The sequence below is a fragment of the Triticum urartu genome, chromosome 6A, assembly GCF_056163025.1.
Source record: "Triticum urartu cultivar PI428250 chromosome 6A, HENAU_Tu73, whole genome shotgun sequence".
In the NCBI taxonomy this organism is placed as follows: domain Eukaryota; kingdom Viridiplantae; phylum Streptophyta; class Magnoliopsida; order Poales; family Poaceae; genus Triticum; species Triticum urartu.
Genome location: NC_141878.1, coordinates 26022549 through 26166727, shown reverse-complemented (window position 1 = coordinate 26166727; position 144179 = coordinate 26022549). Strand labels below are relative to the sequence as shown.

General features: G+C 45.3%; 5 protein-coding genes and 5 pseudogenes across 15 annotated transcripts; 6 read left to right on the top strand and 4 right to left on the bottom strand.

Annotated features, from left to right (window-relative positions):
* Positions 1-34300: 34300 nt before the first annotated feature.
* Positions 34301-36954, bottom strand: LOC125517385 (subtilisin-like protease SBT1.4 pseudogene; annotated as a pseudogene).
* Positions 36955-42869: 5915 nt separating this feature from the next.
* Positions 42870-44063, top strand: LOC125513444 (BTB/POZ and MATH domain-containing protein 1-like). Of its 2 annotated transcripts, XM_087527311.1 has the most exons (2): positions 42870-43104; positions 43159-44063. In XM_087527311.1, the coding sequence occupies exons 1-2, from the start codon at positions 42870-42872 to the stop codon at positions 44061-44063; spliced, it is 1140 nt and encodes a 379-aa protein (XP_087383437.1). The 2 variants fall into 2 exon arrangements, with proteins under 2 accessions (XP_087383437.1, XP_048534520.2); XM_048678563.2 differs by having other exon boundaries at positions 42870-44063.
* Positions 44064-44886: 823 nt separating this feature from the next.
* On the top strand, positions 44887-45567 carry LOC125514316 (BTB/POZ and MATH domain-containing protein 4-like; annotated as a pseudogene).
* A 1731-nt stretch (positions 45568-47298) lies between these two features.
* On the bottom strand, positions 47299-47981 carry LOC125514317 (uncharacterized). The gene has a single exon (XM_048679630.2). The coding sequence runs from the start codon at positions 47799-47801 to the stop codon at positions 47577-47579; it is 225 nt and encodes a 74-aa protein (XP_048535587.1). The 5' UTR covers positions 47802-47981; the 3' UTR covers positions 47299-47576.
* A 2761-nt stretch (positions 47982-50742) lies between these two features.
* On the bottom strand, positions 50743-52703 carry LOC125517463 (uncharacterized; annotated as a pseudogene). Its single transcript, XR_015608738.1, has 3 exons — positions 52251-52703; positions 52087-52152; positions 50743-51212 (listed from the first exon to the last, which is right to left on the bottom strand). The product of XR_015608738.1 is annotated as an uncharacterized LOC125517463 (transcript).
* A 204-nt stretch (positions 52704-52907) lies between these two features.
* On the top strand, positions 52908-67381 carry LOC125513729 (uncharacterized; annotated as a pseudogene). Its single transcript, XR_015609213.1, has 13 exons — positions 52908-53024; positions 54123-54296; positions 54425-54680; positions 55253-55475; positions 55568-55688; positions 56763-57642; positions 63213-63339; positions 63972-64162; positions 64289-64544; positions 64662-64884; positions 64971-65091; positions 65646-67018; positions 67128-67381. The product of XR_015609213.1 is annotated as an uncharacterized LOC125513729 (transcript).
* LOC147963461 (uncharacterized) lies at positions 58276-59844 on the bottom strand. Its single transcript, XM_087528636.1, has 3 exons — positions 59614-59844; positions 58636-59547; positions 58276-58566 (listed from the first exon to the last, which is right to left on the bottom strand). The coding sequence occupies exons 1-3, from the start codon at positions 59827-59829 to the stop codon at positions 58276-58278; spliced, it is 1419 nt and encodes a 472-aa protein (XP_087384762.1). The 5' UTR covers positions 59830-59844.
* A 3393-nt stretch (positions 67382-70774) lies between the features above and the next one.
* On the top strand, positions 70775-101288 carry LOC125512726 (putative wall-associated receptor kinase-like 16). Of its 7 annotated transcripts, none has more exons than XM_048677818.2 (7): positions 70775-71096; positions 90360-90500; positions 96785-96977; positions 97091-97346; positions 98829-99051; positions 99149-99269; positions 99641-101288. In XM_048677818.2, exons 3-7 carry the CDS (start codon positions 96813-96815, stop codon positions 101054-101056), a joined length of 2181 nt encoding a protein of 726 aa, XP_048533775.2. In that variant the 5' UTR covers positions 70775-71096; positions 90360-90500; positions 96785-96812; the 3' UTR covers positions 101057-101288. The 7 variants fall into 7 exon arrangements, with proteins under 7 accessions (XP_048533775.2, XP_087384759.1, XP_087384760.1 ...); XM_087528633.1 differs by lacking the exon at positions 90360-90500 and adding an exon at positions 89418-89591; XM_087528634.1 differs by lacking the exons at positions 90360-90500; positions 96785-96977; positions 97091-97346; ... (1 more) ...; positions 99149-99269; positions 99641-101288 and adding exons at positions 79307-79530; positions 79659-79908; positions 80848-81070; ... (1 more) ...; positions 81977-82867; positions 85712-86097.
* A 4667-nt stretch (positions 101289-105955) lies between these two features.
* On the top strand, positions 105956-127092 carry LOC125516392 (cysteine-rich receptor-like protein kinase 19; annotated as a pseudogene). Its single transcript, XR_015609212.1, has 4 exons — positions 105956-106380; positions 106948-107138; positions 107226-107505; positions 126877-127092. The product of XR_015609212.1 is annotated as a cysteine-rich receptor-like protein kinase 19 (transcript).
* Positions 127093-130344: 3252 nt separating this feature from the next.
* Positions 130345-131742, top strand: LOC147963460 (wall-associated receptor kinase 1-like). The gene has a single exon (XM_087529584.1). The coding sequence runs from the start codon at positions 130345-130347 to the stop codon at positions 131740-131742; it is 1398 nt and encodes a 465-aa protein (XP_087385710.1).
* Positions 131743-144179: the final 12437 nt, after the last annotated feature.

The following is a 144179-nucleotide window of genomic DNA, read 5'->3' as shown; positions in this document are numbered from 1 at the left end:
GCCCCTTCCTTCAAGGAAGGGTGCGGCCAAGGGTGGGGAGGAGTCCATCCTCCCTAAGGCACCTCGGAGGTGCCTTCCCCTTTTAGGACTCTCCCCTTTTTCTCTTCTCTTGGCGCATGGGCCTCTTGGGGCTGGTGCCCTTGGCCCATATAGGCCAAGGCACACCCCCTACAGCCCATGTGGCCCCCCGGGGCAGGTGGCCCCACCCGGTGGACCCCCTGGACCCTTCCGGTGGTCCCGGTACAATACCGGTGACCCCGAAACTTGTCCCGATGGCCGAAATAGCACCTCCTATATATAATTCTTTACCTCCGGACCATTCCGGAACTCCTCGTGATGTCCGGGATCTCATCCGGGACTCCGAACAACTTTCGGGTTACCGCATACTAATATTTCTATAACCCTAGCGTCACCGAACCTTAAGTGTGTAGACCCTACGGGTTCGGGAGACAAGCAGACATGACCGAGACGTTCTCCGGTCAATAACCAACAGCGGGATCTGGATACCCATGATGGCTCCCACATGTTCCACGATTATCTCATCGGATGAACCACGATGTCAAGGACTTAATCAATCCCGTATACAATTCCCTTTGTCTATCGGTATGTTACTTGCCCGAGATTCGATCGTCGGAATCCAATACCTAGTTCAATCTCGTTACCAGCAAGTCTCTTTACTCGTTCCGTAACACATCATCCCGTGATCAACTCTTTGGTCACATTGCGCATATGATGATGTCCTACCGAGTGGGCCCAGAGATACCTCTCCGCTTACACGGAGTGACAAATCCCAGTCTCGATTCGTGCCAACCCAACAGACACTTTCGGAGATACCTGTAATGCACCTTTATAGTCACCCAGTTACGTTGTGACGTTTGATACACCCAAAGCATTCCTACGGTATCCGGGAGTTGCACAATCTCATGGTCTAAGGAAATGATACTTGACATTAGAAAAGCTATAGCATATGAACTACACGATCTAGTGCTATGCTTAGGATTAGGTCTTGTCCATCACATCATTCTCCTAATGATGTGATCCCGTTATCAACGACATCCAATGTCCATGGTCAGGAAACCGTAACCATCTATTGATCAACGAGCTAGTCAACTAGAGGCTTACTAGGGACATGGTGTTGTCTATGTATCCACACATGTATTTGAGTTTCCTGTCAATACAGTTATAGCATGGATAATAAACGATTATCATGAACAAGGAAATATAATAATAATAATCAATTTATTATTGCCTCTAGGGCATATTTCCAACAGTCTCCCACTTGCACTAGAGTCAATAATCTAGTTCACATCGCCATGTAATTAACACTCACAGGTCACATCGCCATGTGACTATCACCCAAGAGTTTACTAGAGTCAGTAGTCTAGTTCACATCACTATGTGATTAACACTCAATGAGTTCTAGGTTTGATCATGTTGCTTGTGAGAGAGGTTTTAGTCAACGGGTCTGAACCTTTCAGATCCGTGTGTGCTTTACAAATCTCTATGTCATCTCCTAGATGTAGCTACCACGTTCTATTTGGAGATAATCCAAATAACTGTTCTACTTGGAGCTATTCTAAATTGTTGCTCCATTATATGTATCCGGTATCTCTACTCAGAGCTATCCGGATAGGTGTTAAGCTTGCATCGACGTAACTCTTTACGACGAACTCTTTTACCACCTCCATAATCGAGAAAATTCCTTAGTCCACTAGTTACTGAGGATAACTTTGACCGCTGTCCCGTGATCCATTCTCGGATCACTCTTGTACCCCTTGACTAACTCATGGCAAGGCACAATTCAGGTGCGGTACACAGCATAGCATACTGTAGAGCCTATGTATTAAGCATAAGGGACGACCTTCGTCCTTTCTCTCTATTCTGCCGTGGTCGAGCTTTAAGTCTTAACTTCATACCTTACAACTCAGGCAAGAATTCCTTCTTTGACTGATCCATCTTGAACACCTTCAAGATCATGTCAAGGTATGTGCTCATTTGAAAGTTCCATTAAGCGTTTTGATCTATCCTTATAGATCTTGATGCTTAATGTTCAAGTAGCTTAATCCAGGCTTTCCATTGAAAAACACTTTCCAAACAACCCTATATGCTTTCTAGAAATTCTACATCATTTCTGATCAACAACATGTTAACAACACATACTCATCGGAAATTCTATAGTGCTCCCACTCACTTCTTTGGAAATACAAGTTTCTCATAAACTTTGTATAAACCCAAAATCTTTGATCATCTCATCAAAGCATACATTCCAACTCCGAGATGCTTACTCCAGTCCTCAGAAGGATTGCTGGAGCTTTGCATACTTATTAGCATCTTTCAGGATTGACAAAACCTTCCGGTTGTACAACCTTTCCTCAAGAAAATCTTCGAGGAAACAATGTTTTGACATCCTATCTGCAAGATTTCATAAATAATGCAGTAATCGCTAATATAATTCCAACAGACTCTTAGCATCGCTACGAGTGAGAAAGTCTCATCGTAGTCAACTCCTTGAACTTGTCGGAAAACATCTTAATGACAAGTCGAGCTTTCTTAATGGTGACATTTACCATCATTGTCCGTCTTCCTTTTAAAATCCATGTGTACCTAACAGCCTTACGACCATCAAGTAGTTCTTCCAAAGTCTATACTTTGTTTTCATATATGGACCCTCTCTCGGATTATATGGCCTCGAGCCATTTATCGGAATCCGGGCCCACCATCGCTTCTCCATAGCTCGTAGGTTCATTGTTGTCTAGCAACATGACTTCCAAGACAGGATTATGTACCACTCTGAAGTAGTACGCATCCTTGTCATCCTACGAGGTTTGATAGTGACTTGATCTGAAGTTTCATGATCAATATCATAAGCTTCCACTTCAATTTGTGTAGGTGCCACAGGAACAACTCTTTGTGCCCTGCTATACACTAGTTGAAGTAACGGTTTAATAACCTCATCAAGTCTCCACCATCCTCCCACTCAATTCTTTCGAGAGAAACTTTTCCTCGAGAAAGGACCCGATTCTAGAAACAATCCTTTATTGCTTTCGGATCTAAGACAGGAGGTATACCCAACTGTTTTTGGGTTGTCCTATGAAGATGCATTTATCCGCTTTGGGTTCGAGCTTATCAGCCTAAAACTTTTCCACACAAGCGTCGCAGCCCCAAACTTTTAAGAAATGACAGCTTAGGGTTCTCTAAACCATATTTCATACGGTGTCATATCATCGGAATTACGTGGTGCCCTATTTAAAGTGAATGTGGTTGTCTCTAATGCCTAACCCATAAACTATTGTGGTAATTTGATAAGAGACATCATGGTATGCATCATATCCAATAGGGTGCAGTTATGATGTTCGGACACACCGTCACACTATGGTGTTCCAGGTTGTATTAGTTGTGAAACAATTTCCACAATGTCTTAATTCTGTGCCAAACTCGTAATTCAGATATTCATCTCTATGATCATATCATAGATATTTTATCCTCTTGTCACGACGATCTTTCAACTTCACCCTGAAATTACTTGAACCTTTCAATAATTCAGACTCGTGATTCATCAAGTAAATATACTCAACATCTACTCAAATCATCTGTGAAGTAAGAACATAACGATATCCACTACATGCCTCAGCACTCATTGGATTGCACACATCAAAATGTATTACTTCCAACAAGTTGCTTTCTAGTTCCATTTTACTGAAACCGAGGCTTTCAGTCATCTTGCCCATGTGGTATGATTTGCATGTCTCAAGTGATTCAAAATCAAGTGAGTACAAAACGGTCCATTTGCATGGAGTTTCTTCATGCATATATACCAACAGACATGGTTCGCATGTCTCAAACTTTTCAAAAACGAGTGAGCCCAAAGATCCATCAACATGGAGCTTCTTCATGCGTTTTATACCGATATGACTTACGTGGCAGTGCCACAAGTAGGTGGTACCATCATTACTATCTTTTGGCATGAACATGTGTATCACAACGATCGAGATTCAATAAACCATTCATTTTAGGTGTAAGACCATTGAAGGTATTATTTAAATAAACAGAGTAACCATTATTCTCCTTAAATGAATAACCGTATTGCGATAGACATAATCCAATCATGTCTATGCTCAACGCAAACACCAATCTCGATGATAGAGGGAGCGTGCGATGCTTGATCATATCAACATTGAGAACACTTCCAACACATATCGTCAGCTCACCTTTAGCTAGTCTCCGTTTATTCCGTAGCTTTTATTTCGAGTTACTAACACTTAGCAACCGAACCAGTATCTAATACCCTGGTGCTACTAGGAGTACTAGTAAAGTACACATTAACATAATGTATATCCAATATACTTCTATCGACCTTGCCAGCCTTCTAATCTACCAAGTATCTAGGGTAATTCTGCTCCAGTGGCTGTTCCCTTTATTACAGAAGCACTTAGTCTCGGGTTTGGGTTCAACCTTGGGTTTCTTCACTAGAGCAGCAGCTGAATTGCCATGTCATGAAGTATCCCTTCTTGCCCTTGCCCTTCTTGAAACTAGTGGTTTCACTAACCATCAACAATTGATGCTCCTTCTTGATTTCTACTTTCGCGGTGCCAAACATCGCGAATATCTCAAGGATCATCATATATGTCCCTGATATATTATAGTTCATCACGAAGCTCTAGAAGCTTGGTGGTAATGACTTCGGAGAAACATCACTATCTCATCTGGAAGATCAACTCCCACTCGATTCAAATGATTGTTGTACTCAGACAATCTGAGCACAAGCTCAACAATTGAGATTTTCTCCCTTAATTTGTAGGCTAAGAAAATCGTCGGAGGTCTTATACCTCTTTGACGTGGGCACTAGCCTGAAATCCCAATTTCAGCCCTCGAAACATCTCATATGTTTCGCGACATTTCAAAACTCGTCTTTGGTGCCTCAACTCTAAACCATTTAACATTACCGAACTATCATGTAGTCATCAAAACGTGTATGTCAGATGTTCGCAACATCCACAGACCACGTTCGAGGTTCAGCACACTGAGCGGTGCATTAAGGACATAAGCCTTCTATGAAGCAATGAGGACAATCCTCAGTTTACGGACCTAGTCCGCATAATTGCTACTATCAACTTTCAACTAATTTTTCTCTAGGAACATATCTAAACAGTAGAACTATAGCGTGAGCTACGACATAATTTGCAAAATCCTTTTGACTATGTTCAGGATAATTAAGTTCATCTTTATGAACTCCCACTTAGATAGACATCCCTCTAGTCATCTAAGTGATTACATGATCCGAGTCAACTAGGCCGTGTCCGATCATCACGTGAGACGGACTAGCCAACGTCGGTGAACATCTTCATGTTGATCGTATCTACCATACGACTCATGCTCGACCTTTCGGTCTTCTATGTTCCGAGGCCATGTCTATGCACATGCTAGGCTCGTCAAGTTAACCCTAAGTGTTTTTGCATGTGTAAAACTGTCTTACACCCATTGTATGTGAACGTAAGGATCTATCACACCCGATCATCACGTGGTGCTTCGAAACGACAAACTGTAGCAACGGTGCACAGTTAGGGGAGAACACTTCTTGAAATTTTAATGAGGGATCATCTTATTTACTACCGTCGTTCTAAGCAAATAAGATGTATAAACATGATAAACATCACATGCAATCAAATAGTGACATGATATGGCCAATATCATATAGCTCCTTTGATCTTCATCTTGGGGCTCCATGATCATCTTGTCACCGGCATACTCATCGACATGTAAGTTGTGATTCCTTTGACAAGAACATGATCAATCTCATACATCACATATATCATTCATCACATCCTTTTGGCCATATCACATCACATAGCATACCCTGCAAAAATAAGTTAGACGTCCTCTAATTGTTGTTTGCATGTTTTACGTGGCTGCTATGGGTTTCTAGCAAGAACGTTTCTTACCTACGCAAAACCACAACGTGATATGCCAATTTCTATTTACCCTTCATAAGGACCCTTTTCATCGAATCCGATCCGACTAAAGTAGGAGAGACAGACACCCGCTAGCCACCTTATGCAACTAGTGCATGTCAGTCGGTGGAACCTGTCTCACGTAAAAATACGTGTAAGGTTGGTCCGGGCCGCTTCATCCCATGATGCCGCCGAATCAAGATAAGACTAGTAACGGCAAGCATATTGAACAAAACCAACGCCCACAACTACTTTGTGTTCTACTCGTGCATAGAAACTACGCATAAACCTGGCTCTGATACCACTGTTGGAGAACGTAGTAGAAATTCAAAATTTTCCGACGTATCACCAAGATCTATCTATGGAGAAACCAGCAACGAGGGGAAAGAGAGTGCATCTACATACCCTTGTAGATCGCTAAGCGGAAGCGTTCAAGTGAACGGGGTTGATGAAGTCGTACTCGTCGTGATTCAAATCACCGATGATCAAGTGCCGAACGCACGGCACCTCCGCATTCAACACACGTACATCCCGGTGACGTCTCCCATGCCTTGATCCAGCAAGGAGAGAGGGAGAGGTTGATGGAGATCCAGCAGCACGACGGCGTGGTGGAAGTAGCGGGATTCCAACAGGGCTTCGCTAAGCGCTGCGGGAGGAGGTAGATGTGTCACGGGAGGGAGAGGGAGGCGCCAGGCCTTAGATTGGTTTGCTCCTCCTTTTTCCCCACTATATATAGGGCCAAGGGAGAGGGGGAGGGGCAGCCCTTGCCCCTTCCTCCAAGGAAGGGTGCGGCCAAGGGTGGGGAGGAGTCCATCCTCCCTAAGGCACCTCGGAGGTGCCTTCCCCTTTTAGGACTCTCCCCTTTTTCTCTTCTCTTGGCGCATGGGCCTCTTGGGGCTGGTGCCCTTGGCCCATATAGGCCAAGGCACACCCCCTACAGCCCATGTGCCCCCCCGGGGCAGGTGGCCCCACCCGGTGGACCCCCTGGACCCTTCCGGTGGTCCCGGTACAATACCGGTGACCCTGAAACTTGTCCCGATGGCCCAAATAGCACCTCCTATATATAATTCTTTACCTCCGGACCATTCCGGAACTCCTCGTGATGTCCGGGATCTCATCCGGGACTCCGAACAACTTTCGGGTTACCGCATACTAATATCTCTATAACCCTAGCGTCACCGAACCTTAAGTGTGTAGACCCTACGGGTTCGGGAGACAAGCAGACATGACCGAGACGTTCTCCGGTCAATAACCAACAGCAGGATCTGGATACCCATGATGGTTCCCACATGTTCCACGATTATCTCATCGGATGAACCACGATGCCAAGGACTTAATCAATCCCATATACAATTCCCTTTGTCTATCGGTATGTTACTTGCCCGAGATTCGATCGTCGGAATCCAATACCTAGTTCAATCTCGTTACCGGCAAGTCTCTTTACTCGTTCCGTAACACATCATCCCGTGATCAACTCTTTGGTCACATTGCGCATATGATGATGTCCTACCGAGTGGGCCCAGAGATACCTCTCCGCTTACACGGAGTGACAAATCCCAGTCTCAATTCGTGCCAACCCAACAGACACTTTCGGAGATACCTGTAATGCACCTTTATAGTCACCCAGTTACGTTGTGACGTTTGATACACCCAAAGCATTCCTACGGTATCCGGGAGTTGCACAATCTCATGGTCTAAGGAAATGATACTTGACATTAGAAGTGCTATAGCATATGAACTACACGATCTAGTGCTATGCTTAGGATTAGGTCTTGTCCATCACATCATTCTGCTAATGATGTGATCCCGTTATCAACGACATCCAATGTCCATGGTCAGGAAACCGTAACCATCTACTGATCAACGAGCTAGTCAACTAGAGGCTTACTAGGGACATGGTGTTGTCTATGTATCCACACATGTATCTGAGTTTCCTATCAATACAGTTATAGCATGGATAATAAACGATTATCATGAACAAGGAAATACAATAATAATCAATTTATTATTGCCTCTAGGGCATATTTCCAACACAACGGGCTTTCAACCTGTGGGAGTTCGACCCGGCGCGGCACCAAACTCTGAGAAGGCTCTTTGACACGACGTACGAAGATGCCTGGAAGGTGCTTTTCAAGGGCGCCGAGGCTCCCGCATCCGCTACTGAGGATCGTGGATTTAGTGTGCAGCATCAAGCTCTTGCGGTAAGCTGCTTTTTTCCTTTTATAGGGTGTCAGTTTTTCATAGTTTGACTCCATGCGGGATCTAAGCTCCCTTTCCTTTGACAGGATTGGCAGGTGACGTCCGGACAGATCAACTGTCCGGCCCCTTTGCCCGAAGGCCCAGCGGATGCTCGCTTGGCGAGGCTGCTGGTTCCGGCACCCTATGTGGTGCCGGAGAAGAAGGTCAAGAAGAAGGCCACGAGGACTCGAAAGAGTGCCCGACGCTCGGAGGTGTCGGATTCATCATCCGACGAATCCAAGACGCACTCCTCCCGCGAAGACGAGGAGGAGGAAGAAGAGACCCATCCCCCTCCAGCGGGGGAAGGGAAGAAAAGCAAGGCCCCCCCAACTGGGGAGGCCGAAGGGTCCAAGAAGGGGAAAACCCTTCCTCCGGACTGCTCCACCGATGCCGACGGCGGCGGAGAGGAGTGGGCGCCTAGGGCCAAGCCCCTGGCCAAATCGTAAGTATCCGGATACCAGAGTAATTCATAGTATTCATTTATTGCACAACTTTCCCTCATGTCGAATATGTTTATGCAGCCCACCCAAAGACCGGCTCGACGCGTCGTCGAGCGGCTCACTGGGCTCGTCGGATGTGAACTCGCTTCCGACGGCTTCCTCCCCCCGCCCTACGGACGACACCGAAGTGTTGTCCCAACAGGTTCCAAGCCGGGAGGCGGTGGTCCTGGAGGCGCCGCAAGGCGACCTCCCGGACTCCAGGAGTAAAGGGGATGAAACCCCCCAGGGCTCCAAGTCCGGCTCTAGGCCGGACACTGCTCCGGAACCTTCAAAGGTTCCAGAGTCCGGCGGGGGACCTCCTTCCAAGAGGAGCAAGTCCACCGTGCCGGCGGCCCCCGTCCAACCGGAGGCGCCGGACAATATGTTGGAGGCGCTCCAAGGCGCCTCCATCGACGAGGGACACCGCACTATTATGACTGCGGTGGTCCAGAAGGTTCAGTCTGCCAAGAGCGGACTGACTCAAGCTTGTACTAGCCTTTTGACAGGCTTTGAGGTAAGGATGTGTAAATAATAGTACCGCATAGACAGTAGCCCCTGATGCTCTGTTTGGTGTTCGGGAAGAAAAGTCGAATAGAGGATCAACTAGAATTCGCATGAGTCTAACAAAAATGAGTCAATATGCATATGCAAGCTTGCCTGCTTGCGTCCGCCGCACTGACTGCGGAGGTGGACACGTTAAAGCAGAACCTCGAGCGGTCCGACCAAGAGCTCGGTCGTGCCAAGAAGCAGCTCGAGGACAATGAAGGTAAGAAATACCTTGTTTTTGAATATATATAAAAAGGTGCAATTGCAAAAAATGACAGGATTATCGTGGCTAATGTAGGGGCCACGTCTGAAGTGGCGACCCTTAAGCAAGCGCTGGTCGAGGCCGGAAGAGGGCGGCCTCGGAGCGCACCGAGCGGGAGAAGTATGAGGCCGAGGTTGGCAAGGTGCGGCAAGAGCTCCAGGCTCTCATGGAAAAACATGAGAGTTTGGAGCTTGACTCAAAGACGCGAGCGTCCGAGCTTGCGGTGGCTATTGAAAATGCCAAGTCTGCCAAGGCCGAATCCCAGAAGACCCTCCAGGAGTTGGATGAGGTGAAGAAGATAGCGGCGGGTAAGGCATTCTTTATGCAAAGAAAACACATAAACGTGAGTTACTTGTTACTTACCCGAATCCGGAGCTCTCCAGGAGCGTTCGCAGATCTTCCCCGGAGTGTGTCCGACGCCGCCACATTTTATCGAGCCGAGGAGGGCAGCTCGACAGAGAAGGTGTTCTGGTCTCCGTATGCTGAGGCCGGACACCCCGTGCCCCTGAGCGACCAGCTGAAGCAACTGGTCGAGCTCCACAAGGCGGCCGAACAGGCCATGAAGGGCCTCATTGTTCGGCTGTGGCCTGGAGGGGCTCTGCTTGGGAGCTATTTCGGGCTGGTGCGGCGGTTGGTGGAGGCCTGTCCAAGGCTCGAAGTCATCAAGCGCTCCGTCTGCATTGAAGGTGCCCGTAGGGCCCTTGCCCGTGCTAAGGTGCACTGGGGCAAGCTGGATGCTGAGAAGCTGGTGAAGGACGGGCCACCGCCGGGGAAAGAGCATCGCAAGCCCGAGAATTACTATAAGGATGTTCTGAAGGGTGCCTGCCTTGTGGCGGATGAATGTTCTAGGGATGTAATTTTTGAGTGAAACTTGCTCGTTTTGTCCTGTGCGCTGAAAACTTGTTCATATGCGCTAAGCAATGCTGTTTGGAATTTAAAATATTACCTTCTGTGCGGCTGTTTATCAATTCTGAGAGATGACGAGTCGTCGGCTTCTGCCCCCGTGCCGCTAGTGCTGGGGTGTTCGGGGATAAACCTGAGCGCTCTTTTTCCCATGTTTGGGTCCTTCGAGGGAGGCGCTCAGCCCAACGAACAAGGCAATCGGACTATAATGCGTGAACACTCTCACTTAGCCATAGAATTCTATAATTTTAAATTTCGGCGAAGCCCCTGGTATTCGGAAGACCGAGTTCGGGGCGCTATCCATGCCTTGGCCGGACAGAGCCGGCTCCTCGTCCTAAGCGGCATAAGTCTTTAGGGACTCGAAAAACCTCTCGAACTGTGACCAGCTCTCGCTTCATCATGACAGTCAGTTTTAGCTTTCTCCACTGAGGTGCTCGACCCAGCTCAACTGGGGCACAATCGCAGTGGTTCTCCTAGTGCTACCTTAGCCGATATAACGGAATGTAAGGCACCAAAACATAGGAGCCGGGCAAACCCAACTATTGACCCAAGACATGATTCGGAGCCGATGCATATAATGCTATAAGTTCGGGGTGCCGCACTTGTTAAAGTGTTCGGACTTCTCGCACCATATTGAGGGGTACTAAAGCCCCTGGCGTATTTTGGCCGTACCAACGTGTACGGGTGCAACATGTCGTTAAGGAACATATATAAAAAAAGGTAATGCAAAAATAGACAAAAGCTATGCATTGTTTATTAAAGAGGGCTGCGATCAAAGAAGAACGATACAAATAATGCGATAAGCAAAAGGTTGGACTATTTAATATGTCTGTTTCAGGGGCAAGCTGCGGAATAGTATGCGAAACGGGTATACTGCTCGTGATAGAGACCACCTGGGAGTTCCGTAATGTGGCGTGGCTTGTCTGCATCCCTGGTTCTTACATCGTTTGTGCGGCAATTGAACTGCCGAATAGGCCTTCCGAAGAATGGAGTCCTGAAAGTAAGAGAAAATTAAAAAATCGGCAGCCCCTGGTACGGTTTAAGCCGTGCTCCGGGTGTGCCATGATGGTGCCCCTCCCCCTGTATCCATGGTATTTCTAGAGCGTAGTTATGTACGTGAACTACTGGTGTCGCCTTTTTGCGAGGGTTGGGGTTGGGCCGCATTGCTGCACCTGCTCGGATCATGCCAGGTGGTCTTGTTGTAGGTTACTCCGGGCGCGCTTGACGGTGTTCGGTCGTTTAGTGGCCGGACTGGAGAACTGCCTGGAGAGGCTGCTTTGTACTTCTGCTGCAAGGGCCGCCGTGTGCTCCTCCGTTCGGAGGGAGCGTTCTGAAGGAAATATGCCCTAGAGGCAATAATAAAGTTATTATTTATTTCCTTATATCATGATAAATGTTTATTATTCATGCTAGAATTGTATTAACCGGAAACATAATACATGTGTGAATACATAGACAAACAGAGTGTCACTAGTATGCCTCTACTTGACTAGCTCGTTAATCAAAGATGGTTATGTTTCCTAACCATGAACAAAGAGTTGTTATTTGATTAACGGGATCACATCATTAGGTGAATGATCTGATTGACATGACCCATTCCATTAGCTTAGCACCCGATCGTTTAGTATGTTGCTATTGCTTTCTTCATGACTTATACATGTTCCTATGACTATGAGATTATGCAACTCCCGTTTGCCGGAGGAACACTTTGTGTGCTACCAAACGTCACAACGTAAATGGGTGATTATAAAGGTGCTCTACAGGTGTCTCCAAAGGTAGATGTTGGGTTGGCGTATTTCGAGATTAGGATTTGTCACTCCGATTGTCGGAGAGGTATCTCTGGGCCCTCTCGGTAATGCACATCACATAAGCCTTGCAAGCATTACAACTAATGAGTTAGTTGCGAGATGATGTATTACGGAACGAGTAAACAGACTTGCCGGTAACGAGATTGAACTAGGTATTGGATACCGACGATTGAATCTCGGGCAAGTAACATACCGATGACAAAGGGAACAACGTATGTTGTTATGCAGTCTGACCGATAAAGATCTTCGTAGAATATGTAGGAGCCAATATGGGCATCCAGGTCCCGCTATTGGTTATTGACCGGAGATTTGTCTCAGTCATGTCTACATTGTTCTCGAACCGTAGGGTCCGCACGCTTAACGTTACGATGACAGTTATTATGAGTTTATGCATTTTGATGTACCGAAGTTAGTTCGGAGTCCCGGATGTGATCAGGGACATGACGAGGAGTCTCGAAATGGTCGAGACATAAAGATTGATATATTGGATGACTATATTCGGACACCGGAAGCATTTCGGGGAAGTTTCGGATAAAACCGGAGCACCGGGGGGTTACCGGAACCCCTCGGGGGGTTAATGGGCCTCATGGGCCTAAAGTGGAGAAGAGGAAGGGGCTGCCAGGGCAGGCCGCGCGCCCCCTCTCCCCCTAGTCCGAATTGGACAAGGAGGGAGGGGCGGCGCCCCCCCCTTTCCTTCTCTCCTTCCACCTCTCCTAGTTGGACAAGGAACGGGAGGGGAGTCCTACTCCCGGTAGGAGTAGGACTCCTCCTGCGCGCCTCCTCTAGGCCGGCCGCACCCCCCCTTGGATCCTTTATATACGGAGGCAGGGGGCACCCTAGAACACATAAGTTGATCTTCGTGATCGTTCCTTAGCCGTGTGCGATGCCCCCTTCCACCATAGTCCACCTCGATCATATTGTAGCGGTGCTTAGGCGAAGCCCTGCGTCGGTAGAACATCATCATCGTCACCACGCCGTTGTGCTGACGGAACTCATCCCCGAAGCTTTGCTGGATCGGAGCCCAGGGAGCGTCATCGAGCTGTACGTGTGCTAAGAACTCGGAGGTGCCGGAGTAACGGTGCTTGGATCGGTCAGATCGGAAAGACGTACGACTACTTCCTCTACGTTGCGTCAACGCTTCCGCTTCGTTCTACGAGGGTACGTAGACAACACTATCCCCTCTCGTTGCTATGCATCACCATGATCTTGCGTGTGCGTAGGATAATTTTGAAATTACTACGTTCCCCAACAGTGGCATCTGAGCCTAGGTTTTATATGTTGATGTTATATGCACGAGTAGAACACAAGTGAGTTGTGGGCGATATAAGTCATACTGCCTACCAGCATGTCATACTTTGGTTCGGCGGTATTGTTGGACGAAGCGGCCCGGACCAACATTACGCGTACGCTTACGCGAGACCGGTTCTCCCGACGTGCTTTGCACAGAGGTGGCTTGCGGGTGACAGTTTCTCCAACTTTAGTTGAACCGAGTGTGGCTACGCCCGGTCCTTGCGAAGGTTAAAACAGCACCAACTTGACAAACTATCGTTGTGGTTTTGATGCGTAGGTAAGATTGGTTCTTGCTTAAGCCCGTAGCAGCCACGTAAAACTTGCAACAACAAAGTAGAGGACATCTACTTGTTTTTACAGGGCATGTTGTGATGTGATATGGTCAAGACATGATGCTAAATTTTATTGTATGAGATGATCATGTTTTGTAACCGAGTTATCGGCAACTGGCAGGAGCCATATGGTTGTCGCTTTATTGTATGCAATGCAATCGCGCTGTAATGCTTTACTTTATCACTAAGCGGTAGCGATAGTCGTAGAAGCATAAGATTGGCAAGACGACAACGATGCTACGATGGAGATCAAGGTGTCGCGCCAGTGACGATGGTGATCACGATGGTGCTTCGAAGATGGAGATCACAAGCACAAGATGATGATGGCCATATCATATCACTTATATTGATTGCATGTGATGTTTATCTTTTATGCATCTTATCTTGCTTTGATTGACGGTAGCATTATAAGATGATCTCTCACCAATTATCAAGAAGTGTTCTCCCTGAGTATGCACCGTTGTGAAAGTTCTTCGTGCTGAGACACCACGTGATGATCGGGTGTGATAGGCTCTAGTTCAAATACAACGGGTGCAAAACAGTTGCACACGCGGAATACTCAGGTTATACTTGACGAGCCAAGCATATACAGATATGGCCTCGGAACACGGAGACCGAAAGGTCGAGCGTGAATCATATAGTAGATATGATCAACATAGTGATGTTCACCAATGAAACTACTCCATCTCACGTGATGACCGGACATGGTTTAGTTGATTTGGATCACGTAATCACTTAGAGGATTAGAGGGATGTCTATCTAAGTGGGAGTTCTTAAGTAATATGATTAATTAAACTTTAATTTATCATGAACTTAGTCCTGGTAGTATTAGCATATCTATGTTGTGGATCAATAGCTCGTGTTGTTGCTTTCATATGTTTATTTTGATATGTTCCTAGAGAAAATTGTGTTGAAAGATGTTAGTAGCAATAATGCGGATTGGATCCATGATCTGAGGTTTATCCTCATTGCTGCACAGAAGAATTATGTCCTTGATGCACCGCTAGGTGACGGGCCTATTGCAGGAGCAGATGCAGACGTTATGAACGTTTGGCTAGCTCAATATGATGACTACTTGATAGTTTAGTGCACCATGCTTAACAGCTTAGAATCGGGACTTCAAAGACGTTTTGAACATCATGGACCATATGAGATGTTCCAGGAGTTGAAGTTAATATTTCAAGCAAATACCCGAGTTGAGAGATATGAAGTCTCCAACAAGTTCTATAGCTAAAAGATGGAGGAGAATCGCTCAACTAGTGAGCATGTGCTCAGATTGTCTGGGTACTACAATCGCTTGAATCAAGTGGGAGTTAAACTTCCAGATAAAATAGTGATTGACAGAATTCTCTAGTCACCATCACCAAGTTAGTAGAACTTCGTGATGAACTATAGTATGCAAGGGATGACGGAAACGAATCCCGAGCTTTTCATGATGCTGAAATCAACGAAGGTGGAAATCAAGAAAAACATCAAGTGTTGATGGTTGACAAGACCACTAGTTTCAAGAAAAGGGCAAAGGGAAGAAGGGGAACTTCAAGAAGAACGGCAAGCAAGTTGCTGCTCAAGTGAAGAAACCCAAGTCTGATCCTAAGCCTGAGACTAAGTGCTTCTACTGCAAAGGGACTGGTCACTGGAAGCAGAACTACCCCAAGTGATTGGCGGATAAAAAAGGATGGCAAAGTGAACATAAGTATATTTGATATACATGTTATTGATGTGTACTTTACTAGTGTTTATAGCAACCCCTCAGTATTTGATACTAATTCAGTTGCTAAGATTAGTAACTCGAAACGGGAGTTGCAGAATAAACAGAGACTAATTAAGGGTGAAGTAACGATGTGTGTTGGAAGTGGTTCCAAAATTGATATGATCATCATCGCACACTCCCTATACTTTCGGGATTAGTGTTGAACCTAAATAAGTGTTATTTGGTGTTTGCGTTGAGCATGAATATGATTTGATCATGTTTATTGTAATACGGTTATTCATTTAAGTAAAAGAATAAATTGTTGTTCCGTTTACATGAATAAAACCTTATATGGTTACACACCCAATGAAAATGGTTCATTGGATCTCGATTGTAGTGATACACATATTCATAATATTGAAACCAAAAGATGCAAAGTTAATAATGATAGTGCAACTTATTTGTGGCACTACCATTTAGGTCATATTGGTGTAAAGCGCATGATGAAACTCCATGCTGATGGGCTTTTGGAATCACTTGATTATGAATCACTTGATGCTTGCGAACCATGCCTCATGGGCAAGATGACTAAGACTCCGTTCTCCGGAACAATAGAGCGAGCAACTAACTTATTGGAAATAATACATACTGATGTATGCGATCCGATGAGTGTTGAGGCTCGCGGCAAGTATCGATATTTTCTGACCTTCACAGATGATTTGAGCAGATATGGGTATATCTACTTAATGAAACACAAGTCTGAAACATTTGAAAAGTTCAAAGAATTTCAGAGTGAAGTTGAAAATCATCGTAACAAGAAAATAAAGTTTCTACGATTTGATCGTGGAGGAGAATATTTGAGTTACGAGTTTGGTGTACATTTGAAACAATGCGGAATAGTTTCGCAACTCACGCCACCCGGAACACCACAGTGTAATGGTGTGTCCGAATGTCGTAATCGTACTTTACTAGATATGGTGCGATCTATGATGTCTCTCACTGATTTACCGCTATCGTTTTGGGGTTATACTTTAGAGATGGCCGCATTCACGTTAAATAGGGCACCATCAAAATCCGTTGAGACGACGCCTTATGAACTATGGTTTGGCAAGAAATCAAAGTTGTCGTTTCTTAAAGTTTGGGGCTGCGATGCTTATGTGAAAAAGCTTCAAGCTGATAAGCTCGAACCCAAATCGGAGAAATGTGTCTTCATAGGCTACCCAAAGGAAACTGTTGGGTATACCTTCTATCACAGATCCGAAGGCAAGACATTCGTTGCTAAGAATGGATCCTTTCTAGAGAAGGAGTTTCTCTCGAAAGAAGTGAGTGGGAGGAAAGTAGAACTTGACGAGGTAACTGTACCTGCTCCCTTATTGGAAAGTAGTGCATCACAGAAAACTGTTTTAGTGACACCTACACCAGTTAGTGAGGAAGCTAATGATGATGATCATGAAACTTCAGAACAAGATACTACTGAACCTCGTAGATCAACCAGAGTGAGATCCGCGCCAGAGTGGTACGGTAATCCTGTTCTGAAAGTCATGCTACTAGATCATGATGAACCTACGAACTATGAAGAAGTGATGGTGAGCCCAGATTCCGCAAAATGGCTTGAAGCCATGAAATCTGAGATAGGATCCATGTATGAGAACAAAGTATGGACTTTGGTTGACTTGCCCAATGATCAGCAAGCAATTGAGAATAAATGGATCTTCAAGAAGAAGACTGACGCTGACGGTAATATTACTATCTACAAAGCTCGACTTGTCGCAAAAGGTTTTCGGCAAGTTCAAGGGGTTGACTACGATGAGACCTTCTCACTCGTAGCGATGCTTAAGTCTGTCCAAATCATGTTAGCAATTGCCGCAATTTTATGAAATCTAGCAAATGGATAAACAAAACTACATTCCTTAATGGATTTAAAGAAGAGTTGTATATGATACAACCAGAAGGTTTTGTCAATCCTAAAGGTTCTAACAAAATATGCAAGCTCCAGCGATCCATCTATGGACTGGTGCAAGCATCTCGGAGTTGGAATATACGCTTTGATAAGTTGATCAAAGCATATAGTTTTATACAGACTTGCGGTGAAGCTTGTATTTACAAGAAAGTGAGTGGGAGCACTACAGCATTTCTGATAAGTATATGTGTATGACATATTGTTGATCGGAAATAATGTAGAATTATTCTGCAAAGCATAAAGGAGTGTTTGAAAGGATTTTTTCAAAGAAAACCTCGGTGAAGCTGCTTACATATTGAGCATCAAGATCTATAGAGATAGATCAAGACGCTTGATAAGTTTTTTCAATGAGTACATACCTTGACAAGATTTTGAAGTAGTTTAAAATGGAAGAGTCAAAGAAAGAATTCTTGCCTGTGTTACAAGGTGTGAAGTTGAGTAAGACTCAAAGCCCGACCACGGCAGAAAATAGAATGAGAATGAAAGTCATTCCCTATGCCTTGGCCATAGGTTCTATAAAGTATGCCATGCTGTGTACCAGACCTATTGTATACCCTACACTAATTTTGGCAAGGGAGTACAATAGTGATCTAGGAGTAGATCACTGGACAGCGGTCAAAATTATCCTTAGTGGAATAAGGATATGTTTCTCGATTATGGACATGACAAAAAGGTTCGTCGTAAAGGGTTACGCCGATGCAAGTTTTGACACTAATCTAGATGACTCTAAGTCTCGGTCTAGATACATATTGAAAGTGGGAGCAATTAGCTAGAGTAGCTCCATGCAGAGCATTGTTGACATAGAAATTTGCAAAATACATATGGATCTGAATGTGGCACACCCGTTGACTAAGATTCTCTCACAAGCAAAACATGATCACACCTTAGTACTCTTTGGGTGTTAATCACATAGCGATGTGAACCAGATTACTGAATCTAGTAAACCCTTTGGGTGTTGGTCACATGGCGATGTGAACTATGGGTGTTAATCACATGATGATGTGAACTATCGATGTTAATCACATGGTGATGTGATCTGGATTATTGACTCTAGTGCAAGTGGGAGACTGAAGGAAATATACCCTAGAGGCAATAATAAAATTATTATTTATTTCCTTATATCATGATAAATGTTTATTATTCATGCTAGAATTGTATTAACCGGAAACATAATACATGTGTGAATACATAGACAAACAGAGTGTCACTAGTATGCCTCTACTTGACTAGCTCGTTAATCAAAGATGGTTATGTTTCCTAACCACGAACAAAGAGTTGTTATTTGATTAACGGGATCACATCATTAGGTGAATGATCTGATTGACATGACCCATTCCATTAGCTTAGCACCCGATTGTTTAGTATGTTGCTATTGCTTTCTTCATGACTTATACATGTTCCTATGACTATGAGATTATGCAACTCCCGTTTGCCGGAGGAACACTTTGTGTGCTACCAAACATCACAACATAAATGGGTGATTATAAAGGTGCTCTACAGGTGTCTCCAAAGGTAGATGTTGGGTTGGCGTATTTCGAGATTAGGATTTGTCACTCCGATTGTCGGAGAGGTATCTCTGGGCCCTCTCGGTAATGCACATCACATAAGCCTTGCAAGCATTACAACTAATGAGTTAGTTGCGAGATGATGTATTACGGAACGAGTAAAGAGACTTGCCGGTGACGAGATTGAACTAGGTATTGGATACCGACGATCGAATCTCGGGCAAGTAACATACCGATGACAAAGGGAACAATGTATGTTGTTATGTGGTCTGACCGATAAAGATCTTCGTAGAATATGTAGGAGCCAATATGGGAATCCAGGTCCCGCTATTGGTTATTGACCGGAGATTTGTATCAGTCATGTCTACATTGTTCTCGAACCGTAGGGTCCGCACGCTTAACGTTACGATGACAGTTATTATGAGTTTATGCATTTTGATGTACCGAATTTAGTTCGGAGTCCCGGATGTGATCACGGACATGACGAGGAGTCTCGAAATGGTCGAGACATAAAGATTGATATATTGGATGACTATATTCGGACACCGGAAGCATTCCGGGGAAGTTTCGGATAAAACTGGAGCACCGGGGGGTTACCGGAACCCCCTGGGGGGTTAATGGGCCTCATGGGCCTAAAGTGGAGAAGAGGAAGGGGCTGCCAGGGCAGGCCGCGCGCCCCCTCTCCCCCTAGTCCGAATTGGACAAGGAGGGAGGGGCGGCGCCCCCCCCCCTTTCCTTCTCTCCTTCCACCTCTCCTAGTTGGACAAGGAACGGGAGGGGAGTCCTACTCCCGGTAGGAGTAGGACTCCTCCTGCGCGCCTCCTCTAGGCCGGCCGCACCCCCCCTTGGATCCTTTATATACGGAGGCAGGGGGCACCCTAGAACACATAAGTTGATCTTCGTGATCGTTCCTTAGCCGTGTGCGATGCCCCCTTCCACCATAGTCCACCTCGATCATATTGTAGCGGTGCTTAGGCGAAGCCCTGCGTTGGTAGAACATCATCATCGTCACCACGCCATTATGCTGACGGAACTCATCCCCGAAGCTTTGCTGGATCGGAGCCCGGGGAGCGTCGTCGAGCTGTACGTGTGCTAAGAACTCGGAGGTGCCGGAGTAACGGTGCTTGGATCGGTCGGATCGGAAAGACGTACGACTACTTCCTCTACGTTGCGTCAACGCTTCCGCTTCGGTCTACGAGGGTACGTAGACAACACTCTCCCCTCTCGTTGCTATGCATCACCATGATCTTGCGTGTGCGTAGGAAAATTTTGAAATTACTACGTTCCCCAACATGTTCGGTGTTTCCATTGACCGTAATTACTCCTCGACGGCCGGACATCTTGATCTTAAGGTATGCGTAGTGCGGTACCACATTGAACTTAGTGAATGCGGTTCGCCCGAGCAGTGCGTGGTAACCACTGCGAAACGGGACTATGTCGAAGATTAACTCCTCGCTTCGGAAATTATCCGGAGATCCGAAGACCACTTCAAGTGTGACTGAGCCTGTACAGTTGGCCTCTACACCTGGTATTACGCTTTTAAAGGTCGTTTTGGTGGGCTTAATCCTCGAGGGATCTATGCCCATTTTCCGCACTGTATCCTGGTAAAGCAGGTTCAGGCTGCTGCCGCCGTCCATAAGGACTCTAGTGAGAAGAAATCCGTCAATAATTGGGTCTAGGACCAATGCGGCGAATCCTCCATGACGGATACTAGTGGGATGGTCCCTTCGATCAAAGGTGATCGGGCAGGAGGACCATGGGTTGAACTTTGGGGCGACTGGCTCTACCGCGTATACGTCCCTTAACGCGCGCTTCCGCTCCCTTTTGGGGACGTGGGTTGCGTATATCATGTTCACCGTCCGCACTTGTGGGGGAAAACCCTTCTGTCCACTCTTGTTCGGCGGCCGGGGCTCCTCATCGTCATCGCTATGCAGCCCCTTGTCTTCATTTCCAGCGTTTAACTTGCCTACCTGCTTGAACACCCAACAATCCCTGTTGGTGTGATTGGCCGGCTTTTCGGGGGTGCCATGTATCTGGCACAAGCGGTCGAGTATTCGGTCCAAACTGGACGGGCCCCTAGGATTCCTTTTGAATGGCTTTTTCCGCTGATCATATTTAGAGCCTCTGAATCCGACATTAACTGTCGTATTCTCAGCATTGTCGCCGTTAATGCGGTGCTTCTGCTTGTTGCGACACGACCTGCCACTGCTGTCCCTGGTATCCGAATGACCAGGGTTCTTGGTCATATTGTTGCTACGAGCAAGCCAGCTGTCTTCTCCCGCGCAAAAGCGGGTCATGAGTGTCGTGAGTGCTGCCATAGATTTCGGCTTTTCCTGTCCAAGGTGCCGGGCCAGCCACTCGTCACGGATATTGTGCTTGAAGGCTGCTAGGGCCTCAGCGTCCGGACAGTCGACTATTTGATTTTTCTTTGTTAGGAACCGTGTCCAGAATTGCCTGGCCGATTCCTCTGGCTGCTGAATTACGTGACTTAGGTCATCGGCGTCTGGGGGTCGCACATAAGTGCCCTGGAAATTGTCGAGGAATGCGGCTTCCAGGTCCTCCCAACAACTGATTGATCCTGTTGGCAAGCTGTTAAGCCAATGCCGAGCTGGTCATTTAAGCTTGAGTGGGAGGTATTTGATGGCGTGGAAATCGTCGCCGCGGGCCATGTGGATATGAAGGAGATAATCCTCGATCCATACCGCAGGATCTATTGTGCCATCATATGATTCGATGTTTACGGGTTTGAAACCCTCGGGGATTTGATGATCCATTATTTCGTCTGTAAAGCATAGTGGGTGTGCGGCGCCTCTGTACTGGGCAATATCATGACGTAGCTCCAATGAGCTGTGTTCGGCCCTGCCGAATTTGTGGCCGGCGTGATGGTTAACGTCTCGAGCCGTGGGGTGCCCACACGATCCATAGATCGATCGTGTTTGCCTTGCCTTGTCCTCCAACATGTCTCGTAAGTCCGGCGCATATTCCCGTGCCTTGGTACGGGGTGCGGCTTGAGTGGAGGGCCGGGAGGCCTCTCTGTCGCGGCCACAAGGTGGCCAGTTGGCCGCATCAAGTGCTTCCTCCTCTAATCGGGGTAGCAACCTGCGCTTTGGGTAGCTCTTGGAGGGGCGTTCGAGTTTATGCTCTTCGGCCGCAAGGACTTCAGTCCATCTGTCGACCAGCAGATCTTGATCAGCTTTAAGCTGTTGCTGTTTTTTCTTGAGGCTTCTTGCCGTGGCCATAAGCCTGCGTTGAAAACGCTCTTGTTCGACGGGATCCTCTGGCACGATGAATTCGTCGTCGTCGAGGCTTGCCTCGTCTTCGGAGGGAGGCATATAATTATCGTCCTCGACCTCTCTGTCTGTCGCTCTCTCATGAGGGCTGGTTTCTCCATCCTCCTGTGCTAAGTCTTGCTGGAGGGGGTTTTCTTCGGCACTTTCCGGAGTATTATTATCTCCCGTGCTGGAATCGCCGTATTTGTTTTGGCGGGATTTTGAGCGGCGCCGCTGACGCCGACGCTTAGGCTGTTTCTTGGAGGGGTCATCCTCCGCTGTACCATCGCCATCTCCCTCTTTTGGGGTGTCCACCATGTATATGTCATATGACGAGGTGGCTTTCTAGGGCCTAGTAGGCGCTGGTTCTTCATCATCTCCTTCATGGGCGTCCATACCGTCGATATCTTCGGAATCGAAGTCGAGCATGTCGGTTAAGTCGTCGACAGTGGCTACAAAGTGGGTGGTGGGTGGGCTTTGAATTTCTTCATCGTCCGTACCCCAACCTTGCTGACCATAGTCCGGCCAGGGCTCTCCTGATAAAGAGAGAGACTTCAGTGACTTTAGGATATCGCCGAAAGGCGAGTGCTGAAAGATGTCCGCGGCAGTGAACTCCATGATCGGTGCCCAATCGGATTCGATCGACAGGGGCGCAGAGGGTTCGGAGTCCGGAGAGGAGTCCGGCTCCTTGGAGTCACGAGTCTCGCAGAGTATGGGGCTGGTGTTCGGCTCAATCGCCGTTGGGGTCGCAGCCCCCGAGGTGGCGTCCAACCGCCCATCCTCGATCGGCGCAGTTGGCTCCGAATTAAGGGTCGGAGCCGATGCGGGTGCGGCCTCCAGGGCACTGTTCGGCGGCAGAGCTAGATCATGCTCGTCGTGACAGTGCGGCGCGCTCGGCAGTGGCTCGAATCCGTCGAAGGTCAAGTCCCCGCGGATGTCAGCCGTGTAGTTAAGACTTCCAAATCTGACCTGACGGCCAGGGGCGTAGCTTTCGATCTTCTCCAGACGGCCAAGAGAATTGGCCCGCAGTGCGAAGCCGCCGAAGACGAAGATCTGTCCGGGGAGGAAGGTCTCACCCTGGACTGCATCGCCATCGATGATCGTGGGAGCCATCGAGCCTGACGGCGACGACACAGAGGAACTCTCAATGAAAGCACCAATGTCAGTGTCAAAATCGGCGGATCTCGGGTAGGGGGTCCCGAACTATGCGTCTAGGCCGGATGGTAACAAGAGGCAAGGGACACGAAGTTTTACCCAGGTTCGGGCCCTCTCGATGGAGGTAAAACCCTACGTCCTGCTTGATTAATATTGATGATATGGGTAGTACAAGAGTAGATCTACCACGAGATCGAAGAGGCTAAACCCTAGAAGCTAGCCTATGGTATGATTGTTGATGTGTATGTTGTCCTACGGACTAAAACCTTCCGGTTTATATAGACACCGGGTAGGGTTAGGGTTACACAAAGTCGGTTACAATGGTAGGAGATCTTCATATCCGTATCGCCAAGCTTGCCTTCCACGCCAAGGAAAGTCCCTTCCGGACACGGGACGGAGTCTTCAATCTTGTATCTTCATAGTCCAGGAGTCCGGCTGAAGGTATAGTCCGGCTATCCGAACACCCCCTAATTCAGGACTCCCTCAGTGGGGAAGCAGAGATTAGAAGGGGAGAGGATGAAAGGGAGCGGAGAGGGCAAGAGGAGTGAGGAAATGGAGTAGGGTTTGACCTAGGGCCTCTCTATATCCACCCCACTTATATAGGGATTTCTGGACTGACCACACATGTCCGGACAAAATAGGGGATCCAGTTGGATGATTTCTTTTTTTATCTCTTTTCTACCTGAACAATGAGTGGGTTAGCCGTTAGAACGTTTTGGGCGGTCCAGTTGTAGATTCTCTCAGCAGGCTCCTATGCTCGAGGGACCCTTCGGCTTTTTAGGCACCCGATGCATCCTATCCATCAGGCTGCGTTATGAGCCGTATGATTCAGCGGGCCAGTCTGTTTTTTTAGATTAAAGTATGTTTGTTTCTTGACGTGGGACTAGGATGCACCGGTTTTCAGTTCATGCATCGCATCGGCTTAAAAATTACTAGTGGTTGCTGGGCGGTGCCAAGTAGGAGGCCCCCCTTTTACGTTGTTGGGTGTAGTTCACAATGTTATTACATGGTCAGCAATAAAAGAACGGTGGAAATGCAACACACTCATACCATGAATCAGCCTTACGAGTCATAGATATTAGTATGTCCTTGTAGTTTACATGAATGGCGACATAAAAGACAATTGTTCAAAAGAAACACATGGAACATAAAAGCAAAGGTACAATAGGAGCATTTCTCATCTCTTGTTGTGAAAAGGATGTCCTGCCTAAATATAGAAATGCACAAGTATCACATATTATTGACACCACTTATGTTGCTTAGAAAATAGAACATAGAGAAAGAAAATGGGGGATAAAATCGCTTCCACTAATTCCAAGCGAAGATAAACCTGAATGGACAAGCACATATATTAACAAATGATATAATTTAAAGTATAGAATCACTTTGTAAGCCAATTCCCATAAGGCTATGATGGGAAGGAGGTCGGGAAGACGGCGCCGCATGATGAGCCCTATCCATGCCGAAAGACCTCATAATATACAGCCTCCGTCGCTCACTATTCAATGCCCATAGAAAAATCAGGATTGTAGTAGACATGTCTTAGGTAAGATACATATGTGTAAATGTAAAGTTTTACTAATCAAGCATGCACTTAATGAAAGTACCTATTATACATAAAAGGGAAGTAACTGAGATAGATGCTGGGTTTTTTTCTTAGAAGGAAGTTGGTCATCAAATAGGCATAGATAATCAAATTTGGAATATCCCCAGGAACATCTAATTTTTGAAACTCACGGCAATATGTAGTACACGTGTGTTAGGTCAGATAGAAGATATGCACAAATGTAGAGATTTAGTAATGAAGCATCCAGTGAACAAAAGAAACAATTATACATGAAAAGAAACTATGTGGGCTATGCATGTTTCAGTGTCATGTAACTTATGTTACAGAACAAAACCAAGCTAGTAAGCAATCCATTGTGAAATCTTCATGTGGTAAAGAACATTTGTAGATTAACATGAAATAAATATTATTGTCTGAGCATAGGCAATCATGTTGATACATTTAGTGATTTATTTAAGCAGTAATAATCAGTCTATATTGATGTTCAATTAGTGGGTAAGAGGTATTGAGTAGAATCGATTTGTTTAGCGCATGACATGAATGAATTATGCAGCTACCTGGGGGCTTAAGCCATTGCATTGACAGAGGCAATAGGTAGAAACAGAGAAATAGTTGAATTTTAAGTAACAAATTAGAGGCATTGAGAGCAGAGAAGGAGACAGTCACCTTGTCAGATCCATGAGGATGAATTGAGGGAGAGGGGACAGGAGCAGCACGCGGTAGATCCACTTTCAGGCTAGCTGCCTCGTCATAGATACTTCTAGATATGCATTGTAATAGTCAGACCACACAACATGTAATACTAATGGCCTAATTCCATAGCCTGCAGCAGTACAGAAGTGAACACATTGGTATATAATGGATGGTATCTGTGCAAATCTAGAACAATAATTTACCTTTCACAACAAACAAATCTCAAGAGCGCATTATTTCTTTATTTCTCAATAATTCACAATAGATGATCAAGCATCTATATGCATGTACCAAAGCATTTACCTTTGTAGGAGCTTCCCAACTTTGCCTTCTGAGTTGTGCAGGCTCTTCCATGGTCAAAACTCCATACCACCTTCGCCGCCACCAACGATGACTGATCCCAATCATTGAGCCGAGCCCGGAGGCCGTCAAAGGGACTGCCATCTCCCTAAAGCGACGGGTTGCCCTAAGATGGTTGAGACCAAGTCGATGGCACACGCTAGTGAAACCTAGCCCATCTTAAAACTTTGAACCTAGCCCGTCTTCAAACCTAGCAGAAGACCAAAGCAACAAATTTAGAATGAGGGACTGGTTAATTGTATTTTTTAGACTTCACGCGGAGAACTGAATATTTCTTCTTCTTTGCGGAAACGTAAACCAAAGCACATAAGCGCATGATATAAAATCAAGAAGATCTGCATGTAAAACTTCTATACTGCATAGTCTCTTGACATGTATAATTAGTATTTAAAAAAATGACAATGTAAAGCAAAGAAATTGGCAGCAAGAGAAAGAGCTAGCTAGCGAATAATTAGATACAGACCAGGTTATCAGTTAGACAAAGAACAGAAAATAGAACAAAGGATCATAAAGCAATCCTTCGTGGTGAGATACCCCTTAATTTTTCTCGAATTTGGAATGAACTTCTTTACACACAACAACTGAGTATATTTGCATGTAATGTTGTACCAAGGATGGACAAGTGATGAACATGAACTGAATCATAAAATCCGTATAATTTGCATTGTTTGCTTTCTAGGACAAAGCAGAATCACGAGCAACTAAAATACAGTCAAGTAAGTCGAAATCACTTAATAAAGAGGTCTGACATCGGGCATATGCCATGGAAATATAGTAGTAAGCCAAAATGGACATTTTTGTTGATTCCTATCTTTTACATCATGTAAGAAAGAGCATGGAATCGGCTAACACATAATATTTATCAGAGCATGCCACTGTCAGACAATAACCAGCTCAGACATGTAGGATATAAAGAAATTTACCACAACTCAACATCAACAAGTGATTCATCATCGTCAGCGTCGACCATGTTTGACACCAAAGTCTAGGAAATAAATACAAAAGGCAGAAGTTAAAACTGTAAACAGAGGAAAGATTAAGCAGCATTAGCTTGGACAAGGAAAATCATATACTTGTATTAAGCGTGGCAAGAACTCCCGCGGTCCTTCAGGGGGCATGCTAACATCACAATACGCTGACCTGAAAAGGTTTACTTATAGTTAGTCCTATAATACAACACAGTCAGTCAGTAATGTCATCAATGACTCATAGTTTATTTTGAACTTGAAGGGTGTCAAGCAAATAAAATGTTAGAATACATAGACATGAGCACCAATCAGATGTAAAATATTATAGTATGAAGTTTAAAATTGACAATTTAAATTTACCATATCATGTCTGTTAATCTTCGGTTAGTTTTCTGTTGAAGTTCAAACAGACAGGGGAGACTCAAAAGGGCCATCACGATAAACTCCATGCACTACAACAAACACCCGCAGCTCAAATATACAACTTCATACGGCCAAATTAGTTAGCCAATTAGGATAGCATCGTCATATGTTATGAGCTGACATTCATTTGTTTAAAGGGAAAAATAACCCTCTGCACAGAAGTTCCAAGTGCTTCGGTTAGATAATAGCATTTAATCATTTAGCACACCAAAGGGCTTGGCCTGTAATTGAACATGTCCATAATTACTTGATTAGAACTGTATAATGCATCTTATACAAGGCCTGTCTACTTCTCATTTAAGAATGTCACAGCCAGCCACAGTAATTGGCAGATTCATAAACTATTGCTTAAGGTGCATCATCAAACCTAGCTCATCTTAAAAATTTGAACCTAGCCCGCTTTCAAACCTAGAAGTATAGCAAAGCAACCAATTTAAAAGGAGGGACTGGTTAATTTTTTTTAAAATCAGCATGAAGAACTGAGTACTTTTTACTGGGTTATCTTCGTACTGCATCTTTAGCTAATGGGTACTGTTCCCTTGGTTGTCAGATCTGAACTTTATAAGAAAAGAACATGTATAGTTCTTTTAGCAAGTATGCATATAAGCATCCCGAAACAACACATAGAAGAGGGTATGTTGTCTCAGGATCCATACATGTGTCGCATCCTACCTCATGCATTAACACAATCTTCACTGCACACTTTTCAAGAAAAGCTAATTTCACATTAGCTCCGTCTCAATCCGGTACTACTTCAGAATTCGAAGAAATTTAGAGATGCAGATCACACTTTGTTTTGTCTAATGCCAAATTTTAATCGTACACCATGAAGCTGCAAAGTTGAGAGCCGTCCAACAGATTTCTGAATTTAATTAGTGTGACTACTTGTTGGAAAGAGATCACCATCATATGACAAAACAAATACCCAATATATGTTCCCATCACATCACACAACCAAGATGTGCAGTCAAGCATGAGGTTGCAATGCAATGCAAAAACAAAGGATTACGGTCGGTTGGGTGGGTTGTGGTCACCTGTGACGAGGACGGTGAGCCCGACAGCATTCTCTGCTCCGCCATGGACAGACTGACGCCTGACTTGCCGTAGATGAGCGACAAGATACCCATTTGGTCCTCAATCGACTCCCTAACAAAAGTGAGTCCATAAATAGAAGGTAAAAAAAGAAACAGAACAGAGTTTGAGTCCCCAAGAACCACATAACAACCAATTCAAAAAAAGAAAGAGCCACGAATCAATTCTCGCCTGATAGCTTGATTGTTCACAAGGGCATAGCGCAAAATCAAATCCATGAGTATGTATGTGTGGGCTTCAGCCATAAATATGTGGACAAAATTTAAGCACCGGCTAGAACCACACAAAATCAGATCAAACCATGCAACGGTGAGCTCGTGAGACAGTCATGCTGCAGGTTGGCCTTAGAACACACCAAGGGACCACACAGATCAGCACAATATTTGAATAAAACATGACAACGAGAGCACACCTTGACGCGACATAACAACGAACAGGCTATAAGCGGGTTAACATCAATAACAAATCCATGAACATCATCACAACAAGAACAACCATCTATACAGCCGCACATGACCAAGCGGCCAACCTGGACTGGAGATGCCGGCCATCTCATTTGTAAAGCCGAAGAGACCGGAAACACACAAAGCAATGACGCTGAGAAACACACACTTCACATAAAGAGTACCAGAGAATCTTTATGAACTACCCAGCTAGCACATATCACCAATTTGATCAACACAGAAAGAGCTGTTAGGAATTTCATAACCTGCTTATTCCTTTTCCAGTACCTAGTTGTCTTACTGTACGTACCACATGTGCACACTGTTAATCTGGGCAGGCACCAAAGTAATTACAAGATCAGGTCTAAAAACAGGACTTCATTCCTTGGCATGCACCAAATTGGGTAACACCACGGCCATGTCATTAATCTTTGTGGGTGGTTTATTTTTCTCTCGGGGCAACACTAACCTGATTTTTACTGGATAAATAAAAATTACACAGGAACCAAATCTAACAAATTTTGCACCATAGGCCGACGCTAAACACTGCGTCACCAGCTGATTAATTCCTTGAAGGAACCTAACGGATGTAGCTTTGCTCCAACGATCTACTATTTCAATTAGGCTCATCGGTTCTTGCTTACAAAAAAACAGGGTCCGTGCTGAAATTCAACTCAACTTAGAGCCCTACCACTAGCATAACCAACACGAAAGTAGCACTAGCATGGTGACGACGCTCGTGAAATTGGCAGCCAACAAGGGAAACTCGATCTACCCCCAAAACGAAAGAAGCATGTGTTGGGAGTAATACCTTGCGGATGAGGAAATTCTCCCGGTGTCGACACATCGGTCACGAACACGGAGGACCCGTAGCAGACGAACGCGGCAGCAACCGGAAGGAAGGATCTGCGATGGCGGTGAAGCCATAGGCGGAATATGGAATAAACGAGCTGGAGGCGGCGGCTCAGATGTACGGCTTTGAGTCACCGGAACCCATGACTGGAAGCCGCGCCAATTCTCCGCCATGTGGTCCCCAGAGACCTCGCCGGAGCACCGGAGCACAGCAGAGGCTGCGAGAGCCCGGGCCTCCATGCCGGCGGCGTCGCGACGCAGACGGAAGGCTTGGCGCCGCGAGACAGAGAAATCCGACGCTGCCGCTGCTCGGGAGCGTGGGTCTGCGCCAAGGGCCGAGCCTCCTCATCGTCGCCGTTTTACGAGTGGCTGCGGTGTGGCTAGCATCGCACCGGCGGAGGGGACACGAGGCAGGGTATGGAGAAGCAGTGGCCGCGGCGGCGGCAGCGAGGGAGAGGTTGCGTGGAGTGCGGGGCTGGGCCACATGAGGCCTTTTTACTGTGACCATAAAAAATGGTCGATCGATAAAATAGTACCGTTAATGCCCACGTGGACACGCTCATTGCTCGCCTTTGATGCGCAGCTGAATGGTTTTAATTAGATGATACCCCGCACGTTGCAGCGGAAATTGTAGCCGAAAAATTGAATATATTAGACAAAGAAAAATAAATAATTTGAAACACCTGTTAAGCATGTTGTCTCCCAGCTAAAGTAAAACCATTTCATGCACAACTTGCTTGAAAAATAAAAATGTATTCCGTGTCTAGCAGGTTAGAATTGCCCATCATTGAGAGGAATTTTGACCCCAAAAAAAGTAACCTGCGAACACATGATATTTTGATTATCTATATATACATCCAGCATACATCAGTAATCACAAATAGATGATTTGTTGAATGGCAAATAAAGCTAATTTCTTCACACGTTAGCAGATTACGTGTTGAATGACAAAGGAGGTGTGCGGAAGCCATACCATGCATCAAAGGAGATTCGTATCACCATAACATGGCTAGCAGGTTAGAATTGCCCATCATTAAGAAGAAATTAATAACAAAAGTAACCTGCAAACACTATTTTAATTATGTAGAGATACATGCAGAATACATTAGTAATCACAATAGAAAATGTGATGAACGACAAAGAAGATTATGGGAGCCATACCATCAAAGGATATTGCAAGCTAATTTCACATGTCTTCAGGAAAATCAGTGTAATCCTCGTAACAAAACTGAGGGACTGGAGTTACCTTAAGTTACACGATTGACAGAATATGCTAGAGAAAAATGAAGTAGTCAGTAGCCAATCTGCAACTTGAGCTTGAGGTTGTGCATAATGGATTAGATCAATTGGTCATCATGTGGTACTTGATGGCGGCCCTTCACGAGCTAGAACCTGCACAGGATGGCTAGCGCCATATTCATCCGCAGCACGGTCGCCGCCAATCCATCGGTCTGGCCAGAATCTAGCAACGTTGACGGGCTTCATCAAAATAGTGTGAGCACGATCAGAGCCCCCGCGGCGGCAGCGACGACGGCCCCATCGCCGGCCCACGGGACTCCCAGCAGCCGGCAGGGACGGTACCTCTAGGACGGCAGAAACGTTGGAAAATCAATCGATGGAGTTATTGGGAGGTGAGAAGACAAGGAAGGAAGACCCACCGGGAGAGGTGTGGAGCACGGCAGAGGTCAACTCTTCGGCTGTAGATCTAAGCCACCGAGAAGTTGCGAGGGTCGGCCTTACGAGGGAGCCCGTGGTCAGCCTACGGTGGGTCCTTCTCTTGGTGGTAACTGAACGCTAATGTGATTGCTTTGCCGAAAATCCTATACTTACGGGCAATACCCACGGCAACCCAGTCGATCGCTGACCGTAGAGGAATAAGGCTGATTGGCTGGTTTTACAAACTGATTGATGATGTGGCACAAAGCTGATGTGGACAGTGTGCATGTTGAAAGAATAGGTAAAAGTGGGGAGCAACTTCTTAAGAATGTTAGATGTGGCACAAAGCTGATGTGGACAGTGTGCATGTTGAAAGAATAGGTAGAAGTGGGGAGCAACTTCTTAAGAATGTTAGATACCATGGCTAGTCTATTCTAATTAAAAAAATTGCGAGGTAAAAGGGTTGTATTGATTAATAAATCAATCCTATAGGATGAGGTCTAAGATTTCATCAGGCCCTGATCCTAACCAAATCGAAGCAATTATTGCCGCCAGATTTGACACACAGGTAGATCTACTCATATACAGAATGAATGGCCGAAGAAAAAGTGGTTCTCTCTATTCCCGACCATTTTAATTTTTTAGTTTTATTATACAGAATGAATGGCTGAAAAAAGTTGTTCTCTCTATTCCCGACCTTTTTTTTGTTTTATTTCCTTCTGTTCTTAAGTTCCTAAAACTGTAATGCAAGTCCTTGAGTTTTCATGCACATGAATTAATCATGTTTCTTGCTCTATTTTTACACCACTCGACATATAAGGACCAATAAGTACAAGGACTTCTAGGCAACGACCTCAAACCCACTGCCACCTCTTTTCTCCTTGGAATAAAAAACAATATAGATGTACACACGGGATTCTGCATGGGCGCAGCGTGCCGTCGCGCATTCTGCCTGCTAGTACATACTTATTGGATCGTTTTAGGCGTGCGTTGCCGCGCCCGTCTATTTGAAAGGTTGTATGATACAATTTTACAGAATTTTTTAGAACGGAAAGAAGGCTTTACAAAATTTCGTAGAACCAAAAGACATCACTGAGGTTTGTGCCCACACATATCTAGGAGTGTGGAAGTGTAAAAGTGGGTTGCATAGTGAATTAGATTAGCATTCATCTTAGTGGAAGAAAAGAAACCTAGCATATACCAAGCACCAAGTGAGCATTATATCCAGCATCCATCTTACAGCCACCTACTAAAATCACTTAAACATGGTGTCTTTATGAAACAAAATGAGCCTGAGTAGGAAATAATCAATCTGAATGGGATAATATATGTGCAATATACACCTATATAACTATCCACATGAGCTTGTGATAAATTCAAAAAAGCATTACCATTAATACCATTGGTGGTTATTTTTGTAGCATCTCAAACCCTGAAAATAGAAAAGAGGAAAATGCACTATGTGCACAGTGCAAAAGTATAATACAAGTGACTCATGCATAGGCGGTCCGAGTCAAAGTAAGCAGGATGCAAGTTGTATTAACAAGACAACTCCAACCATAACTTTGTATATGTTTGATCACCTGATTAGAGGAGAGTTATTTACCCAAAACCACCACACTTGGGGTTAGAGTAACAACTTGGTACCACATTGAAGGCACGGCACAAAAAATCACCAAAAATGAGCCTAATGCGTAACGCGGAGCACTGACGCTCGAATTTGGTCACAAAAACAGTGAAACCGACAGGTGGGGCCCGCTTGTCAGAGCTGATGTGGCAAAGACCAAGCATAAAACAAGCTTTGACCAGCTGAGGTGGCAAATGAGATGCGGACCCCGCCTATCTGTAACTATATGATCATCTTCATCCCTTTTTTTTCTATGCGACATTACATCGAGCAGCTTGTGGGCGGCCGGACTCCGGCGACTACGCCCACACCGGCGAGCACCGTGGTGGTTGGGGAGGGGGGGGGGGGGGGGGGGGGGCGGTGAGGCCTCGTAGCCCGACGTCGCTCCCATCGGCGTGGAGGCTCGAGCTATCAGTGCCCGTAAGAGCTGAGAGCTCCATGGCCGCCGAACACGAGCAAACACATACCTGCACGCCAGGAGCACGCACACACCTACACCCGCGCTCCACTCCACGAGCACGCACACACGTACACGCGCCCAGCATCACTCCCGTGAGATCCGGCAGCAGATCGTTCCCGCGCTGACCTTGGTCGTCAGCCATGGCTGACCTCGGCGACGTGCCCGAGTTCCGGAAGGTGGCGTGAGGGTGGGGGGGGGGGGGGGGGGGGGGGGGGGCTCGTCCGCCTCTCCTTCCAGCGCCAGCGGGGGTTCTCACGCCCGGACAGAAGGATGCCCATGGATCCGCCGGGGATGGCGGCGACGACGCGAGGTCGCCTGCGCCCAGAGCGAGCTCGCCGCCAAGATGCTTGTTGCGAGTAGTCCTCCCCTGTCCGCGCCGGGGCTCCATGCTTGCCTGCGGTCAGGGCCCTGCCACTGGCAGTGCGCCCGTACGACAGAGCTCCAGGAGGTGGCGTCGGGGGGGGGAGAGAGATGGGAGGAGGAAGGAGAAGAGTGGATGACACGTGGGACCCACGCCTCCTCTGCCAGCTCATTTGCCACGGAAATTGGTTAATCTATTTTTTACATTTAATCCTTGCCATGTCAGCCCGACAAGTGGGCCTAACTTGTCAGTTTAGTTGTTTGCGTGCGCTTATCAGACAATCAGTGCTCTGTGTTACAGGTTAAGCACATTTTCGGTGGTTTTTTATACTCTGCCTTCAATGTGTGATACCAAGTTGTTACCTTAGTTTCAAGTATGATGGTTTTGGGTAAATAACTCATTAGAAGATGGAGTACATGGCCAATGGTATTTCTTTTTATCTATAGGGTAGCTCAATTACACCACTACTTTAGTGGAAGCACACATTATCTCTAGGGTAGCTCATGTCAACTTGCTCTACTACAGCCCACACTAATCGGTGGTGTTGACGTTGTAGCCCGGGGTCATCGTCGTCTTCCTCAAAGCTCTGGATCGAGCGCCGTGGTGTACCTCCCAGACAGACACCAAAGACCGACCAATCACATTCACATCTCCGCAACCGCAACCTGGCTCGCCGGCCAGGTGATGGCGATGGGACTCGTCACCGAGTGCTTGCGGTCGCTCCACTCGATGGACCCGAACGTGTGATTCTTGGTGACGCTCCCCAAGCTACGCCGCGCAAAGGTGACCACGTACTCGCGTGTCCTCCGTCTCGCGCTGAACCGCAGCGTCCGAGGTGCCACCGTGACGCGTACGCCGTCCGGAGCGGTCACCTTGGCCCTGTACGTGGCCCTGGCATCGCCGCCGACGTTGCGCACGACGCGGCGCTGCCGGACGGCTGCCGTTTTGTTCGGGGTGAACACAACCGAGAAGGCCGGATAGTTGTGGTCGCCGACGGAGGAGCCCGTGCGAGCTGAGCAGTTGGCGGACGACCCGAACACGGCCACCTGCTCGGCGGTGTACCCGAGCGCGCACAGGAAGTCGATGTAGTCCTCCGTGCCGGTGTCGTACACGAGGCCCGGGTTCGCGGCGCGGTTGGGGTCGATGTGCCCGGCCCCGCGCGCGAACGGCGTGGACGCGTCGCCGGTGGACATGTCGCCGATGACGCTGCCGGCGCTGTCCACGTTGTAAGCGGTCGTCATCAGGGCGGACTTGATCGCGGCGGGGCTCCACTCTGGCCTCGCTTGCCGGAGCAGAGCGGCCACGCCGCTCACGTGCGGGCATGACATGGACGTGCCCGACACGATGTTGTATTCCGCTCGTCTTGCGTCGTTGGCGAGGCCGGTGGGCGATTTGGCGCCTGTCCATGCGGCCAGGATGTCCACGCCGGGCGCGGTCACGTCCGGCTTGAGGATCTCCGGCGCGCGGACATTGGGCCCGCGGCTCGAGAAGGACGCCATCCTAGGGGACGGCGGCGTCCGGCGGCCGACGACGGTGCCGCGGAACACAATCGTCGCGGTAGGGGACGCTTCCGCTTCGATGTACTTCTTGATCTTCTCGGAGGCCGCAAATGGGATGACTGTAGCGGGGATGACATTGGCGCTGATCATAACCTGCTCGCCGTATGATTCGATGCTACCGAAGATCGCTCCGGCACCGCCGGCGAGCTTGACGGCTTGTTCTTTCGCAGCCCGGGCGAACAAGCCGGGATCGCACACGACGATCTTACCGGCTACCATGGTGGTGTTCAGCTTCCCTTCTTCGCATATTTTCGAGCCCACGTCCCCTCCATAGACCAGTGGCATCTTGGTCGCGCCGAGCGGCTTGCCCGCGTAGAGAGAAGTACCCGTGAAGGTCTCGCCGTTGCCGAGGACGGCGTCTGCCCGGAACTGGCGGTTGAGCGTGGACGCGCCCACTGTTAAGAACCACGGGGCTATGTTGGCGGCGGTGTACTCTCCGGGGCCGGAGTTCCCCACAGAGGCTGAGACGACGATGCCTTTGCTGACGGCCTGGAACGCGCCCACGGCGATGATATCGGCATAGAAGTCAGGGGCCTTGCCGCCGGCGCTGAGCGACGCCGAGATAACGTCGACGCCGTCCGCAATGGCCTCATCAAATGCGGCGAGGGTGTCAGAGCTCGGGCACCCTTCCTCCCAGCACGCCTTATAGACGGCAATGCGCGCGCCCGGGGCCATGCCGACCGCTTTTCCTCTGCCATAGCCGTAGAAGCCTGCGTCGGCAGCAGCAGAGCCGGCGGCGGTGGAGGCGGTGTGCGTACCATGGCCGCTAGTGTCAAGCGGCGACTCCGAGTCCACACCGAGCACACGGCCACGCGCAGCCTCGTGTCCCTTGTGGAAGAACTTGGCGCCGACGAGCTTGTTGTTGCAGAGCGCCGAGCCGTTAAACGACGGCCCCGAGACGCACCCGCCGCGGAACCTGCCGAGCGGCAGCGGCGGCAGCGACGGGTCGGCGGCGAAGGACGCGCGGCCCTCCGGGTAGACGCCGGTGTCGATGACCCCGATGACGACATCGGCGGCGCCGTTGGACGCCGGGAGCAGACCGGAGGACGGGGAGAGGCCAAGGAAGGACGGCGTGAGGGTGGTGTGCAGCTCCAGCATCGCGTCGGGCACGACGGCGAGCACGGAGGCCGAGGACGCGAGGTGCGCGGCCTGGCGCCCCGTGAGGCGCGCCGCGAAGCCCGTGGCGGCGTGCGAGTAGGAGTAGAGCACCGTCGGCGCCGGGCTGGAGAGCTCGGCGGGGATGTGGTCGCGCAGGAAGGAGCCGTATGCCTGGGTGGTCAGCAGGCCGCGGCGTGGCAGCCGTGGCGCGTGCGCCGCCGCGACGTGCACGATGTAGGAGGACCGTGCCTCCACCTCCGCCGCCTCGATCTCCACCACCTCCGTGGCCACTGCCGCGGCGACGAAGCCGGCCAAGACGCACAGGGCAGCGAGTGGTCTGAGGAGCTCCATTGTCGCTGTGACTGCAAGACGGCATGGACGGGGCGCACGAATAAGTAGGCACGCGGAGGGAGTAGTTGCCGATCCATGTCGCTGGCGAGATCGATGTGCGCACGAGGTAGCTCGTGGGCAAGCTCGTGCTGATCAATGTGGTGGGAAGAGAGCTCAAATATATTTTAGCTCTGCGTCATTGCAAGTTGCACCCCTACGTGGCGACTGCTTTATTCTTTTTGCTCTGGAGGTAATATCACCATTCACCGGAAGTCACACAGCTTGCACTCGATATTCAGTTTAATGCTTGAACTTTAAAAATATAAAATTGTAGTCACTCAACTTGACTCAAGCATGCACATACAGTCACAAATGTATATGTAGGCGTATCCGTGTGTATGGCCGCACCTGTCATTAGCTAGAGGCCCTCAACCGCTGGGTTTTTGCATAAAACACCATTGTACTTTTTTATTCGTATGAAAAGCTGATCACCGCAATACATTTTTCTGTACAAAACCCATGAGGCCTCTTTTGATTCATAGGATAGGATTATTATAGGAATAAAAAATTTGTAGGAAATGAGATGGCATGTATCTCAAATCCTATGAGTAGGAATAGGAAATGAGATGTCATTTGGTTGACACCAAAGGAATTTTTCCATTGAGTCTAGGCTCATTTTTATTTTTCTATGAAATGTGGAGGATAGTAACCAATCCTATGTAGGATTAGAAATCTATTTCTATGAACCAAAGGGCTCTAAAAGAAAAAAAATCCTATGAGAATCGTATTCTCTGAAATTCCTATGAAATTTCTCCAAACTAAAGAAGGCCTGAGTGTTCTTTTATTTGTAGGAAAGCCAACCACTGTACTGCAAAAGCTAACGGTAAATATGTTTATATTTAGAAAAATATTTACTAACCATCGCATGTCTGTAAAATATTTTGATAACACACAAATATTTGAACACAAATCTTGTACCTACATTTTGCAAATATCTTACAAACAATAGCGAATATAGAAAAAAGAAAATTGTTTCTCATCATGTACATATAAAGTTATTATCCACATCAGACATCTAATCGTGGTGGTTGGAGTGGCTAGACTCGCTATTTTTGCAAGCGCGAGTTGTGTGTTGTGAGACCTAGCGCGCCCGAATTTTAGGCATTGATTATTGCAGTACAGCGGTCTGTTTTTTTTTGCAAAATAAAAAAATGCGAGTGGTTTTCATGCAAAAATGCGTCACGGTGGTCATTTTTTGCATGAATAAAAAAATACAAGGGTGTTCCGTGCAAATATGCATTGGCCGAGTGACTAACAAGTGGGGCCTATACATGGATAGGCCCGCAAACATATTTTATGATTGTATGTGCACACTTGAGTCAAGTTATATGACCGTAATTCTGTATTTTCGAAGTTCTAGCACCAAACTAAACATCAAGAATAATAGCCTTGGTTGGGAATCGATCCCTGGCCGTCTACAGAAGAGGCTAATGCTTCAGCGCAGCTAACCAACTGTCCTTTCCTTTGTAGCTAACTGACAAAATGACCTTCAGCTCTTTAAAATATGCAAGCTAAAGGGTCAACGTGCTCCTCCATACAACAAATTGTGGATCCTAATTATGAGCCTTTTGTATGTTTGAACTCAAGTCAGCTGGTTTGTTACATGACCCAATAACCTATCTCTTGCGTTTGTTAAATCATGTGTTTGGTGACTTTTATTTTTAATTTTGGTGAACACCCAATGCATTTTTCTAGTTCACGTAAAATTTTCATCGGTAACTTATGCGTAAATAGCATCATAATTTATGCACAACAGAGATGATAACTTACGCACAAACACCATGCTAACTTTTTGACATGTAAAAAATGGTGTTGTAACATACACCCGGTTACATTTTGTGTAAATACAGTGGTAATATACGCACCACCAACTCGATAACTTACGCACGAAAGATGAGATAACTTTTGTGACAGAAAAAATTTGTGGTAAAATATATCATGTTTAATTCTGTGAAAATTTTGCGGTAACTCCGTTCTGCGAAGCACGAGCCGGTGTCTCCGCTCCGTCATGTGATGGAGGAGCCGGCCTCACCCCGGCACAACCGCGGCGTCCAGATCGGACGCCACATGAAGGAGAAGCCGGCCTCTCCCCCGTACCACCGTGGCATCTAGATTAGCGTCGGGTCAAGGAGGAGCCGGTACAGTCGCATGCACGCGCCACCTACAGAAGAGGCGCCGTCATCGTCTCGCCGCCACCGTCTCACCGTCAAGGAGGAGTTGCTGCCCGCGATCAAGAAGGCGCGAGGCCTCTCCCTCCACTACCTCGAATGAGGCAGGGGGTTGATGAAATATACTCCCGGTAACTTTCTTGTGAATAGCATGGTAGCTTACACATCATAGACCTGATATCTTATGTACCCCGGTCCTGATTACTTTGGGGGGGGGGGGGGGATGGCTGGTTGATGAAATATCCACCTGGTAACTTTTATGTGAATAGCATGGTAACTCACGTAGTGCAGACCTGATAACCTATGTACCTCGGTCTTGATAACTTTGGCATGGGGAGGAGGGGTTGATGAAATCCCCCCAGGTAACTTTTGCGTGAATAGCATGGTAACTCACACATCATAGACATGATAACCTATGTGTCTCGGTGCTGATAACTTTGGCGATGGAGTGATAAATGTACCCTCGGTAACTCACTCATCGCAAACCTGATAACTTATGTACCTCGGTCCTGGTAACTTTGCCGCCGGTGGGGGGGGGGGGCAGGGGTGGTTGATTAAATTCCCTTGGTAACTTTTATGCGAATAGCATGGTAACTCACACACCGCAGACATGATAACTTATGTGCCACGGTCCTGATAACTTTGTCGAGTGGGGGGAGGGTTGCTGAAATATCCCCTGATAGCTTTTGTGTGAATAACATGGTAACTCACACGTCGCAGACCTGATAAAATTATGTGCCTCGGTCTTGATAACTTTTGGCGAGGGGGTTGTTTGAAAACATAACCCAATAACATCTGTGTAAATAATTTAGTACTATAGACATTGTATACGTGATAAATCACACAACAAACACCACAGTAACTTTAACCTGAGCTGATAATGAGGTTAGAGAAACCAGGTTTATGCACGGGTAATATCGTGTAAGCAACATGGTAACTTTTGACCCAAAAAAAGTCGTCATAACATACCAACATGAGATCTAGTTTCTAAGCTCTCGTCATGATGGATTTTTTTATGTCAAAACGGTTTTTGAATCAGAATCTTTGATGACATCATCATTTCAGTTTTCTACACATGCATGCATGAGGGAGAGGGAACTTCACGTGGGTTGTGGCCTTTGCAAGTTTGCATGCATGCAAAGTAGCACCGTTCGGATATGTTACTACTGTCTGATCAGTCGAAAGTTAGTCCTTTCATAAAATATTTTACAGTTTTGAAATAGCGAGAATCTACAATGACATATGCTTTCGTGTGCTCTAGTGCATTTGAATATGGAAAGAATGTTGGAGGAGTCATTTTTTATGTCTCGGTAATTCTGTAAACAGGATGGCAACTGACGTAAGGTGATAACTTATTTAGCCTAGGGCTGGTAACTTTTGACCCCCAAAAAAAGTCGTCGAAACATACCAACATGGGATCTTGTTTCGAAGGTCTCGTCGCGACGAATATTTTATGTGAAAACAATTTTTCAATCGGAGCGACAGTTTAAGCTACAAAACATTTTGAATTCAAAGATTGAAGAGAATATTTGGTGATGTCATCAATTTTGTTCTATATGCATGGTTGCATGGGATTGACTATTGAAAATACACTTCAGCAGCTCAATGTGATTATAGAAAGCGCTGGTGGGCGTTGCATGCATGCATAGTATTCGTTACTATCGGAAGAAGTGGATTGTATAGGGATAGACTCGTGTGGATCTGTTGCTAACGAACAGTCGACTGGTCGTTAGCACAGTCCTTATCTCTTTGCTCTGTGTACTGACTGTTGACTGTTGAGCGCCTATTCATAGGGTTTGGGTAATTGCTGGTGGAGGTCACATCACGTTGCCGCCAAATTAACCACCATTGTATGGATTTGTGAGGGTGATGTAAAAACGTTCCGTCAGTATACCGAATAGCATTCGAGCTCAAAGCTATTCTTCGCTTCATAATTTCTGCCGCCTCTACTATAAAACACCATGCAGACATTTCGCAAAAAAAAAACACCATGCAGATAGTGTTGAAATATATTGTTCGTCCCTCTCAATCGGTTCGGACTTTTAGAGCAACTGACTGAAGCATGAATTCAATAGATAATACTCTCTCCGTCCCAAAATTCTTGTCTTAGATTTGTCTAGATACGGATGTATCAAGTCACGTTTTAGTATTAGATACATCTGTATCTAGAAAAATCTAAGACAAGAATTTTGGGACGGATGGAGTACTTCTTTAAACTTTGCGACAGCACCTGCAAGAGCCTGTAGCATCAAGCATCCATACATGCTCCCTCTGTTTCTAAATATAATTCTTTTAGAGATTCTTATACTGATGTATATATGTAAATTCATTTATTTTGCTCCGTATGAAATCTCTAAAAGGTCTTACATATTTAGGAACGAAAGGGGTACAATCGTTAACAGCGACCATGACAAGCAAATGAATGAAATCCAGTGGAACCAATCGATCTTCCATGATGCTGACGGAGTATGCGTTTCAGGTAAACCATGGCCATGGCCAAATATCCAGATTCGTTTCATCTCCATCCTGAAATTTTGAATTCTCCAGGGTTATCGTATGCCGCGAAGCTCGTCGGCAATGCCTGCCGGCGGCAGAGTTTGATGAGAACGCATGGAAAGACTGAAACAAAAACATTCTCAATAGCGTGCAGTTGGCGTGTCTTAGAGGGTGTTTAGTTGGGCTTCCCGCCAGCTTTCCATGCTTTGAAGCCGGCAGCCCAACCAAACAGCCAACTTACATCCAGATTTGGACCCGCAACTGCAAATTTTTTACTCGCGAGAGGCGAAGCTCCTCCCAAGTGCCAGTTCAACTGCGTTCACAAATCCCATGACCTCCCTACCCTGCCACTTCGCTGTATTTACGAAAAAAATTCCCTCCCATATAAAGATTATACATTTTTCTACCTAGTGGCAGTTTAAACAATTTCCTTTTTGCATTATTTTTTTATTTTCTTTATTTTTTATTTTTTGTTTCATTTCTTCTTCTTCCTCTTATTTTGTAATTCACAAAACATTTAAAATTTCAAAAAAATCTTCATTTTTTATATTTATAATTTCAAAAATTGTTCTGGTTTTTATTTTGTTCTAAAAATTTATAATATGTTTTCTATTAATAAAAATTCATGTTTCCAGATTTGTTCGGAAATTTTAAAAAATATTACTGTTTGAAAAAATTGTTCCGAAATTCAAAATTGTATTTTCACAAACATATTCCTATTTCAAAATTTCTGAAGTTTTTTAAAAAATGTTTAACCCAAATTAATAATTTAGTGATAAGAAAATCAGTGAAGGTGTGTTGGGCATTCCATAAATACAAATTCAAATGTAATATAGCAAATTTTTTGACTGGATTGTATTCTTGTACCCCACAAAATTCAGCTCGATTGTTTGTAAAATAAAATAATGTTCTAAAAAACAAATTCATCTCAATTTATACCGAATAAATAGTACCCTTGAGTAACGGGCTTTGCAGCTCGTGGACTGAAGCCCAATAACGAACGCGTTCAGTCGTTAACCCTAGCTCTAAGCTCTAGGCGTTCCTAAAAAGAGAAGGCAAGCTCTCTCTTTCCTGCAGAAGCGGCTTCGGCGACTCCGGCGGCCGCCGGTGCAAGCCCAGGTTCGTTCGCCTCCCACCCCATCGATCCAACTCCCAACTCCCAAGCTTAGTTTTGCCCCAAGTTTTGCACATCAATTGGGAAGAGTTTTGCAGAGTGGAACGTGAGTGGTGACTGAGTACGTAGACTGATTTTCTACAGGTCCGCCATCGCCATGTCGTCCTTCACGGGCGTGTCTGTCGCCGACGGCAACAACCAGTCCATCTGCGAGACGTCGGCCGTGGACGCCAGCGGGGACAGCGGGTACCACCTGTTCATGGTCAAGGCCTACTCGCGCATCAAAGACCTCCTGTCCATGGGCGAGTGCGTCGCCTCTGGTTCTTTCACAATAGGAGGCCATGATTGGTTAATCGAGTACTACCCTAACGGCGACAACCCGCACTGCGCCGGCTTCATTTCGCTCTTTCTAACCCTTCTCGACACCGATGTCGATGTCGACGGAGATGTTGAAAAGGCCGTGGAGGCAAAGTTCAGTTTTAGTCTCATCGACCAGGTTGAGAAGCAGATGCCAATGTACGTCCGTGGAACCAGTGAGACTCGCAGCTTCTCCGGCAGCGCGCCAACCTGGGGCAATGGCAGGTTTGTGAGAACAGATGCCCTTGAACGGTCAGCGGATCTCAGGTCTGATTGTTTCACCATCCGGTGTGACGTCGTGGTTTGTAACACCAAGGATGATGATGCCGGTGGCAACGAGGCTCTCCCTTCGGGCATACAACAAGATTTTAGCAGTCTCCTTCAGAATAAGGTGGGTTCCGATGTGACATTTCAGGTCGGCGACGAGACCTTCGCCGCACACCGCTGTGTGCTCGCTGCCCGATCCACGGTGTTCATGGCACAACTCTTTGGCCCCATGAAAGAGGGCACTGCTTCATCCAGTGTCATACATATCAAAGACATGGAAGCAAAGGTGTTCAAGGCTTTGCTTAGCTTCGTCTACACAGACTCATTCCCTGAGATGTACGAGGAGATCATGGAGGAGAATGCAATGTCAGAAGCAGCCGAGGAACAAGGACAAGAAGTGGAAGAGGTGGAGGATGAAACGGGGCTGCAATGGCTGCTAGATTTGCTTGTAGCAGCAGACCGGTACGATCTCCAGCGGCTCAAGTTCATCTGTGAAAAGCAGCTGTCTCAGCGCATAGGTGTGAGCTCGGTGGCATCTGTTCTTGCTCTAGCCGAGCAGCACCACTGCCATGGATTGAAGGCAGCGTGCTTGAAGTTTATCCAAGCCCAATCCCCCTCGCGTTTGCAGACAGTAATGGCGACTGATGGTTGGGATCATGTGTATACGACATACCCCTCTCTTGTGAATGAGTTCATTGCCAAGCTTATTGCTTCGACCCAGAAGTAACACTTATTCTGCATATATATGGTACCCATGTGTCCTTAGACCTCAAGTGAGAGTATTCTGCGAATATGGTATTTCTTGCTTTTGTCTCGTCATGTAAAATTTGCTTATATACTGAATTTGAAGAACCAAACATATGGGGAAGCTTTCTCTTCAATGGAATTGATGGTTTATAAATTACAGTGTAAAGCATCAACATTTATTTGCATCGCAATAGTGTGCAAGTTTCCCAGCTAGTCTTGTTATCCTCGTATATTTCTCTGAGCATGCGGTTATGTTTTGACTTTTACCTGTCACTTTTCTAATGGTTGTAAAGAAGAACAAATTAAATGTAGATGTTTTTGGAAAGGCATTTTATGAACCTGGATTTAGGGGAAAGAACTTAGAAGTTATGACATAGGCCACCAAGATTTTCGGTTACCATGACAGCGATAGTGTAAAATCTTGGTCCAATACCTACGAACTTTCCCCTGGGTGCTTGCTGTTCTCCCTGGATGGTGTCCCTCATGGGAGAGCTTGAATATTTTTCAAAGTCCAGTGTTGTAGCTGTGCCCTATTCCCAAAAACATGACTTCCATTCTGGTGTATTTTTACTTTCATTCTGGTGTACTTTGAAGCTCTAGCGATGATCCCAAACACTCCTTTTTTTAGGGGAATTTTCCCAAACACTCAGGATTTGCCCAAACAGGGTGGCCGTGATGGGGACGGGATTTGCAGCTCGTGCACTGTGAGGGTCTAAACCCAATAACGTGGCGAGCACTAATACTTAGGAATGTGAATGGCGACTAAGTAGATCGTCAATTTCCTGTGAGCTCGCAGGTCCGCCATGTCGTCGTTCGCCGGTGTATCGGGTCCTTGACGGCGACAATCGGTGCACTTGCGAAACGTCCGGCATCCACGCCGGCGCGGGCACAGACAGCGGGTGCCAACTGCTCCTGATTAAGGGCTACTCGGGTAGCAAAAAGGAGTTGGCCAACGGCGAGAGCGTGGGCACCGAAACATTCATGGTAGGAGGCCATAATTGGTCCATCGAGTACTACCCCAACGGCGAGAACCAGAGTTGCGCCACTTCATTTCGCTTAGCCTTTCCCGCCACTACAACGAAGAGGTTGAGGAGGGCGTCGAGGCCAAGTTCGGCTTTAGTCTTGTTGACAAGGTCGAGAAGCAGACGCCAATGTACATTCGTCGAATCAGTCAAACTAATGACTTCTCCCGGCGTAATCCTTGTTGGGGCTGCGACGAGTTTTTGAGAAGAGATGCCCTTGAATGATCGGCCAGTCTAAAGCATGATTGTTTCACCATCCGGTGCGATATCGTGGTTTGCAAGGCCAACACCCCAGATGCCACTGACACCAGTGCCAAGGTGCCCCTGCTTGACATACACCAGCATTTTAGTCACCTCCATCAAAATAAGGTGGGTGTTGATGTGATGTTCGAGGTCGGCGGTGAGACGTTCGGTGCACATCGGTGTGTGCTCACTGCCAGGTCTCAAGTGTTCATGGCGTAAATCTTTGGCCCCATGAATGAGGGCACCACCACGTCCAATAGAATCAAAGTTATGGAAGCAAAAGTGTTTAGGGTGTTGCTTTGCTTCATCTACACAGACTCCTTCCTAATGATGGAGAAGGACAGTGTCAGTATGGTGGAGGATGAAATACTAGGAGTACTGGAACAAGGACAAGTAGAGGAAGCAACAAGGGGTAAAATAGCAGAGAATAAAATGTCAGAAGTTGTGGCACAAACACAAGAAGAGGTAGAACAAATACAAGAAGAGGTAGAACATGAGATGCGACTGCGATGGCTGCAAGACTTGTTTGTAGCGGCAGACAGGTATGATCTTCAACAGCTCAAGTTCATCTGCGAGATGCGGTTGTCTGAGCACATGTGTGTAAGCTCGGTGGCGTCCACTCTCCTTCTATCCAAACAGCACCACTGTGACGGATTGAAGGAGGCGTGCTTGATGTTTATCCAAGTCCTATCTTCCGTGCGTCTCCAGGCACTAATTATCCAAGTATTTCGGTTGCCGTGACAGCCATAGTGTGAAATCTTGGTCCCATACCTCGGGGTCGTTCTGCTGGGTGCTAGCTGTTCTCCTCGGATGGGACAGAAAGATGGTTTCCATTCTGGCTTATTTGGAAGCATAGATGATGATTGATTGCCGTCAGTTAGCTATTAGACAACGAGTTGATGACATAGCCTGTTTGCTTTGCAATGAGCCTGAAAGTGTTATTTGAATGTTTGCTTTATAGGCATCACTGGTCTGAGCTTGCCATGTCTCTGAATTATATATGATTTACACCATGTCGATGCTTGTTCTATGAGCCATTCATTAGTCCTGACATGCACTATTGCATTAACATGTTTACATGAGCACGGCACAAATCACTCATTGCGCCTGGAGAAGAAAAGAAAAGAGGAGAGGAGAATTACGTCGCTGGATTGGTTGGCCACAATGGAGGCGGGCGGCTAACAAGTTCCCAATCGAAAAATGTAATAGGGATCCTGCCTGATTCAGGTTATGGTCCCTTTTGCTTTGATGCTGGCTGTGATGTAAAACTTTACTTGGAGCTACTCATGCAGTCAATGTATTCCCATTTGATGCCAATTTAGTATTTCAATTAAAATGTGATGCCTCTGTTCAAGGCTACAAAAACTGCCTCCGCATCTACCCATGCTAAGTAACATGGGTAGTATTTCAACAACAGAACCATTATTTCAACCGACATTCATGTTGGTGCAATCATCTTCGTATCTGTGTTGGTAGCAAGCATGAACATGGGCAGCAAATGTCAAGATTGTTCTGCCTCTGTTCGAAGCCACAAAAACTTCCTCTGTTAATGGTAAGTAATCATCAACCAATAATCAAGCAAATCTGCAGCTTAAGGGCTTGTTTGCAGGCAGGCAGGCAGGCAGGCAATAATCAGGAACAACGTGACGTATATTTTCCCATCTATACATACATGTTCATCAGCTTTATTTATTACAAGGTGCACTGCTTTGCTCCGTGTCGACTTCCTTGGGTGGAGTCGTTTGTCTGATATGATCTTTGTCAGCCGTTTTGCCTGATACGAGCACCCCTCACAACAACACAGGCAGCACGCACGCAAGACTGCATATAGGATTAGCCTACCTAGGTAGGCACGCAAGATAAGAAAGAAGTGATCCCCATGGATCTTCTTCATCTTCTGGTCAGCTGGTTCAGAGACAAGCAAGCTAGGATGAACCGGAACCGCCGCAGTGAAGAAAGCATAAGTGTTGTCGTGCTATAGAAATCAACGCAGAAGAACAACCAAGATGATAGAAACATAAGACAGGGCTGAACCCAAGTTCAGTGCGAGATCCAGATACCTAATTAGCAAGTCCACTAGTACTGGAAATAGATGATATCTACACGCCAAACACGCCACGACTCAATCTTTTTATTTGACAACTGACTACAGACACGATTGAGAGACCTATGGATCGGACGGGAAGGCGACGGGCGGGCAGGGCCGGACGAGGCATCACCCTAGCCCCCTAGGACTTGCTCTTGCCGGAGGCGGAGGCGGAGGCGCCGGCCCCGGCGCCCTTGTTGGCGACGAGGTCGAGGTCCTCGTCGGTGTAGCCGTCGGCGCCCTCCCAGGTGAACTTGCCGCCGCGGCCGCCCTTCTTGGCGTCGCCGCTCATCCCGGTGCCCGACTTGCGGTCGCTGCGCTCCTGCGACGCCTTGCGCTCCCGGCCGCCCTTCTTCCCGCCGTCCATCGCCGGCCCTGCAACAACAAGGTCAAGATCTAGCTACCTAGCAACGAGAGAAAGGGATGGATGGAAACTATTTCTATGCGATGCGCTTTGATTTCCTTGCTTGGTGGGCTTATTTATGGGGGATGAGATCGGGAACCGGGGGCCGGCTGGGTGCTGCTGTTTCGCGAGGTGCGTTGGATTGGATGGATGAATCTGCTGGCTGCGGGGCCGGCACGGTCGCGGGGAGGTTAGGATAAGATCGGCGTGAGTCAGCCGGAGGATACTCCACCTCTCGCCATCACGTGGGAAGAGGACACGCACGCACACAGGACGGATCCCAACTGAAAATCTTGAGCTGCAGGCTTTGGCACATGCATGCCTTGCCGCCGGGTCACTTGCCATATCGCCATCTCAAAATATCTAAACAATACTACTACCACATTTCGGTTCAAAATAAAATAAAATACTACTACCACATTTGAATGCGTTTTAACATATTTTAACTAGAAGACACAAAAACTTGGTGTGCCTTAGCGCGGGATCCAGCATATTAATTTTTCATATTTCATTGTTTTTGCAAAACAAAAATCATATTTAATTGACTCGCCGTTCACTCTAGTATAAGCCCACAAGTATTCCTAGACGGTTACTTTCTTCTGTAGTTCATTTTCTCTTTTTTTTTCTCTTTTTTTAAAAAAAAAACGTGTGAACTTTTTTCAACGTAGAATTTTGGAAAAACTTCCAGATTTTTTCCAACTTCACGAACTTGAATTTCATACTTAATTCAAAGGTTTGTGAACTTTTTTCAATGTAGAATTTGGGAAAAACTTCCAGAATTTTTTCAACTTCATGAACTCGAATTTCATACTTTTTTTTTGCAGGTGAACTTTGTATTACTCAAGTGGTAAAGCCACGGTCCGTATTACAAAGATCAATAACCTCTAACAAGCCAGAGTTAAGCCAAACGACGGTTCTACTCTCAGTTCTAGCAAATTTTGCCGAATAATCACTAACATTATTTTGGCTACGATGAACATGAGGAAAAATAGTTGTACGGAGATTGCTAAGAAGCTTGATTTCCTCCACCAGCGAGGTAAAGACTGATCTATCAATGGCCGCATCATTTATCATCCTTACAGCTTGCAAAGAGTCCATCTCCACATGTATAGGCAGATTCGTCCTTTGGATTGCAATTGCAAAAAGTTCAACTTGAACTTCATACTTAATTCAAAAGTTTGTGAACTTTTTCAATGTTCATGAATTTTCTAAAAATAATACATACTTTTCTCGATTTTCTCAAAAATATTTCAAATCTATGAATTTTTTAAAAATTTGAGAACTTTATTTTCAATTTTGTGAACCTTTTCTCCCTTGTTTTGTACTTGGTCTGTAAAGTAATATAAGACATTTTACATCAATAAAGTAGTCATCTGAAAGGTCTGCACCCGGTCAAAAAAATTCATAAAAAATTCCAAAAAAACATTTGCATGCTAAAAAAATTATGGCGTGAGGTACGCTCCAATTTTCATATTATTTGGACATCTGAGTAGCTCTCAATAAAAAAGACAAATCCGGTCAGAACAATGCATGAACAGTAAACTTTTTTTACAGACCCCGAATTTATCTTTTTTGCCAAGAGCTGCTCAGATGTCCAAATGATTTATAAATTGGAGTGGACCTCATGTATCGAATTATTTATCATACAATGTTTTTTTGGAACTTTTTGAATTTTTCTAGTACTTGTTTTGATTTGTTTTTTTAGCGCGGGTGCAGATGAGCCTGGGCTTAGAAGTGGATTTTCGTATGAAAGGTCTTATATTACTTTACGGAGGGAGTACATTAAAAAATCAAATTTCAGAATTTTTATTTTGATAGTCAAAGGCCAAGTGGTCGCCGGTCAATTGGAAAAAACCAAAGAAAAAGGTTCACATTGTGAGGGTGAACAGTAGAGGGGCCTGCGCAGCACTGGGGGCGTGAGCGCCAGATCGGTAGCGCTGCATAGGAGCTCTCATTTGTACGTACATGCGGCTAGCCATAAAATCTTGCTTCTCTAAATCTAAATTAAATCTGAATCTGTTTCTATTGCTGAATGATGTAATTTAAAATTGCTAATTAGTTATCCCTAAAGAAAGTTATTAATAAATAGAGAATGTTGCAAAAATACAAAGGTAAACATGGTTTCATGCACACCCACATGAATAGTAAATATATGAAAAAAAAACCTATAAAGATTAGAAAAACATGAAATTTTGGGGTATCGAAATTGACCAACCATTCTAGTTTCGTGAAAGAATGACACCCGTGGTACTCTTAGTTAAGACAATAGCACCGAGATCTTACGATTCATTCAAACATTGTTCTTTTGTCTAGGATACCACGGATGTCATTTCTTTGTGAAAGTTCACACATGCGTATATGTATGTATGTATGTTTAAAAAATACTGAAGTTTATTGTTTTCCATTTATTGTTTTTGAATTTTAGTATTCATAAAGGGTCCCGTGGAACCATGTTCAAAAGTCCGCGTGATACATATGAGAAGAGCCCTTTTTCATCGAAGTGCCATGCAATAAAATCATCATACTGCTCACATATGGCAATAGCCAAGACTAGCGGCATCATTGGGAGTAAAGGGCTGACAGAGGCAAACTTGTACGAAGCAGTGAGCCACATTTTTCAATTAAGCTGACAGAGGCGAACTTGTCAATTATTAGTTACGTGGAAATATAAAATTTTGTACATCCCCAGAAAACACATTGTTACTCGACTCTTTCTTCATGAACTATTCATTAGCTAAGTTCTTGCCTCTAAATTGAATCAGTAAATTATCAATTGTAAAGGTATGCAGGACAAGTGGGTGTAAAGAAATTTAAAGCATTGGTTATGAACTACTATCAAGCAGCAACAACCATTTCTAAATACTAATCTTGGTTGCAGTTCCTTCTCACCAAAATTCTGACCGTGTCAAGTCATGAAGTCTTTATTCGACTCGTGGTATTTCCTTGGACTATTCACTGCATATATGTTATTACAGAACATATATTTCCTTGGACTACTCACTGCATATGCTATTACAGAACATAGATGGTACCCTAATTAAACTATTGTATCAAGCATATACAATTCCTGCTTTCTCCTACTATTCCCATGTATCAACTAAGAACACACATTTTTTTCAGTGACAAAGATATATTCACCTCAACTGTGATCAAAGTCTACACAACAGATGAGTAGTAATGTGCCTCCAACTCCTTAACGGTTGTTGCTGCCTCCTGCCAAATCCTCTGCAGTATTCTATCTGTCCCCCTCTGCCTGCTGATTGAGCACCTCAATCCTCCTATATCAACATTCTCACTCAAAGAAGCAAGCCCAGAAAAGATGGCTGTCCTCTTAAGTTCCGACACCAGTTTCAACAGAGAGTCTGCTGAATGTACCTGGAAACATAAACATCATTTGACAACCAAACAAGACAAAGCCCAGAATAGTTAATACAGTACTAGATCTGATGGTATTCTAAAATTAGCCCAAAACACAGTAGGTTGCAGTATACTCCCTCCGTTCCGAATTACTTGTCGCAGGTATGGATGTATCTAGATGTATTTTAGTTCTAGATACATTCATTTCTGCGACGAGTAATTTAGAACGGAGGGAGTACAACATCGACATCAGATCAGCTGCTATATAGTCTCCGTAGAGAAAGAAAAAGTGTTTCAACTTGTTCAAGTCACAACACTAATTATGGCAACCAACCTAAGGCAGTCCTCGCTTCTTCTCATCTCCACTGAGGAGTACTACTTACCAACCGTGTGTATCGGAAATTGGGTTTTTTTAAAGTCCAAGACCATGAAATCCATCTACCAGTGCTAGGGTGCGGGTGCTTAGAGTTTAAAATTATATTCCTGAAATCTTACTCTGCCCATCTAGACTTAGTTCCTCAGTACAGCTTACGTGTACCAAACTGATCTTTGTTTTGATCATATCCTTATTGAATCTAGCAGCCACACTTCAGTGTAGGTGTATCATATTCGTACACTTCATACTTATGAGATACAATCTTTCGGACTTCTGTGCTAGAGGATTGCAGGATGCAATACAGGGATATCTTCGGGGTTCTAGAGTCACCTAATTAGGTCACGTGTCACAATTTCGAGCTCCATTAACAGGGTTAGATCTCAGAATCATATTGGTATTATTACGGAAATGGAGCAGTTAATTTAATTCATATGTTCCCTTCGATTTTGAGCATCAAAATTTCAAACAGTGGGAAGAAACATATCTCCGAACAAATGGTGGGCGAGTGGTGGTTACCACGCGGGAGGCGCGCATGTCCATCTGGAATGCCTCCTGCGAGTTGCGCACGGCCGGGTCGTTCACCTGAGACGACGTAGGAGAACCCGCAGTAGCGTTAGCAGGGGGTTGGTTAGCCAGGAGGCGAGGGCGCCGAAGAGTGGTAGGAGGGAGCGGGGGCGTACGCGGGCGATGTTGACGAGGGCGGAGAAGTTGGCCACGAGGCTGCCAACGTCGGCATCGGTCTTCTGGAGGAGCGCCCTCTGATTCTGCGCCGCGGCCGTCGCCGTCGCACCGCCGCCTGGGTTGCTCGTCGCGGGTGGTTGGACGGGGGCTGTGGCTGCGAGGGCGGCGGCGCGTTCACGCTCGCGGGGCAGTGGAGGCATGCTCGGCCCGGAATGGGGCGCCCAAGGCCCAACGCGTGCTGGGCCTTGAGGGTAGTGGATGCAGGTCTTGAGGTCTCGGTGGTCTGGGCCGTAAGCCCGCACCTCTTTTTCTCGCTCTCCGCCACGGCTCGCGTCCATCTCTCTCCCATCCCCTTCCTCCCTCCACCACCGCCGGCCGCCGCTCCTCATACACGGCCGTCGTCGTCCCGCCCTTAACGACCCGCCGCGTGCCGTCGTATACCCCAGCCGCATGCGTCCACTCCCCACCGTCAATCCTCTCCACTTGTTGTTTGACCCCGCCTACACGCGCGGGAGCCGGACGCCCTCCGCGGCGACGGCATCCCTTTCCTGCGCACCCGGTCGACGCGTGTGGAGCTCATCGGCGGGGTTTCCGTTCACGACGGCGGAGGTGTTCTACAACAGTCATCACGGCGACGGTTGCCGTCCGTTGCTGCCGGCGGCGAGGCTCGCCGTGGAAGGGTTATGAAAACAACGTGTCACCTGATGATAGGAGGATGCGGTCAACTGGTGTGGAGGCTGCAATTACAATCCTCTGCAGTTTATCGCTGCAAGGTAATTATTAACAACTTACAAGTTACAACTACTACTGTGTACTGTATATTTTACAGCATGTGATTACGGACGGAGAACGTGGCCGATATAGCATCTTTATAATGACGAGACCAAGTTAATCGCAGCATTAGTTCAGTGGAACCAATGAAGCATCATCATGTATAATTGCGGCTCAACTTGCTCTACTACACCAAACACTAATCTGGCTGGAGGACATCTACGCTCTAGCCACCATCGAAGCGTTGACATTGTGGCCTGGGTTGTCGTCGTCTTCCTCAAAGCTCAGGAGCGCCGTGGTGATCCAGATCTCGCCCATCTCTGCTCACGGCCAGCGGGTTCTACAGGGCTAGCTACTTAACTGTACTTCACTGCTCGTTGGTATGTACTCCCTCTGTAAACTAATATAAGTGCGTTTAGATCACTATTTTAGTATTCTAAACACTCTTATATTAGTTTACGGAGGGAGTACCACATGTGGCTTCTTCTTTCTCTCTCTCTCTTTGTTAGTTTCAGAGCTGGATGGCCTCTATCGACACCATGCTGCATACATAGTATTTTGATTTCATCTTAATTAACTTTGTTCTGCCTCCTTTTTGTTCCTAATTTCTTGTCGCGTGTACTAGACTGCTAGTATAGTAGCCCAAAAGGACAACTAGTCCAGATCAAATCGGGCTAGCTATATAAGAATCTGTTATTGTCGCTGAATGGTGCGCACTTTCAAACTGCTAACTTCTTACCGTTAAAAAAATCATGTTAATCACACATGAATATTGCCAGTCTCAACTGTAGATCTATGATCTTTGTATTTCATATTCTCGTCATCAAATCGTCAACTTGATCGATCTGTATTATGCTAACTATTTAAAATCAAACAAACTGTTCACGAGTTGGTGACTTGTATCCTCAAGCTATTACGATTCAAACAAGCGAAATAGCAAAATATTTGTCGTTTATAATACTTGAGTAATTCACTAGCTAATGTGGAGATGCACACATATGCGTGATCATCCTTTCTCCATTATGTTTTCATGGTTACTTATGGAATGGGGTATATGGTGGACTTAAAGCAATGTTATATATGTTGCTCTTGTTTTGAAGGTGCTGCACCGTGGTGTTGATTGTGAATGGATAGCGACATTAGCATCAGACACAAAGTTGACCTGGAGCGCATGCTGCTAGATGGAAGTACAGAACCAACACGCGTGGCGTTATCACTTTTAGAAGACATCACAAAAGGTTTCTCTGATGATCAGGAAATTGGTAGCTTATAAGGTGTGAATTATTTCTACTAAGCTTTCTCATTCCTGACCAACTCACAGTGATCTAAAAGATGAACAACATGTGCACATCACAATTACACAACCACACGTGTGCAGGCAACTAATGCATGTTGTGACTAGGCAATGGTGGGAAAAGGGATGGTCGCTGTTAAGAAGCTGTCCAAAACATTTGGTGTGCATGAGAATAAATTCTATAAAGAGGTTGAGTGCCTAATGAAGGTCAAGCACAAAAACATAGTGCGTTTCCTGGGATATTGTTCCGACACGCAAGGGAGAGCTGCAAATTGCGAAGGGAAATTTGTCATGGCAGAGCTGCGAAATTGGTTGCTATGTTTTGAGTATGTAGCGAACGGAAGCCTCGATAAGTATGTTTCTGGTAATGATCGTAATGTCTATTCCTATATTTATTTTCTTAGCAAATGTGATTACAGTCCCAGAGTCCAACGCAAAGCAATACATCTATTTGAAATGAGAAATTTCAAAGTGCTCTTGAACTATTTTTAACCATCTATTCCTTTTGATCCAACGGCCTGTCAAAGATTGTGATGTTGTATTTACTTGACGTCAGTATATTGCATGGCTCCCAGTTATATTCATACGTAAAATATTTTTTTATTCATTTCCATATTCAGTAAACATCGGGGAATTACATCTGGTAGGACAATTATCTGTTGGTATTCACTCTGTTTTCATTCTTATTATAGACTAGAATTCACTAGAAAAATACCCTGCTCTACCAGGTTACTTGCACGAGCATAAATTTGGCTCCATCTATTTCAACAACAAATGGCTTAATGAGTTTTATTCACTATTCCTGGCTCCTTAAGAATAAGTTAGAACATCTTAAAAGAAAACTCATTCAAAATGCTTTGCATGATTAGGAATTTGTAGATTTACATTACATTAGCAACATCTAAGGGGCGAAATATGAAAACCTTTGCTCTGCAGATGCATCTCATGGACTTGAATGGAGGGAGCGCTACGATATTATCAAGGGAATATGTGAGGGCTTACTTCATCTTCATGAGGAACGCATTCTCCACTTAGACCTGAAGCCTGGTAATATATTGGTAGATGATCACATGGTACCCAAAATTGCTGATTTTGGTCTATCAAGGTGCCTTGATAAAGAGAGAACCCGGGCTTCTACTTTAAACCCATGTGGATCAATGTAAGCCAGTCTGTTGAAAGGCCTTTTTGTTTGGCATGAATTTATATTTGAGTGCACATTCATTGACTATGATCTAAAAAACATTCTTGTAGGGGATATTTGGCACCAGAATCTTTCGGAAGGAAACTCACATTCGCGTCGGACATATACAGTCTTGGCGTTATCATCCTGGAAATACTGACAGGAGAGAAGGGGTATCCAGAACATGAGGATGTAAGAACCAATTAAGTGTTGGGTCCATGTTGAAGTATTCAAATAACTATATATCTTATTGAAAATGCCTAATGGAGGCTAGGCTCCAGGGAGCCTGGTATTAAAATACCGTATTTGTACATCACAAAAAATAGACAAAATTGTGAATACACCTACACATTTATGCTATGTATGCGAAATTTTATAACAATAATATACTTTCACACGTGGTGTACAAAAAAAAGACAACTATGTATTCAAAATGGGCTGACTTTTTTTGTTGGGCCACAATTTTGTTTCTTCCGTGTAGCTTACAAATCACAATATTTTCAAATGAAAATCACAGATCCGTAATGAAACATACAAGTTTTCACAGAAATATTTTCGATTTTTTTTAACTTTTAAATATGATTTTCGTTTTTTTTACTACTGGGCTTCCTGGAGCTTGTCAGCCAAAATCTGCACTCTATATCTTATACTCTAGTTTACCTTACAGAAATTGTAAAGTAAATCTCTCCAAAAGAAAAACAGAAATTGTAAAAATTTCGTCTCGGACATGCATGGTTTAGTCTAAAACATCATCTATTTTGTGGCACCCCCACCTACCACATTGCCTGTTTAATCGACAAAAAATAAACTTGCATATAAGCCTCTTTGTCCTAAGATGTAGCACTAAAATAGCATTTGTAGCACCCCGCTTACACTTTTGTCCTTGCCAGTCCACCTAAAAGATCGAACTTCATAAGGAAATGTGGAAAAAACGGCCGCACGTGTGGCTCCCTTAGGCCTGACGTGGTCTTAAAGTAGGCTACAACTTTTTTTAATTGTGCTAGCCCATTCTTGAACTCAAGACCTTTTTACATGGATACATTTGTGTTTCATACCAACTAGCTTACTCAGGTCAATCTAAAGTGGACACATGTGAGAAATGCACTTACGTACTCTTCAGCAAATACAATGTCCAACTAGCAGCATAGCTCAATTTATAATAATGGCTATATTTTTTTCCATTAGAATTTTGAACATGTCTCTTTTCATAGATCACTTGTCGTCATAGTTTATTTCTATGTCTAAGTCACAATTGCAATTTTGTAGGTGGTTAAGACTTGGATGAATAGGTTGGAGGGATCAGATCAATCGGAGGCACACTTGGAGCAAGTTAGAGTATGCATCAAGATAGGCATGGAATGCATTGACTTGGACCCAAAGAAGAGACCAGTTGCACGGCATATAAATGATAGGCTTGATAAAATGGCAAGTACCATGGAAACTGGCATCAGTAGTTCATCATTTGAACAAGTTAGTTTCCTAAAGGAACAATGCTGTGAAGAGAAAGTTGCAAAGCTTTCATCTGAGTACCTTGGAAAGGACATCAAGGAACATGCTGAAACAGAAGAACTTGCAAAATATGTGTTGGGGCACCTAAAGAAGATCATTAGCAGCAAATTCGAGAAAAATCTCTAGGTGATCAAATCAAAATGTCATCCCACAAGGTGCGAGCATTTCTAGCTTTTGCTCTGGTTTTCTCCACAAGTTGTACAATATGGACATCTTCAACACAGAGGCACACTTGAATTATGTAAGGGACAGTGGGCTTACGTTGCAGAGAGCAAAACAACTGAGACCTTTCAAAAGGGATGAGCTCGAGCCATTTTTAAAGGATTTTTATTTCAATGGAAGAGGTGGCTTTGGAGAAGTTTACATGGGACTTGTTAATGATGTACGAGTCGTAGTAAGGAAGCTGATTAGTGGTACTATGTCGGAGAATGGGGAGCCATTTCCAAAAGAAGTCCGCAACCAATGTGAACTTATTCACAGAAACATCGTTAGGCTCATAGGTTATTGCTTTGAAGTTGACACGCCGGCGCTAGTCTATGAGTATCCCTCCAGAGGTAGCCTCCATGACATTCTTCACAGCAACAGGGTGCCTCTCAATTTGGATTTGCGTTTAAGTATAGCTGCAGAATCATCAAGCGCAGGGGCGGACCTAGGATAAAAACTGACTGAGGGCGCTCGTCTATGTAAAACTCATGAACGTGTTTACACAATCGTATAAACGTATAGCACTTTTCATGCATAAAAAAATCTAGCATTTTTCCTATAACAATAAGATACTTCATCCACGTTCAAAACAGAAGATACTTCATCCACTAATAACATCACAAATTTACCATTAAAATAAACAAACCTTACACTTTATATCCCAGTTTTTATATGTAGCAAAAGATAATATTTGTCTGACATAAATGCCAACAAGTGATACATCATCTAGTAGTAACATGATAGGTTTGGCACTAAACTGAAGAAATCTTACAAGAAGGCTTTATATCCCAATAATTTCATAGGTGGCAAAAGGTAATATTTGTCTCCAAGACAAATGGCATTACCTGTGAAGAGAAAACACAGATTAGGACAATGCATTTGAATACTATGGAGATGGTAAATATAAAAAGGGTGGAAGGTATTAGACCATTACGTTTCATTTCTCCCACGACGATCTTTCATCTTATGGAAACGATCAACAATCACTTCATTGGTAATTGTGTCCAGCAGCTCCTTCTCCACGAAGCAAATTAGGCTATGGCTCAAATAATCATCACCAATTTTGTTACGCAAAGCATTCTTCACAAATCTTCATCGCTGAAAAACATCTCTCGACAGTGGCAGTGGCAACAAGCAGAGTTAGAGCTAGCTTCAAAAGCCGATATACCAAAGGATATGAGAGATTCTTCCTAGTATCCACCATCAGTTTAGCCAAGTCACTTATTCTGTCCAAGCTAGAAAACCTTGTATCATGGAGTATATTATCTATATAGAGTCCAAGTTCATGCTCAAGAGTCACCATATCTTTGTGATTGAAGTCATCAGGATAAAACTTTGCTAATTTCAGTAACTTCTCCTTGTCAAAATGACAAAATAAATCACTTGGGCTCAAAGCAGACATGCATAGAAGCAACTCAGAATTTACCTCATTAAATCTGTCATTAAACTCTTCTCCTAACAGATCGAGCACAGCAAAGAAACAGTCAACACGATAATAATGTTCATTGCTAATGCCAGTCTTTTGTCGTGGCTTCTTTGGGTTAACGTAGGCATCTTCCATGTCAAGCACTGGAATGTCATGCTTCTCACAAAAACAACATACCTTCTTCATAAGGGAATCCCACCCCTCATTGGTTCTGAGTTTTTCTAACTCTCGTTTTGTTGATTCCACATCTGAAATAGCATTTACAATGTCTTTATTCTTTCTCTGTAAGGTTTTTGACAGCCCATTTGTTAAAGCTAATATCATCATCATCATGTGTAAGAAAAATGCAGAATCAAAGGTCTGGAAATATTTTAGAAGACCTCTAGCTTGCCGCCTCTTTCCGGTATCTGTGCCATCTTTCTCGACATATTCTAGTACTTTGACCACAGATGAGAACATCTTGGACAAACCCAACAGTGTTTTATAATGGGAGTTCCATCGAGTGTCACCTGGTCTTTGAAGAGATAATTCTTGATTCAGTCCAGTCCCCGTAGCAATCTCTCCACATCCTATTGCTTTTCTCACTTCTTCTTGGTGATGCTCACGAAGTTGGTCTTTTCTCTTGCAAGACGCGCCCACGACATTCAGCAAAACTGAAACCATATCAAAGAAATCTCCGACCTCGAATATCTTCTTTGCAATAGCCACAACAACCAAGTTGAGTTTATGAGCAAAACAATGTACATAATATGCTGATTTGTTCTCATTCATAATTTTAGCTTGCAAACCATTAAACTCACCAGACATATTACTTGCTCCATCGTAACCTTGGCCTCTAACTTGTTCAAGATTCAGCCCAAGTTGTGAAAATAATAAATCTATGCAAGACTTGAGATAAGAAGCTGTTGTCTCCTCCACATGAACAACACCAACAAACTTCTCTTGGACCAGTCCACACTTATCAAGATATCGGAGAACAACCGCCATTTGTTCTTTGTCGGAAACATCCCTACACTTATCAACTAATAAGCTGAACACACCATTACCAATTTCTTTCATCACATGGCCTAGTACTTCTTTTGCAAAGCACTCGGTAATATCTCTCTGAATTTTGGGAGACAACATTTGATTATTATTTGGAGCATTCTTGAATGCCTTAGCAACAACATCATTTTGCTTAATAGTGTAGTCCATCAACTCAAGGTAATTTCCTTTATTTTCAGAATCTTTAGATTCATCATGGCCACGGAAAGGTTGTCCCTGATGCAACAAGTATCGACAAACATCAATTGCGGCATTTAACCTGATGAGATGCTCATTCTTTTCAGTTTGGCTTTGTCTATTCCAGGCTGCAGGGATTGATTGATCTTGCATTAATAGATCCTCGCAATCCTTGAGTGCTCTGTTGTGAAAGCTGTTACGATCACCGACGTGAGTTACAAATCTCTCTGTCTTGTTCCAACAGTTGAAACCTTCTACTACAAATGCATCATGCCTATGGTGGCTGTCTTTAATGTTGTCCCTAAACAAATAGCAGCATAAGCAATAGGCTTTGTGCTCCTTCTCGCTGTACTCTAGCCAATAAGCATAATCATCATACCAATCCGGATTGAATCTCCTCTTCTTTTTCTTCTTCCCAATCTCCCTGTATGGAAATTCCAACTTGCGGGGCTGATTAGGTCCCCAAATCAAATACTTCCTTCTTATCTCGTCACGTTGGTTGGGGTGATAATCTGCCATTCGCTTCCTTTTAGCTGGATCGCGAGGGAGCTTATTCAAATCAACTAGTTCAGGCACAGCAGAATTATGTTTTGCTGCAGGTCTTGATGCATTACTACTGCCACTTGAATTGTTGCTGGTGATAGCCCCCTGGGGCTGGGTGGTGGTGTTGGCATTTGCTGATTTCTTTATCAAATACTTCTCCATTATCTTCCCTTCTCTTCCCTATCAAATAATGGAAGCACAAATTGTAAAAGTTCAGATACAAAACATTCTAGTGTAGCAGACTAGCAGGCCAGCAAAAGTACTAGTAGTAGAATGGCATGCCAGATTGAATTCCATAGAAATTTTCCAAGTACAAGTAGTGTGTCACACTAATCCTATAATTTTTTGGTAGAACCAACTGTACATGGCTACATGTCTGATAGAGACATAGAGTAGTACTACTGTACTAGTACGAACTGCAAGTTTTCATTTGATTTGATATGAGATAAACCATGGAATCAACTGAAGAATAAGGACCAGAGTGTAGTCAGGCAACAGCAAGCAAAATAAAGAACTAAGAAGTATCTCTGTAGTCTGCACCTAGGGGAGTTTAGTAGTTTGGGATAAGGAGATGAGGAGATGGTACAGACCTGATCAGAGATGAGTTGCTGAGGATGTTCCGTTCATCCATTGCTGCTGTACACCCGTCGACAGTGGCGCCGCTGCTGCTGGCGGCGGGCGGGCGGTGGCCGGCGACCGGATGGCACAGGACTGGCACCCGCCAAGCCGCGATCCACCAATGGTCCAACCAAGCGGCGGCCGAGGGCTTGCCTCTTCGTTTTTCTCGCTATTAATTGTGAGCTCCTAGAGCGAAGCGGCAGGCGGCAGCAGGGTACACGCACGCCTTCTGCCTTGAATTTTTTCCTTGATTAGCTTTTTGTATTGGGCTTTACAGAAAGGCCGAACTGGAAGGGAGTGGGGGCACCTGCTATAGCCCGACTGGAGGCCTGCTCGCTAGCATCGGGACGTAGTACGAAGAGGACGATGAATCGAGTGGGGTCCTGGGCCCCCACTCGCCACAACATGCGTCCGCCTTACATGCATTCATTTGGCATGTGTAAAATCTTATTTGGTAGTTTTAAACCATCTTATATACTCTTGGATGACAACTTTATGGCTAAGGTCTCATACTTTGGCATGTCAAGCATGGCTGCGGGACACAACGGAACAATCGATGGTGAAATGGTTTATATGGATCCAGCGTATGTACAAACAGGCCTGCTAACCGGAAAAAGTGATGTCTACAGCTTTGGAGTTACCATCTTGGAGCTTGTTACTAGGAGGAAGGCCACACATTCTGACAATAACAGCTTGGTGAGGAATTTCCTTGAGAATCACAAGATGGGGAGGAAATCAACTGAGTTGTTTGATGAGGAAATTGTAGTGTCAAAAAATCCGGAGTTTATTGAGATTCTTGCAAAAATTGCTGTGGAGTGTATTAACCTCTATCCGGACGAAAGACCGACAATGGAAGATTTTGCAGACCGTCTTTCTGCACTGAATGATTACCGTAGACAAGGTGTGAGCTTGCATTCTTTATAGCTACTATATCGGGATGTTGGTTCAGTTTTCTGGTGTTTAACCCTTTCTTAGTTACCTGCTCTGATCTGTGGATCCATCTATTGCTGCTCTGATCTGGTGTTTAACCCTTTCTTAATTATTGTTTTTGCACTGTGTACTGTTGACTGTTGACTGTTGAGCCTATTCATAGGGGGTTAACGCTGGTGCTGTTCACATAACGTTGCCACCATTTGTATGGGTTTGTGTGGTGATACAAACGCTTCGTCAATATACCAAACAGCAAACGTAGCTCAAAGCTACTCCAGTTCATAGTTTGTGTGAACTATTATTCTCCGGTTCATAGTTTCTTCCCCCTCTGTTGTAAAATGCTTTGCAGCTAGTGCTTCTCTGAACCATTCTTCAGTTCATGGTTCAGCATAAGCAGCTAGTGCTTCTCTAAACTTTGCGGCGGCGGCTGCATCAGTCCGTCGCAGAAGCATCCATGCATACATTCGCTAACAGTGACCGTCACAGGCAAATGAGTCGCCTCGTCTCATCATCAGTTTCATTGTTCGAGTGGCATGTGGTGTGCACCGTCAGTCTCATTTCCTTTTTATGGTTTTCTGCGAGCAGAGCAAACCTCTGCTCTGCAGGCTGCAGCACACACACGCATACAGTCTGAACCAAAGCAAATCATGTGTGTGATCCATGCTGCTGATGGAATCTGTGTTTCAGGAACCCATGGCCAGATATTCAGATTCATTGCCTCCAGATTTACGCTCTTTTGTACCGGTTATCTGTTCGAGCCGGCATCTGTGGCATGGCGTGTCCCGGCCACCGCCACCGCCACAACCCACCTTCCCACCCCGCTGCCGGAGAGTATAGCGGGCGGTGGCGAGTCAATGGCGCCAGAGACGACGCGCGAGCACCTCCCGTCATCATCGTGTCCTCCTCCGTGATGTCTGCCCACAGACGGCCGCGCGGGGTCAATGCAGGCGGGGCGGAGACCGGGGAAGCGAGGGCCATGGCCTGGCAACGGCGGTCGGCGGCTAGTCAGTCGTACCAGCTGCTGGTTGACTGAGTCGGAAGTGGTTGAGCCAGCGTGGGGTATAGTGGCCAGTGTGTGTGGTAGGGCGCAGTTTGCTTATTCTCATCATCAATCAAAAAGAAACTTTAAGAACTTCCCTTGCTTCTTCCTCCTCCTCCGTCTCCTCTCCAAAGTCTTCTTTCCGATCCCCAAATCCTGCTGATTACCTAGCATCTGGCCAAATCATAGGTTAGGTCATAACACATCATCAAAGTGTTGACGCTGCAGGCTAGGCAGGCTGAGATCGTCGTCGATCTTCCTCGAAGCTCGCGAGCGCAAGATCTCATCGGTCTCTGCTCACCGGCCGCCTGCTTCTACAGGATTAGTTGATTACTTCGCTTCCGCCGCGGTATGTATGTACACACACATCTCTCTCTCTCTCTCTCTCTCTCTCTCTTAATTTCTTCAGATGGTTTGTGCGTACATGTGGCTAGCAATAAAATCTTCCTTTTCAAAACTTAATTAAACAAAGAATATGTTTCTGTTGCTGAATGATTTAATTTAAAATTGCTAATTGGTTATCCCTAAACAAGGTTGCTTCATGATAATAAGAAAAGGATATAGTTTATTAGAGAAGAATATTGCTACTTTCTACGACACATCTATAATCTTGTATTGCAGGTTCTTGTGATTAAGTCATCAACTTCTCATATGTACTACTCCCTACAATTTGTACTAAATCAACGACACTTATTTTGGGATATTTTGAGATGGAGGGAGTATTACCTAAACTTAAATGTGTTGTTCTCAAAGTGGTGAACTTATACTAATAGGATTCTGCCATGACAATCATTGTCCTTTATGATTATTATTATTATATACTCGAGTAGGGGTTGGGTTGCAATGGCATATGTATAATAATCGGATTGGTGGACTCGAGTAACATGTGTGATTGTTATTCATTCTGGATTTCATCGTTATTTGCATAATCAGATATATCCATGGTGGACTCAAAACATTGGCATATGTTCCTCTTGCTTTGAAGGTACTGGAGTGTGGTATTCATTGCGAATGGATGGCAAAATTAGTATCAGATACAAGGTTGACCTGGAGCGCATGCTGCTTAATGGAAGTGCACAGCCAACACACATGCAGTTATCGCTTTTAGAAGATATCACAGACTGTTTCTCCGATGATCAGCAAATTGGTAGCGGTGGGTTTGCGGTGGTTTATAAGGTATATGTTATCACTAGTAAGCTTTCTCATTCTTAACTGTAGTTGATCTAAAGGATAAACAACAAATGAAAATCACAACCACACCACCGCACGCACATAAATAAATAATACACACTGTGACTACAGGGAATAGTGGGAAAACGAATGGTTGCTGTGAAGAAGTTGTCCCAAACACTTGATATGCATGAGAATAAATTTCACAAAGAGGTTGAGTGCCTGATGAAGGCCAAGCACAAGAATATAGTGCGGTTCCTAGGATATTGTTCTGACACGCAAGGGAGGATTGCGGATTATGAGGGTAAGTTTGTGATGGCAGATCTGCGGAACTGGTTACTATGTTTCGAGTATGTACCAAATAGAAGTCTCGATAAGTATATTACAGGTATGATGTAGAATTTATTCTCATATTTTTATTATTCAGATAGCTCATTATACAATCCTAGCTTCCCATATTTTGTGGTGATCCAGTATCCCATATGTTTGTTGATTTTGTTCTTAGATGCATCTGGTGGTCTTGAATGGGGTGAGCGCTACCAGATAATCAAGGGAATATGTGAAGGCTTACTTCATCTTCACGAGAGGCATATCCTCCACTTAGATCTAAAGCCGGGTAATATATTGATTGATGATCGGATGACACCCAAAATTGCTGATTTTGGTCTATCAAGGTGCTTGGATAAAGACCAAACACGAGCTTTTACTTCACACCTATGTGGATCACAGTAAGCCATCCTCTTAAGAGCTCTTCCTTTTGTTTGAGATGAATTTATACTCGTGTCTATTCATTGATCAGACATTCTTGTTGTAGGGGATATCTGGCTCCTGAATTCTACAGAGGTCAAGTCGCATTTGCCTCAGACATATACAGTCTTGGCGTTATAATCATGGAGATTTTAACAGGAGAGAAGGGGTATCAAGAAGATGAGAATGTAAGAGTTTAAGTGTTTGCTCCATGTTAAGTATATATTTTCACATAAATTATGTTACTATTTAGTTTACCTTAGAGAAATTACAAAACTAATCTATCCATAAACAAGAAACTGTTCTGAATGCCTTCTTACTGTTCATCCTTGTTAGTTCTCCAAAAAGATTGAACTTATGAGGGAATGTGAAAAATGCGCTGATGTGTCAACCTTTTTCTGTTGTGTAACCCCCAAAAACCTAAATGTGGACTGAAAATGGCTGGCATTCTTGAACTTCTTGAACTCAATACCTCATTGCATGAATATTGTTTTGTGTTTCATATGCCAAGATACAAGCCCACCCATTAGACCAAACCTACGAGGATAGGTGACAAGCGTGCATTTATGCTTGAACAAATAAAAATGCAACTGGCACCTATGTCAATCTATATGTCCATATGAATATATGCATTTTCCTCCTAAAGATTTCCAGGGTATTTTCGCTATATTTATATTAGCTACAAATCACCTACCATCAGAGTTTATTTTCTAGACCGTAACTTACAGTTGTAACTTTGTAGATAGTTGAAAATTGGATGAATCGATTGGAGGCATCAGATAATTTGGAGACACAGTTGGATCAAGTAAGAGTATGCACTAAGATAGGGATAGAGTGTATGGACTTGGACCCGAAGAAGAGACCAACTGCCCGCCGTATAAACGATAGGCTTGATAAAACGACAAGTGTCACCGAAGCTGGTATCAGTAGTTCATCAGTCGAACAACAAGTTAGTTTCCTAAAGGAACAATATTGCCAAGACAGAATTACAAAGCTTTCATCTGAGTACCCTGGAAAGGACATCAAGCATGGGACGCCTACAGAAGATCAGTGGCTGCAAGGTCGAGAAGGAGCTTCAGATGATCAATGGTCATTATGTGGAGCGCGAGATACAAAGCAAAATGTCATTCCACAAGGTGCAAGTATTTCTAGCTCTAACCGTGGTGTGCTCTACAAGTTGAACAATTTAGACATTTACGACACAAAAGCTCGCAAGAATTACGTGAGGTTGGGCGGTCCTATATTGGAAAATATAAAATGTGTGAAACTTTTCAAAAAGGGGGAGCTCAAGCCAATTTTGAAGGATAATAATTCTATTAGAAAAGATGGCTTTGGAGAAGTTTACAAGGGTCTTGTTGATAACGTACCAGTCACGGTAATCAAGCTGATTAGTGACAATGTGATAAAGAATGGAGGTTTTGCAAATGAAGTCATCATGTAATGTCGAGTCATTCACAAAAACATTGTTAGGCTCATAGGTTGCTGCCTTGAATTTGATGCCCCGGTCCTAGTCTATGAGTTTTTCTCCACAGTTAGCCTTCATGACATTCTTCACATCAACATCAAGCTGCCTCTCAACTTGAGTGTGCGATCAAGTATTGCTGCAGCATTAGCAGATGCTCTAGCATATATGCATCCAGTGCCCGGCACCCAAATTTTACACGGTGATCTTAAACCAGCAAATATACTATTCGATGACAAACTCTTCAATGGCAACTTCGTGCCTAAGGTCTCGGGCTTTGGCATGTCAAGGATAATTGCGAGAGATATCATTGGTGACATGACTTATATGGATTCAATATACCTACAAAAAGGCTATCTGACAGAACAAAGTGATGTATATAGTTTTGGAGTTATCGTCTTGGAACTTCTTACTCGGAGGAAGGCTATACATGCTGACCATAACAGCTTAGTGAGGATTTTCCTTGAGAATCACAAGAAGGGTAGGAAATCAACAGGGCTATTTGATAAGGAAATTGCACTGAAAGGAGATTTGGGACTTCTTGACATGCTGGTAGAAATTGCCGTCAAATGTCTTGACGATGATGTGGTTCTAAGACCGTCAATGGTAGATGTTGCAAAGCGCCTTTCTATACTGGATCGATCCCTTAAATCGTGAGTTGACAAGTCAATGCATTTACTAGTTGAGTTTTGAACGTCAAATAAGCTGATAGGGAGATATATGTGTGGCGACGTTTAATTTATATATTTTGCTGTTGTGCAGGGGGGATGCTAGGACAAATAGTCGTCAATATGACTCGGATGCTAGGACAAATAGTCGCCAGTATGACATGAGACGATCCCATAGCGATGAATGATCCCGTAGGACAAATAGTCCTAGTAGTCGTCACTAGGTGGTTCACGGACATGGTTGTAATTTTTGTTATCTCAGTTGTTCTTTGTACTGCCATGATTGAAGATGAATAGATTGAAAGTTTCTCGCAAAAAAATAAAACATGATGCGTAATTCAGACTGTATCTCGTACTCAATAGTCAATATATATTATTACAAATATATACATAAAGAAATACAAACCCTGTTTAGAAAAGTAGTAGACCTCTTCTATTGTTGGCCTCTCTGTATTCACTCGCTGACAGTTTGGTATAATCCTTTTTCTGATTATAAATCTTTCATTTGCTGGCACGTGAACAAGATCCTCTTAACTAAACTATCAGGCTCTGGTTGTGGCTGGCGGTAAATTCCTTTGCAGTGGAGATAATGTTCGATTGTGTACTTGCTGCCTGTCAAATAAGAAAGAAAAGTTTATGGCCAGTGGTACAAATCAGCCGGATGATTTTCTAACAAAATCATCCGCTTCGTCGGCCGTCTGATCTGGCGCTACTGGCCTTTCGATCTCAGCAACACAGCCCGACATCTTCTCTCCTCTCATCCCATCCACCACACGCATTCAGTTTGATGCCTGCATCTGCTCTGAAGACGACGATGTTGCAGAGCAACACAACACCCCGCCGTGGTACCTGCGCCTGTGACATCGCAGCACCGGAGCCGCCGGTGAGCGCTGCATCGCAGCTCCCACAGCCACCGGCGACGCTCCATCGCAGCACCACGAGCCACCGAAGGCCTGCTCCATGGCAAGACCGAGCGCGATGCCACCGGCAAAGCTTCATTGCAGCTCCGGGGAAGCTTCATTGCAGCCCTGCCGGAGTCCGTTCCATCCTCATCGCCGCTTCAATGACCGCGGCGGCGCTCCAGTGCAGCCTCGGGCAGTGCTCCAATGCAGTCCCGACGGCGCGACAGAAAGCTCCAACGCAGCATCTCATGTGTGCGGCGTTGCAGCACCGGTGGTGAGCGCGCCCGCCTCCTCCCTTCGTGCTGCCTTGCAACACCGGCGGCGAGTAGCCCAGCCTCCTCCTGCATGCTGCGTTGCAGCACCGGTGGCGACCTCCGATTTTCGTGCTTCATTGCAACACCGGTGCGCAGCGGTACACTGGTGGCCGGCGTCGCCCTTCCTGCTCGCAACGATGGCGTTGTTCAACACCGACAGCAGTTAGGCAGCGCGCGGGGAACTACAGGTCGACGCGGGTGCTGCAGGTCGCCGACTCCAGGAGTGCGGCAAGTCGCGGCCGAGGGCTGCAAGCTGCCCCGCAGTTTGCTCCGACGAGGGCTAACGGCGGAGAGGTCGGGCGGCTGGCTCCGACGAGGTAATGGGGAAGTGGTGGACGACATGTGCGACAAGACAGAGGTAGGAGCGAGGGGATAGAGAAAAGGGGATCTCGGTCAGTTGGGAAAAGGAAACAAGCGCGTTGACGCAAGAGATAAGGGAAGGGACTGCACGGGAGCGTGGCGTGGCCCCATGAGGATGTTTTAGAACGTTTTCCAAAGTTTATGTACGAGACTTGTAACTTCCTGACCTTTCCCGACCCACCCTCCCGCGTCGCTCCCGTGAGCGACGGGGAGGGAACCCTAGCCGCCGGGGCAGCATCACCCCCCCCCCCCCCCCCCCCCCCCGACGGCTGGCGTTGACGGGCAAAGCCCGGTTGGCGTGACGGCGACAGGTCTCTGCTCCTCTCTACCCGTGGTGCGGTTGGCGTGGGACAACGACATCGGGCGGTGGCGCTGGGCTGTCATGGGGCTTAGCAGGACGGTGGCGCGGCCGCGGCCAGGGGCGCGCCTGTGGTGCGGGGTGTGGTCCTCTTCCAGATGGATACGTGCGGGCCGCCTACAGCCAGATCCGGCCAGGTCTGATGCTGTGGGGCTGGCGTGCGGCGTGGGGCGGGTGCAGCGGCGGCCTGGCTTGGCGGCTGTGGTGCTGGTGCGGGGCCATCTAGGCTCGGCTGGGTCGTGGTGGCGCCCTCTGCAGGCCGGAGGTTCCCGGCGGATCTGAGCCTCCGTCGGGCTGTGGTGGTGCGGTGTCTTCTCGCGGGTGTGGCGGTGAGGTAGAGGTCCGGTGGTGTTGGCCTTGGTTTGGACGGTGCTGACGAAGCTCTGTGTGGGAGCTGATGGGGGCGGGTGCGCCGGACGGCTGCTCGCGGCTGGAGTTGCCGGCTGCCATGAGCGGACGTCGTCCGCCTTTTCCGGGTGCGGTTGCTAGCTATGGGCTGGTGCGGTAGACTCGCCACCGGGAAGGAGTTTGATGTGGTCCTCTAGCCCGGGGTTGGTTGCTCCTCATGTGAGTTCCGAAGCGGTGTCTCCTTGGAGTCAGGTTGCTCGGCTCTGGGTTGCCTCCGTCTAGCCAAGGTGGGAGTTTACGGCTTGGTTGGGGAGGCGTCTTCACGTTCTGGTGTCGATGAAAGCCCGTGGCACGGTGGTGGTGGCGGTGGTCGTGTTAGCGTTGCATCGATGCGCGTATCGCCGCGGTGACGAAGTATATGGCGTCGTGTGAGCTCGCATGGCCATGGGTTCGAGGTTGGCTCGCTGACAGCCATCTACCAGGCATTGGCTGGGGACGTAGGTGTGAGTGCCTCCTACAATGGAGGCGCCTACCCAGACTCAGGGACTGATGCCGGGTTGTTTGATGCAGTACTGGACCTAATTTATTCAGTTTGTACAGTTTTGTCCCCTCCTATAATGAAAAGGCACAGCACATGTCGTTCCGGTCAAAAAGTTTGAGCAACATGTATGTTGTGTTTTTGATAAAGGACGTTTTAACATGTATGTTGTGTTGAGTAAGCTTTACATGTGAGCGTGTGATGATCGAAGTGCTGCCGTGAACAAATACTATTTGAAATCTCACCTGTAAAGTGCACAAAGCACGCCCTCTCAAGCCTCCAGTAAGAAAAGCTCAGTAGCATTGTTGGTTATGCTTCTCTTGTGTTTATTGCCTGGTTTGGATTTGTGGCTTCCATTTTATTCGCACCAACAACCTTTGATGTTAATGATTAATGTTATGATGTTAGATAATAATTCTTGCAGTGTGTACTGTTGACTCTGTTCATAGGGTTTGGTTAATGCTGGTGGAGTTCACATCATGTTGCCACCAAACCAACTGTGGCGTGCGTGGTGATATGAGTAGTGAGTCAGTCTCCATTCCTTTATGGAACCTGCAGTGCAATTCATGTTATGGACGATGATAGTGGTGTTCGCACTGAAACGACCGAGTTTCAGACTTGAGAGTTCAGTCAAGTTCTTCGGCTGTCCATCCTTTCAGCTAATCAACCCAACATGTAGTAGAGTAGTTTGCATCTCTCGTTGCTTGCCATGTGTGTGCTGTGTACCACCTACCACGCGGTTATAGATAGAGATACATAATGGAATCTTGCTATACAGTACGACGATTAAAAGCAGCCGCACATGCATGGGTAGGATTGAGCTGACGAGGACCGCCGAATTGAAAATCGGAAAGTGCATACCGTATGTGGAGAAGTTTCGGATATAATACTAAGCGCCCCCTTCCCCCGTAATCATGCCATCTGCCCAAGCTTTTAGTCTATTCCAACTCCGCGTCTCCGCCGAGTGATGCTTATCCCTCTACAACAACACCAACCGCGGAAGTTCACAAAGCTTGAGAAACATCCATAAGAAACCACGACGATCGAGCTGCTGCCTACACGGAGGCGACGCGCCGGAGGAGTACCTGCTAGCTACGGCAGCGCAGAGGCGACGGGCCGGAGGTGGAGCTGCTGCTTCTTCTTGTCGGCCGGACAACACATCTTCCCCGCCGGTCACCGCGTCTTCTACCGCCGTTGGCTTTCGCCAGCCGTACGTCAAGCCGCTGCGTCGGGTACCAAATCGGTGAGTGGCTATTTCGCTCTTCCTCGAGATCCATGGATGCATCGGCCGATTCTTGTCGATTCTTTAGCGATTTCGGGATCAACCGAGCGCCGGTATAATCCATGTACAACTGGAAATTACCAGGAAGGGCCCCTCTGTCGATTTTCGTTAAGATAGAGAAAGAAATAAAATAGTTCATAAAAACATAAAAACAGACTACATGGCAGCAGCCATGGCCAACCTCCTCCGGTCAAAATCCTCCTTAGGGCATCTCCAAGGCCGTCACTCAAACCTCCTGCAAGCGTCCGGAACACGCTGTTCAGACCCAATTTGTTATCCAACGCATATCCGTATCGGTCGTCCGACACGTCCGGACATCCATCTTTTCGCAAATCTAAACCAAACAAAAGGGGGCTCTGCGGGCAGGATGTCTGCCTGAGGATACCCTTTCCTCCCTGTCCGGATGGCGGAAGGCCGCGCTGCTATTTGGCTGGTGCATGTTGCTTTGGCGGAAAGTAATCGGATAAACATGTTGTTTGGCGGAAAGTGATAGCATTACCTACATGTTGTTTGGCGCAAAGTTAAGCATGCATGCATGTAGTTGGCGGAAGTTAAGCTTGCATGCATGTTATTTGCTTTTTTTAAGTGCTTTTATCCATTTAAAGAGTGATTGCCACTCATATATTTGGTGGATGGTTATTACTGTTTGATGGAAGGCGGACGAATATTTGATTATAGGATTAGATGAATGGCTCTCGGCTGCACGTCAAGCCAGACCGATTTTCGGATAAATACCGTATCTGTTTAGATGTCAACGTTGGAGATGCCTTTAACCAGAATTGGCACCAGCAGAAGAAACGGTGGCCGAGTTTTGTCTGGTGGTGGGAAAGCTGGGCGTCCTGCGGCCTCTCGATCCAGCAGGAGTTGCGGGTGGCGCTCGGGGCAGTCTAGGCTGCGGATGGCGGTGTTCCTCCTCAGTGACTAGCTGCGGGAACAAGATGCATCGGAGGCTTTCCCTGCGATGTTGCCCCTCCCACCGGCAGCGGAGCTTGTGGAGGAAGGATAAGATGAAGATAGGAGGAGGCCAAATGGTCAACTGGATTAGAGTCCTATGGAATATAGAGTAACGGATTATGAGAATTCGCAAATTATCTCTAAACTATTCAATCAAACAAAAATAACAGATTCCTCATGTATCTCCATGTACTCTAGCAATGTATAGGAGTTGGACCAGGCATAGTTATTTCTGATCTAGATAAGAGCTAACCACACTCATAGAGTAAAGTATACAGTAAGTCAAGGTACCAACAACTCCAATCATACCTCTAACTATTTTAAACCCTGTTGCTAGAGAAAGGAGGACATGGCCGGCTGAATTTTATTTATTTTTATCTAAAACGAAATGACGTAAGGAAGCTAATCACACCATTAGTTTAGTGGACGCAACGACCATCGTCATCTATATACGATTAACTAGAGCCCAACTTGCTTTACATCCGACACTAATCTGGCCGGACATTTAAGCACGACCAAAAGCGTTGACGCGGCGAGCTAGGCAGCCCGGGGTCTTCCTCAAAGCTCACGAGCACCGTGGTGATCCGATAGTTCTTTGCTCAGCGGGCCAGCGGATTCTACAGAACTTGTTACTTCACAATACTCCGTTGCCATGGTATGTATTTGTCGAAAAGGCTTTCGCCCTGTTATATATACAAAGCAACAATCAATAAATAGGAAGCATACAAACACACACTAACACCAACCCTGCTGGGGATACCAGCTATAGAAGAGAAGCTCATTCGGGCGAACAGGAAACTAACAACATGAACCAAGCAAAGCTAAATGAAGCACTAAACAAAAGAAGCTTGCTTGTTCCCGGCAATGTGCATAATCTTCCCGGGGCGCCACGGCACCACTTATCAAGCAGGCCACGCTCCCACGACACACTCCAATTGCTAGGCCTAGAGATGCATGATGATACCATCAGTTTGAAGGAGGGGTCAAAATAACAACGAAACAGGGAACTAAAAAACATGAACAAAGCAAAGGTAAAGCACTATAACTAAAGGAGCTTGCTTTTCCTAGCAAAGAGCACAAGTCTTTTCGGAGCACCTCGACACATCTCATCAAGCAGCTCACCACTCCTTTTCGAAAGAGCAGTGTGCATAAGTCTTCCCGGAGCGCAACGACACCACTTACCAAGCAGGCCACCACTCCCATGGCACACTCCAATTGCTGGGCCTGGAGATATATGATGATATCATTAGTTTGAAGGAGGAAGGGTCCAAATAACCACGAAACAGGGAACTAAAAAACATGAACAAAGCAAAGGTAAAGCACTATAACTAAAGGAGCTTGCTTTTCCTAGCAAAGAGCACAAGTCTTTTCGGAGCACCTCGACACATCTCATCAAGCAGCTCACCACTCCTTTTCGAAAGAGCAGTGTGCATAAGTCTTCCCGGAGCGCAGCGACACCACTTACCAAGCAGGCCACCACTCCCATGGCACACTCCAATTGCTGGGCCTGGAGATATATGATGATATCATCAGTTTGAAGGAGAAAGGGTCCAAATAACCACGAAACAGGGAACTAAAAAACATGAACAAAGCAAAGGTAAAGCACTATAACTAAAGGAGCTTGCTTTTCCTAGCAAAGAGCACAAGTCTTTTCGGAGCACCTCGACACATCTCATCAAGCAGCTCACCACTCCTTTTCGAAAGAGCAGTGTGCATAAGTCTTCCCGGAGCGCAATGACACCACTTACCAAGCAGGCCACCACTCCCATGGCACACTCCAATTGCTGGGCCTGGAGATATATGATGATATCATCAGTTTGAAGGAGGAAGGGTCCAAATAACCACGAAACAGGGAACTAAAAAACATGAACAAAGCAAAGGTAAAGCACTATAACTAAAGGAGCTTGCTTTTCCTAGCAAAGAGCACAAGTCTTTTCGGAGCACCTCGACACATCTCATCAAGCAGCTCACCACTCCTTTTCGAAAGAGCAGTGTGCATAAGTCTTCCCGGAGCGCAACGACACCACTTACCAAGCAGGCCACCACTCCCATGGCACACTCCAATTGCTGGGCCTGGAGATATATGATGATATCATCAGTTTGAAGGAGGAAGGGTCCAAATAACCACGAAACAGGGAACTAAAAAACATGGACAAAGCAAAGCTAAAGCACTATAACTAAAGGAGCTTGCTTTTCCTAGCAAAGAGCACAAGTCTTTTTGAAGCGTCTCGACACGTCTCACCAAGCAGCCCACCGCTCCTTTTCGAAAGGGCAATGTGTGCATAAGTCTTCCCGGAGCGCCACGACACCACTTATGAAGCAGGCCACCGCTCCCACGGCACACTCCAATTGCTAGGCCTGGAGATATATGATGATATCATCAATTTGAAGGATGAGGGATCCAAATAAAGACGAAACGGGGAACTAAAAAACATGGAAAAAGCAAAGGTAAAGCACTATAACTAAAGGAGCTTGCTTTTCCTAGCAAAGAGCACAAGTCTTTTCGGAGCACCTCGACACATCTCATCAAGCAGCTCACCACTCCTTTTCGAAAGAGCAGTGTGCATAAGTCTTCCCGGAGCGCAACGACACCACTTACCAAGCAGGCCACCACTCCCATGGCACACTCCAATTGCTGGGCCTGGAGATATATGATGATATCATCAGTTTGAAGGAGGAAGGGTCCAAATAACCACGAAACAGGGAACTAAAAAACATGGACAAAGCAAAGCTAAAGCACTATAACTAAAGGAGCTTGCTTTTCCTAGCAAAGAGCACAAGTCTTTTTGAAGCGTCTCGACACGTCTCACCAAGCAGCCCACCGCTCCTTTTCGAAAGGGCAATGTGTGCATAAGTCTTCCCGGAGCGCCACGACACCACTTATGAAGCAGGCCACCGCTCCCACGGCACACTCCAATTGCTGGGCCTGGAGATATATGATGATATCATCAATTTGAAGGATGAGGGATCCAAATAAAGACGAAACGGGGAACTAAAAAACATGGAAAAAGCAAAGCTAAAGCACTATAACTAAAGGAGCTTGCTTTTCCTAGCAAAGAGCACAAGTCTTTTCGGAGCACCTCGACACATCTCATCAAGCAGCTCACCACTCCTTTTCGAAAGAGCAATGTGCATAAGTCTTCCCGGAGCGCAACGACACCACTTACCAAGCAGGCCACCACTCCCATGGCACACTCCAATTGCTGGGCCTGGAGATATATGATGATATCATCAGTTTGAAGGAGGAAGGGTCCAAATAACCACGAAACAGGGAACTAAAAAACATGGACAAAGCAAAGCTAAAGCACTATAACTAAAGGAGCTTGCTTTTCCTAGCAAAGAGCACAAGTCTTTTTGAAGCGTCTCGACACGTCTCACCAAGCAGCCCACCGCTCCTTTTCGAAAGGGCAATGTGTGCATAAGTCTTCCCGGAGCGCCACGACACCACTTATGAAGCAGGCCACCGCTCCCACGGCACACTCCAATTGCTGGGCCTGGAGATATATGATGATATCATCAATTTGAAGGATGAGGGATCCAAATAAAGACGAAACGGGGAACTAAAAAACATGGAAAAAGCAAAGCTAAAGCACTATAACTAAAGGAGCTTGCTTTTCCTAGCAAAGAGCACAAGTCTTTTCGGAGCACCTCGACACATCTCATCAAGCAGCTCACCACTCCTTTTCGAAAGAGCAATGTGCATAAGTCTTCCCGGAGCGCAACGACACCACTTACCAAGCAGGCCACCACTCCCATGGCACACTCCAATTGCTGGGCCTGGAGATATATGATGATATCATCAGTTTGAAGGAGGAAGGGTCCAAATAACCACGAAACAGGGAACTAAAAAACATGGACAAAGCAAAGCTAAAGCACTATAACTAAAGGAGCTTGCTTTTCCTAGCAAAGAGCACAAGTCTTTTTGAAGCGTCTCGACACGTCTCACCAAGCAGCCCACCGCTCCTTTTCGAAAGGGCAATGTGTGCATAAGTCTTCCCGGAGCGCCACGACACCACTTATGAAGCAGGCCACCGCTCCCACGGCACACTCCAATTGCTGGGCCTGGAGATATATGATGATATCATCAATTTGAAGGATGAGGGATCCAAATAAAGACGAAACGGGGAACTAAAAAACATGGAAAAAGCAAAGCTAAAGCACTATAACTAAAGGAGCTTGCTTTTCCTAGCAAAGAGCACAAGTCTTTTCGGAGCACCTCGACACATCTCGCCAAGAAGCCCACCGCTCCCAAGGCACACTCCTATTTCTGGGCCAGGCAATATAGGATGATACCATCAGGTTGAAGGAGGGGGGGGGGGTCCAAATAACGACGAAATGGGAAGCTAAAAAACATGGACAAAGCAAAGCTAAAGCACTATAACTGAAGGAGTTTGCTTTTCCTAGCAATGAGCACAAGTCTTTTCAGAACGCCTCGACACACCTCGCCAAGCAGGACACCGCTCCCAAGGCACACTCCAATTGTTGGGCCAGGCAATATAGGATGCTACCATCAGTTTGAAGGAGGAGGGGTCAAAATAATGACGAAACATGGAACTAAAAAACATGGACAAAGCAAAGCTAAAGCACTATAACTAAAGGAGCTTGCTTGTTCCTAGCAATGAGCACAAGTCTTTTCGGAGCGCCTCGACACATCTTGCGAAGCATCCCACCGCTCCCAAGGCACACTCCAATTGTTGGGTCAAGCGATACAAGACGACACCATCAGTTTGAAGGAGGAGGGGTGAAATAAACGACGCTTACAATGAAGAGAATAACATCCACAGACGTTGTCGTCATCTGCCTGACCAAGGTCAAGCACAGTTGCTAGCGCCCCACCATCCAAACCCAGAGAGCATCAATGGCAACCAACAATCACACCAATGCATCTTGGCTAAATGATACCTCCGACAGCCTATCAGCATGACGCTAATCCCAGCAACCCCTGGTCCCGGGATGGTCTCGTACGCCAAGAAGACTACCGTCTAAAAGAGGCCAATGACACATTAAGGTAAATCATTGGCGACAAGAAGGTCCTAGAGCAACCTTGGTATCAACATACATAAACAAACAACACTGAATGAGACACCAACGACGGGTGGCTAAAGCGGTGGCGAGGAAGTCGGATGGCCTCGGATGGAGGGACGGGAAGCAACACCTTAGAGGAAGAGAACGTCACTCGTAGATGTTGTCGCCACCAGCAATGGTCAAAGCCTTGTGCAACTTTCACTGGTGACCCATCCTCCCTAGTCACTACATCATGCCCGCAATGTCGTGGAAGAGCGCACAGCTCGTCGTCCCAAGCAAATTGTCGGTCCCTGCCAAGCTAACTGGCCATAGCGGGCCCTCCCAAGCCTCGGCCACCCTGCCGGAACATGGAGTGACTCCACCCACCACCCAGCACACTCAAGCATACACGTACAACCAACCTCCTTTTGAACCGCCGACGAGGTGTTGCACGGGGGCTCCAGATATGCCCCTCCAGATCCATATCGGGGGCTTGGGTAGGTCCCGAGTAGCCATGGTAGCACATCTGCGCCCCATGTCGCGAGAGAGGGAGGGTGGCCCAGACGCCAGATCCGAGACACCCGCACTTGGCCACCGCACCAGATCCACAACACAGGGGGGGGGGGGGGGGGTGGAATGACCCGGGGACCGAGGAAGGAACCCGAGAGGATGCAAGGAGCGTAGAGAGGAAGGCCGCCGACGTTGAGCCCCCGCCCCCTTCTCCTGCCCCACGACCAAGGTGCCACCCTGCCGCGACACAGCAACCACTCGGTCTCCACCGCCATCCTCGGGCACGGGACAGACTCGCCTGCCGGCTCTCTCTCTTCCAATGGTGAGGGGAAGAGGGTAGGGGAGGGTGCGACGTCATTTTCCACCTCATCAAAATCCTATGTCGAAGGACGAGAAAGCAGGAAAAAGAGTGAAGCGGACTACACATATGTCGCCCGGGTTCAGCACGACAACCCAGGTAAAGGCTTGGATGCAGCTCGTCCAAATGCAAAAGAGGGGGCGCTAGCTCCTTTCCTTCCAACCATCTACCTTCATTCACACGCTTTGCATTAAATACTATAATCAATTACTCCTTCCGTCCCATAATACAATATAAGATGTTTTTTTGGAGTGCGGCGTTTCAGCACCATGGCTCAGATGAGCCCGGGCAAAATAAAAAAATCATTAAAAAATAGAATTTTCTTTTTCAAAAAATCAACAAAAATTCCAAGCAAGATGCTTGTGTGCGTGATCTTCGTGCAAATTTTGGTGGTGTTTCGACATTCAAGGAGCGCACGACAAAAAAGACAAAATTCGGCACTGCTGTTCACGCACTATACTGGCCGAATTTCTATTTTTTGCCACGAGCTCCACAGATGTCTAAATGGGATGAAATTTTGCACCTACATCATGCACTCAAACATCTTCCCAGCCAAAAAAATTTGACTTTTTTGACTTTCCTTTTCTATTTTTAATAGCAGTACTGTTCACCGGGCTCATCTGGGCCCGGGCGTCATAGTGGATTATCAGTTTTTTTTACACTAGTGTGGTATCGAAAAACATCTTATATTATTGGACGGAGGGAGTAGTAGCAACTACCTCTGTTCTGGTTTATAGATCCCCTTAGTATTTTGTGCCAAAATTTGATCATGGATTTAATTAACAAAATGTTAATGCAGGTCACAAAAAATTATATGTCTTTACTCAAATTTGGGCACAAAATATGAACAGGACTTTTTCATGGGCTTTAGGTGACATGGCACTACTATATAGCCAACAACACGTGAGAGCAACTAGTTGACGAGCGCTCCTTTGGAAGCCTCACAACGATTAGCGTCACTTGGCGCGCTCTCAGCCGCCGCCACGTGTCGCACTCTGGACGCTCCATTTGAATTTTTTATTTTATTTTTCCGCATGCGTTTTCAGCTTTTTAAATAGTTTTTCCAGGTTTTTTCGACTTTTTGTTTTTTCACCGGTCTTCCTTAGCTTTTGGACAAGTGGTGCACATGCAGCGTGCCATTATCACAACCTGGAAAGGGTATGAGTGATCTTTGCAAGGAGTACTTCTCAATTAGTGATCTGGACAACACGATTTGTTATTAACCATGCTCCAGTAGAGCTAGTTGGACCACAAAAATAAAGGGCCTAAATTAATTTGATATACCATGAAAGGAATCATTATTTATTACTTGAGTAAAAGCTAATAGTTGTCTTGTTGTCAACAGAGGGGGAAAGATAACAGTTATCTTGTTTCAAAAGTACTACACTCTAGTATTGATTACAAATGGATACCAAAATTGGTACTATAAACAAGGTTGATCTAGAACGCATGGTGCTTGATCGAAGTGCAGAGCCAACATACCTTCCATTATCACTTTTGGAAGACATCACAGATTGTTTTTCCGATGATCAACAAATTGGCAGCGGTGGATTTTCTATAGTTTACAAGGTCAGAATTACCCCTGGCTAGTAACCTTTCTCAATTCCAGTTGAAGTTGATCTAAAAAGTAAACGACATATGCACATGACAGTCAGACCACCACATGTGCACATATGTAATACACGTTATGGTTGCAGGGAATGGTGGGGGAAAAGATGGTCGCTGTGAAGAAACTATCCCAAACGATGCATGAGAATAAATTCCACAAAGAAGTTGAATGCATTACGAAGGCCAAGCACAAAAACATAGTGCGTTTCCTTGGATACTGTTCTGACACGCAAGGGAGAATCGAAGATTACGAAGGAAAGTTTGTCATGGCAGATGTACGAAACTGGTTGCTATGTTTTGAGTACGTACCGAATGGAAGTCTCATTGAGTATATTACCGGTATGATCACAATGTTTACATATTTATGTCTTTACTAAAGGTCATTATATTGTTGTTCGATATATTAGCAATTATTTGTATAATTTAACTCGTAATAAAAACAGAATTCCGATCAAAATACTACTCCCTCCGTTCCTAAATATAAGTCTTTTTAGATATTCCAATAGGGACTATATATATATAGGACTCCTCTTCTGTACTCCTGGGAGTATGTACTCCCATTCTCAATATACCTTAATACACATTAATTATACCTCTTTATTATTCTCAATATACTTCATTAAATATTCTAAGATACCCAATACGAGTTTTGTTGAAAAAATATTATCTGTGATGTACTTTTTGTAATATACCTTTTTCACGTACAAACACATCAGTATATACGTAAACATTTAAAAATATATAGACTCACATGAATTTTTTCATGGAACTCATTTTGGGGTATCTAATAATTACTAATGAAGTATATTAAAAATAATAAAGTGGTATAAAAGATTCATCTATATGGTATATGAGAAGCGGGAGTACGTACTCCCAGGAGTACACAACCATTTCCCTATATATATATATATATATATATATATATATATATATATATATACACGTATGTAGTCCGTATTGAAATCTCTAAAAGACTTATATTTAAGAATGGAGGGAGAATAATTTAAAGGGGAAATATTTCTATTTTGTCAGAGCAGATGCATGCAGTAAAGTAACGAGGTTTGAGGAAGTTAATTTTCAATCTTGTGGAAAGCAGAAGTGATCCAGCATAAAAAAATTGAGGGGAGACCCACTATAAATTTGGGAAAGTTAAGAAACCGTTGAGTATTATTCACTGCTCGTTTATGAATTTTGAAGGTAGGTTGGGACATATTTAGAAAAACTAATTTTGTTTATTACATTAAATTATCTCTAGTATATAAAAAAATTCCTCCACAGATCCATCTCGTGGACTTGAATGGAGAGAGCGATACCAAATAATTAAGGGAATCTGTGAGGGACTACTTCATCTTCACGAGAAGCGTATCCTCCACCTAGATCTAAAGCCTAGTAATATATTGATTGATATTCACATGGTACCCAAAATTGCTGATTTTGGCCTCTCAAGGTGCCTTGATAAAGACCAAACCCGTGACTTCACTTCAAACATATGTGGACCACTGTAAGTCGGTCTCCTGAAAGCTTTTTTCTTCTTCTTTTGTTTGACACATGAACTTATATTTGTGTGCACATTCATGGATCAAACTTCATAAATCTTTTTGTAGGGGATACATGGCACCCGAATTCTTCATAGGACAAGTCACATTTGCATCAGACATATACAGTATTGGTATTATAATTATGGAGATTCTGACAGGAGAGAAGGGGTATCAGGAAGAACAGGATGTAAGCATAGTTTTAAGCATGTGCTCCATGTTAAGGATATATTTTCAAGTAAAGTACGCCAACGGGATAATTTAACTTGGAGAAATTACCAAAATCATGCATATGCGGAGTGCTATAAATGTGATCTTAATGCTTGGGCATAGGCGAACATGGCTTAATTAAACATGCAAGGTGGTACCAAAGGCGGAGTCATTAATGTTGCATTTGTAGCACTTTATTCTCAGTAGTTTGCCAAAATATTTAACTTATGAAGAAAATGTTGAAAATGCACTAATATATCAACACTTCTCGGCATGTGTAACTCTCAAAGGCCTATATTTGGACTGAAAATGATTGCATTTACATTTTAAATTGTGCTAGCATGTTATTGAGCTTATTGCACCGAGACAGAGTTGTGTTTTATACACGAACAACCAGCTCAGCCGTTAGCTCAGACTCATGACAACCCGTGATAAATGCACCTAAGTAGGCTTCAAAAAATAAAACATCCAACTTACAACATATATGTCCATGTGAATTCATAACGGCTATATATGATCTTCTCTTCTAGGCTTTCCAGTGTATTTTTTTTTCTCTTTCTATAGTAGCTATAAACCATCTGTCAATAGTGTTCCTATCTCTTTTTTTTTGAGGATTAATAGAATTCCTATCTTGATCTGAACTCACCTTTGCATCTTTAAAGGTAGTTGAGAATTGGATGAATCGGTTGGAGGCAGCAGATCAAAAGGAGACGCAGTTGGGGCAAGTAAGAGTATGCACTACGATAGGGATAGAGTGCATGGACCCTAACCCAAAGAAGAGACCGTTTGCACATCATATGGTCAATAAGCTTGATAAAACGGCAAGTATCATCGAAACTGGCATCACTAGTCCATCTGTTGAGCATCAGGTTAGATCCCTAAAAGAACAACACAGTCAAAGGAAAATTGTGGATCTTTCACTTGAGTACCTCCTAAAAGAACAACACAGTCAAAGGAAAATTTTGGATCTTTCATTTGAGTATCTCATAAAAGATATGAGCGGGCGCACTAAAACGGAAGAACTCATGGAATTTATTGGGGCATTTAAAGATCATTGGCGGCACGCGAAAGAACATCAGTGGTCACTACGGGGAGTGCAAGGTACAAAGAAAAATACCAGCCAACAACAAGGGGCAAGTATTTCTAGCTCTAACTCTGTTGTGCTCAACAAGTTGAACATCTTTAGTACAAAAGCACGCAGGAATTATGCCAGGAATGGTGGGCCTATGCTTGAGAAGATAGATATGTTGAAACTTTTCAAGAAGGAGGAGCTTAAGCCAGCTAATAATGACAAGAACCGTATTGGAAGAGATGTCTTTGAAGAAGTTTACGTAGGCCTTGTTGATAGAGTACCAGTCATAGTAAAGAAGCAGATTAGTGGTACTGTGCTACAAAATGGACAGTTTGCAAAGGAAGTCGTCATCCAATCTCAAGTTCTCCACAAGAACATTGTTAGGCTCATAGGTTGTTGCGTGGAAGTTGACATCCCGATGCTAGTATATGAGTATCTCTCCAAAGACAGCCTCCATGACATTCTTCACAACAACTGCAAGGTACGTCTCAACTTGGGCGTGCGTTTAAATATTGCCACAGAATCAGCACGTGGTCTAGCTTATATGCATTCAAGGCACAATATCTTACATGGTAATATTAAATCAGAAAATATACTCTTGGATGACCATTTTGTGCCAAAGATCTCAAATTTTTGCATATCAAGGTTGACCGGGAGAGGCTACAAACACACCAGAACAGTCAAGGGCGACGATCCTTATATGGATCCACTATACATACAAACAGGCCTACTTAGCGAATATAGTGATGTGTACAGTTTTGGAGTCGTTATGTTGGAACTTCTTACGAGGAAGAAGGCCACACACTCTGATAATAATAGCTTAGTAAGGAATTTCCTTGAGAATCACAAGCAGGGTAGGAAATCAACCGAGCTATTCGATGAGAAAATTGCAGTGATGGAGAATCTGGAGCTTCTTGACAATCTGGCACAACTTGTTGTGGAATGCCTTAGCCAAAACTTGGATCTAAGACCGAAAATGATAGATGTTGCAAAGCGGCTCCACATACTGAATGAATCTCGTGGCCAGTGGGTCTTAAGTTGACAAGTCGATGCATTTACTAGTTTAGTTTGAACTTCAAACAACATATATGTTGCGGCAAATAAGCTTCTGATAGGTGCAATTATAGAGGGATGTGTGATGATCGACGTGTAATTTATGTATTTTGTTGTTGTGACCAAGTCTTTGAAATCCTCTAGAGCTGTAAAAGTAAAACACGCTAAAAGCAACGCCCTCGTAGGCCTCCTCGGCCCTGTCGACCCACTGGTACAAAAACCTCTGTCAGATTGTTATCTCCGTTTAATTCTCTGGTAATTTATCCGTGCTTACCTGGTCTAGATATGTGGATCCACTTATTCGTGCCCTTCCTTATGATGTTAGAGGAGCAGCAGTACAAGAGCTTAATTAGTATTTATTTATTTATTTTGAAAAGGAGGAATCACCCCCGGCCTCTGCATCTGGGTGATGCATGCGGCCATATTATTTATTATTCACAAAAACCTTACAAAGTAATACAACAGTAAGTCCGAGGCCACCATCTAGACGACACCTGTCGCTACTCCTTATCCCCTTGATGGAGGTGTGCCGAATGTCCGGGCCAAATACTAAACAGACATCGCACGAAAGCCGAACATCTAACGCCGGATGCCCCATCCAAGCCACATAGGCGGGACTGGGTAACACTCCGGTCCGGCACACTCTCAGTGAGTACCACACGCACACGATGCAAAGGGCCGTCACCTCCGTCTTCCCTCGATCCATCCTCAAAGCATGTACTGACGCATCGACCTTGTCAGGCCACTCTGCCATCGACGCCACCACGACGCCAGACAACGTCGACCTCCTGCGCGTGTCCCTCGCCACACATCTGACACCAAGCCTCCACTGCTCCATGCCGTCGAGAACCGCCGCCATGAATATGTAGAAAGAAACACCGCTCCACCGCAGATGCCATCCGCTGGTCCCTCGAGTCCGAGTGCATCTCCAAGAATGCCGCCCCCAAGGGGGTAACGACACAAGAATGCCGCCGTCATCCGGTCAACTGATCTAGGGTTTCCCCCGGAGGTATTGGGTGGGGTTGGGAGCTTCACCTCGATGATGCCTTCATGAAGGAAACGATGATAAGAGCATCATCATCACCGGCTCCGGTCAATGACCGAAGACCAAGTTTTCACCCGGATCCGTTCCAAGAAATCCACCCAACAACCTGTGCACTGTCTCGACCGCCTTCAAAGCCCCAGATCTAGCCGCCTAGATCCGGCGACCAACCGCAACAGCAGTGCCACCGTAGGAGCCCTGGCGCACCAGCCACTGCCTGAATGTGCCACCATTGGAGCCTGGGAGGAGGGCTCCCACCCCACCTCGCCAAACCGCGAGAGCCGTCGGGATGGATCCCGCACACTCATCACCGTCTCTGATCTGAACCAATCCATGGCCAAACCACGAGATCGCCGATGCAGATCCACCTTGGATAGGGACTGCACCACGCCATGCTGCCACAGGAAGCCTGAGCTTCACCAGCCGCCACCTTCCAGGGCCGCCGCCCCGGGATCCAGCAGCCACCGACAGGACGCGCCGCCCACGTGCAGCAGGCCGGAGGAGCCCCCGATCCAGATCTGGACCGAGAAGCTCACCACAACCGCCCCGCGCCGGCACGCCCCGCCTGGCCGCAAATCTGCAGCCACCCGCGCCAGAGAGCCGCCATCCGGCCGCCCTGCATGGCTGCGCGCATCCGCGCGAGGGCGCTGTCCCGCGCCAACACCACACCGCGCTGAAGGGAGGAGGGCCCGCCGCCGCCGACGCCGGCCAGGCTTTGCCCGGCGGCGTGAGCTGGCGGCGGCGGGGAGGGGGAGGGGACGGGGAAGGGTTGGAGACGGCGGCGCGTGGGTTCCCCCCCCCCCCCCCCCCCCCCTCGTGGTAGCGGGCTGGGCGAGACGGGCTTCTCCAGAGCTTAATTAGTATGGGCAATTATTTTCTGCTGATGGAGCCTATTCATATGTGATTTATGCTGATGGAGTTCATATCACGTTGCCAGCAAACCAATTGTATGAATTTTCGCCGTGAGTATACCTAACAGGCTAACAACATGCATAACTGAAACAAACCGTCTGTATTTATCTGAATATGTGATTCTGACATAATCACTAGATCGGCCAGACTCCCAGACCTCAATCAGTGTTGCTGCTGATGCTGACTGCAAGATAGTCCAGATCTGTTTCAGGTTAACGCATTGCATTCTTCTGCCTTCCTTCCAAGCATATCGAAACTCGAAAAGATTCAGGCTCTGCAAAGTCGAGGTAACTGACTAGCCACCAGTGGTTGCTGCAGGGAAAATTCAGGGTCGGAGAAGCTTCCTTGGGCCGGCTTGGCTTGGCTTGGCTATGGGGAACTTGGGGTCCACCGAAGGGCAGAATATTGGGCTTCTTTTGTGAGATGGGCATAATGCTGGTGGGAGGAGGCCCGACTATGTCTTGGTTGACGCGAGATAAGAGTCAGTTCTCGCCTGAAGGAAGGGAGCTCACGAATGGTCCGGTCCAACTAGGGCGCGAACCAGGCTCCTGACAAAATTGGGCAGCCAGCACGCGGGAGGACACCGCCTTTTTTTCTTTCTATTTTCCATGTTTTTTGTTTTATTTTTTTTTTGCCTTTTTTTACTTTTGCTTATACTTCCAAATGCTCTAAATATATATATTAGAAACAATATTTTACATGCATTTTCTAAAAATGTTAAGAGGCATTTAATAAATGTTAAATGTGTACATACAAAATATTTCTAATGTATACAAAAAATATACAATGTGTATGGAAAAAGTCGACATCAAAAGATATAAGTTTTCAAAATTGTTATCACGTATTTCAAAAAATGTTAAACGTGTATATAGTTTTTTTCCTTATGACAATAAAATGTACAACGTGTATGGAAAAAGTGAACATCCTAAAATATATGTATAAACAAATATTAATCATGTATTTAGAAAATGTTAAACATGTATAAAAAATGTATCAGATGTATACTAGAAATACACGATGTTTACGAAGAAAAGTAGACATCAAAGATATAATCTAAAAACTGTTAATCATATATATGAAAAATGTTAAACCACAGCTCCAAAAAAATGTTAAACCAATACTAAAATTGGTTTTACTTGTATAAAAAAATGCACAATGTGTATCTAAACAAAAGAAATTGAAACATCATTTGGAATTTTTTTTAATCATCTACTCCCTCCATCTCATATTAATTAGCGCTAAAATAAACGTATCTAGACGTATTTCAGTGTTATATACATCCATTTTAGTGTGTCTAAGATACATATATTTTAGCATCAATTCATATGGTATGGAGGAAGTATTCGAAAAAAGTTTAACATGTATTTAAAAAGTGTTCTCAATTTATAAAAAATAATGTACAATATGTAACAAAAATGTAGATATATGTTAAAAAGGAAAAGGAGTAACCAAAGAGAAAACGGGAAAACGAAAACGAAAAAAAAAACAATGCAAAAAGGAGAAGGAAACAAAGAAAACAAAAAGGTCAGAGCAAAGCCAAGAAAGAAACAAAAAAACATAGGAAAACAAAAAAATTGTGAAAACCAATAAAGAAACAAAGAAAACATGTAAAAACAAAGAAAACTGAGAAAGAAACAAATAAAACCGGATTTAACCAAACTAAAACTAAAAACAGAAAATAAATATATTAAAAAAAACACAGTCACGTGACTAGCTTTGCCCATATGTGTTCTCGCTGGGGACTCTACGCGTGAGACGGATGCCATACCCGCTATAAGCAAGATACGCGGCACCTATTTGGCGGGTAGGTCGTTGTATAGGGACCTAGTGCATACCCCCATTTCGCTCCTTTCCAGCGGGTGGGCCGCCCAGTCTGGTCTTTTTCCCTCCGGTCTTGGGAACGTTCGCTGGACCGACTTTTTCTTTTTATTTGATTTTTCTTTCATTTATCTTTTTATTTTATTGTTTCATTATGTATTTCTTTTCTTTGTTTCTTGTTCATTTTTTTGTTGAGCTAGACCGAATTTGATATGGAAGGAATACGTAAAAGGAGATCTGAAGGACTGCTGTATCACCAAATCACTAGCCACAGACACGTATCCGTGGAAACTCGCTATCCATGTCTAGAGCCATGAGTTGGTAGCTAGAATTTAAGGGTTTCACGCGTACCCCAACTTGTTTGCGACTAAAGGCTTTGTTCTTTGTTGTTGTCTTTTATTTCATTTTTATTTCTTTCTTTATTTTTATTTGCATTTTCATTTTACGAACATCTTTATAATTTGTGAACATTTTTATAAAAAAATAAATAGTTAGGAAAACACAAACGCATTTTTAAAAAATTCGGAATAGTTTAACCAATTTCTGAACATTTTCTGAATCATGAACATCTTTAACAAATTGCCGTCATTTTCTGAAACTGTGAACATTTTTTGAATTTTCGAAACAAATTTTAAAATTCAAAAACATTTTTCCTTAGAGAAATATTTTTTGAAATTAATGAACATTTTGGAATCATTGAACATTTTTTGAATATATGAACTGCATTTGAAATTCATGAGCATTTTTTTGTTGGCATTTAAAAAAATCTTGAACATTTTTTCAAATTCAGAATTTGTTCTTAATACGCGATTTTTTTATTTCCTTAACATACTTTCCAAATCATGAACATGTTTTGAATATGCGGACATTATTTTCAAAATCTCATATATTTTTCAAATCTGCGAACATTTTTCAAAATCATGAACATTTTTTAATTCAGGGACAGTTAATGATTTCTCAAACATTTGTTTTCTGAATTGCGCTATTTTTTGAAAGTTAGAATTTTTTTTAAAAAATCGAATTATTTTAAATTTGAAAATAAAAATAAAAGAAAATAAAAGGCAAAAAAGAAATAAAAGACAGGGTCGTTCCGCCCTGCACATGGGCGGGCCCAAAAAGACGTCAACCGAAGTGAGGTATAGCATTCACGGTGGTAGGTAGTCTTTTTTTAGGGAAACTACATTGCTTTATTGATCAACAAGGTCCAAAGGAACAGTTACAATGTAATGTGGCTCATTGAGCGACACATGTCTACCCAACTCGAGAGAAAATGGAAATTAGCTAGATTGTCTGATTCAAAGTTCCTACTCTTATGATTCATGAATAAAATTATAGCTCTCAAACTACACAACATCGACCTTGATTTCTCTGATGATCGCACCATGGATGTTGTGAGTATTCTCCGCAAGATCCTTGATCACCGTCTTGCAGTTCGATGACCCAATAATTCGTCTAGCAAGTAGATCCTCTGCCAGAGCTAAAGCCTCTTTACAAGTATCTGTCTTGGGCGTTGGGACATCAGTTATACCTGCAAAAGTAATCAAAGAAGACTACTAATAATCACGGAGGGAGGGAGTGTGTCTCAAAGAAAAATTACACCATGTTCTCAAAAAAATCACCAAGCACGTGTTAACACCTCAATGTGTTACATGTGTTGATAAATGCGTCTTTGCCGTTGCCCTCCTGCCATGGATCTTTTCAACGACGATCCATTTGTTTTCATTCTTCTTTTATTGTACTCCTTCAGGCTAAAAGAGAAGATTCACATACTTTTTGAGATTCAAATTTGACCACAATTTTAACCAATAAAATGGACAAAACTTAAACCATTAAATTAGTATCTGGATTTTCCCCTATGGTATGAATTTTAAGTTACATGACTTATGCATTACTAGTCCAATTGCTACTTAAAGTTAAGTCTTGAAAACCGCATACATTACTATGGACTGTGGCTAGTTATCTATGTTTGTATTTGCGATTGTCATAACCCGCATATGTATTTGTATCCGGTCACTATTTTCTACATTGCATGCCGCCACTCCCTCGCTTCTCCATTGTGTACGCCCCCCTTACTCATTGATGTCATCCACAACGTGTGGAAGCTAGACGCCCTCTCTTGCCAACGACACCCATTCCACCTTCATGTGCACCCATCGTTGATGTGTTGCAGCGATCTTCATCGCCCTGGTAGTTCGTTGGTTTTCAGGTAATGGTGGTGCCGAGCCAGAGCTCGTGCTCACGGGGCAAGTATTGTATATCCGCCCAAGACTATCTTATGGGTTCACTTGTCCTTCTTGTGAAGAAGAATTGAATGAGAGTTGGCCGGTGTGTGCTGGTTCACAAAACTGAACCTCCACTCGGGATCACCAAAAGTTAGAAGGTACCCTAAGATTTAAGATTCAATAACATCAGTAATTCAATAGTCATAATTTATTTTTCAACTATACTCTAGAAATCTGCAACCCTTGAATTAAAACTAATGCTCAAAACACAATCATCATTCTCTATTGAAACTAAAATGTCGTCGTTTCATTCACTAAAACCCAAAACCTGCGGACAACAAAATTTGTTTTATCAGACTTAGGGTTCCTATAATACTTTGAAATGATACAATTTATTTTAGAATATTGTAGTACAATTTTACATAAATTCCAGCCTAGATCTTTGACTAAAAACAGTAGAAAACCAGAGCCGGTTCTTTTTTAGTTCACAGTTTAGTTGGGAGCATTTGCGTTAATTATCATTAGTATTTACCCAGCAATTTTTTTATCATTACTGTTATATTTGTTTGTGAGCATCTATGTCATACTGTGTTTTGAAAACCAACTAGAGAGCAGCACTTGAGTAGTTGAGTAGATACTTCTGCTTCGGTACAAAAATGCTACACATATCAATTCAAAAAGGAAGTATACAAAGGGTACACAATATATCTCACTAGTCTTGAATTTATCTGTGGACGGATTTAAGCCTTCTCCGCAACCATATCCCAAGGATGTCTGTTTGAGGTGGAACAGCAGGCGCGTATACACCTCTATCTTCTCCAATTTCTTTCCCGTGTCTCAGCCTTCTCCACACAATTTCCTCCCCATTCTACATCGGACCGTGAGGACATCTAGCTGCGCTCTACCATCACGTGTTGTCGCTGCAGGCTAAGGCCGTGTGGGTTCATCGTCGTCGACCATCTTCCTAAGAGCTCGGGCAGGAGGACGTGGTGATCCAGATTTCACTGATCTCTGCTCACTGGCCGGCAGGTTCTACTTCTACAGGAATACTTAGCATCGCTGCCGTGGTATGTATGCGCATGTGCTCTTAATTTCTTGAGAAGGATGGTCTCTATCAACACCCTAGTGTATATTCTGTGTTTTGGTTTCCTCTTAGTTAGTTCTGGCCATCGATCCATCCTTCCCTCACGAGGTTGCTAATTTCTATGTTTCCAGTGCTAGGGTGGTAAATGTCAGAAATATGAACAAATTACTACGAGATTTAATTCGAATAAACAGTTGATAAATCATGACTACAGCAACAGAGATTAAACTAATCATGTGAACTAGCATAGCAGATGAACAGATCACATATAGGCACATACTAGAAACATGAATTCTACCACGATCTCGAACAGGAAGGATAGAACCACATACGGTGCAGCTGGAGCAGCACCGCCGGCGTTGACGTTGTCCCCCATGTCGTCGAGGATGAGGTTGCCGAGGTCGGGGAAGAAGTCGTCATTCGCGAAGTCGTCGCTGCCAGCAGTCGCGCGAGTGCGCTCCCCAAAAACCTGATCGCCCCTCTCCCGTACAGTATCACGAGAGGCGGGGTTCCGGAGGCCTGCTGTCCCTTCTGCCGGTGCACGCCGAAAGGAGGGATGGAGAAGACTTGCGTGGCGGCGCAATCATCTGGAACGATGGTGGTAGACGTCTGCCTGACTATATAGTGCGGGCCGGGTAGGTCGTGAGAGTAAACCCCACGTCGGAGTCGTCACGATCCAAAAGAATCGGAAAACGGTTCAGTAATTAACGCGTCCGTTAATTATTAATTAAAAATATAGACAACGTGCATTCGGCTCAGCTACACTAGATTTATGCTACACTAGATCACAACTTGAATAGTGGATTATGCCTTGAACTACAAGTTTTCTGCGAGACTAGTTTCACACAAATTCTTGACCGGTACTGGGTTGCTGCAAGGCTTCCCTGCGGGTGGAGCGTATACGTCGTACTCCAGGGCCTTTTCATGAATTTATTAGAGAACACCTAATTCCCACAGACTGCGACATTAACATTCAAATTCATATAGGTGTGTTCCTCAGAAGATGTTCTGCAGGACAACATCTCTGCTTACCCGAATAAGCCACTTGGAACACATTAAGATAAGTCAACCTGCCATGCAGATCAAGAGAGTATTGCATCTTCACGGAGTGGGATAGTTAATATAGGGATACTCTCCTCCCAGCTGATCAACAGTTTGTCTCCTACTTCTACTTCACGGGATCTCCGATCACATAGAGTGGGTTACCACTATGGACAACTCATGCGGTGGGTCTCAAACCCATCTCCATCGATGCATTATCTATCACATTACGTGATAGACCCTTTGTGAAGAGATCTGCCAAGTTTTTTGACGTTTGGATATAATCCAACGTAATAACTCCAGAGTTCCTCAATTTTCTGACAGATTTTAGTTTCCTCTTCACATGTCTTCAGGACTTCATATTGTCCTTCGAACTGTTTATTTTGACGATCACAGTTTGATTATCACAGTTCATCATGATAGGGGGTATTGGTTTTTCAACCATAGGTAAGTCCATCAAGAGTTCACGAAGCCACTCTGCTTCAACAGTGGCAGTGTCTAATGTTGTGAATTCTGCTTCCACAGTTGACCTCGTTAAGATGGTCTGCTTGCCAGACTTCCAGGAAACAGCACCACCACCAAGTGTAAAAACATAACTACTTATGGCCTTTATCTCATCAGCATCAGATATCCAGTTTGAGTCACTATAACCCTCCAGTACCCTTGGATACCTGGTGTAGTGAATCCCATAGCTCGCGGTGCCTTTCAAATAGCGCTAACTCTCTCAAGCGCATGCCAATGATTATCTCCCGGTTTTGACATAAACCGACTCAGCTTGCTCACAGCAAAAGAGATGTCAGGCTTCGTGGCACTCACCAAATACATAAGCGAGCCAATAATCTGAGAATACCTCAGTTGATCTCTAGCAATCCGTCGATTCTTTCAAAGCAACACACTAGCATCATATGGAGTTGGAGAAGGTGTGCAGTCGCTATACCCAAAACGACTCAAGACCTTTTCCACATAGTGAAACTGAAGCAGTGTGATCCCACCATTCTCATCTCTCAACAGCTTGATATTTAAGATAACATCAGCTACTCCTAGATCCTTCATCTCAAAACAACGAGATAAGAAATCCTTAACCTCCTTGATTAAATCAAGTTTGGTTCCAAAGATCAATATGTCGTCGACATACAGACAAAGAATAACTCCTTCGCCCCCACCATAGCGATAGTACACACACTTGTCACCATCGTTTACTACAAAGCCGGCAACAGTTAATGTTCTTTCAAACTTCTCATGCCATTCCTTAGGAGCTTGTTTAAGACCATATAAAGACTTTAATAACTTGCACACCTTTCCTTCCTGACCAGGTACTACAAAACCATCTGGCTGATCCATGTAAATTTCCTCCTTCAACTCTCCATTGAGGAAAGCCGTCTTAATGTCCATTTGATGAATGAGAAGACCATGTGAGGCAGCCAGTGATAGTAGCACCAGAATTGTAGTTAGTCTAGCCACGTGTGAGTAAGTATCAAAGAAGTCTTCACCTTCTTTCTGGGTATAATCCTTGGCCACAAGTCGTGCCTTGTACTTTTCAATCGTACCATCAGATCTAAGCTTCTTCTTGAACACCCACTTACATCCTACAGGTTTGCACCCATAAGGACGGTCAGTGATCTCCCAGGTACCGTTAGCTAAGATAGATTCCATCTCGCTACGTACAGCTTCCTTTCAGTAGTCAGCATCAGGAGATGCATAGGCTTCTGAAATAGTCCTGGGTGTGTCATCCACGAGGTATACAATGAAATCATCACCAAAGGACTTTGCAGTCCTCTGTCTCTTACTCCTCACAGGAGTTCCATTGTCACCCTCAACAGGATTCTCAACGTGTTCCATCGCAATGGTGGGTTCAGGAATTACAGCGAATTCCTCACTAGATGGAGTAGGTATCTCCTGATTTGATGAACTCGACATATCCTTCATAGGAAATATGTCCTCAAAGAAAGTTGCACCATGCGACTCCATAATCGTACCAACATGCATGTCGGATACCTCAGATTTTATTATCAAAAATTTATAGCCGATGCTATGAAAAGCATAGCCCAGAAGAACACAATCCACGACTTTTGGTCCAAGCTTGCGCTTCTTGAGAATTGGTATATTGACTTTCGCCAAACAACCCCAAATGCGTAGGTGAGAGAGTTTCAACCTTTTTCCTTTCCCATTCCTCAAATGGACTCATGGTCTTATGCTTTGTGGGAACTCGGTTTAGGACATGACACACAGTCATTAGCGCCTCCCCCCATCATTCCTTGGATAGACCCGAAGTGTCTAACATGATGTTAACCATATCAGTTAGAGTTCAGTTCTTTCCTTCGGCTACCCCATTTGATTGGGGTGAGTAGGGAGGCGTCCTCTCATGGATTATACCATGTTTCGCACAAAACAGATCAAATTCATTGGAAAAATACTCTCCACCATGATTGGACCTAAGCCGTTTAATTTTTCGATCAAGTCAGTTCTCTGCCTCAGCTTTATAGTTTTTGAAGAAAGTCAAAGCCTCATCTTTTTATTTCAGAAGCTACACATCAGAATATCTAGTGGATTCATCAATCAACGTCATGAAGTATCTCTTTCCACCTTTTGTCAACACGTCATTTATCTCACAAAGATCAGAATGTATAAGCTCTAGTGGCGCCAAGTCTCTTGCCTCTGCAGTCTTATGGGACTTGCGAGGTTGCTTAGCTTGCACACATACTTGGCACTTAGAGCCTTTGACGGAAGAGATTTTCGGAATTAAATTCATATTGGCTAGCCGCGTCATGCAACCAAAGTTAATGTGACAAAGTCGTGAATGCAAAATATCAGACTCATTGTTGTGGCAAACATTATTAATAATTTTAGTGCAAATATCTGACAAAGACAGGCGGAACAAGCCTCCGCTCTCATAGCCTTTTCCAACAAATTGTCCATACTTAGAAATTACAACTTTATTGAATTCGAAAACCAACTTAAAACCATCTCGACATAAATGGGAACCGCTAACGAGATTTTTATTGATGGACGACACATGATGAACGTTCTTCAGACGCACGGTCTTCTCCGAAGTAAACTTTAGATCGACCGTACCAACACCTCGAACGATGGCATGTGACTCGTTCCCCATCAGCACCGGAGAAGTCCCAGTGGCCTGGTAAGAAGAAAACATGGAGGCGTCAGCACAAACATGTACATTGGCACCGGTGTCAATTAACCAATCAGGGGATTGAAATACTGAAAGGATGGTAGGAAAAATACCGTACCCTAATTCCTTCATATCAGTATCACCGATGACAACATTAGCGGACTTGCCGCTCTTCTCATGTTTGCGCTCCTCAAAGCGGTTAGGACACTTCGGAGCCCAGTGATTAGGATCACCGCAGACATGGCAAAGTCCCTTCCCCTTCTTATGAGAATTCTTCTTGAAGTTGGTAGAATGTGATGGATTGTTCTTTGTATCAAACTTGCCTTTGCCCTGAGTTTTGTTCTTGTTGTTTTTGAACTTGTTGGGCTGGAAGTTCTTCTTCTGTACCATGTGGGCACTAGAACCTCCCTCAGTAACTCGAGCACGTGTGTCCTTTGCTCTCGCCTTCTCTTCAACATCAAGAGTACCAATGAGATCCGCAATGGAAAACTCCTGTCTCTATTGTTTCAGGGAAGTAGCAAAATTGTTCCACGAAGGTGGAAGCTTGGCAATGATGCCTCCGGCAACAAATTTGTCTGGCAACACACACTTGAAGTATTCAAGTTCTTTTGCGAGCGACTGTATCTCATGAGCCTGCTGTACAACAGCGCGCTCATCAGTCATCTTGTAGTCATAGAATTGCTCCATGACGTACAACTCGCTGCCGACGTCCGAGGCACCAAACTTGGCCTCGAGCGCAGCCCACATGTCCTTGCCGTTGTCAAACGACATATACGAATCCACATTGGAGTCATCAAGAACACTCAGAAGAGCGCCTTTAAATAGGGTATCGATCTTCTCAAAAGCTTCCAGTTGTGCTGGATTAAGATCGCTCTCAAGCTTGCCCTTGGTGGCATCATAGCAGCCCATGGTCTAAAACCAGTAGACTGCTCTCGTGCGTCACCTCTTATATTGTGCCCCCTTAAAGGCAGACGGCTTTAGATGCGCAGCAAAACCACTCGGAGTAAATTGCCTATAATCAGGTTTTTGGATTGTTGGAAATATGAGCAAATTACTACGAGATTTAATCCGAAAAACAGATGATAAATCATGACTACAACAACAGAGATTAAACTAATCATGTGAACTAGCATAGCAGATGAACAGATCACATCTAGGGCACATACTAGAAACATGAATTCTACCACGATCTCGAACTGGAAGGATAGAATCACATACGATGCAGCGGGAGCAGCACCGCCGGCATTGACGTTGTCGCCCATGTCGTCGAGGATGAGGTTGCCGAGGTCGGGGAAGGAGTCGTCGTTCGCGAAGTCGTCGCTGCCAGCAGTCGCGCGAATGCGCTCCCCAAAAATCTGATCGCCCCTCTCCCATACAGGATCATGAGAGGCGGGGTTCCGGAGGCCCGCTGTCCCTTTTGCCGGTGCACGCCGAAAGAAGGGATGGAGAAGACTTGCTTGGCGGCGCAACGATTTGGAACGGTGGTGAGAAACCATACGAAGCGGCGGCAGCTTGGGTAGACACGTCGTGGCGAGGCGAGGCGTGGCGTGGCGAGGCGAGCAAGGAGGAGGAGCGCGCGTGTAGGTCTCCTCTTCTCATGCTTATACAAGTGGTAGAAGAGCCCACCTTATAAAGAGGTGCAACTCTCTTTCAACTTATGAGATGAGACTAAACTTTAGCCCACTCACTCCACTCACATGTGTGCATGAATGGGCCAAGAGAATTTCAGAATTTTAGTTGGGCTTTGGGCCAAAGGCCTACTAGCAAAATTCCAACAATAAACCCAAAACAGCTAATTAATCCAGATCAAATCAGGCTAGCGACACGTAAGAATCCGTTACTATTGCTGAATGATTTACTCTACTTTTAAATTGCTAATTGGCTATACTTTTAAACCAGGCTAGCAAAATAGTGTTCTTCTATGATTATACTTGAGTAACTAGCTCTCCCGCAAAAAAAGCAGGAAAAAAAACTTGAATAACTAGCTAGAGACAGAGACGAGATCCATCTATATTTACTTGAGTAAAAAGCTAATAGTTATCTTATTGTCAACGAACACACACAAACTAAAAGCTAATAGTTGTGGTGTCTTGTTTCAGAGGTAGTGCACTCTAGTAGTGATTGCAAATGGATACCAAAATCAGTACTAGACACAAGGTTGACCTAGAGCACATGGTGCTTGATGAAAGTGCGGAGCCAACATACCTGCCGTTATCACTTTTACAAGAAATCACAGACAGTTTTTCTGATGATCAACAAATTGGCAGTGGTGGGTTTGCGGTTGTTTATAAGGTACGGATTACTCCTGTCTAGTAAGCTTCCTCATTCCTTATCACAGTTGATGTATAAGATATATGACATATGCACATCACAATCACAAAAAGTAATTCACGTTGTGGTTGCAGGGAACGGTGGGAAAAGGAATGGTCGCTGTGAAGAAGCTGTCCATAACAATTGACATGCATGAGAATAAATTCCACAGAGAGGTCGAGTGCCTAATGAAGGCCAAGCACAAGAACATAGTTCGTTTTTTGGGGTATTGTTCTGACACGCAAGGGATGGTGGGGGACTATGACGGGAAATTTGTCATGGCAGATCTACGAAACTGGGTGCTATGTTTTGAGTACATACCTAAAGGAAGTCTCGATAAGTATATTACCGGTATGATTGTGAAGCTTATTTCTACATTTTTTCCAGGTCACTACATAGTCCTAGCATGCCATATTTTGTGATAGTCCTAGCATACCATATTTTTGTGATGACGTGGTCATGGTCGAGCGTACCTTATTGCGTGTTGGGGGGCACATGAAGGAGTCAACAAGGCAGCCATACAAAGGTGTTGGCAATGCCTATACCAATGTGTCGGCACCGGACAAATCCTTGGGTGGTGGTAGAGATGTCATATTTTCCTCCGGCACAACGATGAGCTAGACGGGGCATGGATATGGTGGCGGCAGCAGGACAGTCCTCTCCCCCTCATTCTCGAGTGCGGCGGTGAGGCCAGGATCAACCGTGGTGACAATCACTATTGTACCGTCAGGAAGGCGACAAACACAAATGGCAGTGTCACTGCCTATGATTGTTGGAGAGGGGTGGGCTCGTTGGGGGAGAACCTTGGCGGAGCTTAGTGCACACCAACCTGGCCGTCGCACCCTCCCTAGAGTAGGAGATCTCTTCATGTGTCCTAAGCTTAGTTTTTCAACCCCCCCCCCCCCCCCCCCCCAATCCTAAGATGTGGACCAAGCTTTTCCATTGGGGAGAGGGCTTCATTTGAAGCGAGGGCTTTTCTGTTGCCAACCACAACCATATCCGAATGTTGTGAATTACTATTCCAGTTAGGTTCATCATCCGCAACCAAATAGGGAAATAGTCATTCCATTCGATTCTATTTTCATTGCAGTCTGTTTGTTTCCCAAAACCGGCCGCAAGGTTGCATTTGATGTAGGTTTTGCATTTATATCCGGAGTATTTCTATTAATTTCCATGTCTTGTAAATACATACAATATAACTAATATACTCCCTCCGTTCCTAAATATTTGTCTTTCTAGAGATTTCAAATGGACTACCACATTGGATGTATATAGACATATTTTAGAGTGTAGATTCACTCATCTTGCTCCGTATGTAGTCACTTGTTGAAATCTCTAGAAAGACAAATATTTGGAAACGGAGGGAGTAGATTGGTATTGTAGACTACAACTTACTAGAAAAGTGTAGGCATATTATCCATGAATTATTTCCTCCCTTGAGTAAGGGTAGTGTTGGTCCATTACATATGGGGCAACCAATAATGGTGATCAAAACTACTAGCGTCCGGTTTTTTCTTAACAGCTTTTTCGGTCAAAGTGATAATCTATGTGAGAAGATATGTTTATTTTCTTCCTTGGAATAATATCATTGAATAAAATAGCAAGTGGGGAAGTTAATTTAATTAATCAATTAGAAAGTGACATGCTATAGTTGGGTGTAAACTTGCCTTTGCATATTTTAACACTGAACGTCTCAGATTTATTATCTACTCTTCTTTGACACTAGTTTGGACATCTTTGAAAACATATTGAAAATGCTTTGTATGGCATGAATCAATTGATTCACATTATTATCTCTAATGTACGCAAATGTGGAACCCCTTTCCTCCGCAGATGTGTCTTGTGGACTTAAATGGAGAGATCGTTATCATATTATCAAGGGAACCTGTGAGGGCTTACTTCATCTTCATGAGAAGCGTATTCTTCATTTAGATCTCAAGCCCGGAAATATATTGTTAGCTGATCACATGGTACCGAAAATTGCTGATTTTGGACTCTCAAGGTGCCTCGATGAAGACCAAACCCGAGCTTTTACTTCACATCTATGTGGATCTCAGTAAGCCACCGTCTTGAAAGCTCTTTTTTTGCAGGGGTTTGAAAGCTCTTATTTACTCTGCACATTAACTTATTGGGCTGTATAAATTTTCTTGTAGGGGATACTTAGCACCAGAATTCTATAGAGGACAATTCACATTTGCGTCAGACATATATAGTCTTGGCATTATAATTGTGGAGATACTAACAGGAGAGAAGGGGTATCCAGAAGAGGAGAATGTAAGAACAATTTAAGTGTTTGCTCATGTTAATGATAGATTTTTAAATGAAATGTGCTATGTATTAACTGAGCCTTGGAGTAATTGCAGAAATCATGTATTCCCAAACAAGAACGGTCTAAACTATCATCCACTTATGTAGCACTGTGCCTTCAGCAGACCACATTTCATGTTTAATTAAGCCTTTGCGAGCACTAAGATCACATCCATGACAGCCTGCAAAAGGGTAGTTTCACCCAAAATATTGAATTTACAAAGAAATATGGAAATGCGCTTATAAATGTCAAACCACTTTTTGCATCTGTAGTTGAGTTTTCGCTGCTGCTATAAAGTTTACCATGTCATTTTAACTCCTAGCTGCAACTTTTGTAGGTAGTTGCAAATTGGATGAATCAGTTGGAGGCATCAGATCAGTGGCATACACAGTTGGAGCAAGTAAGAGTATGCACTAAGATAGGGATACAGTGCATGGACTTGAACCCAAAGAAGAGACCAGTTGCACGTCATATACTTGATAGGCTAGATAAAACAAAAATTACCATCGAAACTGGCATAAGTGGTTCATCAGTTGAGCAGCAGGTTAGTTTCCTAAAGGAACAATATTGCCAAGAGAAAAACTCAAAGCGTTCATATCAGTACCTTGGAAAGGAAATCAAGGAACACGCTGAAACAGAAGGACTTGCAAAATATGTAGAGATACCTAGAGAAGATCATTGGCAGCAAGGGCAGCAAGAAGCTTCGAGTGATCAATGGCCATTAAGGGGAGTGCAAGATGTAAAGAAAAATGTAAGCCCACAAGGTGCAAGTATTTCTAGCTCCAACAATGGTGTGCTCTATAAGTTGAACAATTTGGACATCTTTGACAGAAAAGCACACAGGAATCACGTGCGGTATGGTGGGCCTACATTGGAGAATGTAAATTTTGTGAAACTTTTCAAAAAAAAGGAGCTTGGTCCAATTTTAAAGAATAAGAATCTTATTAGAAGAGATAGCTTTGGAGTAGTTTACATGGGCCTTGTTGATAGTGTGCCAGTTACAATAAGGAAGCTATTTAGTGGTAGTGTGGTACAGAATGAAGATTTTGCAAATGAAGTCATCATCCAGTCTCAAGTCATTCACGGAAATATGGTTAGGCTCATAGGCTGTTGCCTTGAATTCGAAGTCCCGATGCTAGTCCATGAGTTTCACTCTATAGCAAGCCTCCATTACATTCTTCACACCAACATCAAGGTGCCTCTTAACCTTGGCGTGCGATTAAGTATTGCTGCAACAATGGCAGGTGCTCTATCTTATGTGCATTCCGCACTTGTTGAGAAAATATTACACGGTAATGTTAAACCATCAAATATACTCTTGGATAACAACTTTGTGCCAAAGATCTCAGACACCGGCATATCAAGGTTGATCGTGAGAGGCCATGAACATAGCGGAATATCCATTGGTGACATGGCTTATATGGATCCAGTATATGTACGAACAAGCCCACTGACCCAACAAAGTGATGTCTACAGTTTTGGAGTTATCATCTTGGAGCTTGTTACTAGGAGAAAGGCCACACATATGGACAAAAACAGCTTAGTAATTAATTTCCTTGAGAACCACAAGCAGGGGAGGAAATCGACCGAGTTGTTTGATAAGGAAATTGCAGTGACAGAAAATTTGAAGCTTCTTGACACTCTGGCAGGAATTGCTGCTGAATGCCTTAATTTTGATGTGGACCTAAGACCAACAATGGTAGATGTCGCAAATCGTCTATCCATGCTGAATCAATCCTATAATTTGAGTTGACAAGTTGATGCATTTACTAGTGGAGTTTGAACATGTATGATGTGTTGAATAAACTTCTGATAGACACAACTATGTATAAATGTGTGATGATCGACGTGTGGTTGTGAAGAAATCTTTGAAGTACCGCCTGTTAAGTGTGCTAAAGCACGCCCTCTCAGGCCTCCTGTAAGAAAAACTCGGTCCGATTGTTGGTTATGCTTCTGGTGTTTACCTGGTCTGGATTTGTGGCTTACATCGTATTCTTACCGTCCTTATGATGTTAGTGATTAAATTCTTGGACTGTTTACTGTGGACTCTGTTCATAGGGTTTGGTTAACGCTGATGGACTTCACATCACGTTGCCACCAAATGAATTGTATGAATTTGCATGGTGACATGAACAGTAATTCTGCGAGTAGCGGCAGCAACGCAGACCTCTGCAACTCACACACACGCATATAGTCTGTGGCTGCTAATAACCCTGCAGTGCAATGCTTGCTCAGCACGGTCCACCGTCTTGTGTTACAGACGATGACGGTGGTGTTTTGCATTGATTTCTGGTGGCCTAGGCCCTACGGCCCGATATCCAGAGCAAATGTAAATTTGCATTCAGGTCGCATCTGCTGCCTCCCAAGCCAAACCTGAAAGGGGAATAAAATTCAGATTCACACAGCTGCACGCCTGCACCTCATTCAGACTTGGATATGTCTGATGTGATCTACTACTACGGAGTAGTATATCAGCTGATAGTGACACGGCACCACCAAACGGATTCATCTCAGCTGCAACAGCCAAAAAAGACTGAAACCATCAAGATTCAGAGCAGCTGAGAGAGGATTCAGTCAGATTCTTGGGCTGTCAACCGGTTGACCAGCCCAACCCAACTTTTTTTAGTTCAAATTTGAACTAAATCCACGAAACTTTTTTTGGATTGGAGGGAGTACTGTAGTTTGCATTCCTCGTTGCTGCTTGTTGTCACGCTCCCCGCACGTTTTTTTTCTTCCTCCGAACCTGAACTCACATCACCAATGTGCTAACGATCATTGGCGCTCGTCGGCAACGGGGGTTTCCCCATGGGGTTGCCTTTCCCGCTGGCGGGGATGATGAAGGATAAAATGCCGTGTCAGCTGATGTTGAAGGATAAAATGACGTGTCAGCTGAACATAGGAGGAGGAATATTCTGGGCTGGCCCATATAACTTCTCTTTTTTCTCAATTATAGAAACCAAAAACAGTGCGGCCGTCCGGGTTCAAACTCACAACCTCAGCGTTCCAAGGGTACAACAGCGTTCCAAGGGTGTCACCGGAGTGGGCCACACACGGTGATTTTACCCATTTTTTTTGCCCTCATTACAGAGGTAACACCCTACTCCTACTTTGGATTTGATAAATGTTTGAATTTGGTTAATGGTGGAAACGCCTTGTATGAGGGGGTTACAAATTGAAGATGGCGGTTGCTACTAAGGAATGAGGTATTGAACATATGCCCTTGATCTACCCCTAGCCACGCCTTATAAAGGGGACTGACCACATCTTGAGAGGGTCTTAACTTGCATGCCAAGATGATGCCTTGTCTGGAGATTGGACAACCTAAGGACCAAAGGGCCTAGCCTGCCGCTAGGCCCTCTAGGCCCTGAGGCCAGCCGAAAGACAGGTTCCTTGGTAGATGGGCCGCCCTCAGCATATTGTACAATCACTCGATTTCTACATTTAATTCGCACAAAACCTTTTGTTTTAGAAACTAGCATGAGCTATTGTATACACCAGATTGAGATGAATATACCAAATAAAAGAACCGAATGTAAGCATAGTTGAGTCAGTGATATGTTTATGTTCGTCGATGATCGGTCCTATTTCAATACCATGCATATGAACTTATTACCAAATCCAACTTGTAACACGTTTGCAAATAGTACAATTTATACCCTACAAGGTTTTATCAATATGCACACCTAATAATACACTAGAAATCACGTGTAACACAATTGCAGATAATACACTATAAAAAATTTAGTTGGACATTATTTTAAAAAAATCTCTAACACGATGATATTAATCTAACCAAACTATACATGAACATATGCATATACATACAAATATGAATGTGTGCGTTGTACAATTTTTTGAATTGTCACAAAAATAAATCAAAAATAACTTCTATTACATCACTTAATTTAAATTTAGTATAAACAAATTGATTATTGATGTACTCCCTCCATTTCAAACTATAAGTCCTTTTAGAGATTTCAATATGAACTACATATGAATGTATATAGACATATTTTAGAGTGTAGATTTATTCATTTTGCTCCGTATGTAGTCCATATTGGAATCTCCAAAGAGACTTATATTTAGGAACAGAGGGAGTACATTTCAACTAGTAAGAAAAGACGTTGGTTAACTATACAAATTAAATTATTATATCAACTAAAAAACGAGTTATATACCTAATATTGTAGTATGGTAAAAATAAATAAGTATAAAATTTTAGTATAAAAACATTTAATTTCTATCATGAACTCACACGTGCGACCCGCCTACGTTGGACGGGTCGGACGACTGCGACCCAACTTTTTCAGTAAATGAGGATGATTGACGATCGAGAAATCTAACAAGAACCACCGACATTTGCTGATTTTGCTCTTGCATCGATGTGTCACATTCATCTTTCCTGTAGATCGTTGTTCTTGTATCAACTTGGTCGTGATTTGTTGGTGGTACCTGATTTGGAGGGGGGTCGATCACCTCTTCTTGTGTTCGTGCATTGGGTCGGTATGGCTTCAATTGATTTGCATCCTATAAACCTCTCCACAGGAAGCCTCTTCGATTTTTGGCAATAGTTTGCAACACCCATGGTGGGATATCCATTGACAACACGTGATATTTCACTGGTGCTGTTAATATCGAGTTAATGAGGACTACTCTCCCCGCTCCCGTGAGCAATCTACACTAGTAAAGTTGTATTTGATTAGAGATCTGACCAACGCGCAATTTATATGTATTGAAACAAAAGATTGTGTGTCATACTCCATTCGTTTCGCGACATGAGTTTAAGCCAACCATCTAGACAATTTTGGCACCTCAGTTGGGCAACCCAATAGTAGTTACGTGGGGCATGTAGCATGCGTTTTCTTGCCCAGACAACTAAGGGCCAGTTCTTTTGGGCGATTCTACCAGAATCGCCCCCCTCCCCAGCTTCTCCCAGAATCGCCACTCCATATGTTTTTTACAATCCTAACTAATTAGACCTTAACTAGATAGGATTGTAAAAAAAATATGGAGTGGCGATTCTGGGAGAAGCTGGGGAGGGGGGCGATTCTGGGAGAATCGCCGAAAAAAACTGGCCCTAAAGCTTATACAATTTATTTGCTTGTGGTGTTAGCACATGTAACGCAATAGGGCCCCTTGAGAAAAGAAAATGTAGCATCCATGAGTCTGTGAGTTTCTATCCAAAGGTAGCATCCATGACATTCTTCACATCAAATTAAGGTGCTATAGCTTATATGCATTCAACATTTACTTGGAAAATCTCTCATAGCAATGTTACACTGGCAAATATACTCTTGGATGACCACTTTGACAAAGATCTCGGAATTTGGCATATCAAGGTTCATTGCGGAAAGAGTGCAAACTCACCGGAATATTCATTGGTGACATGGCTTATATGGATCATCTATATGTGCAAACAGGCCTGCTAACTGAAAAAAGCTACGTCTACACCTTAGAAGTTATCATATTGGAGCTTGTTATGGGGAAGAAGGCCACACATTCTGACAATAACAGTTTGGTAAAGATTTTTCTTGAGAATCACAAGATGGGTAGGAAATCAACCGAGTTGTCTGACAAGGAAATTGCGGTGACAAGAGATTTGGAGCTTCTTGACAATCTGGCAGGACTTGTTGTGGAGTGTCTTAACCATGATGCGGGCCTAAGGCAGACAATGGTAGATGTTGCAAAGCGCCTTTCCATGCTGAATCAATCTCATAAACAAGCTGTGAGTTGACATGATGGAAAGCTGTATAGGACTGCTGGTTCGTGTTTTTTTACTGGTGTTTAATCCTTGCTTAATTTCCTGGCCTTGGTATGTGGATCCATTTATTCTTCCCCGTCCATTTGATGTTAGAGCAGCACCCCAAGACCTTAATTAGTAAGGGTAATTATTTGTTGCACTGTGTGGTGACTGGTGTTGAGTATATTCGTAGGGCCGGTTAATGCTGATGGAGTCCACATCATGCATGCTGCCACCAAACCATGTGTATGAATTTGTGTGGTGATATAACCATTCCGTCAGGACTGGCATCTCCGTTGTAAAATACTTGAGTTCATAATTTCTGTCCCATGTGTTGTGAAGTACCACTTGTTGTTACCTACTAGGACTACCACCAGCTAGTGCTTCTGTGCAGAGTTTCGGTGCAGTGTTGACTCTCTTCAGGCAAACCACGGCCATATTTTCGGGTAATTCATTTCATCCAGAATCTCTGCAGGGTTTCGGTAAGACCATCACCGCTCCTGCCTCCCGAGCCAAACCGGAAAAAGGGAACGGTTCCGCAGGGAGGAGAAGTTCATGGAGCTCGCCGCCGCCGCCGACCGGTCACCGAGTCCATGCGAATGGCGGAGAAGCTCTGCATGCACGAACTCTGCATGTAGTCACAATCTAATCACTCTAGTCGTGTGTGTAATGTGTACCACGAGTATTCAGATCGTGTAGTGCTTGCTTCCTTCCCCTGCTTTCTGGCAGAAGTATTTTTCTACTTCACTCACTTTGCACAAGAAAACCTTTTCTTTTTCTTTTTGAGCAGGACATAAAAAAAGTGACATAGAAGCAAAGGTAAAATAAAAAAAGTGACATGGAACTTTTTTTTAGAATAAAGTGACTTGGAACATGAGTGGAACACGTTACTCGCGGGGGCTAATTGGGTCTGCATGGCCTTGGAGAGGCACGTTCTGGGCGTTGGCACTGTAGTGGCCTTGGAGAGGCAGGCTCTCTCCCCGGCTCTCCGCCACGGCCTACCTCGCGTCCATCCTCCCTCACGGGGTGGAGCGGATCGGCGGGGTTGCCGTGCGCGGCGGCGGCGCTGGCAGCGGACCGGAGGAGCAACGCCGACGGCGAACCAAGGCAGCGGCGCCGAGCTGCCCAGTCAAAGTAAGTAGTAAGTTTGATTGCAGCTCAACTTGCTGTACTGCAGCACGCAATAATATGGCCAGGAGGGCATCTACGCTCTGCCATCAAGCATTAACGCTGGGGTCGTCGTCCTCGTCTTCTTCCTCGGGCCGTCGTGATCCAGATCCGCTCCATCTCCGCTCCTCTGCTTTGCTCACCCTCCGGCGGGGTTGTACAGTGCCGTGGTATGTTTATGTACATCTCGTCTCTTCTCCCTCCCTTAGTTTCTGAGATAAGATCCGTTCTGAGATGATTGCCTCTATTAGTTCAGCATCCACCATACTGCATCCATAGTGTTTTGGCTTTTGGCCTACCTCCTTTTTATTCCAAACCAGGCTAGATCTGCTCTATTCCCGACTGATGTGCTTCTAAATCGCTAACTAATTATTATCCTTGAACAAAATCGAAGCCAGACAAGAAAATTGCTAGGCTCCACGGCAGATCTATGACCTTGTATTGCAGGTTTCGGTGATTAAATCATCGACTCGGTCAATCCATATTATGCTAGGCAATTGAAATCAAACAAACTGTTCATGAAGTGGTGACTTGCTTCCTAAACATATTAGGATTCAAACACACGAATGAGCAAAATAGTTGTGTGTTATGATACTTCAGTAGTTCACTGGCTAAGGTGGATGTGAGATGCATGCATATATGTGATCTTTATTCTTCTCTGCTTCATGGTTACTTATGCAATCGAGTATATGGTTGGTGGACTCAAAACAATGGCATATATTGCTCTTCTTTTGAAGGTACTGCACCGTGGCATTGATTGCGAATGGATGGCGAAATGAGTGTCCGACACAAAGTTGACCTAGAGCGCATGCTGCTTGATGGAAGTGCAGAGCCGACGTACCTACCGTTATCCCTTTTAGAAGACATCACAAACTGTTCCTCCGATGATCAGCGAATTGGCAGCGGTGGGTTTGTGGTTGTTTATAAGGTACGAATTACCGCTAATAAGTTGTCACACTCCTGATCTGATCACCACCACACACATGCAGACAAGTAATACATGTTGTCACCGTAGGGAATGGTGGGAAAGGGGGTGGTCGCTGTGAAGAAGTTGTCCAAAACATTTGGTGTGCATGAGAATAAATTCCATAAAGAGGTTGAGTGCTTAGTGAAGGCCAAGCACAAAAACATAGTGCGTTTCCTGGGATATTGTTCTGACACGCACGGGATACCTGCAAACCACGAAGGGAAGTTTGTCATGGCTGAGGTGCGCGCGGAACTGGTTGCTATGTTTTGAGTTTGCATCAAATGGAAGCCTTGATAAATATATCTCTACTATTAAAAGAGGATCGAACGTTGTGATGGTTCGATCACCTTCCCATCTACGACAACCGTCGACAAAAAAACTCAGGATCATGCGATAAGAAAAAACTGGAAAACCAACCCACCGCACCCACGTTCTGCTAAAAAACGAAAAACAAACCAACCTCCCACGCCCCCATATCCCGCACCCCTCTCTTACGATCCAGTCTCCCGATCCAATCTCCTCAAAGATGGCCTATAGTAAGTTTAAAAAAAAGATAGCCTAGCGTGCGGTTTCGCGGGAGAGTGTGGCAATGGCATCGCCGGCAAGAGCAGCAAGGCCGCGCAGCAGCCGACGACGGAGGGGGCGAGGGGCGTCGGTGCGTCGGGGCGACGTCAGCCTCATCGTGGGTGACTGCGACATCGAACTATCCGACAGCGAGAGCGTGGGTGATCGCGGCGGTGACAAGGAGCTCGGAGGAGGAGCCAGATGCTGCGAGGAGGAGCTTCTCACTACTAGGAAAAGGGCTATAGATAGGATTGATACTAATGGCGCACCAGGGAAGTAGTGCGCCACTACTATATACTAATGGCTCACCTGTTGGTGATGCACCATTAGTATGGAAGACACTAATGGCGCACCAGAAACAGGGTGCGCCACTAGTATTAATTTTTTTTTCCATTTTTCCATACATACTAATGGCGCATCAGGTCGACAATGCGCCATTACTAGTTCTGCCTGGTGCGCCATTACTGTAATTTTTTTCTTATTCTTTTTTTTGCAAAACTATTAATGGTGCACCGCTTCACAGTGCGCCATTACTAGTTTAAACTAACAATGGCGCACTATTACACGGTGCGTCATTAATATATATATTTATATTTTTTACTAGTTTAAACTATTACCCTTCCCCGCTCCACCGGCCGCCGCCGCCGACCCCCGGCCCGCACCCTCCCCCACTCCACCGTCGCCGACGATCCACCGCACCCTCTCCCCAGCACCCTCCTCGGCCCGCTCCATCGTCACAAATGAATGCAACTAAAATTACAAAAAAATAAATTTGATTATATTTTCAAATAAATTTTTTGATGATATTTTCAAATAATAAATTTGATGATATTTTTTCATATTCATAAATATTTTCAAATAACAAATTTGATGATATTTTTTAAAAAATTATTACTGTTTTTATAAAAAAATATTACTGTCATGATTTAAACAAGTTTGAACATATTTAAACACAAATAAATATCAAACAACATTTTAAATGCATAAAAACAAAAATTGGGGAGCCTCGGAATCTAACCCAGGACCTCCTAGTGTGTGTGCTGCATGCTGACCAGTCAGGCTAGTGGGCGTGTTCTAATGGAGATAGGGTTAGGTGGAATATAACCTGACTAGTCGGGCTAGTAATTGAAACAAAATTCTAATGGCGCACCAGGGGGAGGTGCGCCATTAGAATCGTCGTACTGATGGCGCACTAGGGGGAGGTGCGCCATTGCTAACCCTCCCCCACTCCACCTATTCCCCTCGCACTGTGGCCTCCCTCCCTTCCTCACCAGATCCCGCACTCGACCCCAACCCTACGCCGCCGCCCCCTTGCTCCGCCCCCTCCGTCCGCCGCGCCTACACACCGTCGGCGACGCCGCCGTCACTGTGGTCTTGCGCTGCCCCTGCCGCCGCTGCCGGCCCTCCGCCGCGGCGCGCCCAGCCGGCCGAACCCTCCGGGGCCCCCGCCTCCCCTAGTGCGGCCACCGCGCGTCACCTCGGCCACCGACCACCCCGTGCTCCGTCGTCGTGCCTAGGAGCTGCGCCAAGCTCCGCTACGCCGTCTTGGAGGATTCGTTCGAGCTCCACCTCAACTCCGGCCCTACCCCAGCGCGGCCCGGATCCGACTCCTCCTGCTTCCCCCAGTACACCGCCTCCCTCAAGTGTACGCGCATCCTTCCTCCAGTACTCCTCTTCTGCGATTGGAAATGCTTTGCTTTACGAGCCTGCTAGGGATCCTGCAGTAGAATCATGCTTGATTTTCAGTATGGCCTTTAGTTTTGTAGGATTCATTTTACCGTGGCTTAACTGCTGAAGAATCTGCAAGTGCTCACAACTACAACTTCGATCTTCAAGCACTGATGGTACGACATGAACTGGACTTCTTGTGCCAAAATCTTTGAACTGCGTATTTTTATATTAAAAAATGTTTGGTTCTGTTCTAGAGGAAAATGATCTAGTGGTAGTAGTAGTAGTTCTGAGCATTTGGTTGTTTGTCTATTAAAAAAAGTTTAACTAAAAAGAAGTGCAAGCCACTTTGGTGCTGAAATGTGACATTGCCATGGCTGATTGTTCTGAATGGTTCACCCACAACCAATGGGCATGTTTAAATGCAATGCAAGTGCAAATTTGAAACTTTAAAGGAACTGCACTTTTTTGCAAGAGAGAGATAGCAAAAGAGAGAGATATCACTTTTTTTACATGTCTCATTGTAGTTGCTTGAAATTTTAATACAATTAGCCTGAAATAACAGGTAAGTTGACCCCTATGGGTTTACTCTTTTCGCAAACAGCACGATCCACGGCTCATACATGCATGAACTATTTTTTATGGCTATATACTTGAAGTCTTGAAGTACATATGGCGTAGTTTCTTTTTCAAGTTCTTACAGGAAATTGTGTCTTTTTCCCAACTGCTTATCTATGTGTGAAAGGAGCTAAACTAAGTTTTTACAAGTATCCCCAGTCATTTAGGGTCTTTTTGGATAGTGTCCACACTGAATCGTGTCTGGCTTGGAGCCTCCCTAAACTGTGCTTGGACAGTGTTTGGTTGCTGTCCTGGCACTGTTTCCATGCCTCGTTAAGCGGAGAGGGGTGTGCAAGTTTTGTCACCTATTTTTTGTTACATATACTTCGGGTGCTGTTGGGGGTTTCCTACTCAATGATTTTGCAGGTACCCCGAGAGGCCCTTGAGTTTGCCGGAATGTCGACTAACTTCCGTTCCGGCAAATTCGGGTACTCCATATGTCTCATTTTCAGCAAAGGTCATGCTGAAATTTTCCATGAATTTTAGCATGACTTTGCTAAAAATAGGGCATATAGGGTACTTACGACTAATGCATGGGCCGGGGTATCTTAGTACTTAATCTGTAGATTTCCAAAATTGTTCCTTGGCAATTATTGGAAACTAGCTGTATTCCTCTATCTGAGATATTCTGTGTACATGCAATATATATCCAATCAGTGGGACAAAAAGCCACGAGAAATTAGAGCTGGACATGTAAGATGCAATCTACTAATGCTTCATTATCACCCTGTTATGCTCAGCCCAACACTCCCAGTCAAGATTGGTGATAGATAGATATCATTCCCATCTTTTGTTACAAGCTAAATTATGTTCCTTGACTCCAAAACCCTTAGTTAGACCATCTGCTACTTGATTAAGTACTAATATACCCCGGCCCTAAATGATGAAAGCTTAGGCTTTTAGGGTGCCTTAGCGTCGACAAACCCTAAATGATTAAACCTTGGCTTTTAGGGTGCCTTGGTGTCGATAAAAACCTAAATGATGAAAGTTTAGGCTTTTAGGGTGCCTCGGCGTCGACCTAGGTGGCAATAGAGCCAAGTGATTAGTGCCAAGTGATTAGGCCCAACCTAGGGTGCCTCGGCATCGATAAACCCTAAATGATGAAAACTTAACTTGGCTGCCCCGGATGCCTCAGTGTCGATGAGAACCTAAATGATGTACGCTTAGGCTTTTAGGGTGCCTCGGCGTCGACAAACCCTAAATGATGAAAGCTTAGGCTTTTAGGGTGCCTCGGTGTCGACAAACCCTAAATGATGAGACCATGATCTTGTTCCTTGACAATAACCAACTTTTTGACCAAACTTTTTTCCTATTTAGAGCGAAACATGGCCCACAACGATGAGGCCGGTGGTTCGGGCGGCAAGCAATTCTGGGAGCTGTCCCAGGATATGTCGTCATCATCATCGGACGACGAAAGTCTCCCGGCGGAGTGCGACTGGTGCCACGACGATCGAGGTCTGTGCGACATGCCTCACCTGGACGATGATCGGCGCTTCAGCATTAAGCTCGAGGAGACCTTCGAAGTTGAAACGGTACACAACGACGACAAGTGTTATTTTCATAATTAAGCATGACTTCAACTATTTCAACGTGTAATTTTCATCTTTTACAATTCGAGTATAGCTTATCCCATGCCATGCAAGACGCTATGTCTTGGAGAGGATGGATTTTGAAGACCATAAAATTTCTGAAACAAAGAAAATTCACTTAAGGACTCATCACGATGTGGACTTTGAAGTAAATCTATATAATTCTGAGAGCGTAACCCATTTTGGTTGCAAAAATTGGGAAGCATTTTGCAAGATGTATGGTTTTGATGAGGGTATGCTTATCACCATGGATCTTGGTAATCCTGACATCAACCAAGACAATATGGACATTTGGGTCCTTGTTGATACGCCTCCAGTTTACCGCTATGTGAGTTTCTCAAACATAGTTATTAGCTAATTTATATTGTTTATTTCAAAATAGTTGACAGCTTATTTCCATTGACAGCTTATTTTTATTGTTCAAAGAATGTGCGGGAGATGGTAGACAAAACCCACTACACCGATGGCTCCGAATTAACAACTTACAAGGAGAAAAATCATTTGGTCGGATTTTGTACTAACATTGAGAATTACAATATCTACAATCAAACTCCTCAACATTATGATAAATACGTGCCACTAGTGCATGTGTTCAACTACGGTAACTACCATGGAGATACCCTGGTAAGAATTTTACTATTACGACATCCGTGCATCTTTTGCATACTTCTAAAACTAGTACATCATTGCTAACTATGAAGTTATTACTATGTTTTTCAACAGATAATCCCAGAGAATTGTGTGCCTCATATGATGTATCTGAAAGGTAGTGTTAATGTTTTGAACATACAGCCAGGTCGTCCTACGAATCTCAACTGTCCATACGAAATTTCTAAAAGAAGTGGAGACATGAAAATCAGAGGATGAAAAAAATGTTTGGACAGTCGTAAGGAGCTTCTTGGAAGCAAAAGGAAACGAAGCGCAAGAATTGGAGACAGGATGTTCTCCATTCTCCATAATGGAGAGTCAGGGTCTATATTGTTTTATGCCATTTTAGCTTAAATAGGGTATTTAGGTCCTGCCTAATACTGATGATCATGTGCTAAGAACAATTAAGTAGGGTTGGTTCGAAGACTATCAAGATGATGATCGTATGACTTGTTATGAATAACGAGTAGAAGTTGTATGATGATGATTAGTAGGACTTGTTAGGATTAGTATTACTTCCGACAAACTCGATACTTGCGGTCTTGAGACTTGTAATGTTTTATCTTTGTTCGGTCTTTTGAATTCGGAGACTAATATGATGAATTGTATTCGGAGACTAATCTTCTATTGTATTCGATGAATCTAATGTTGCTGTGTGCTGCTGTCTATATTCTGTCTAATAATATATTTTATATTCTGTCTAATAATATATTTTGTAACCTGCACAAAAATCAGAAAAGGAAAAAAAACCAAATATTCATACTAATGGCGCATCACCACCAGGTGCGTCATTAGTATGCCAAAGGATACTAATGGCATATCAACAGAGAATGCGCCATTAGTATGACAAAGTCATGCTTATGTATGGCCCCCCGGGAGGCACACTAATGACGCATGCTGTTACATACTAATGGCGCACTAGTTGATGCCCCATTAGTATACCAGATACTAATGGCACATCTATGGTGCGCCATTAGTAAGATATACTAGTGGTGTGCTACTAATGGTGCATTGATAATGCACCATTAGTAGGCAAAATCAGTGCGTCATTAGTAGGCCTTTTCCTAGTACTGTCTTCAGCAGCACTGCTCGGGCCTCCAGCGGCCACAGGTCGAAGATGTGTGAGAGGTAAGGAGATATATACTTCTAATGTGTACTATTCTGACAGCAGATATAGCCCCAAGTGACGCCTGATTAGCAGCAGGTGCAGCCGATGAAGACATGCTTCGCTTTCGCCTTCGTTTGGTCGTCGACTCCTGCGCTGGCTCGCACATCATGGCGGTGGAATCGCACTCCTCCACGTCCCGTGTAACCTTGAATTCTTGATGTGTCTCTCAGCTGCATCGCTCTACTTCCATTTGCTGGAACCGAGGGGCCTTGGATGCGTGCACGCGCTCTACTTTCGCTTGCTGGCACCGGGAGACCTCGGATGCGTGCACCGGTGCACGCACTCTACTTCCACTTGTTGGCACCGGGGAGCGCTCGGATGCGTCCACGCGTGCGTTCATTGCCCTGTCGTCTCTGGCCCTTCCCGCTACTCCGCTCCGCTGGTGTGCTATCGCCGACGGTATCCGAGACAGCTCCTGCCGCAGACTCTCACCGAGTACTCGCTGGTCTCCAACACCGTCGAGCCGTGCAAGTCGTCGCTGACACCGCATCACAATCCCGATTTCTTGTCAGCAGCGGTGGTGGCGGCCTCCCGCTTCAGAACATGATGGTAGTTATTCCTTTTAGCATCCTCACTACAAGTCCATATACATGTTGTAGACTGTATATACCAGCATGATGGTAGTTAGAGCATGATTCTATGATAACTTTGGGCTGTCCCCACAGACCACAAAATGTAGTGTTGGTTTATTGTTAGTGTGTCATAGAAGTGAATTGCTTACTCTCGTACGAGAAAACTGATCTTAGTTCCAGGATTGTGCACATGATTATGCATGCCTAAGCACGCAAATCGAATCATGTGATTTTGGCTCTATATATCAGACTACCCCTACAGCTTTGAGTAATATTATCTCAAAGGAACATGGCAGCAACACTCCCAGAAGAATGGAACCAGAAATCCCAAAAGGTACTGCATAGGAGACCGATCAGTGAAGGGTGTGTGGCACAATGAGGCAATATTTGGTTGACTGCTTTGTAAAAGTAGCTTCTTTATTGGATTAATTTTTTTGTCCCCCCCTCCCCTCCCGTTGATTTTATTTTATCATTTCTCGATATTTTGAATGGAAATTTGGTATGCAAACAGTTCCTTTTTTTATATGGTTGTGTTTTTTCTATGGGTGTGGCTATCTCAGTCGACTGAGACTTAACTAAAATCGCATTCAAGTGACAGAGCATATAAAAAGAAGATAGAAAAAAGTAAAGATTTTTTTTTTGCACGGATCTCATGTAAGTCTTACGAATATAGCATCGACTGAGACTTGGTCGACTAAGATTTAGCAACCCGGGTTTTCTATATACTGTTGGAATCCCATAGCTATCTCGGCGGAGTTGATTCTGTGAGTTCATGGATGAGAATCAACAAAGTAGTTGTTTCTTATTTGGTATATCTACTCCCTTGTAAATATATCTTTCACATATGTAATATGGGAACGTACTCTTTTGAAAACCATTGCCACAAGGAGATGGGAATGTGACTTGATGAAGGGCAGCCACCAAGCCGACTAGAGGATGTGCACAGACAACTATCGCAAGGAGATGGAGAAAGACAAGAGAACATGACTCAATCCTGGATGGCGCAAAAAAAACTAATTTTCACTGTGATGCTGAATATGCAGCATAAATCCCATTAAGGTTCTATGTCACATACGGAGGGTTGATTTGGCTTTGGGGAGCATAGGCTCTCAAATGAACAATCAGTTAAAAATATCTATTTTTTTACATGTTCATATTAGTTTAACAAGCATGCTTGACAATTTTCATGGAGTGAATTCCGGTTTTTACCCCCTATTTTGACATTTTTGACACTACTTACCCCATTTAGCAAAATTTCATCCATTTTACCCCATTTAACAAAAGTTCTGCCACGATTTACCCTGTTTAAAATTTCATGAGTGTTCTGGCAGACAGGTCCCAATTGTGAAGTCTAGCTGGCATGCCACATCGATGGTTTTTTCCTGCTTATTTTTCTCTCTCGTGAACCAGTCCTCACGGCTTCTCCCGACCGGACCGGCCCGATGGAGGTCACTTGCGTCTCGTCCAACGCATAATGCCTGAGTCGACCACGCTCCTTACTCACGCCTAATAGATTGCATCGCCCGTCCAAGCTTCTGCCCTCACGTACCCGTCAGGCTCGCTCGAACTTATGGTTAGGGATTGTCAGGCAACGGCAGCGGCGTGATTTCATACCTCCTCGAGCGGCGTTATATATGGTCGTGACATCAAGGCAAGAAATGACCCCGTGGAATCCGGCTCTGTCAATCTCGCCGACGTCTGGGCGCGACATCAAGGCAAGAAATGACCCCATGTAATCCGGCTCCATCAAGCTCGCCGACGTCGGCGTGGGCGCGTCCATGTACATGCCCCCATCAGGTTGTGCTCGGTTGCAGATCTATGGGGGCCGCTCGTCCAACAAATCAGCGAGGTTGGTGAACAAGCAAGCCCTCATGTCGTACCCCATTCCACATGATTTTGACCATCTCCATCATATGTGTATTATGAAGTTTTCCTGACTCATGCATTGGCCGGTGAGGTGTTTGATTCAGACAGAATTAAAATGCTTATTAGAAGATCACGTGTATACATATCACCCATCTATAACTGACGTACATTGATTTAAAGTTTTTTCACCATTTTGAATATTGTTGAAATCCTTTTTTTTCTTTGTTTGCAGCGTGTGTGTGATTCGAAGGAAGGCGAACAATGTGTGCTATGAATATTGGAGGCCAGAGTGGTGCGGCCCAACTTACGCCTTGTGCGTTGGACGCGAGCGACCTGCTCTGGCAATCATATCAGGCCAGCCCAGTCGAACGAAGCTGCGAGGACTGGTTCAACGTGGAGAAAAATAGGTAGGTAAAAACTGTTGATGGGGCATGCTAGGTGGACCTAACAATTGGGACCTGCTCATCAGAATGCTCGTAAAATTTTAAAATGGGTAAATTGTGGCAAAACTTTTGCTAAATGGGGTAAAATGGATGAAATCCTGCTAAATAGGGTAATTAGTGTCAAAAACATCAAAATAGAGGGTAAAAACCAGAATTCACTCATTTTCATGCGAAACGGGTCAAGGGTGCTTCGTTAGTGAAAATTTTAAATTAAGTGTAATACATTAGGTATTGAACTTGTTTTTTCTTTTGGCACAACTATGATTTTTTTCTTTCAGATTTTTAACTAGAAAAGAACAACATTTTTGGTCCGCGGGAGCACGTGCTTCTTGGAGCCGAATTGGATGATCGGAACCACCTCAATAGTTGAAGAATGCAAGCACATAACTGGCGGTAGCATGATCGAGAACTATAACAAGGAGGGAACATCAACATAGTTGAAGGTAGAGATGACAGTAAATGGAGAGGGATTGGGAAGCAAGGGGCAGGTTGTTTTTGGGGAACAAAAAATGAAAAAAAAACATGCAAGGGTTTCTGACATAGTGAGAGACTGTATTGATATTGTGTTCTACGTGTATGTTGACACTAAATAATGTATATGTACATAATATCATAAGTCCGTGGCAACGCGCGGGCACTCAACTAGTTAATGGTAATGATCGCACCGTCTATTTCTATTTATTTTTATCGAATGTCATTACAGCTATTTAAAAATTTCAAGATGCTCTCAAACTAGTTTTAACCGTCTACTCATTCTGATCCAATGGCCTGTCAAGGAAGGTGGCCTATTACTCAAAGGAGGCAACACCATGTTAAAGATCGTGAAGTTAGTATCTTGCTAGTTCACAGTTGTATTCATCAATGTTTTCGAGTCGACGAGTCGTTCTGGGGTATAGCGACTCTTGACTAGTCGACATGAGCAGACCAGCAGCAGCCGGTGGCAACCAGGGGAGGAGCAGCAGCAGGCCGGCAACCAGGGGTGGAGCAGCAGCAGGCCAGCAACCAGAGGAGCAGCAACCGGGGGAGGAGCCAGCAACGAGGGGAGGAGGGGAGGAGCAGCAACCAGCTTGCGGTGGCGCCGCCCGGTAGGATTGTGGGGCGGCGGCGGCCAAGGGGCAAGGAAGATGGTTGCGGGATAGGTTTGGGTTCGAAAAACTCTACAGTCTACACTTACAGACTGCACCCCCACGGGCTGCACTTACAGGCATACGTGTCCCAGATAATCCATCTCCCTTCGTGAATTTCAATTGTGGGGCACGGTGATGCCCAGTCAATTATTGTCACGTCATCCAGTAACTTGCAATCCCGTGAAGCTTGCCTGTAAGTGTTGCAAAGCTCGTTTGGGTTTTCCTCAACAAAAAAAAGCTTGTTTGGGTTGGGGGAAAACTAGTCTCGATCTAGGTTTCACGGGGCCATTGGGCAACCAAATCGAAAAAAATATGAAAGGTGGGGCCAGCTTTTACTCATTCAACTGGACCACGACGCCCCAAAAAAAATGAAAACCTATTTCTTCCCTAAAATAATACTGGACTACGACAATACGTGGGGCAACCAACAAGGCGAGTGCTAGGCGCCGGTGAATCTGGGCGGTCGGACCAGCGCCGTAGGATCTATTGATTAGGAGCCGCTCGATTCCCTCTTCCTCCTCTGGACGTCTCTCTTCTATGAGAAAAAAACTGCCACGTGCCGCCATGGACGACGAGGCGCGGGCCTCGAAGCACCTTCCCGCGCGACCTAGACTACCAGCCGCCGGTGTGAATCGCCGCCAGGGATACCCCTCGATGTCGGGCGCGCCCCCTTGCTGGAGGTGCTCCATTCCCACCGGAATATTTCAGCTGCTTGTGCCCGCCGGCAATAGCGATGCTCATGGGCGCCTCCACTTCACCGTCGGCGTACTATGCTGGCTGCACGCACCTGGCTGCTGCCAAGCTTCCCGCCGCCAGTGTGTTACTAACCTCGCTCCGTCTCGCCGCCTGGGTTCACTAGACGACTCAATCAGAATTTTCCCTGTATATTGTTGGTGCTTGACTTAAGCTGTAAAAAACTGAACAAAGGTAGCTCTTTTTGTGTGGCCTAAACGAATTTGATGTGCGTATGAATGAAAGTTTGCGAATTTTGCAATGTATGCGGTGTCCACTCTTGTGATATTTGCATTGATATGATCAACAGTTCAACTTTGTCATTTGGGCATAACCTTACGATTACCATGCGAGGCATGTGATTGTAGAACAGCAGATTGAGCCGGAGATCTGCTGATCGTTTTGCTGTTCCTTCAATCCTTCTATCTTCTTTTTGTCATCCTGTTGACCGTCATCCGTCAGTGTGGACGGACCATCAAACCCTGCACTTTCTTTTTGCTCCGTGGTCAATGAATGTTATCCTAGCATGTCATCAGAAACGAACTTATCTGATCACCAAGAACTTACAGTTTGCATATTTATCCGCGGAACTGTTAGAACAATGGCATTAGAGCTATTGCACACTCTTTCAGTCATCATAGTATATCAGTTCAGCCCCGGGCCGACGGGGTGGCGGCTCAGCGACGGGGGAGTGCCTGTACCCCGTTACCCGACGCCGTAGCGAAGCCCACGTATTTCGCCGAGGAGGTCGAGGTCGCGCGCGCCTCCCTGACCGACGACGAGCGCTCCCTTCCCAGTACGCCGCCGGCAATCACGCGGCTTGGGCGGCGTACTTCCAGCGCCGCCAGCAGCAGCGCCTGGCCTCCACCAACGACGCGCCGGTGGTCGGCGGTGTGAAGAACAGCGTGGGGCGCCACCTGTGGTGGGGCGTCCCGGGCCGCACGCTGGAGGGCGTGCTGACGCACCTCGACGGCGGCAACAACCCGCCGTTGACCTATCCTGCGACAGGGGCCGCCCCGTCGCAACACCGACACGCATGGGCGCCAAGGAGGTTTGCATCCTCCTTGTCTTCCTCCTCTCGCTCATCTTCCCACTCCTCCGGTTCTCCGGCGCTTCTCGGCGTCAAGGCCGAGCCCGCGGCGGAGACGCCAATCGGCCGGCGCAGTCGCAGCGTCGGCATCGTCATCAACGAGGGCGGCCAGCGCGCCCCCTCCTCGTCGGCTCCTCCGCGCTTCGTCAAGCCGAAGATGGAGCCGGGGCTGGCGCCGTTGGAGGCGGAGTTCGACGACGACGACGCGGCCCTAGAATGGGTGATGTGAACTGGGGCCCGATCTTTCGATGAGAGGGAGGTAACTACGATTTTTGGGTGGGATTTGACCCTCACGATCCGGCTACCAACCGTACAGGAAGAACCGTACACGACTGATATCCACGGCAATCGCTGAACCAACTCCCGGTGTTATCGACCGAACCAACGGCGCGATCGACCTATCCACGAAGGATTTTTCCTGCAAGCAAATCGAAGAACATGCAAGAAAATAATAGCCAAGCAATCTCAAAATTGCGAATATGATAGATGGGATTAATCTCACAAGATGGGGTTCCGATAGGATGTCTTGACGGTCGCACTAGCCGCTACGAGCGAAGACAAATAAAAGTAGCAATATAGCTAAACTTCTCTAAACAAAACCCGAGTCTAAACCCTAACAAAGGCTAAGTATTTATTGTAAATGGCGCCGCCGTTAACTGTCGGTACTGCGCATAGTCGTGCCCAATATGAACAGGTACGTACGGTCTAAGGAATCATCAGCCAGCCCAGAAGGTGACCGAATCCCTTCATTATTAATTAATGAGATGGGCTGAGATGGGCTGGTGTGTACGTGGCTCTAGTCCATTAAGCCCGGTCCTCTTTCTCTTGTCTTGTATTTGGAACATTGAGCACGTAGCATGCAATATGTATGCCTCGGTTGATTGTGCGCATGCATCTAAATCCTTGTAATCTTCTCTTGTCCTCTCTTCAACACCTTTGTTCCTGAGTACAAGCAGATCATAATATGAAGGCAGTATCAACTTCTTATTAGTTAAATCACATGCACCGAGGAACAAAAGTACCTGGTCTTTTATTTGCCGTGAAATATTCAGAGACGTTTTTATGATAGCTATGTCCGCATCATCCTCCCTTCCTTGAAAACAAAGTCATCCTCGACTTTTGTCTACCTGAAATGCGTCATAGCGCAAGGCAAAAGTAGGTGCAGCATGTATATGTTCTTTCATAGGTGTTAGCTCATGAGGCTGTGATAAATTTGTGATATCACCATTCTGAAAATCGTGATAAATTTTCTCATGGCGGAGCATAACATCATCATAAATTGTATCCCATGTCGAGTCTATATATAAATTATGGGGACACAAATGAACTTTCTGACCACCCGGTATGTCCAGATCATAAGTTGAAACACTCAATGGAAAAATTCAGAATTGATAGCAAGCATACTATGTGTAGTACGATCCGTTAATTTAGCTTTCTCATCATTTATAATTTCATCGGGGGTCATAGAAAGCAAGTTAATGTTTTTTCCTTCAAACATGAGACTATGCGAATTTGTTCTACCATGATGTATAACACTATTATCATATTGCTAAGGTCGACCTAACAATAAAGAACAAGCTTGCATAGGTACAACTTCACAGTCAACATAATCATGATACGAACCAAGTGTAAAATGGACTCTCACACGACGTGTTACCTTCAACTTACCACAGTCGTTGAACCATTGGATGTAATATGGATGGGGGTGTCTCGTAGTGGTGAGGCAAAGTTTCTCGACCATATTTATACTCGCCAAATTATTGCAGCTCCCACCATCAATGAGCACACGAACTGAGTGCCCTTTGACAACAAACTTAGTTTGGAAAAGATTATGGCGTTGATTTAACTCGGCATGCCCCACCTGGGCACTAAGTACCCGCATGGTTACAAGGCTTGGGTACTGATCTGCCATATCAGCATTAATATGTATCTCCTTCGTGTCATGCTCCTTAGTGTCACCTGCATTATTAGTGGCAAGCATAGCATCATCCAAATCACTACCAGAGGAGTACCCACCATCTTCCCGCACAATGAATGTTCGTTTATTTGGACAGTCCTTCATCAAGTGTCTGCCACCTTTGCATATATGACACTTCATGTCCCTTGTGCGTCCAGACGAAGTGGTGGGTGCTAGAGAAATTGCTTTCGAAGCCTCGGATGATTGTGGAGCTGATTTTGAACTTGATGGGTGTGTACCATTGTTAGTGGACGAAACAGTAGAAGATGGTGTCCATGATGAGCGGCGACCTGCAGAAAAGTTACCTCGTCCCATGTTGTGTCGTCCCTGTACTTCCCTTTCAGCTTTACAAGCAAAATGAAACAAACGAGTAATAGAATTGTACTCCTTATAGTCCAATATATCCTGAATATCACGATTCAAACCACCTAAAAATCTAGCCATCATAGCATCTTCGGTTTCAACTAATCCACATCGCACTAAGCCAGTTTGCAATTCTTGATAATAATCCTCTACAGAACTGCTACCTTGTTTTAAACGTTGCAATTCATTTAGTTTATCACGAGCATAATATGAAGGAACATAACGTTGTCGCATAGCTCGTCTTAAAGCATCCCAAGAAGTAGGTATATTATTTGCATTAATACGACAATATTCACTCCACCACATGGAAGCAAAGTTTGTAAATTCACTAGTGGCTGCCCTAACTCGTTGGTTTTCAGGAATATCATGACATGCAAATTTTTGTTCAACAGAAAGTTCCCAATCAAGTTAGACATCTGGATTATATTTACCATTGAAAGCAGGCATAGTAAATTTAATTTTAGCACTAGAGTGGTCATAATCTCGAACATCATACCTGTGTGGACCTCGTGCCATACCTTGACGGTTGAAACATAGTTGTCGATGAGCACGGCCATTGTGGTGGTTGACCATTTGATCGTCTTCGGTGTCACCAGAATAATCCTCGTAGTTGTCCCCATGTCGCTCGTGGACGCGAGGAGGAATTTGTGGGTGCTGGTTTATGGTGGCAGCATCGGTGGCAGTAGCGGGGTGCTGTGGATGACCCATGGGCACACGTCGAGCTCGCGAAGTAGCGACAACACCCGTGGAATTGTGAGGAACATCGTTATTGTTGACGGGAGGTGTAGTCCGCAGCTCGTCCAAACGTAACAAGATGTCCTGTAGTTGTGTGTTGGCAACACCTTGTGCATCCTCGATGGCCTTGAGCCTCTCTTCTGCCACAATCTGAGCACCCTCAAGTTGGGCGAGACGCTCGCTGGTGACTTTAACATCCGCGGTGAGTCCCTCAAGTGTGGGCTGATCCTGTGCCATTGTTAGCGAAAGAGAAAAAAAACAATGTATAATCCCTATCAACTAACAGGATGTGGTGGACAAAATTCGCTCACACTCAAACTTAGTATCAAATTCTTACTTGTTCTTACCAATGCAACAGGTGGTGATCGACGCGTTGGTGTTGGCTTCAAACGACCGATGAAAATTGGATGGAGCGATAACCAGGAATCAGTAGTGTCGGGACCTGTACTTATTGGTAGGAAAAAGTGTAGCTTGGCAAAGATTTCTCAACTCACAATATTAGTGGCACAATTTAGCAAAAAGCAATGCAAGTTGAATAATTGCTCAAACTCCTAACTAGTGCTGGCAGTTGACTAGCAAGAGATAAAACAATCTAAGCCCAGATACTGAATCAAATGAGTGGAAGCTGATGAAAATATGAATGCTCTAAATAGCTAGATATAAGTGAGGTATGGCAGTATATGGAAACCTAAAGCAGAAAAATGTCCAACAGATATCACGTATACGAACAAAGTAAAGTTTCTGGACAATAAAAGATATAACAAAAGATGCTAACCGGCCTGAACTTTTTTGTCTTACTTTTTCTTCTCTGTTTTTTTTTCAAATTTTTTTCTCTTTTTTTCTTGCTCTTTCCTTTTTTTTTGCTCTTTCTTCTTTTTTTTTTTCCTTTGACCAGGCCAGTTACCAACAAGTATACACACGTAATAAGAGGATAACAGAATTAAACCAGAGTGTGCTACTAGAAGCGACCTGATTGTACTACTGGAGATATAGGAGATTAATGAAGTGTTAGATGCGTAGGCAGGCAACTCCAAACGTTTAACAGTAGCACGGGCTAGCGATGCACAAAGCAAACAGCAGTTAAGCGGCGCCAAGGAGCAGAGGGAGCAGCTACGCACAGGTGGACGTGTGGGGTCGGCGTAATTTGCTGAGGCGTACACACGGTGGCTGGATAGACTGATGTGTGATGAAAAACAAGTTGTTGGCAGAAGGCTAGGGTGACGCGCAAGCAGAAAAGATATGAACAGAAAAACTTCTCGGGATGTTCCCTGGCTAGTGGCCGGAATCTGGGGCGTGCACGCGGCAGCAGCGGAGCAATTTCTAAGGCGGATGGGACGTGGTGTATAGGTGCAGTTGGCGCGTATGCCACAAACACGTAAACTTGGCAAATCAGGTACACGGTGCGCAGCGGATGGATTAATGTGGCAGAAAATATGATGGACAAAAACAAAGTCGATCTAGTAGATAATTTGCTCTCGGACTAATCTAGACCAGTACTAGTATTAGATGAATGCAACCAAAAATTCAACTACACAAATACTAGATGCAAAAATTGCTAGAGGCTAAAAAGGTTGGTGCAGCGGATGAACTAATCTAATTTTTTTTGGCTTTTTGTGGGTTGTAGGATTAAAATTAATCTAATCTAAGAAAACTGTAAATCTCTCGCCGATGAACCTGAAAACTAATACCACTTGATGTGAACTGGGGCCCGATCTTTCGATGAGAGGGAGGTAACTACGATTTTTGGGTGGGATTTGACCCTCACGATCCGGCTACCAACCGTACAGGAAGAACCGTACACGACTGATATCCACGACAATCGCTGAACCAACTCCCGGTGTTATCGACCGAACCAACGGCGCGATCGACCTATCCACGAAGGATTTTTCCTGCAAGCAAATCGAAGAACATGCAAGAAAATAATAGCCAAGCAATCTCAAAATTGCGAATATGATAGATGGGATTAATCTCACAAGATGGGGTTCCGATAGGATGTCTTGACGGTCGCACTAGCCGCTACGAGCGAAGACAAATAAAAGTAGCAATATAGCTAAACTTCTCTAAACAAAACCCGAGTCTAAACCCTAACAAAGGCTAAGTATTTATTGTAGATGGCGCCGGCGTTAACGGTCGGTACTGCGCGCAGTCGTGCCCAATATAGACAGGTACGTACGGTCTAAGGAATCACCGCCAGCCCACAAGGTGACCGAATCCCTTCATTATTAATTAATGAGATGGGCTGAGATGGGCTGGTGTGTACGTGGCTCTAGTCCAGTAAGCCCGGTCCTCTTTCTCTTGTCTTGTATTTGGAACATTGAGCACGTAGCATGCAATATGTATGCCTCGGTTGATTGTGTGCATGCATCTAAATCCTTGTAATCTTTTCTTGTCCTCTCTTCAACACCTTTGTTCCTGAGTACAAGCAGATCATAACATGAAGGCAGTATCAACTTCTTATTAGTTAAATCACATGCACCGAGGAACAAAAGTACCTGGTCTTTTATTTGCCGTGAAATATTCACAGACGTTTTTATGATAGCTATGTCCGCATCAATGGGCGCGTCAGGACTCCATTGCGATGGAGAAGGCGCGCCGGGAGAAGGAGAAGGAGCGCCAGCGCGCCGCCCTGTGCCGCTTCGAGGAGCGCCGACGCGGCCGCGTTGAAGATGGCGTCGTCGTCTTATGCGACAACGACGACGACGACGACGCGCCGCCGCCAGTCCGCCATGGTGACGCCGGGCAGGGCTCCAGCAGGGGCGCCCGCGTGAAGGAGGAGAAGGCCGACGACGACAATGGCGGCGACGGCGGCGACGACTTCAACCCTTTCTTTTTTAGATTAGGTTAATGTAATGAAATTTCGCGAATTTCACCGAAATTTGCCATGTTTGACCGAAATTTAACTAGTTTTTATCATAACTTCGCCGAACGGTCCTTTGTTTTTTTTAATACGCGCCTGGGGGTGCTCTGGGGGCCGACGGCTGGGGACCGACTCGCCCCCAGGGCCATTTTTTGCGCCGGCTCACCCCCAGGCGGCGCTTTTAGACGCCCCCTAGGGGGCCAATGGCTGGAGATGCCCTAACAACTCCAACGCCGAGTAGCTAGGCCACAGCCGACAGAATCAAGCAGTAGGTGGTGCTGCGAGTGGGGCGGATGAGAAGGATGGTCGTGGAAGGAGCACCGGTGGCTAGCGATACAGCGAGCAGAGGAGTTGCGCCTCCATGGGCGAGATCCCGGGGGCACCGAGGAGCGTCGTCGTGGACGACAGGAGAGGGTAACGGGGACGGGGCACCGGAGCTTCCGCGACAGAGGGAGCAGAAGAGTAGCGGCGGCGGCGGCGGCGACGACAACAACGAGTGAGCTAGCGTTTCATTTGCTACAAGTCTTTCTTTGATCTTTGTCAAAACTGGATACCATCCTATTCTGGAAAGGATAGGGCTATTGTTTCTATTGGTGCTGCTGCTTTGATATGGACTTTGGAAAACAAGGAACAAATCCTGTTTTCAACGTGTTCTCCTTTCAAATCCTATCAATGCAATATTTACCCTGTGTTCTTTGTTGGATTCATGGATGATTCTACAGAGAAAAGGTGTGCAAAAAATGCTTAGGGAGGTTTCCAAGAGGCTATCTCGGGTAGCAAATGAAGTCTACAGAAGAACATATGGGTGGAATCCTTCTGCTCTAAGACTGGGTTTTGTGTCTGCATGAAATTGGGCGGTTCTGTAGTATGTTCTGGTTTTTAGACTTGCCTATTGTTTTGGCTGATGTGCAAATTGTAAAAGATGTTTAAAAGTCTGTTCTCTCTCCGGTAGTGGGTGATTTGGCATGCTATAGATATGGTTATATGTCTAGGATGTAGGTTGCTTATCAGTTGATGAGGTGATGCATCAGGTCTCATGGAAAAAAGTGATGTGGTGGTTGTATCTAGACTTATATTTTCTTAATGAAAATGGGGGCCATGTGACCCTTTTATCGAAAAAAAGCTAGCATGACGCCGGCGAAGGAAAAGCGATTAGGGATTTGTAAACAGGAAGGCTTCAAGTCGGAAATATAATGGGATTTACGGTTGCTTTGAGATTCGTTTCTTGAGGTGTCAGGCGCTGGAGCGGGTCTCATGTTCGGGTGCGTGCGACCCGGTTGTATAAGATTTTTTTCCTAAAAAGGCTAATGGGGGCAATAATTTTCTTTTCTTTCTTGGAGTAAATGCATTCAGCAGAAAAGCGGTTTTTGAGAGAAAAAAATCCAGTTAGTGGAAAGAAGAGGCAACCTGCTATAGCAGGTTAAGGTCCGCATGGACATATGTTAGGCTCAACATATTTAATAATAAGAAAAAATTCTGTCAACGGTCGACTTCGGACTATAGTCTAGAAACATACCTAAGGGAAGAAAGCATATGCCAGGATTCGCTATTCTTAATTAGCTCCTTGATGATAAGTTATAACAGCTTAAAAGAGAACTCACTTAAAATGATTTGGATGATTAGGCATTTGTAGATTTACATTACATTATCAGTATCCAAGGGACGGAATATGAAACCCATTTCCTCTGCAGATGCTTTTCAGGGACTTGAATGGATAAAGCGTTATCAGATAATCAAGGGAATATGTGAGGGCTTACTTCATCTTCACCAGAAGCGCATACTCCACTTAGATCTGAAGCCTGCTAATATATTACTAGATGAACACATGGTATCCAAAATTGCTGATTTTGGTCTATCAAGGTGCCTTGATAAAGAGCAAACCCGGGCTTCTACTGTGAACCTATGTGTATCGCTGTAAGCCAGTCGCTTGGAAACTCTTCTTCGTTTGGCACAAATATATATTTGTGTGCAGATTCATTGACCAGGATTTAAGATTCTCCTCACTTGTGGATCTCTTAGGTCTAATGTGTACTTAAAGTAGGGTACAATTTTTATTTTAAATTGGTAGCCCATTCTTGAACTCGATATCTCTTTACACGGGTACCTTGTTGTGTTCCGTACACCAAGCAGCTTACCCATTACCGAAAAAGGCTTTTGCCTTGCTTTTTTTTGAAAAAGGAGGATGATCCCCGGCCTTTGCATCTCGGAGATGCATGCGGCCATTTTATTAATTATTCTCGAGGATCTTATAAAGTAGAATAATAATATGCCTGAATCTGCCATCTTGACAACATTTGCCGCTATTCCTATCCAAATGATGAAGGGATGCAAGCTGGGCCACATACCCAGACCTCTCACATAAGCCTAACATCTAAAGCCGGAGGTCCCGACCGAGCCATCTGCCAGGTCCGGGGCTCAAACCGGTCCGACGTACTCACATGTGTCATCGCCGCCGTCTTCCACTGGTCCATCTTCAAAGCAGATTGAGGTGATAACCTTGGCAGGTTCTCCGCCATCGACGCCACCACAACGCCAAACAACGACCTCCACCAACGCGAGCCTTGGCAGGTCCTCCGCCATTGACGCCACCACGACGCCAACTGACGATCTCCACCTACGTGATTCCATCTCCAAGCAACGAACGTAAATCCATGCTAAGATAGGGCCGCACCACCGCCGTCGTCCACCACCCACAAGCGCCACCCAACCCCAAGGTTCCCAAAGCGGCGCCTTCAAGAAGGGAACGGCGCCGTGAGCGCCTCCGCCACCCAACAAAGTTAGGGCTTTTGCCCGGGATACCTAGGGAAAGGTGAAGTGAGGAGATCAGTCCATACAGACGCCTCCAAGGAGGGGAACGGCGTCCTCAGGCGTCACCGTCGGTGCGGCGGGTCAAGGCCGGCTAGGGATTTCGCCCGAACTAGATCCCTGCCACCAGCAGCGCCTCCTGTACAGAATTGGCGACCAAGAGGAAGCGCGGCCCGATCAGGCTGACCCGCACGCCGAACAGGGGAGGAGGGGAGGCGCCAGATCATGCGCACCGGTCGCCACAGAAACCGCCGTCGGCCGCCAACGACCACCGGATCCCGCCGCCCGCGCGGCCGGGACACCAGATCCACCGCCCGCATGGCTGCTAGCTGGCCGTACCTTGCCAATGGAGCCACCGCTCCAGATCCGGGGTTCCCCACACAGAGGCAGGGCTACCGAGGCCCCGCCGCCACCATCCTTGGCGCCCCGGGCTTGCCCGGCGGCTGCCTCAGGCGGCGGCGAGGAGGTGGGACGAGGTGGGGAGGAGGCCACGGCGACGCGGCTAGGGTTCCCCCGCCGCCGGGGAAGGCGACGCGGGGGTCGCGTGAGGAGGGGGTACGCCAAAAGATCACTGAACCCAACCAAATATCATCCCCCTCGCCTCGCTTTATATATAAAGCACCGATCAAACAATCACCCAGTACAAACGCACGCCACCACAACACACGCACACACCCAGGACATGATACATAGGCACTGAGCGCAGCAACACTACCCCTACCACTACCGCCACGAAGAGATGAAGCCACATATGACGACACCGGAGCGCCGCCACCGCCCGATCCGAAGATAAGAGTTTCCCCTGGAGCCGCATGACGGGCAATGAGAGCCGCGTCGACGCCTTCAAGGAGGGAACAAGATTCGTCGCCGCTGGTTCGTCCGAAGAAAGAACAGGTTTTCACCCCGACCAACACTCACCGCCACCCAATGCCACACCCCGGCTACCACGCCGCCCACACGGCCATGGCCAGCGGGCAGCACTAAGCCACAAACTCTACCCACGAGCACCGCGCTACCACTACCAGGGCTGCCACCCTGGCTTCCAAGACCTAGAAACCAAACCACCTCACTCGAGACCCGCCGCTAACCCAACCAAATAGACAAGCGGAAAGGTCCCACCTTTCGCACCCCTGGGCGACCCCTAGCGTCGAGACCCAATAGGCCGGCCAGAACTGGCATCCATCGGCCTGTCCTGCAGCCCCGAGCATGAGACGAGCTTAGTCCTGTGACACCGTGAGGGGGACGAGGTCACTGCTGTTGCACCGTGCACGAGACGAGCTCGGTCCTGCCGCACCGAGCACGAGACAAGCGATGGACCGCGGCTTGAAGAGGGCCAGCACTTCGATGGAAGTAGTGACCGGGCAACGAGGAGATGGGGCGAAGGTCGACACGATCCGAACGCGGACGAGCCGACGCCAAAGAAGCCGGCCGCCACCGCAGTCAGAGTCGCCAAGCCACCATGAAGCCGCCACAAAACCGGGAGGCCACCACCAACGCCGGACCTCCCTGCGCCACCGCCCACGGCCAGAGCAACGGCCATGCCCGGCCGCTGCCCACCTACGTCGCCCGGTGAGCTCCAAGCGTCAGAGCCACCGGACACGCACCACCGATGCCACACGCCGGAGCGCCAACCACCACCACAGAACATGCGCGTCCACGCCCTGGCCAACACCACCGGAAGCCCCACCACCCCACCGGAGCAGCATATAGCCACCGGCGGCACCACCACCACCTTAGCAGGGCTACGAGCCTTCCCCACCACCACCAACCAGATCTGGGCAGAGCCACCCAGATCCGCCGCCAGAGCAACCCGCCTCCCTGGAGCCCCACAAGCCGTCGCTGGAGGGGGGAGGGAGGAGAGGGGGCCACTCCTTCAGGCCATCACGACGCTGGGGAGGGGGAGGGAGCCGAAGCAGAGGAGGCTCGCTGCCCGACGCTGACGGGCAGGAGGGGGAAACCCGCGACGTTGGCCACCTGCGGGCGGGAGGAGACGCCCTGCCGCCGCCTGCGCCACGTGGCCTTTGGCCGGCGACGCCGGCGGCGGCGGCGAGGGAGGAGAGCCCGAGGCGAGGAGATGGAGTGGCGGAGGCGCCCGGAGTCGCCCGCGGGAGCGACTCGGGGGTGCTTACCCATTAGGTCAATCTAAGTGGACATGTGAGAAATGTACTTATGCTTGAACAAACATAACATCCATTTCACAACATAGCTCAAGTTATAATAATGGCTGATATCTTTCCGCTTTAGAATTTCCAGCATCTCTCTCTCTCTCTCTCTCTCTCTCTCTCAGCCATATATCACTTGTCGTCATTGTTTACTATCTGGATCTTAACTTATAGTTGCAATTTTGTAGGTAGTTAAGACTTGGATGAATCGGTTGGAGGGATCGGATCAATGGGAGACACAGTTGGAGCAAGTGAGAGTATGCATTAAGATAGGGATGGAGTGCATTGACTCAAACCCAAAGAAGAGACCAGTTGCTCACCATATAAACAATAGGTTTGATAATATGACAAGTATCGTCGAAACTGGCACCAGTAGTTCATCAGTTGAACAACATGTTGGTTTTCTAAAGGAACAGTACTGTCAAGAGATAATGGCAAAGCTTTCGACTGAATACCTTGGAAAGGCCATCAAGGAACATGCTGAAACAGAAGAACTTGCAGAATATGTTGGGACACCTAAAGAAGATCAATGGCAGCAAGGTCGAGAAGAAGTTCCAGGTGATCAGTGGGTAGCGCAAGATAAAAAGCGAAATTTCATCCCACCACAAGGTGCAAGCATTTCTAGCTCTAGCTCTGGTTTGCTTTACAGGTTGAACAATTTGGACATCTTCAACACAAAAGCAGGCAGGAACTACGTGCGGTACGGTGGGCCTACATTGGAGAATCTAAGAGTTATTAAGATTTTCAAAAAGGGAGAGCTCAAGTCATTTTTAAAGGACAAGAATTTGATTGGAAAAGATGGCTTTGGAGAAGTTTACAGGGGACTTGTTTTTGATCTGCACGTCATAGTAAGGAAGTTGACTAGTGGTCGTGTGCTAGCGACAGATCAATTTGTAAATGAAGTCATCATCCAAAGTCAGGTCATTCACAGAAACATCGTTAGGTTTTTAGGTTGTTGCTTGGAAGTTGACACCCCGATGCTAGTCTATGAGTTTGTCTCCAAAGGTAGCCTCGATGACATTCTTCACAGCAACAAGGTGCCTCTCAGCTTAGATTTGCGTTTACGTATTGTGGAAGGATCATCAGAGGGTCTAGCTTATATTCATAAAGCATTTCCTAGGAAAATCTTTCATGGCAATTTCAAACCAGCAAAAATACTCTTGGATGACAATTTTATGCCAAAGATCTCAGACTTTGGCATGACAAGGATGTCCGGGACAGACCACAGACGAACCGGAAGAATTGTTGCTGACATGGCTTATACGGATCCGGTATATCTTAAAACAGGCCTGCTAACCGAAAAAAATGATGTCTACAGTTTTGGAGTAGTCATGTTGGAGCTCCTTACTCGGAAGAAGGCCACCCATGCTAAAAATAACAGCTTAATAAGTAATTTTCTTGAGAATCACAAGATGGGGAGGAAATCAACTAAGCTGTTTGATAAGGAAATTGCAATGGCAGGAGATTTGGAGCTTCTTGACAATCTGGCAAAAATTGCCGTGGTGTGTCTTAACCTTCACGTGGACGAAAGACCGATAATGAAGGATATTTCAGATCGCCTTTCGGCATTGTATCAACTCCGTAGACAAGTTGGGAGTTGACGTGTTGAAAAGCATTATCGGATTTGTTCGCTCTGCTTAGTTTTCTGGCGCTTAACCCTTGATTAATTACCTTGTGAGGGTCTATGTGTATACATTGATGCTGGCCCATCCCATCCTTGTGATGTTAGAGCAGCACTACAAGGCCTTTAATGCAAAGCCTGATTACTTGTTGCACTGTGCACTGTGTACTGTTTAGTGATCTAAACGCTCTTATATTTCTTTACAGAGGAAGTTTGTCTGTTCATAGTGTTTTTGATTAAGGCTGATCAGCTGATGGACATCACGTTGCCAGCGACCGAACCATTTGTCTGAATTCGTGTGGTGATACAAACATTTCGTCAGTATACTAGCAGCTGAAACTATTTCTGCAGTTGGTAGTTTCTACCCCCACTCTTCTGTAAAATGGTATTGTTTCGTAGGACTAGTGCTTGTCCGAACTTTGCACAGGTGCAGCACGCAGCAAGCAAAAGCACGGCAGAACAGAGGCATACAACACAGTGAGCGAGATCTAGGAAGAAGCATACATGCCCTCCCTGCAGGTTCTCTTATCTTTGCGCGGCATGCGGTTGTGAGCAGTCAAACCAGCTGTGCGACCCTCGATACATGCATATGAATTAGCGCTGCGATATACCAAAATTACGCCTTCAACGGCGATGCTGGAGAGAATAATGGAAGCTGATGTTCTGTTGCCACCCAGCTCCTGGGAAAGGAAAATACTCTTCCTCTTCAGTTCACGCCACGGTTCCTACTCCCTCCCTCCTGTTTCGAAACAGGGCCCATACTTGCTCTTGGTTTTTTTTAAAGGAGGACGACCCCGGCCTCTGCATCTGGACGATGCATACGGCCACTTTATTAATTATTGACACAAGACCGTACAGAGTCATACAACAATAAGTCTAAAGCCACCAAACTAAGCAACAACTATCGCTATCCCTATCCAGTTGATGTAGGGGCGCTGAAAGTCTGGGCCTAATACCAAATAGACCACGCAGCCAAACCTAAACATCTAAAGACTTGAGGTCCCACCCAGAATGCCTGCCGGGTATGGGCACCCACCAGTCCGGCGTACTTCTCAACCAGGACCCTTGCCGGGTATGAGGCCGCCACAGCCACCAGCCACGAATTCATCTTCAGAGTTGTACTGTTGCATCAACCTTGGCCGGTCCAACTGCCGCCGACGCCACCATGACGCCAGGCAGCGTCACCCTCCTGCGCGAGTCCATCTCCGCTCATCAGGCGCCCAGTCTCCACTGCGCCACGCCGCTGAGATCCGCCGTCATCAATGGAGCAGATGAAACACCGCTCCTCCTCTTGTCCCCTCCAACCAGCACTCGCTCCAAAACGATGCCCCCATGAGGGAGAACGATATCGATAGCACCGTCATCGTCCGATCCGGTAGACCCAGATCTAGGGTTTCCCCCGGAACTTCCCGATCAGGTTGATGAAACCTGCAACGACGATGCCTCCAGAAGGAAACGACGTCTGAGACGCCGCCATCGTCCGCCAAGACCACAATCTGGCGCAATTTTCATCGGAAGCCACGTCTTCCCGACCTCGTGGCTGGCTGGAACCAAGCGGAACCTCGCCACGAAGACGTATGTTGCCGTCGGTACTCCGGCGGAGATCCAACATCTCCTCACCGGTCCCTCCACGCGCCGCCGGTCGGCGAAAGGCCTCCCCGCGACGGATCCAAACGGGGCGTTGGATCCGCAGTAGCCGTCGTCACCATCACGAGCAGGACAGGCCACCTCGCCGGATGGGGCGCTGCCGCCGCCGCCATCCATGCAGGACCGCCGCTTCGCCGGCGATGGTGCTCGGGCCCCCGCCGCACAGCCCGGATACTCCGTCCTAGCCGCCGCCGTTGGATCTCATGAGAAGGGCCGCCCCCAACGCCTCAATGGGATCCGCCGCCTCCCCCCGCCCAGGACCTTTGGCAACCGGCCCGCCGCCACCGCGGCCCACGCCGGCGGCAGGAGGGGATGGAGGGGGAGGTGCTGGCGGCGCTAGGGTTGGGGCCCCTGGCGTCACCCGGGGGGAGGCGACGCGAGTTCACCACACACCAAACTTGATCCTCAATAAACGGGGGAAAACCCCTGTGCATCACCTGTCAATTCTAGAAATTGAACTCGGGTCGTTAGGCTGCACAACTGCATGCCCAACCACTGAGCCAAGGTACATGGAAAGATCCCTTCTTTTGAACCAAGCAGATTTATTAGATACCTGTAAAGGGAAAAAAAATACTCCCTATGCATGGATCAAAACCCCTTTTAGGCTTCGTTTGGCAAGGGCGGTTGTCCAGTCTCAAGGGGGTCGAGCATTGCCGGGGATTTGATGATTCCCTCCCTTTCACCCAATCCCCATTAATCCCTCCCCCTTCCTAATTCCCTGCATTTGATTAAACTTGTTCGATCTCAGCATCTCACACGATCTCCCCCTTGTCCAGTTCCATGAGTAGGCCCTCAGGAGTTCAGTTTCCACCAAGGGCGCCCCTGTGTCTCGCCTATAGCGAGACGTAGGCAAGCCTCATGTGAAGGCCAACGCGAGATGCGCCGGCCTAGACACGCCAGAGGCATCAACCTTGTTTTTTTTTCACTTTCTGTTTTAATTTTTTGCTTTTTTACTTTTGTTTATAATTCCAAATATTCCAAATAAGTATACTACAAATTCGAAATAAAACATGTGAAAAAAAATTAACCAAGCAATTGAATTTTTTTAGGGTGTATGGAGAAGATGCTTCTCACATATACGAAAAATGTATGCAAAAAATATAATTTTTTATTGAAAGGAATTGATCAAGCATTTGAAAAAAATGTCCAACATGTTTTTAAAAAAATTCAAGCGAGCATTTGAAAAATGTTAAATGTGTATCTAATTTTTTTAACAGGTATTAAAAACGTTAATCAAGCCTTTGAAAAATATTTAAAATTTGTATAGAAAAAATACTTGACCATGTAATCGCCATATGTCTCACTTATAGCGAGACGTACGCAAGACTCACGTGAAGGCCGACACGAGATGTGGCGGCCTAGACATGCCAGAGTACTCAACCTCATTATGTTCACATTTTTTTGTTTTCATTTTTTGTTTTTTTCCTATGTTTATAGTTACAAATATTCTAAAAATATATTACAAAATATTCTAAATTAAACATTTGAAAAAATGTTAACCAAGCAACTGAAAAATGTTAATGGAGAAAATGTTTCTCACATATACAAAAAATGTATGCAAAGAAATATAATTTCTTTCAAAGGATTTGATCAAGCATATGAAAAAACGTTCAACAAGTTTTTTAAAAATGCCAATCGAGCATATGAAAAATGTTAAATGTGTATAAAAATATTGACAATGTATTAAAAAATGTTAATCAAGCATTTGAAAATTTGACCATGCATTAAAAAATATTAAACTTGTATTTGAAAAAATCTTTAACTTATAGTAGAAAAATGTAATCGATATATGTAAAAAACATACAATGTGCATGGAAAACGTAGAAATAAAAAAATACAATTTCAAAAAAAAATGTGAATCTGCATTGCAAAATGTTAAACGTGTATATAAAAAATGTTTCTGGTATATACGAAAAAAGGTGAATGTGTACTTGAAAGCGTGAAAACCCGATAAAAGAAAGGGAAACAATGAAACAAGAAAAAAAAACAAGAAAGAAACAAAATGGAGAAAAGAAGAAAGAAAACTGATGAAAAAAACGGAGAAAACCCGTGAAGAAAAAAAGAAACCGGTAAGAACTGTGAAGAAATGAAAAACATGATAACAAAGATAACCGAAAAGCAAAAGAAAGTAAAAGAAAGGAAAAAAACGTAGGGAACCAACCCAGTGAACAAACACAGCGAAGCAATTGAAATCCAGGGAACGAGAAAAAGCGAATATGGGTGGACCCAGTAGCTACAGGTGGGAGAGAATCCTTCGGGCGAGCCTTCCTGCCATCTCACGTTGAGTTTGTCTAAAAAAATAAAAAAATCTCATGTTTTTTTTTTAGGGAAAGGCCATCATGGCTAGCTTTATTAAAATTTAAACATGCTTACATCGTCCGCTAACAATTCTGAAATAAAAGCGGGAGGTGAGTCCAACCACAAGTTCAGTAGATCTACACGTCCATTTTATGCTAGCACTTGAGCTATCATATTAGACTCATGATTACAATGCTCTAAAATGACCTTCCCGAAGTTAAGAAACAGTAACCGGCAATCGTCCAAAATTGGAGCTGCTATCGTAGACTGTCCCGTATTCTGCTGGAGAGCATCAACTAAATTCATGCAGTCCGTTTGTATCCGAATGGAGTTGCAGCCCACGCTAGTAGCAAGTTTTAGTCCCTCCGAAAGGGCTGCAGCTTCAGCAGTAAAAGCATCTGGGACATGATCAAGCCTTGCTGTGGACGCACATACAAACATGCCACCGTTATCTCTGATGACTGCACCACATGCGCCCATATTATCATCCTGCGAGAACGCAGCATCAACATTCAGAGCTAGCTGACCAACTATAGGTTTCTTCCACTGGTTCAGGCGCCGAGTCGCAGACGGTTTGCACGCCGCACGTACAAAGTTGAGGGATAAAGCACGAATCAACTGACCTGTCCGTAGTGGAGGTTCGACTGACTCCTCACGAACAATCTGCCTCCGCTGCCACCATAGATACCAACTGGCGATGGAGACCAATTCAGGTAGCTTCACCACGTCCATGTAATTTGTTTGGTGTGCAGAGTCACAGAGGATAATCTCCAGAATTTCCGCGCCCGTACGCCCCGGCTCCGCAAGTGTGTTCATTATTACATGCAATCCAAGATTATTCCAAACCTCTTTGGCTCGCCCACATTTAAAAAGCAAATGCGCTGTGTCTTTTGCATATAAGGAACAGACTGGACATTGGGCAGATTTTGAGATATGTCGGTTTGCTAAAACACAGCAGCATGGTATAGCATTGTGTAGGCATCTCCATAAAAATATTTTAACCTTACCCGGGACTTTCAAACTCCATAGTCTCTTCCATACTGGGCGTGGAGAAGATCCTTGTGCACCAAAAGAGTTGGTATTATTTGGTTCGTAACAGACCTCCCACTGTTTATAGTATGCTGATCGGACGCTAAAAATGCCTGACTTGGTGAGATGCCAGGCTATAAAATCCTCCGTGTCATGGTGATACATCGGAATCTGCAGTATCCTTTCTGCATCAATAGGCCAGAAGTTATCCCTGATCAAAATTTCATCCCATTCACCATTAGAAGGATCAATAAGTTCATTTACTGTAGTGAGAATACAGTTACCTCTAGGGGTAATTATTTTCCTCGTGTTGCTATTTGGAATCCAACAATCATCCGAAATATTGATTTTCAATCTGTTTCCCACTCTCCAGATGCATCCATTTTTAAATGTTTGGATACCTGACCATATGCTTTGTCATACATAAGATGATCCCTTTTTTAGAGCACAATTCAGAATGTCACCAGAAGGGTAGTACTTTGCTCTCAATACCTTTGCACATAAAGAGTCATAGTTCTCAATTAACCGCCAACACTGTTTGGCAAGCATCGCAAGGTTGAAACTATGTATATCATGGAATCCCATACCACCCCATAGTTTGGGTACACACATCTTCCACCAAGCAAACCAATGTAATTTTCGTTGGTCCTCTCCGTCACCCCACCAGAAATGCGATATAGTATCAGTGATCCCCTTGCAATTTTTTTTCGGAAAATTGAATACACCCATCGCATATGTTGGGATAGCTTGAGCCACCGCTTTAACTAGTGCCTCCTTTCCTCCATAGGATAAAGTCCTTTCTTTCCAGCCATTAACTAGCTTCTGAATTCTTTCAATGAGGTGTTTAAAGCAATCCACACGATCAACCCCAATCATTGAAGGTAGACCCAAGCACTTATCAGATAAAGATTCGGTCATAATATCCAAGATTTGGCACATTTCTACCTTATCATCAATATTTGTATTCGGACTGAAGTAAATAGAAGATTTTGCAGCACTAACCATTTTCCCTGAAGCAGCAGGGTAATTATCCAAGACCCTCTTCAGGGTATTCGCATTCGTTGCATCTGCCTTCATAAGAATTAATGAGTCATCGGCAAAAAGTAGGTGATAAATGAATGGGGAATCACGACAAACATGGACCCCTTTCAGGTGCCCATTCTCCTCTTCATGGGTAAATAAAGCAGAGAGACCTTCCGCACACAGCAGAAACAAGTAGGGGGAGAGGGGATCCCCCTGCCTTAGGCCCCTTGTGGGAGAGAATGTGTTTGTCTCGTTAGAATTAAATCTCACTTTGTAATGCACCAATGTAACACATGCCATAACGAGTTGGATCCATCGACTGTCAAAACCCAACTTCTGCAAAATAGACTCCAAGAAAACCCACTCAATACGGTCATAAGCCTTGTGCATATCTAGTTTTACCGCACACGAACTGTTTTTCCCCTTCTTCTTCTTTTTCATGGTGTGTAAGCACTCGTAGGCTACAATCACATTGTCAGTGATAATGTGTCCGGGGACAAAAGCGCTCTGTGTGTCACTGATAATCTCAGGGAAGAATACTTTAAGCATGGCTGCCAACATCTTTGCAATGACTTTGTACACCACATTACAAAGACTAATCGGTCTAAATTGTGTCACTTTTTATGGTGTATCGACCTTGGGGATTAGAACGGTGGTGGTGGTGTTCCAACCTTCAGGTATGACTCCAGTATTAACAGCCTCCAAGACCTCTGTCACTAGATCATCTCCCAAAAGATGCCAAAACTTTTTATAAAAAACAGCATGTAAACCATCTGGGTCTGGGGCTTTTAAATCCCCTATACTAAACAGGGCCCTTTTCACTTCTTCCTCCGTGTATGGTGCAAGTAAAGCTTCATTCATATAAGTTGAGACTTTCAGTTTCACCTTCTCAAGAACTTCCATATTCGGCGCATGTACCTCCGCCGTAAAGAGATGCTGAAAGTAACCATCAATCAAGGTTTTCATAGCCTCATTATCCTCTTTCCAAACGCCATTTTCAACCATTAGACGATGGATGAAATTTCGTTTTTTCCTTGCTGAAGCAAAGTTATTAAAAAAATTGTATTACGGTCGCCGAATTTCAACCAGTTTGCTCTGGCCATTTGCACCCAATAAATCTCTTCCTTCTCCATCGTTTCTTCTATCTCAATCAGTAAGCTTCTTTGCTGATCTGCCGACTCGTCAGTAAGTGGCCCCGATCGCAAGGTTTCCAGCTCTTCCTTCAGTTTTTTTAGGTGTCGTTGCGGTGATTTGAGGACCGCCCGATCCCACTCATGAAGCTCATTATGTACCGCTGCTGTCCGCTCCGCAAGAGAAGGCAGACCCAGCGCACGATTCCAAGCTTCAGTTACTCGATCCCCCACCTCATCCTCCTTGAGCCATCGCGCCTCGAAGCGCTCTTGCCTTTTTCCTTGCGGTCCCATATTCCCCGCTTCTCCCTCAGTGTCCAGCACGAGGGGTCTGTGATCTGATTTGATATGTGGAGCATTGGTGACTACTGCATGCGGGAAGATGCCATGAAAGCCTGCATTACATACAGCCCGTTCTAAACGTTCGCGTAGTCGCCGTCTCCTCCAAGTAAACTGATCACCAACATCTATACTCCTATATAGTGTATGAATATCAACCCATATGGACCGTTGGATCATTCTATTCCAACGGCTCACATTTAACCTCTTTAACCAGGGGACATCGTGGCCACAGCTGTACCATTGGACAGGCTCATCTAACGGTCCATATTGCTGGGATTCGTGGTGGGTCTACAATGCTGCTGCTGCATGCCTTCTCTGAACAGGCACCACGCGGGATTCTCCCATCTCTTTCTGGAATGTTCTGGCATCACCTAAGAGTAGTACTACTAGCAATTGCAAGCAAATGAGAGAGAGAGAGAGAGAGAGAGAGAGAGAGAGTAGTGCTATTGAACTAGCAACAAGCCAGCAAATAGACGGAGCGGTGCAGCCTATGCAAAAGGCACATTTTTATTTTACAAAATTAGAGAACTGCAATTACAATAAAAGTGTGTGTCATAACTAAATATTTTTACTTTCACTTATAGATTCGAGTTACAAATGTTGCAACACAGTTCTCTTTGTTTTTTACAATATTTTTTTTGTAAAATTCGCATTTACCAAACATATATAATCATTTTCCACAAACAAACACATATAATCATTGAATTTTTTTTTTGAAACCTGGACCGTAGAACAATAATCATTGATCTAATATATGATTTATCAAGATAAACAAGATACTTGGTACTCTCTTCGTTGGTTAGTGTAGGACTTACTAAATTGCGTTAAGACAATCATTAGAAAATTGTACCAAGCTCACTGTAGGAGATAGAGAGAAATGACATAAAGGTATGCAGCGGTACAGCCTCCTGAAAGATGTATTTTTTTACCAAATTTAAAAACCATAAGTAAAATAGAAGTATGAATGTATATTGTAACTAAATGTCTTTTACATTTACTTACAGATTGTTTTGCAATTTTTGTGACATGATTTTCTCTTTGTTTCTGTCAACAATGTTCGAGTATAAAAATTGATCAAACATATTATTAGTTCGAATAACCATCTGTTTTATAATAATAAATAAGGGACTTATCTATCTACATTGCTTATTCTATAACTTATTAAATTGTAGTATCAAGAAAAACATTAGAGGGATTAACTTTTCTCCTTTGTACATAAAAATGTCAAAAACAAATAATGCACTGCTACAATTTTGAAAAAAGTTTTTACAATAATTAATGATTTCCACGAATAGGCTCATCATAATTGTATACCTTTTTCTAGAAACTATGTGAGATTAGCAAACTTATTATCACTCTATGTCTGTGTGTATGCATTTTAGTTGAAAAAAACAAGTTAATAAATACAAAAAAATTGGCATACATCCCTCCAAATATGAGTTTCACAACACGTGCATGTCACGTGCCATTTACTAGTATCCCAGGTCATCCAACTCACAGTCCACTAACGCATCTCTGAAATTTTGCATCATACCGACTGGTCGTGGGGCACCACCTTCCTTTTCATGGGAGTATAAAATCTCGTTAAAATCCCCTATAACAACCCAGAGTAGGGAGGATTGTAGGTATAGATTCCTTAAGCAATCCCACGTCAATTGTTTATCATCCCATCTCGGCTCACCGTAAAAACCAGTGAGCCTCCAGTACTCTTCTGACACGCTACCCACTTTAACATCAATGAAGTTCTTAGTTTTACCCATCACTTCTAGCACAAAAGGATTGCGCCAGAATAGTATGAGGCCACCACTGGCCCCTACGCTCTCCACCACTTCAAAGTGATCCATTTTCAACTTCCTCATAAGCTTTTCTGCCCTAGCTTTGTTCAAATGTGTTTCAGACAGAAAAAACACATCCGGCCCCCATTGCTTCTGGACATCCAAAAGCGCCCTTTCCACCGCGGTCGTGGCCATACCACGACAGTCCCAGCACACGGTCTTCATTGCGTCCGGCGATCACCCTCTAGGGGCGTTGCCGATGAACTAGGTGTATCTTGAACCGATGTACTGCTAACCGACCGGAGCCTCTTCTGGTCATGAATTTTCTGCGGCGTGTTAAGCAAGGATTTTTCTACTTGTTCGTATTGATATTCTCCAAAAGATGAACTTTGTCATTCACGAAACCTGCTCGTGGTGTCTGTGATACAGTCACCAGCATCGCTGCCACCGTCCCATCCTGAGCTATGAGGCGTTTCCGTGCAGTGGGGATCAGAGCCCCACTCTTAGCATTACCATCAATTTGCATATCCAGATTTTCTTCCTGGTTGGGATCACCCGGCTTACCAACTGTACCCGGGCCACCGCCCCTTCCAGCAGAACCATACCCTCATGGCCTTCCTCTTCCTTGAGCTTGATTAGCATTGTCTCTGTCGAAATTGACCGGCAGCCAGCGCCCCCACTCACATTCTTCAGGCCTATGAATGCCATCCCCACATTCAATGGCCACATGACCGACCAATCCACAAAAGTTGCAAAAAACTGGTAATTTCTCATACTCAACAGGATATTTCTTCTTCTCTTTCAGTGTGAGCGGAACAAAGCGAACAAGCGGGGTATCCAACATGATGTACACCCTCGCTCGTAAGTACTTGGTAGGGTTCAAACGTCCTTCATTCACAATTACCTTGATAGGCGGGATGCCTACTTTCCTAGCAATTTTCGTCGCCAAATCTGATTTCTTCATCAGTCCTTCAGGTAACCCCATGATGCGAGCCCAAACAGGAATACGATCTAACTTATAATCCTCCACATTAGAGATCCCATCATATTCCTCAATCACAACTGCCGCACCGCCGAAGTCCAAGGTCCGCCATTGATCACTCGGTTCCAATCACCCAAACACATAAATTGAGCCAGGAAAATGTTTGCAGCCTTGGGCTTGAAGGTGACCCCTTGTGCCGATGCCCAAGCATTACGCATTGCCTTAAAAAGTGCCACGTGACTAAAGGGTTTCTGAGTATGAACCCTAAACACGCCAATCCAGCGAGACTCCTCAATCAACCCTTCAATCTCTCCAGAGAGATCAAGTTCTTCTTCCTCTTCACCATGCAAGTTCAGTCCCTCAAACCTATCCTCCAAATTCGCTGCATAATGGCAGTCCTCCTCAGCAGAACTTCTGACGTGGACATGGCCCCTACAGATACAACAAAAAAATATTATTTTTCAGGTGATTTCTATTAAAAATTATTCAATGATTTATTTTGTTTTCCGGAACAAAAAGACTTCACATATTTTTATTTTATATGTTACTGCAGGATATTTCCACAAACCCAGACATATGTGTGCATATACATGTACGTATGCATGTGTTGTGTATGCCTGCACTGCGTACACAACACATGCATGTTCCTCGATTTGCTTGCAGGAAAAATCCTTCGTGGATAGGTCGATCGCGGCGTTGCCTCGGTCGATAACGTCGTGGAGTTGGTTCAGCGATTGCCGTGGATATCAGTCGTGTACGGTTCTCCCTGTACGGTTGGTAGCCGGATCGTGAGGGTCAAGTCCCACCCAAAATCATAGTTATCTCTCTCTCACCGAAAGATCGGGCCCAGTTCACATCAACTTCCGCCTGATGCTTCTCTCTGTGGGAGTCCTTGCGATCCCGTGTCAGCCATGCGGTCGCCTGAAGGATTGTGCGAGATCTCATAGCTGTTAACGTGGGGAATCACCGAATCTCGGTGATTTATGGGGAACTCTGGCGATCGCCGCCAGAGGACATCGGGAACCCTAACAGGAGGGGAAAAGCTCTCGGTAGCTGGAACGAAGGGGGTTGCCGGGCGTGTTATTTCAGATACTTATCCCCAAGGTTTTCGAGACTCTTTTTTTTTTTTTCAAAATGTCCTTAAGGCCTTGCACCGGTGTGTGAACCATCGCCAGAAGTGCCGGGCGTGATCCGTCCGTCCATCCATACCACTACCAGTGGCGCATGCACCTCGATATGGACTCTGCAGCCAGCAAAGCAAGTCCGTACATCGGTACATGTACATACATGCAGAACGGGCACGTTCATTCGTCAGGCAGCGAGCAACTCCTTTCCTTTCCTTCCTTCCTTCCTTCCGTGTGCATGTTGCCTGCCTGCCTTGTTCCTTTTAACGGTAGCGAGCGAGGCATGTGATCGATCGATGGATCGACGCGAACCGTCGGCCCATTTCCATTTTCCTCCTTGCGTTTACGTACCACTAGTACTGTACTGCGCTTGCGAGCTGCGGAAGCCAAGCAACCTCTGCTGCAGCTCGCCTCCCTCGCAGAGTCTGCCTGTGCAATCATCGATCCGATCGGCGAGACCAAACCAAACCAATCAATCAATGCCTCTTCCGATGCTGCGTGCACTCCACCGCGTGCGCCAGGCAGATAGATCAACCAAGTATTATGCATCCACCAATGCGTGTCGCTCACACATAAACGCCTGCGTTATCTGACACTGCTAATTGTCCTGCTAACATATTTCATAGTCTGGTCACCATCTACCTCTCTCTCTCTCTCTCTCGGTGTTGACTGTTGAGCACCGCGTCACGTTGCTCGCTTCTCCTGCCTTGCTTCCAAGCCAAACCCACAAAGGGAAAAGTTTCAGGCTCCTACACACGAGTGCCCCTACAGGTTCATTAATCCAAGTAGATCGACAAAGTTGACTGACCGACCGACCGAGCAACCAGTGGCTGTTGCCTGTTGCTGTTGGAGTTTTCAAGCCAAAGCGACCGACGGACGTGTATTCGGTGTATGCAATGTAATGGCGAATCAATCAGTTACATCCTACACAAAAAAGGAAAGGAATGCTTCAAAAAAAAGGAAAAGAAAAAACAGTTCCAGAATCACTGGAGCAGCGCATGATTATCGACACGCTACAGGACGCAAGAAAAGCCTCATTCCAACCCCCTGCTCCCCGCTCCTAGAGT

What these genes read in the sequence shown, in the direction of transcription:
- LOC125513444 (XM_048678563.2), top strand. Translation starts at nt 42,870, where the DNA reads ATGTCGTCCTTCACGGGCGTGTCTGTCGCCGACGGCAACAACCAGTCC.
- LOC125514317 (XM_048679630.2), bottom strand. Translation starts at nt 47,801, where the DNA reads ATGGACGGCGGGAAGAAGGGCGGCCGGGAGCGCAAGGCGTCGCAGGAG.
- LOC147963461 (XM_087528636.1), bottom strand. Translation starts at nt 59,829, where the DNA reads ATGGACTACACTATTAAGCAAAATGATGTTGTTGCTAAGGCATTCAAG. An exon ending in ACAAAGAACAAATGGCGGTT is followed by an intron (nt 59,548 to 59,613) that starts GTTCTCCGATAT and finishes GTTCATGTGGAG; the next exon opens with GAGACAACAGCTTCTTATCT. An exon ending in TTAATGACAGATTTAATGAG is followed by an intron (nt 58,567 to 58,635) that starts GTAAATTCTGAG and finishes CATTTTGACAAG; the next exon opens with GAGAAGTTACTGAAATTAGC.
- LOC125512726 (XM_087528630.1), top strand. Translation starts at nt 79,366, where the DNA reads ATGGATACCAAAATTGGTACTATAAACAAGGTTGATCTAGAACGCATG. An exon ending in TCAAACATATGTGGACCACT is followed by an intron (nt 81,071 to 81,173) that starts GTAAGTCGGTCT and finishes ATCTTTTTGTAG; the next exon opens with GGGATACATGGCACCCGAAT. An exon ending in GGTATCAGGAAGAACAGGAT is followed by an intron (nt 81,295 to 81,976) that starts GTAAGCATAGTT and finishes GCATCTTTAAAG; the next exon opens with GTAGTTGAGAATTGGATGAA.
- LOC147963460 (XM_087529584.1), top strand. Translation starts at nt 130,345, where the DNA reads ATGAATCGGTTGGAGGGATCGGATCAATGGGAGACACAGTTGGAGCAA.